The following is a 112,325-nucleotide window of genomic DNA, read 5'->3' on the forward strand; positions in this document are numbered from 1 at the left end:
TCCTCCAGTGCCTGTTTTTAGATCCATTTCTTTTGCAACTCAATTAATCAAGATTTTGCTGCTCATTTTAAAATAAATGGCATTTCTCTTAGGAAGGTTTATAGCTTTCAGTCTTAGAGGTTTAAAAATACTCAGATGGATTCTGAGCTAATCCAGACTCATAAACCATTCTCATCTGTTAATACCTGAATGCTTTGATCATCATATTTAAGAGATATTTTTTTTTGGCAGAGGGGTATTTTTCAGACAGATTGTCCCCCAGTACTTTTTATTTCAAGCTTGTGACAGGTTACTGTGCTGCACCCTCATGCAAAACACATAGGAGGAAGGGAGGAGGAGGAGAAGCTGCAGCAGAAATAAGCCACAGCTCTAAGTTTATCCATATTCCTGTCCCCCCTTCTCCTGATGATGAAGAATCCTTATCTCTCCCCTTGTGTTCAGCTTATCCTACTCACCTACTGTTTTCTACTTTTTGCCCTGTCATTCTTAGGTGGGATCTTTTAAAATTCTTCCCTTGAGAGTGACCCTGGGCACTTTTCCTCTTACTCTACCAGCATGGCTGGCTCAGGAACAGGTTTCTGCTTGCCAGACCCTCACACCTTCTCCCCACCCTCGTGTATTTAAATTCTTCTACTGGAGAAGCAGCTGCATCCTCTGGGGAAGAGTGCAACCTGTGGAAGATCCCCACCCCTACCAGAGCATCTCGTCTCTGACAATCAGAATGAGAGAGTCCAGTAGCATGGTTCTAATTCCACTTAGTTGAGGCTGTCAATTAGTAGAGGAAGCAATGAATGGATTTATTTTTTCCCCTCATGCTGGCAATTGACCTAAGTCACAGTAAATGCTATGGCTAGATAGAAGCTGATCTTGGGAAGGACTGCAAAGAATGGCTTAGTATTTTGCTTATCTCACAAGCATTTAATTTATCCCTAGTCTTCCTGGAAGTCACATATAGGATGTAGTGGGGTCACTTCATGAGCTCAGGTAAGGAAATTACCTTGTGAACCTCTTTCAACACTTCAGAGCAATGTGAAAAGCAAATCACATCTCAGCAATCACTCATGCCAGTGCTCAGGGTAGCACTGTGACAAGCCATGTGTGGGATGTACTGGTGGCCTTGATCACCAGGTAGCACAGTGGCTTTCCAGCTTCTAAAGATTCTTGTGACCTTGGAGATAAGTCTCCCATGAGAGCCTCTACAACATTCCAGCCTCTGTCCACCACCTCCAGAAAGCTACAGCTGGCACCCGACACTGCAGAACAAGAAGCTCCACGTAGAAGTCCCAGCATGGGAGACTCGGTTGCCTGACAATTAGGATGAGGAACATCCTGCTCTGGGTGTCCATGCTGCTCTCCACTGCTGTGGAACTACACAGCAGCGCTGGGAAATTAATTCACTCATCTAGAAGACAGAGAGGTTGGATTGGGTTGTTTGTCTGCAGCACTAGGTAACTTACTTTTGTGAACACTGCCTTGGCAAATTAGTTAGATCAGGGTGATTCCCTGCCTTCATCTCCTCATGAGCCTGCCATTCCCTTTTGTTCTGAGCTCATCTGTGTTTGGAAGGTAAATACATGGTGACCTTTAGAACTAGGAGCTTTTACAGTTTGCATAACACTGCAGATACATATGCCATGATAATAAGTAAGTTAGAGCAATTATGGAATAAATCCTTGCCCCAAAGAGGTACCCACATGCAAAGGGTGGAGCATGCTGCCAGACAAAAAGTACAGCTCAACCAGAGAAGCCATATGATATTTTTGGCTGCAAACACCCAAATTTTTCAAGAGGAGTGAAGAAAGCCTAATCAACATGAGCAGGCTCCAAGGGCAAGCTGAAGGAAGTCAGAAAGCTGGAGGGGATGAGAAAGCAAGCAGAGGAGATGTTTTACCACCATGTGAGGATGACGGCCCAAAAATAGGGGTTGAAAGAGGTGATGAGAAGTGCCATGCTGGCTTAAAGGAAGTCATGGAGAAGGAAGAGAGGCTTTGAGTGTGACACCACAACTCTGCCATTGTCCTGCTGGGCCACCTTTGGCAAATAACTTCACCTTCATCTAACTTCCCTCCTCCTCTTGGAGTACATCATGGCAGTCTAACTTGCAAATTCTTTGGAGTAAGACTATAATTTCTACAGGTACAAGAAGTGCCCAGTGCAAATAGGCTCTGAACTCAGATGGTGCATCTCTGTGGTGAAGGACAGGAAAATCCAACAGAAGATGCAAAGCTGTTGCATGGGCTTGGACACAGGCATGGCTCAGCTGTTAACAGGGACCAATAGCCTCTACTGTGGGATGAAGGAGAACAGGATGCTGGAGCAGAGAGGGCAACACCGACCACCGAGAGCACAGCTTGCTTGTGGCAGTGGGATAAGTGAAAGAGCAATGAGGAGAAAGAAATGTTAATATCATGGTATGTGGGTGGAAGTGGGGAAGAGACAGGCATTGGTTCGGTAGAAAAGGCAGGTGCTATTTTAGTCAGACTGTGTTAATTTCAGCTCTGATGTAACTGAATTTACGTCAGTTTTAGTCAGTTGAATTACACAAAAGATTAATTTAGGCCAATGAGTTGAGGTAAGAATGATTCAGCCCAAAATAAGTTTTGGGGTGCAAGGAAGAGATATGCAGCAAGGTGAAGAACTGGAGCCATCCTGGATTTGGAGAGATGTTGAAGTAGGGAGGGTGGGGATGAGAGAGGACAAACCAGAGTGTGCAAAAGCAAACAGGCCACAGGACCCTGCAAGGATGTTAGCCAATGATTTTCATTGCAGCTAGGACAATTTGCAAAGAAAGGCAGTCTGCTCCCTGAACTATATGTGTATTGGTTATTTCCACCTGACTCTTCTCATGGTCCACCTCCCCTTGCCACTCCTCTGGGCAGCCTGCACACCAACATACCATACTCAGAGTGCTCATAACAATTAAGCTTTTGTCTTATTATTCTGGGTTAATCACAAAACATTCTAGGTTTAACCTGAAGAACACTTTGGACCGGAGGTTCATAGGGCAACAGCTACATTTAGCAGTGAGAGTGGCTCTGATTCACTCACAGAGCAGCTTCACTGGAGTCGATGGAAATGAACTTGTTCCATTAATTCTCCAGAGACAGCATGAAAGCCAGATTAAACCAGACAGGGCCATTCTCACGCTGACAAATGCATCCACAGCTTAACTCTTAACAGCCTGCCCATGGAACACATGCAAAAAGCATCTGAAATACTTGGCACCATCTTCTAGATTGGCAAAGGAATGACTCTCAACAACCCACAGGAAATAAAAGAATTATGTCGTTACACTTAACAAAATGAAAACAAAAAATAATTAAGCACATCTTTTGCTTCCTTCCCATTTCACTAAATTTCTTTCCCTGCATATGCTTTTCATCTATTGTTTCTGATGCTTCTTTTAAATTGGTGTTTACTTTCTCATAATTCCATGAGAAAATATAACACCCATGAATTCCTGAGGTTTCTTTCCTTTCCCCTGTCCTCATTTCCCCTAGCTTTTATTTTCCCTTTTATTTTTTTTTTACATTTTTTCTCTTTGAAATCATGATCTTCAATTGAATTTAATTTTCATTCCCTTCCTTCCTAGCTTGCCCACATTTTCATTCCTCTGTTCTCTCGTCCCTTGTTCAGCATTCGATTTAGTTGAGAGAAGAAAGTCAGTCGGCTCTCAGGTTAAAGAGGAACTTCAGCCATTTCTTTGACATATACCCCAAACTTGGCTCCACCAGTTTTCCACCTTCCACAAATAATCAGTACTGCACAAGAAATAAACACCTACAAAGTGCTTTCAACTCGAATTCAATCACCATAGTAAATACAAACTCTCTTCTGTAATATTCAATCATTATATTTAGTCCTAATATCACGCTTTTCATCTGCAAACACCCACACAAGCATTGGTTAATTTGTCCTCACAGCAGCCCTGACAGGTAGGTAATTACCTGTTATTATCTCCATTTTACACATAAGGAAACTCTGGGTGAAATGATGAAATTCCTAATAAGTACATATATCCACAAACCTAAGCAGGCACTAACTGAATCTTCTACAGACACACATATACACACAGTTGGCCATAAACATTTTAGTGTACACTGAAAATTAGGGACCCACAAGCTCAGTGTAGGACAGAAGAGAGATGATTGCTTGGTATATTATACACAAGAAAAGGAAATCCTCAGACCATGAGATTGCCCTGGACAGCAGAGCAGAGGTGCTGGAAGCAAACTGCCAGCTCTCCACAGCACATTTTGTATTTTCTGGGCAGCATTTCATGACCTCCCATTCCTGCAGGTGAGCAAATGTGCAAGGTGAGCTCCTCCTTGCCCCCAGGCAGCACCAGGGTTTGATTTCATGTTTCCAGTTTCACCACTGGTGACTGCCTTCGTGCTTATCAACACTTGTTCCTGACAAGAAGTTGGGAAAACACTGTCATGCAAAACCCCCAAGCGAGCTCCTGACCTGTTTGAATGCTAATGACCTCTTAGTGCTGTATCCCACTCACTCTACTGCCCATCAAGCTGTCAGGGTGGGAAGATAATAGACCTTCTGGACCACAGGCAGCTGCACACACAAGCCCACAGAAACAGGGAAGAAACATTAGTGGGGAAGTCAGAGGAGGAAAATGAAGACCTGAGTAATTACCTTTGGTCCAGGATGTCAGCAGCCCACAGCAGAGTATCCTGTGTGCAGCAGCTCCCCTCCACCACAGGGACAGGATGCTCTGTCCCATCCCACGTGCTGCTCTCCCCACAGCAGCCCTTGCTCTGCAGAGGCTCCAGGGACACCGCAGGGGCTGGCAGAGCCCATTTCAGAGCGTCAGCTGCTCAGGTGCACTCAGACATTGAATTCCCACTAGTGCAAGGCAGTTCCACTGCAACTATTAAGCATTAGATGCCATTAATGGCCATGAGATGCCATTAGTATAAATATATCTGATGTGGAAAATAAAGACCTGTATAAGGATTTGGACCTTTACGACTTCTCATTTCATTGCCCTCCATTCAGTGTGACACTGAGGCTCTCATGCACTTGAAGTCACTGTTCAATTAAAAATACCCTCTTCCCTTCCCCTATTAGTTTCTGTCTTATTTTCTGAACCTGTCACAGCCTCTCTCAGCATAGAGATGTCAGGGAATTTATTCCATGTTGTCTTCCTTTCACCCCTGATGTTTGGGTATGACCAGGGACAAAGCTATAAGACAGTTTGCTAAGATTTACCAACATACATTGCTTATTCCATAAAAACTTACTCAAGGCCGCCTCTATTCTCTGTATCAATTTAAATGTTCTTAAGTCTGTATCATTGTTACTCCGTCAGAGAATTGATTCCATGCTGTCTTCCTTTCACCCCTGATGTTTGGCTATGACCAGGGACAAAGCTATAGGACAGAGTTTGCTAAGATTTACCAACATACATTGCTTATTCCATAAAAACTTACTCAAGGCCGCCTCTATTCTCTGTATCAATTTAAATGTTCTTAAGTCTGTATCATTGTTACTCCTATTCAAAATTTTCTTGAAATCTTTTACTGTTGTAAGGTTTTCCAGTCAGGGTTACGTCCTTGATGTATTTAATTTTCTCTGTCAGCTTTCTGCATTTTCTAATTAGGATCCTTTTTTTTTAACTCCCCAGTTGACATATTTTAAATTTTAATTTCAAATTGCTGCCTGAGCTCCGCCACTAAGCCAGCACAATGGTGTCAGTGTCTAAGTTTTAGGCTGCTGCATCCTAAAACTTAGGCAATGACACCAAGGCTGAAACTTCACAAAGTTCTGCCAAAGCTGCTGACTCTGAATTCCTGCATCTCATGGGTTCTCTCTGTTTCATCCCTCAGTAACTGGGATCAAGGAGTGACCTGAGTGACTTCCAGGATAGTTTAAGACCTAAGCATCTGTGCTGATGTTGAGGGGAGGCCAGTCCTGCATTGCCAACTACAAGCTGACAAGGTGAGACAAAATGATTGTTCCCAGTAAGAACTGTGGTCCTACAATTGTGCTATTCCTGTCGACTTGCCTGTACACCTCTTATCACCAGCTGGAAGCTGTGAGAGCTCTGGGGCACAGCCACAGTGCCGGCACTGCAGGGCCTTGGCCTGCACTCAGCATTCCCAAGTGCTTACAGCAACTTGGAAACAGTAAGAATAAATACCAAAATAATGCTTGCAAAACTTAAAAAATAAAATAAAACAAAGCTCACGGACACAAGAAGAGAGAGAACACTCATGTCCATGGTAGGTGTAAGGAAATGGAAAGCAAATCTAGAAATCTACATACTCTTGAGAAAATAAGTGATGGGGAGAGTGAACTTTAGGAACACTGTACAAGGGATTTAAGAACCAAATGAAGGATTTAAGCTGTGGGTGCAGGATGAAGATATCAGAAGATATCAGAAGTGATGAAGACAAGAGGTCCCAGCTGACGTGGGAGTGAGAAGGAGGACAGTGGCACGATGCAAACAGGAGGCTGAGGTGACTGAGCTGAGCCAGTCTGGCCCTGTCCACACAGGGAACAAATGTCCTACGAGAAAGAGGACAGCCACTCATGAACCCGAGTTTGCAACCATGCTCAAAGTTACAGAGTGGTCAACACAAATGTGAATTTCTCATACACAAAAGACAGCTGCATTAAATGAAACGTAACAAAATTAAATTAAAGAAGATCTCAAGATTTCATTTCCTTTCATGAGATGAAAATTAAAGGAATTAAATGAAACTGAAACAAATGAATTGAAATGAAGTGCAATGCAATGAAATGAAAATGAACATAACGAAATGAATTTAGATGAAATCTCAAGATTTCATTTCCTTTCATGAAATTAAAATTCAATGAAATGAACTGAAAATGACAAATGAAATGAAATCAAACATCAAAGATGAAATGAAATGAAACATCAAAAAATGAAGTGAACTGAAATGAAACTTCATGGGATAAAAGGAAAAGAAATTAAATGAAAAAAGTGAAAGGAAATGTAACAAGATGAAATAAAATGAAAATTGTCATTTTATTTCCTTTTAGAAAATGAAATCTCAAGATTTTATTGAATTTCATTTTGTTACATTTCCTTTCTTTTTTAATTTTTTCATTTAATTTTTTGCACTTTCATTTATTCTCATTATATACATTAAATTTAATTTAATTTTATTTCATTCCTTGATTTGTAATTTCTTTTTTTTGTGTATTTTAAAATTCCATTTATTTTCCTTTTATTACATGAAGTTACATCTTATTTCATTTAATTCCTTGCTTTGTCATTCTACAAAAGAAAATTAAATATTGAGATTTCATTTAATTGCATTTCCTTATTTTTAATTTTCATTCAATTAATTTAATTTCATTTCCTTCAAGTTCCATTTCATTTGTCTTCATTCCTTGATATCCTTTTCATTCCTTGTATGACGATTCATCTCATGAAAGGAACTGTCCAGATTGTTACATTTCACTTCATTTCATTCTTTGAAGTTTTATTGTGTTTCACTTGATTCCTTGCTTTTTGATTTAATTTAGTTTAATTTCATTCAGCTAAGTTTCATTTATTTTAATTTCATTCCACTGCTTGATTTTTCATTTCATTTCTCAGAAATGCAAGCTGCCCATTTTTGTGTCTTGGAGCCCTACCTCTTATTTTTGGAGCCCTAAATTCCAGGTGTTTATGTCCGGTGTTCCAGTGTTGGTGAAACGCCTGTGCTCTACAAGCGATGCACATTTTAAAGAGAATATGCAGCTGTCACTGTGGTCAGCTGAAGATTTACACTGGTGATCCCCGGCGTGCTCTCCATCCTGATAAACGTGACCGATAGCTGCACCCACCCAGAGAGGAGAAGCAGCAGCAAGTGGCACTGAGAATTCAGCGGTTTCACAGGGCAGCGAGGTGTCTCTCGCTTTTATTCTTTCACTCCTCAAAACTCTTGAGCATGATCCGTTCTCCTCGGAGTTAATGTTGAGCATACTTGAATGACTGAGAGTTCAACTATGGTCAAATTATTTTCCCTGCTCTAGTTTACAGTTAAAAAAAACCCCCAAAATTCCTACAGCTGCTGAACTGGAGCTTCTGTAAGCTTCCATGGGGGAGAGCACTGCCTGCAGCAGACCTGAGCTTTCTCCCCCTTTCCTGCTGGCACTCTGATCTCCCAAACGACCTTTGAAGAAAGGATCCCCATCTCATGTGAGAGCTTTCTGGCGACCTCGCTGCCAGGTGAGTTTAGCTTTTGCTGAGTCCGCAGCCTAGCACGAGGTGATCTAAGAGCTCCTGCTGCCAGGACGGGGAGGCTGCGTGTTCCCCTTTGCCCTCCTGGCTGTGCATTCCCACTGCTCGCCCTGCGCTGGCTCCGGGCCTCTCTGCGCAGCCTTCTGTGAGCTGACTCAACTCATTGTGCCGGCAAAACCCAGCGGGTGCCTTTGTGCGGGGCGGCAGCGAGCTGAAGCTCTGACTCAGCCGCTCTGATGAAATCACGGCCGCTGTTATTGGCAGACCAGCTCCGTGCCATAGAGTGCAAACAGCTCGCCCGCAATGCCAGCTCGGGTACCAGCACAGAGCTGGCTCTCTGCTGCCGCACATTGCTCTCAGTCGCACCCCTGCCAGGTGAGCCGGAGAGCTGCGAGTGCAGAGCGAGCCACATGCCCACTCAGCTCTGATGGAAGTGACTCCCCAACGGGCAGAGCAAAGGGCACTTTCCCAAACCCTTAGTGCTGGTAGTAAACTTGCAGTTGATTTTTTTTTTCTCCATAAATTTTGATGAGAGAAACAAAAAACCAACCCAAACCAAAAACTCCAACAACAACAACCAACCAACCAAAAAATGCCATTTGGTACAGCCTACTTCTAATTCAGCATTTCACAACCAAACCTTTCCCCCAACAACAACAACCAACCAACCAACCAAAAAACGCCATTTGGTACAGCCTACTTCTAATTCAGCATTTCACAACCAAACCTTTGGTACGCTGCAAAAACCATCAATATCATCCGCCCCCCAACCCAAACAAAAAATCAACACCAGGAACAAAACTCTGGCAAAAAAACATTCAGTCACAAGAAGGGGCACCAAGCACTGATTCCTGCTGTTTGTTATTACCTGTTGGCACTGCAGTAGTACTCTTCTTGGAATCTGACCAGGAAAAGGGACTGCTTAGTAGCACAGGGAAATTATGACACATTCAGTACAGCACAGTCACAGAAGATACATTGCAAATGACCTCTAGAACAGAAGAGAAGGTATCTCCTATTTTTCCTGGGTTTTCCTTTTTCTCTTCCTTTTCTGTGGCTGGATATAGAACCACAGAATTCATAGAAGTGCATGAATCACAGACATCACTGAAAGGTTTCAGAAGCACCACTTAAACAGAGACTCAAACTTCAGTCATTATATCAGGACACTGCCACCATTTTATAGCTTTAAGTGCACCGTAGTAGATGCACATCCTAAATCGCTTTTTCTCCCCATTTTTACTCTTGTTTTTGTTTGTGACAAACAAACTCACCATGGCTATATCTTGCACAAATCCCAGTGGAAATGAGCCCACTCCGATGAGCTGTAAGAGAACTAGGGATCTTTTAATTTGTTTGCTTCTTCTTCCTCCCTTTGTTGCCTGGGCTAATTTTATTTCTGCATATCTACAAGGATTCCTGCACGCCTGCCATTTGTGAAATTTTCATGTTGGCAGGCTGGACATGGGCCAAGCACCTCTCACTTGCACAATGGCAGCAGACAATGTGCTTTGAATTTTCTCTGCACGCAAAGGTCAGTGACCCTTCCTCATTCACTTGCCTGTTTCCCTGCTACCCTGTAGCTCGTAGATAAGTCATTGGCTGTTTTCTGCTGGCAGTTCTGCTTATGTAAGAAACTTCTTTTGCATTTGATGCGAATTAAGGCTCATCAGTTCTGTCACATGAAAGTTACCACTAAAAAATTGGAGAAATTGGCAATGCTCTGCCCTCTTCTTCAGGGCTGTTAAAGGCTTTATCATGCACTCAGTTCATGGTTCCCCACTGAAATGCAAAGTTTTCAGCAGCAAGGATTGCCTGGGTGTCAGAAGCTCTTTAGTTGATCCATGTGTTTTAACCAGTAAATGTAACTGCCTGGATCACCTAGGGAACACTAATGGTTTTGACTGACCTCCATGGGGTTTCATCTGAAAGCACCTGAGCCAATTGCTTTGAACAAATATTAGAAATGAGATGTCTGCAGATCACTTTCTCTCAGCACAGAGGCACAAGTTGGGCCATGGGCCCAGGAGAGGCAGCAAGGTGATGGGCTGCAGCTGCAAGGAGGTGCATGAAGACTTCTGGGGCTGCACTGGGCAGGGATGGGCAGCATTGCCAAACACTTCTCACACCTAGTGTGGTGTAAGCCAGGCTGCTCTGCAAAGAGCTGCAGAAACAGAAGAGGAGTCTGAGCAGAGCCCTAGTCCAGATGGCCACAGTTCTGTCCCGCCAGGCATCCTTGTTGTCCCTATGATGTGACATGGACATTACTAAAGACCTGCTGCTTCCCAGTTGGGGTAGGGCTCACCCTTCACCTCACTGCTGGACTACACCTGCTGTGCCATTGCTGCTGCAGTGCAAAATGTCCCAGCTGATGGCACATTGCTGTTCGAGGCTGTTCAAGCCATGGATCTTCTGCTTGTGACATCCTTGGTTACTCTCCACAAGGCAAAAGGGCCTTTCCAGAGCCTGCAGCATTGGGATCCTGTTGGGGAGGAAGGATGAGAGGTGCCACTAATAGAAAAAATCATTAACAGGTGGCTGTTGTGAAAAGCTTCAGACTTCCTGCACAGCCCGCTGAAACTTCATTTTAAAAAACAACAACAGCCACCCATGAACTTGTTTTTCTGGCACAAGAGGCTGGCATAGCAGGTGCTGACTTTGTGGCAGCCCTGAGGATCATCTCCCTGATGTTCCTACCTGTGAGCAGTCCAGTGGGAACCAGCCCTGATCCCATGGTTTCTGCCGCGTGCTCCAGTGAGCGCAGCTGCTACAGCAAACATGTACACCAATGCAGAGAGACCTCTCTTTCGTGGCACAGAAAACTGCCTGCACATCCTTCACATCAAAAGAAATTTCCATTTACTCTTTTTAGCTCAGACTTATTAATCACAGAGACATTTCCAAGCAAAATATGGATTTTCAGAAGAACACAGGAAAAAAGTTCATTCAGACAGGAGAAAGCACAGCTCAGCTGTGCTCATCAAACTTATTTTACCACGTACAAGTCCAGCTTTCTCTGTTTAATTTATGTTTGCCTTCCCACATACTTTTCCTACTTTTATCTCAGTTTACATTCTCTTCTCTCATGAACTGTCTTTCTTGCTTAAGAAAAATAAGAAACAAAATATTCTTCTGGTTTTCCTCTTTATCCCTTCCCATTTTGGTTTCACAGTGGACTCTCCTGGGATATGTTCCAGAGGTTTGGTTCTTTCCAAAACACTGGCAAATGTCAAGTAAGGTCAGTGCAGCACTGTCACCTTAAGGCTCCAGTCCTAGGTTGCTAATATGTGCCTCTTGCACGGGCAATAGACTCTGAGGTGTAAATGAGTCATCACAATATTAATAAGGATTGTGCTACAATTAAAACCTGTTGGAAGAAAGAGCAGGAAGGTTGGCAGGGAATGTGGTTAGAGGAGAGGAGTGTCTCTCTCTTTCCTTATGAAGTGGCCTATCTGTGAGAGGATTTCATGGGCAGGAAATGGCATGGAGCATAGAAAATATCTCCATCCTACAGCCCCTTCTATCCCTCCAAAATTCTCCACTTTGTGCATACCTCCCCTTGTATCTGGACTCTCCACTGACTTGGGAATAGCTACAACCCTTAGCACTGCTCTTTTGCTGGGGGAAAAAAAGACTTTTACTGTGGGAGGGTACAAAAATGCAGGCTGACCCCCGTGCCTTGCAGCTCCTGCCGTGTGCAGTAACTGCAGGCAGCACTGCAGGGCCAAAAGCAGAGGCAAGAGAGACTGGGCAAGGCAGCCCTGAGCCTGGCCCCTGCACAGGCAGCAGAGCAAGGCACTGGGGGAGTTATCACAGATGCCGTGGGGCTGTCACCTCCTGGTAATTTTGCTGTCATTAGGTGCTGCTCATAATGAGAAATCCTGATTTTACTGTGGTTCTGGTATGTTGTCCATAATTAGCGCGCAGTCCTTTAATACGAATTACCTTAGGTATTAGTTCCTTAAACATCAATTCAAAAATCACGTGAAAATTTACCTCTTCCTCAAATGAGTCATGAGTTAACACTGGGGTACTTACAATGCACTACTTAGACCTGCTTAATTAGTTAATCTCTGTAAAGGGGTTTCAAATGCGTGAAGAGCTATCAAACTGCTAAGTGCATTATCTTCAATTAATTTTGTGCAACTACATCTTCACTACCAAGAGGGTCTTTAGAGTGCTGAGGAAAGGAAAAGGAGACATTGCTTCTAATTTTAAAAGTAACTAATACAGAAAAAAGGGAATTAATTGAAAGATGATTTGACATGATGGGAATAATTGTGAATACACCGTTTCTTTTGTTTCAGCCAGAGCTGAATATGAAAGACTCATCATTTTTATCCCTCCTTTGCCTTTGTTAGTCTCTGGTTTCTTGGTTCCATCTCCTCTTGGCCTTAATGCTCTCCCTCACTGTCACTGAGTATTAACCCTCTCTCTTCCAAATTTGTTACTACTTTAGCAGAAAACCAACCAACACACAAAAAGGTTAAAAAAGGGCAAATCACACCAAACTGCTCTTCATACTGAAGTCACTGAGGTTATATCCTCATACAAGGATAAGGGATCTTGTTCCAAAAGAACCCTCCTGGACTTCCCTTCAGAAGAAGACACTAAAGGGCTACAACAGAGCTCCTGCAAGAGAACAGAGCCACATCCAGCCCAGGCAGTCGTGTTCCCTGGACCACTGTGGTAGCCAGTAAGTTCTTACTGTGTCTTTCAAAGTTTTCTATTCTCTTTGGAGCTTATATGCCTTGTTAAATATTCTCATTTTACTTCACCCATTAACAATCTGCTTTTGGAGTTCTCTCAAAATGGGTTCTTTGTGCTAATACTCTGTCTAGCTGGCAGCTTTATTCAGGCCAGCTACATTGAATTTGCCTTCCCCAAGAACCTATTTCCTGGGTTCTTTTTCTTCCACTGGCACTAACAAAAGATAAGAATTTTTTTTTTTGGTTGCTGAGTCTGATTTGTGTTTAGAGGTTTTTCACTTACCTATTCTTTCTTTTTCAGTAATGATTAATCATCACTTCTTGCTGACTGCTGAGGTCCCACACATTGTGAAAAATTCAGGCAGCTTGTTTCATATGAACATGCCTGAGCAGTGGTTATGCAGTTGAGTCCCCTTCACAGGGTTTGTGAAGTGGACAGGTAATGTGCATGTGCAAAAAATTTCTATCACATCTGGGCATTCCCTCAGCAGTTATTTGAAAACCTATTAATTTACCTTATTTTATCCAAAAGAAACTGGAATAGAGAATAGACTATTAGATGGCTACAGCTTTATTCTCTGCCTACTGTAAAACAACAGCTTAACCTGTTGTTAAGACATTTCTGAGACATTTCTCCAGTAAGCCAGAGTTGTGTACATGGTGATCCTCAGCACAGCAAGTTCCCAGGAAAGAACCTCTGCCACCAAACCAGAGAAACCTCTCCAATCCCTCCCCAGCTCAGTTCTACAAAAGGAACCAATGAGGGATATTAGTTGCTATCCAATCAATGGATACTAATTTAGCTGAAGGGCCTGATCTGCTCTAACCAGGCTATCTAGCTGAAGTAGAAGTGAAGTAGGTACCTAAGAGAGCAGCTTGAAAATGGGTAAGTTGTTAGGGGGTACAGAAAGAAGAGCAGGTCTACAAGAAGAAGCAAAGAAAGCTTCTTGCCCTCCCATACCTTCACCACTTGCATGTTTGTACAAAAGCTTCCAGGGTTCCTTCCTTTCACCTGGTATATCCATACAGTCCACACACACAGTGTGAGATGGGTAAGCCAGAAACTATTAAGAAAATAGTTAAACTAGAAGACAACCAGAAACTATTAAGAAAAGCCTAGATTGTTTCAACCTCAACCTAAAGCCCTACCTGAAGGATTAATGTGGTTTCCAAGAACCATTTAATTCATATGGGTGTCCCTCCTGCCTCTGACAGAAAGGTGGAATGGGGCCTGAAGAGACTATGACTGCTACCAAATCCAAAATGAAAGGATAGGGCTACCAGAATACTGAACCTGAAGTTAACCTGAAGCCTGACTTTCCTGAGGGGCATTTCCACAGAATAAACCTAATTGCAGGAGCTTATCAATAGTTGGCCAAAGAGGTGACAGGGCAGGGAGGACCCAGCAAAGTCTCAATGAACAGTCCAAGATTTTTGCTCCCTCCCCTTGATGACTGTAAAAAAAAAGGGGTAAAAAATTTCTTCCTCAAAGGGTTCTTTTTCATACCAACATTTCAAAAGATCTATTGCCAATAAATTAAGACAGAACAAAAAACAATGTATGTCCTGGTGGCAAGGGAAGATGCACTCCTTCTCTGTCCCTGTCACGTCAGAAGAGCAGCTCCAGCAGAGCTCTCTGGGCCGTACTGTGCCCTCACAGCAGCACCGGTGTGACGTAGTTGGCAGGGAAGAGACCCAGTTCCCCACGCAGGCGTCCTTTCCACCAGGATGGGTTGGAGCTGTCCAGGACCTCTAAGATGTCCCCAGTGCGGAAGCCCAGCTCATCGTGCTCCAGAGCATCAAAGTCGTACAGGGCACGGACCCACAGCGTTCGCTGGAAAGGAGAGAAGAGACAGGCAGGGAACAAGGAGCCAGGACTTTCAAAGATCACCTTTGTCACCCCTCTGAAGACCCAGTAAATACATTCACTTAGCAAGGACAAGCAGTGCTGAATTTTAGACCAACTTGCAATTAAACCAGGAAGTGGCCAAGATGCCAGGAAGGAGGGACCAATTAACTGGGACACCTGAGGGATGGTGTTTGGTTTCTCAGCAGCCTCAGTGTATGTGTGGGTATTTGCACCATAAGGTGAAAAGTCAGACGGAGAGCAGCTCCTTAGGGAATTGTGTTCTCATGGTATTACTGCCTCTTCCCTGTAAGGGCAGCCAAGACAGCCACATTTGAAGCCAGTTATGGGAGCACAGAAGGAGTCCTACCTGAGACCTTCTGGGCTGTAACTATTAGGGAATGGCTCTAGGGAGCTGGCCTGCTGCTGGGACAGATACGAAAATATGTCCTCAGCCAGTCGAGAGAGAGCCAGCACAGAGGCAAGAGTAGAGAACATTGTAAAGAAGGATAAAGAAGGATACTTGCTCTTTCAGGCACTTTTGGGGCATAAGGGAGGGTGTTAAACCTTGTTCAGATTCTCCCCAAGGTCAGGTCCCTGAGATCCAAAGGATTTAGTGTCTGTTTGGGTATATCAGTTTATCTGGGGTGCGCACTGTAATGTACACTATGGTTAAATTTTTTCTAAAGGACTTTGCAGTCAATCTCCAACTCTTGCCAGAAATCATATTTTAAAGGAGATAGCTTGGGTTTCTTTCTGGGAAATTGCTGGCATCCACACCACCAGGCATGGATAATTTAGGAGGTATATCTGGCAGGGACAGATGGAGAGATCTGTTTGAAGGCAGACAAATTTTGATAAATCTTCTCTTCAGGGCCCCGCTTAGACCTTGCCCCTAGTTATTTGGGTGGACATATAGAACTTCTTGTAATTGGATTTGTGGCTTCAACATCACTGATGGGATGTTGCAGGCAAAAGCATGTTGTTATTCATTGTCACAGCTTCTGAGAGATAAAAACCATTGTATTTTAAGCTGGATTATATTAAAGATTTGGGGCTTTTCCCAAGAAGAGGGGCATGCCCCTATTTTTTAACATGTTCCAAATCTCCTAATCCAATTGATCTTTTACACTCATTCTTGAGAAAGGTCTGCTGTCCTTCCCTTCTTTCCTTGGTTCCCTGGTTATGGGCTAAGCTGGACATTTCTTCAAGGAAGAGGAGCATCCTTAGGTCACACTGAGCTGATGGGGAAAGGCTTTGTAGCGGGCAGTGGAATCACAGAAAGACACCACATTCTGTGTGGGCATTCACACAGTGGGACTTGGCAGAGCAGGTAGTGACTGAAGGTCAAGTGCCAGGTTTGGATCCCGCAGGGGAGTGGTCTGGGGTGTCTGCAGAGACACATCTGGACACATCCACTGTGCTAAGAGGCTCTGACAGCCAAGGGTGTCAGGTAGGTGAGTCCTGCTTTGATGGCAAAGGAGGTCTGAGAGATGTGCCAGGCACAGACAAATGGAGCTGGGTGATCTCAGGCCTTCTCAGGACTGCAGCAAAAATTAATGGAAGAGACAGTGTGACTACAAGTGTATTGCGAGATAGGAGGAGCACTGGTACAGTACAGTGGTACAGTGGTACAGTATCATAAGACTGCTCTCCAAAGAACTTAAAAAATGTACTGCACATTTAGCTACTGACGTCAGTCACTGCCTGGCTGTGGGCAAAGATAATTGAAAGCCCTGTGCATTAATGGACATGAAGTTCTACTAGAGGAGATCATTAGGCTTTCAGAAATGTCTTCTGCTGGACTGGTCTCGTGCTTGATCAAAACCCATGGGTGAGCTTGTGCTCATTCCAATGTCCCAGATGGGGATTGTCCCTATTTTGCTGAGCTCATGCTAAGTTCCCTCTTCCACTGAGGCTGCATAAGACTGACCTTGAGAGCAGTTACCAGAACTATGCTCACATAACCCTGTAGTCCTACCTTCAGAGTGTCCCAGCAGCAGATTCAAGTGGCTGGGATAGAATCTTGAGACTCAGAAATGTCTTGTAAGTCATGGCCTGGCAGGAAAAATACACTACTTCTAATGCAACCTCCATGTAAATGACACTGTCCAGATTGCTTGCCATTGCTGAGGGACCCAGATTTGGGCAGATGAGGCCCTCCAGGTGCATCACCTACCGGCATCTGCTGGTGCAGTGGGTCTGTGTGTCTCCGTTGCATAGCACCTGCACCTCCTTGGCCATGGTCCCTTGGTCTATGCATCATGTCTTTCCTGTCCAGACTCCCACCATATCTTTCCTAGAAAGAAAACAGCAGCAGAAAAGTCATGTTGTTGTGGTTTTGGCTGGAATAGAGTTAATTTTCTTTGTAATAGCTGTGTTTTGGTTTTAGTATGTGAATGCTGCTGATAATACACTAATGTTTCAGTTGTTGCTAAGTAGTGACTCACTCTAAATCAAGGCTTTCTCAGTGTCTGGCCAAAGGGATATTCCATACTCTAGAACACCATACCCAGTATATAAACTGGGGGGAGTTGGCCAGAAGAGACCAATAACTGGTCAGGGACTGGCATCAGCCAGTGGGTGATGAGTAATTATATTGTGCATCGCTTCTTTTTCTTGAGTTTTATTCCTCTCTCTTTCTCTTTGTTATTTCCCTTTAAGTAAATAGAAAATAATAGTAACAACTATTATTATTACTACTACTACTATTTACTCTATTTCAATTATTAATCTGTTCTTATCTCAACCCACGAGTTTTTCCTTTTTCCTGATTCTTTCCCTACTCCCACCAGGGGAAGGAGGAGTGATTGAGTGGCTGCATGGTACTTAGTTGCCAGCTGAGATTAAACCACGACACATATATATTCTGAGGTGTATAAATGAGGGGATTTAAGAGTCGTTAGTGGGCAAGTAGTCAGGGGCAAGCCAACACATGAATAATTTTAGATGTCTGCTTCCAATAAAGTTCCTGTGCTTCAGTTCTGCAAGTAATGACCCTCATGGAAGAGCTTAGACTGTTCTATTTTGGGTTTTACTTCTTAAGAGTTGAAAGCTGTCTGTCCTCAGCTGTGTTTCACAGCTGCTGGGACAACTGGTCCGAGAGGGGTTTTTTTTTTGGTCTCTGAGACTTTTGTAGAAAAACTGAGGTTTTTCTAAGTCACAGATAAAAACCATGCTTGCCAAGGGGACTTCAGCCAGTCTGGAGTTATTATGACCCAGTCCTGCCCACTCCCTGCTCTTCCTCTGCCCCATACCCTGGGGGAACATCAGTTGTGCTGGTGCAGCTGACTGTATCTGAGGACTCACTACTTTACCTTGTCTTGGGCTGCTCCATACTGTAAAGGACAGCAAGCAGGCCTATGAATCTAGTAGCTAAATTAGCCAAAGAAGAATGAGACAAAATCAAATTCCAAGAAAAGGAGCCATATGACCTCACATCTCAGTCATACCAACACAAATTGGCCCAGGCAGATAAAGAGAAGAAGTAGGAAACATCTAGGAAACAAGTTCTCTTTTGTGTGCACAGCTGAGAGATGCAGATTTTTGACAAAATGACTGCTCACTCACTACTAAGCAGTAAAAGCCAATGTTTCATGTCCTAGCCCCTTGTTCCTGGTAGTACCTGCTGCTGCTGCAGTATGGGAACAGGATGCTCTACATATCTCTTGGATATAGAAGAATGATCTTCTCCAGCTGCTCCTCCCATGTGGAATCCTTCCCGGCCTACCCGTTCCAGGCTCCCACCACGCCTCTCCTGAAGGAAGAAAAATCACAAAGATGAGGTCAGATTTTGCTTCCTACCACGTCCTTGTTTAAAGCTGTGCAATCAATGCACACTGAGCACTACCACTATCCACTAATCTGGAGGCTCTTTCAAATAAAAGACCTCACCTCTCTGAACAGAAGAACAAATCAGGAATCCTGTATTTTAGATCTTTGTCGTAGCCACTCTCTATCTGAAGTCAGGGTAGTACTGGGCAGTGCTGGGCCGAAAATATGGCTGCTGATGTGAGGATCAGCACAGGAGCCAAGCTCTTTCTTGAAATACTGCCCTTAGAATTCATTTGTCTCTGCACTAAAATCTATATATTACAATCATTTTATCATATGGCTGTAGCATCTAAAAATTTTAATTGTGAACAGGAACCCCACTGTGATGAGTGCTAAACATACTCTGCTGTGCCCATCACCATAACAAATATAAAGAGAGTTTGCCAAAGCAAACTTGAGTTCTGTTCTTTCATTTGCCTGTCTGCATCTTGGAGCAAATGCATCTCTTTCCCTTCCTGCTCATAGTCAGCCCAAACAGGTTGTTATACTGATATACATGCATACAGTCTTTCTTTCCTTCCCCAGACACAGAGATTCATCACTGTGATCTCTCTCTTACAGATCCCAGAGCCTCTACTTTAATACCTTAGTAGTGCGTTTTTAAAGCTCTGTGTAAGTGGTCTAGAAAGAGACAACAACCCAGGCCCATTCTTCAGACTGAAAATGTATCATCTCTCATTTTGAGCCAGCAAGAATGACCCACATGCAGCCTATAAAACTTTACTGCTGTAGTCAGCAGGTCACGGACTTTCTGCCTTGCCTCTACTTGCACATCCTGGTAATTTAATACCAGAGTCCGTTTCCCAGTAAAGCAGGACTTTGGTTGCTGCAGTGACCAGGCATGTTCACTCCCAGTACAGGGAGTGCAAGGTGTATCAGCCTCTGCTATGTCATTTGCTTGTTCCCCTGGCACAAAACCAGGCATTCATTGGACTGGGGTTTGTCTGCCTTCTCAAACATTGACTATACCTTCCCTGAAGGCACATCTTGTTCCCAGATCTCCTATGTTCTTGGTACTTTCCAGTTCCTAACAGCCAGGTTAACTTCTCCAGATTCTGCCCTGGGCTCCTCTACATTCCTTTTACTGTGTTTGCTCAGTAGCAGAAGATGGACAATTCTTCTGAGCAGACAAACTTGCAGGTGTAGTTGCACTCTGGGTGCGTGCAAGGGAATTAAGAAACCAGACTCAAATTCTTCTCAGTCACAACCCACCAGTCAGCTCCGTACCTGCCCTTAGGAAATCTAGGCATTTTCAGTAAGGTAAGTCTTGCTTCCCTTGGCATCTTAGAATATCAGCTCTGAGGTTTTAGCACAGGTTTAGCAAAGCACCTCTATTCAGATTTGAAGAATCAAAAAATTAAAGAATCGAAAAACTAAGAATCTGTGTCTCAGGCTCCACCAGTGTGTTTATGTGGCTGGGTTTCCAGGGACAGACTGTCCTCCTCTTCACCCTGAGACCTTATCATGGGATGAACTCCTTCCACAGAAAGGTTTCTGACTGAGAAAGGTTTCTGACTGACTCCTAAGGACAGTTTGTGTTTACCTTTTCTTCTTGGCTGTTGTCCCTTAGGAAGATCTGCTTCTGCCTGGAGATGGAAGTGGTCTTGTAGTAGTCCACCAGCTTGTTTAGAGAGTGGAATTTCTCTGTCCACAAGTAATAGCTACCCTTTGCATCCCTCATCACTTTGAAGTGTTGCACATCATCTTCATGCCTGGATCCCAATGGAAAAGAGATCATCAACAGATTGCACTTTTACCTTTTTCAAGAAAGTCTAGAAGGGTACCAAAACTTCTTGCTTGGCCAAATCTAGACTTCTGGAAAGTCATGCAGTGGCAGTCCTTGTGTGTACTGGGCCCAGATGTGGCTCTGTTTCAAAAGACTCATGGATTTGCAAAGAGAGAGTGCCCCAGGGCTGCCCAGTCACAAAGCGCTATCAGAACAAAGCATAGGGTTTTAAACCCTCTCTTTTGAAATAAAGGTCACAGGAGCTTCCAGGGTGAAAAAGTTCGGTTGTAGTCTACCTAACAGCCTCTGCAGGTCCTGTTAACATCCAGTCTGCATTGACTATAAGACCTGTATTACACCTTTGCACACCATGGGGATCACCACCACATGCAGACACAGACATATGAAGCCATACACTAAGCTTTAAGATGGTATAAAATCCAGTGTAACATCATTACTACAGGTCATTCTCACTATCCAAAAAGAAAAAAAAAAAAGACATTTTCTGTTGCTGTTACAAGCCAAATTAACAATCTCAACCTTCTGTCCCTTATTCCCCCTGCACCTCCTCTCCTCTCACCTCTTGTCTGATGTGTACAATTCCTCTCTGCACCAGATGTGATCTGGCTTTGGTACCCACCTCCTTGCTCTGTGCAACTCCAGGCACTCAAAACACTCTTCTCAGAGGCTACATCTGCACAAATAAACTTAATGGGGACAGGCAGGGACTGAATGCTTCCCTTGACTGCTACAGCCCCAAGCTGTTGAAGTGTTAGCGTGGCTGTGGTTTAAATGGAAAAGCTCTCCCTTAGATAGTGCTGGGCCATGGTCAGAAAGAACAGGCCAGGAACTGTTCACAGGGAGCTGCTTGAACACAGCTCTTCTGTTTGGTGGGGTGAAGAGGGTGCAGCCATACAGATCTGACCTCTGCCTCACTGCTTGACTTCAGGCCAGAAAAAGAGCCTGACTGTACTTGATTTGCTGGTGTTAATTGGTGCAAATGTAACCAGAATGTTTTCCTGCATTCCTCCTGGATACTTTTTGAACTGCCTGAATCAGCAAGTACACACCACTTGGAAAAGACTAATCATGACTTGTTAATCATGACTCTAAAACTGGTTATCAACTATTTGACTGAAAATTGGGAAACCAAACATCATTTAAGAGCTCTGCTTAGAAGCAGATGCACTGAGAAGTGCTGGAATACAGAAAGCTGCTGAAATGCAGCTGGGCTGCAAGCAATGGAAAACCAGTCCTTGTCCAATGGCTGTTTAGTGACCTGTGGGAAATAAGTTAACAATGTAGTAGTAATCTCTTCATAGCTAGTAGCTGAATTCTTGCATTTGGTAACCAGAGCTCTCAGGGAATTAAAACAAATGGAAGACACATGTTAAGCACAGTGGGAGACTTTCCCTGTACCATTCTGCTTTGCTGTAGCTCTTTCAAAGAAGGAGGTCACCAGGGGATGCAGCCTTGGAATGGGGCATTCACTGTGTCACTTGAAAAGAGGCAGAAACATTTGGGAATCAGATGCCTAATTTGTTCTCATTCACAACGCAGCAGCACCACCAGTGACTGGCAGCATGCAAACTTCTCATGAGCCTACATGACATTAGGAATCCATATGAGAGGAGGCTAGAGACACCATTAAACAGGAAAAGAAGCAGGAATATGCTGTTAGAAGCAGATACCTGACAGAGATGGAGAAGTCACCATGAGAGTTCTGACTGGCTCGGACGATGAAGCAGCCGACTCCTTTGCTCATGAGAAGGTTCTCTGCTTCGTGGCGGGATATCTTGTCATCAAACCAGCTGTCAAATGGGAAAAATCATGGAGATGTGAATAAGGATGTTAATTAAGGTGAGGAATAAAAACATTGAGGGTAGGGAGAATGTGCATAAGCAGGGTGGAGGGAAGAAAACAAAAGGATCAGAGGAGCCTATATGGCTCCTCCCAGTATATGCTGAGGTACAGGGGTTTGATGGATGCAGACCATTTTCTTTGAGTAGTAAAAGCATGTACATGCAAAGAGAACAATGTAAGCTTTGGTCTGCTAAGAAGCAACACTCAGCCGAAACTGTAATTACTGACACAGTACAATAAAGTGTTAGTCAAAGAAATTTTAAATGACAAATGTGTATGTATACATATATGCACACATAATTCTCAGACATATACATCAAATTCCTTTTTGGCAAACTGATTGAAAATTACTGGGCTGTGATGGATATATTGCATGGAACACACATAAATTTTTAGTAGAAGCAAGCCATGAAAGTTTTACTACTAATAAATTGGTTCCTGCAAGAGTTGCAATATCACAACATCACAGAAGCACAGAATACATAAGCACACTTACACAAATCTAGCCAGGCATAACAAACAACAGCATAAGGCACTGGACTAATAATAAGAAAGTCACCATAAATAGTAAAATAATATGATGTCAGTAGGAATTTTTCAGTAGAGAAACACAAAATCACATACATTTGCATATATCCACTCCATAGCTAATAAGATCCACAATCTGCAGTCTTTGACTTCACCTAATACATAATTGCCTGTATTGCATTAAGATTAAGGACTGTTAAGTTCCTAACATCTGTCATTTCTGCTTTGGAATTCCTTATTATCATCACAGTTTACCTATGTATCATTAGCAAAGAAAAATCAGATGAGCCTTGATAACTAATCTCAATGATTACTTAACACGAAAAAGATGGGCAAAAACAATCCATCAAAAATAGGAGGCAGCTTTCTTCCCTACGTCTAGTTCTGTCATCTGGCCTGAACTGCTCCAAAGTGCAGACCTGGCGCTTAGAAAAGTGTCAAAGTGAAAATATTTCTTCGCAGCTCTTGCACAGAGAAAGCAACATGAGAAAAATTTGTGTGAAAAAAGAAGCTGCCAGTGCTCCTGTGTGATGGCACAGCCCTGCGAAAGAGTGAACAAGAACAACTGACTGGAAGATCTCATCCCCCTAAGGCCCAAAAGTACAAGTCCGTATTTGCACAGCAAACGAATAATGTCCTTCAGCTCAGCCAAGTAGGTTGGCTTATGTCCAAAAAGGCCAGGAAGTGCCACCTCCAAAGGGGACAGAGGCACTTACTTGTAACCTCCAAATCCCTGTGAGCTCCCAGCGTGACTGCTGAGGGCACCAGTGCGTTACAGCCACCAGTACTGGGCTTGGTGCCCTGCTTGTTCACCCCTGAAATGCTGCAGCACTTCTGAAAAAAGAGGACAATGAGGGGTGCTGCTGGGAGCCTTTCTCCTGACTGAAAAGTTGTAAAAATCCCATGCACTGTCATATTTATGGCAGGGGGCTGCAGAGCACATTTAACATGATTCCAACGCGCATCAGTCCTTTCTGAAAGCGCAGTTCCGTCTCCTCAGCGGGAAGAGAGAAGTGCAGGTACGCCTGTGCCCTGACAGATGTGTGTGTGTGACAGCGAGCAGGGCGGCACGTCTGGCTGTCAGCGCTGCCAGTCACAGCAGCTGCCACCGCCGCGCAGCATCGCACTGACCCCTAGTGCCCCGACACACACTCACAGGCGCTGCCGCGGGAGGGAATGCCGCGCCAGCCTGGGAAAAGGGACTCAGCGTCGTTAAGGGTCGAAGGGGCGGAAATTTTTTTTTTTATAATTCATTTACTTGCTCTTCCTTTTGTGCTTAGCCTCTGTTCCCAAGACTTCACATCATGACTATTCTTCCTCTCTCTGAGGACATCTAAATGCAATTCCTGCCACATCCCAGCATCCCTCTGCGCAGCAGTAACAAAAGAGTCACTTGGGACTGACAGCGATCATCGAGATCCATTTAGCTCCAAAAGAGCAGAGGATGCTTTGGGCTAGAAATACACTGTGCTGGCAGAACCGTGTGTAGCATTATGGCAATCCCGGCCAGCCCCAAAGTGTAGGATGCCATGCCCAGCACTTCTCCTGTCCTGTCCTCTGTGCGCCGTCCTGACAGCACTCGGTGCTGTCACCATGGTGGTGACACCATTCCTGTCACACTTACGGGGGAACATGGAAATCAATGAAGTTCTTGGGAACGTAGCCCTCGTGACTTCGGAGCTCAGCCTTGTACCACTCTTCCTGGGAGCTCAAAACCTGCAATGGAGAAATGGATGGAATAAATGTGTCTCCCGAGACAGGCAAAAGTAACCAAGATTCAGGAAGAAACCTAGAATGTCTTGTAAGAATAGAAGAAAATGGTACACATTGTCTTCTCCCCACCCATGGTGAAACAAGGTTAGTGGCTGATGACCAGTTCAGAGCAAGCAAGCAACAAAAAAGCCCAAGTAGAATTAGAGAGATGGCTTATTAACTCTACCCCTTTGTCTGACTGCCTATCCGTGTATTTCTTACACCTGTGAAATGGAGAAATTCAGCTTTGAAAGACTTAGTAGGGGTTTAATTTATTCTCTGTGCTCCCTTTTGTAGTTGGTACTGGAGCATCTCAGATTCACAAGGGAAGAAGAAAATATCTGTGAAAAGTCCTCTGACATATGGGTGTGGAGGGATATGCAGCTGTGTCTGTGTGTGTTATGGATGCACAGATGTTACCATGTGCTCTCACCTGTCATTTCACAAGAGATTCTTTAGTGGCTTAAGTCTTCAGGTGCCCTGAGCTTTGCCAAGGTAGCTATAAGAAGGAGGCAAAAAGTGTTTTCAAGACACTATTATACTTAGGAGATTGTAGGATAGCTGGAAGTGAGTCCACATCACACACTGGAGCAGCTTCAAGTGTGTTCACATTAATGTTAACTGTAATGGTCCTTGGAAACATCACTGCTGACCAGGGAGGGCCCAAATCCATGGCACCCTGGCTGATGGCCCAAGACACAGCCCTAAGCTGGAGGAGAGAGGACAGGACTACAACCACATTGGGATTTTACTGCAAATGTTGTGGTCTTTGGTGTTTTGTTTGACATTCCAGCTCCTGGGGCAGGATTCTGCTGTATGAAATAGACCATATTTCTGCTCTTTCTGGTTTTGGAGAGGAACCTAAAAGCATGAGCCATGACAGTTTTAAAAGGAAAAAGCCAGTGGAAAAGACTTAATTTAAAATCTATTGTTAACAGTAATAATACTTACTTTCTGAGCCAGTCTCATGGTTTTGGGAGCCTAAGGCACATTTTAACTGCTTTGTATTGGCAACACGATGTTACTGTCTCTGGAGCCAATTCTTCATTGCCTCCCCTGCCACGTAGGCCTTTTTCAAACATTTGGATTCAGAAAAGTTAAGGAATAGAAAGCTGTGGAATTCCCTACTTGTATAGTCACTGCTGCCCTCATGCCTGGGTGCTGGGTTAAGGATCTTTTTTCACTGCTGTGGCCAAACACAGGGGATGATAAACACTTCCTGCTCTCTTGGAAGTGAGGTTTCCCACCAGCTGTTTGCCACTGCAGAGCTGGCACGTTTCTCTCAGCGTGTCATCCTCTCAGAGAAGGATGTGGGGGGGGTAAGAGGGTGGATTTCCTCCTGTCACTGCTGGCTGAGGGCCTCATGTTTCCTGTTTTGTAATCTCTACATCAATACTCCACCTTATCTCCTTCATAAATCAGCAGGTTGTTGCAGGCAGCACGAGTGGGCTCATGATGGGGAAGGAATGTGTGTGTGCCTGTGCCAGAGCAGAGCTGCTACTCAGGCTGATTTACTGCTACTACGGCTTGGGAGGCTAAGGTGTTGTTTTCTGGTAGTGAATTCTCTATGACAACTAATAATAATAAAACTGGTGTGTAGTGTTGACACTTTTTATCAGAAGATTCCAACATACTTGGAAAGGAAGCTCTAGCTTATAATGATTTTACAGGAAGGGAAACTGAGGAACAGAAAGAAAAGTGATCTGGCCAACACCATCACCCCAGCAGGGATTTGATGGAAGTCTGCTGAGAAAAAAGGCATCAGTAAAGGTTATGTAATAGTAGGGACTCACTGGGCAAGAATAAGAGTGTTTATCTGTGCTGAAGAGGGGCAGTGATTTCTCCAGAACCTTCTCACAGCTTCTGAGCTCTAAGAAGAGCTCAGCCTCTCTGAGCTATCAACTTTGTCTAAGTGCCAAGATTTAAAAGGCCAATAAAATAAAAAAATGGTGGTGATGGAAAAGGCAAAGCTGAGACTCAATATCTGATTATTAGCTGGAATATCTGTGACTGCACAGAGAGGTAGCAAAGGCTCCTTGCCAAACAGGGCTGTACATGCTACGGTTGTACATCATCCCTTTGGACAGTAAAGGAGCTAAGGCCTGAGGGAGGGGTAATACTCAGGTATTTTCAATGGGAACACAACATCTGGGGCTGAAAAGTGGATAAATAATTAGGGTGAAAATTCATCTGTAGGACTTTGGTAATGTTAACAAGAACTGTTCTATCATAACACGTACAAATCAACTTTAGAGACTTCCAGAAGCTCTGTATTGTATATGATCACTCTACTTCTGCCATTGCCCCGTTGTTAAATTCCTGCAAGGGTGTATATAACATTATTAGACCATGACCCCTTAAACTATTCCACTACATGTGTAACAGTCTGTCTCATGGAATTTTCCTCTTCTGTTTGCAATTGCCTAAGATCCCTGCAGCATCTAACAACAATTACTAACAGTGAAAAGTTAGATATAAATTCTAGAATGGATAAGTTATCTTTTAAACAGTTCGAAGACTGGAAATAAGGAAGACAGCAAACCCACTGAACAGAATTGATCCTGCCTGCATCTAGACATAGTCAGCATAATGTAGTCACTGGGGATGGTTTATCTGGTCAATGAAAACAGCCAGGGCCCTCAAAATTTGTCACCAAAGATCTTGATCTGTGCCCCAGCAAAGGTACATACCCTTCCCTGCTGACTACCAGAGGACTGCAGGGCAACTAAATCCACAGTTCATGGACATAAAATTAAAAAAAGTGGACACAGACTCAAGCAACCTGGGAATTGTTCTATTGCAAATCCTATGGGAGAGGAGTATCCTGCATTTGTATCCTAGTTTATAGATGTGTCTTCATCTGTTTTGTCAAGGCAAATGGAAGCACAAGAAAGCTCTGGAAGCAGTCTCAGAAATGCTGTTTAGTCAGGCTGGGGACTGTACTTACCTTCAACACATCCCCAGCCTGGAAGCTCAACTCGTCTTCTCCAGAAGCCGTGAAATCAAACTTGGCAATGGCTTCCATACCGTGTCCTGGGGCAGAGCAAATCTGGAAGAGGTAATGTCAGATACCTGTCAGCACCCATGAGCTACTGGGATTGTGGAGTCCAGCCTCTGGAAAGCTGACAGGCAGTGCTGGGATTTGCATGTGGAGAAGCACTCACCACCTATGGGCAGCCATTAGTTACTAGACTTGGAAAGACATGAGCAGGTAGAAGAGAGGGCATGGCTGAGGCTGCCAGTAGCTGAAGTCAGAAGTACAAATAACCAATAGTGTATGCTTACTCCAACAGATCTCTTTCTCTAGAGCAATCTCATGGGAAAAACATGTACAGACCAACTCTGTCACAGTTCCCAATAAAGCAAGTGACTCTGTCCTGCAACAAAAAAATGCATTTGCCCCCTACAGTGACTTACTCTTTGCCTCAAGAGTGAGTCAAATTGCAGACAAAACAAACAGGGCTGCAATAAATATATATTTTTTTTCTTGGACATGGGCCACAATATGGAAGGTTGAAAGAGTCTTTTCTTTGTGATGGCTTAACATGGGTGACCACAACTTTCAGGTAGGAAAACACTGTTTGCAGAAAGGCTGTATTCCCTATTTTGAAGGTGGCAGAGAGTTAGCCTACCTCAGTGTTGGTAACCCAGGAGCCTGAAATGTATCAGCCAGCCTGCAAACCAAAGCCTGCTTTTTGGCACCAGAGCAATGTGGCAGGGGAAGTGGCAAGATGGGCTTTGCTCCTTCACCACTTCCTGCTCACAAAACTCGGATGTACCCCAGCAGGACCATTTTTATAATCAAGAATTACCAATTTCCCATGGCTGGGTCATGTACCCCACAGCCCAGTGAAAGGCTGCCACTGACAAGCCAAGAAACAGCCAGGCAATGCCACCTTAAACAAGTGCACTGCTGGCAGATGTACTTGCAGCACAGCTTTTGAAGACAGCTGCAGTATAGAGGTAATTTTTGTGATTTCTAAGCTAGGTTTGTCTGGGAACAAAGATCCTGAAGACACAGGTTCCACTACCTAATCTCAATTCTCACAAAAACACCCAGTCTTTATGGCTTGAGAGGAAGTGCCAGCTTGCCTGACCCGAAATATTCTTAACCAGAAAGCTCTAGAAAGACACTGTACAAACAAATGAGCAACCCTAATTAGGGTTAGATATTTTTTATCAATTATAACTGACACAAGTTCCCCAAAATATAACGTGTTGATACTGAGCAAGATCCAGAATTTTGTCACTTCAAAATCAAAAGGCTGCTGTAGCCCTCCTTCTCGGCAATACATGATGTAATGCTCCTCTGACACACAACCCAGGGATTTAACTCTCTGTGTAAGCAGAATCCAGGGCCCAGCTCTGATACAGCTCAACTTAAACTGCTGAGAATGAGCTGGGAGAAAGCCTGCAGGGCAAAAGCTCCAGGACTGCACCGGCATTAGCGCAGGGATTCCAGAGGAAAACCACCAACGTGGAAAGATATAAAATGTCAGAGGAAAAACAAAACCATAGTTCAGTTGTGATAGTCAGTCTAGCTGAGCACCTGTCATGAATCATTTGGGTCACTGAGTTGAGTTGTCAGGGCCACCAGGCCTGACCTAGCTGGTGGCAGATGGCAACCACGGAGGGTGACTCTTCATTTCTGACTGATACCTGCAAAGAATCTTTGGGTGCCTTTACACAGGTGAGGAGTAGCTAACGTGTAGCCTAATATTTCATTAAATCCTAACTAGGTTCCGTGTGTGTTAACTATATACAGCAGTTATTTATTGACTAAATTGTCTATTTCCTGCTTGCAGAGTCCCTTTGCACCTGACTAAAGATCCCTGAAAAAAGTGATTCACAAGAGGGGCCATAACACCGCTGGATATTAGTTCTGAGATTTGAGATTTGTTATGATCACTTCTAACAAAACAAAAAACCAAAAAAAACCCCACAAACAAACAAACAAAAAAAACCCACAAAAACCAAACTAAAACAAAAAAAATTGATGTGCTTCCTAGTGGATTATGTTAGCACTGTCTTTTTTGCTGCTTATAAGTGACTTTATATCCATGTGACTGATAAGAGCTATGAAGCTATTTTTTGGCAGTCCACAGAGAGTTCTGCTTATTCAGCATGGATCTGTTTTAGAGCAATTGGGATTGCTTCAGTGCCAGGGCCTCCCAGGTAGGTCTGAGTATGAGCTGAGATCTGCCCTATGCCTGCCCCTCCAGCTTGCTGCCTTGGGCTTCCAACACCCAGCAGTGCTGAGCCCTAACACCCTAAGGCACATTGGTGCTTTATTCTCAGGCTTCAGCTTTCCACCTGCTCCAAACATTTTCACCCCCTATTCTCCCTGTTGACCTACTAATGTTCTTTAATTCTTACCTTTGATACTTTTGCAGATTAGGGTCACTCTCTGTTTTACTCTTAATCCAAGGCATTGGTGTTACCCTGCAGGTGCAGCTCGGGCCTGATTTGAGAATTGTCCTCTATTCTTGCACAGATATTGTTGGAGCTTCAGCCTGTAGCCCTCCACAGGCAGTGTCAGCCCCATTGTGTGCTAACAGAGCACGGGGTATTAAACTGGAGGGGAATTAACCCTTAGGGGAACTGGTTAAACAATTATAGTCTTTCATGGAAGACAATTGAAGGCTAAAGGAGAATTACTTTAGTAAGGGTTGTTTTTCAGTGTTTTATCTTGCAGTGTGGGCCTGCTGCAGAGAGATCTGAGTCAACAGTGCAGGTGGATTCTGGAACTCCTAAGTGCAGACTCCTAAGTCTTTACCTCAATCCCAGCTTGAGGTAAAGAACTCACTTAGAAACAATTTAAATGCAAACTATTTAAATACAAATTATGTCTTTAATTCTGTCCCTCAGATACATAACAAGTAGTGACGGTTCTCTCTTCAGGGGCAAGAGAGCAGAAAAACTTTTATTTTTCAATAATCCAAATGTTAAAGGTGCTATTGGAATGTGGCCCCCTCCAAAGGAGAAGAGTTTGTGAAACAGTTAAAATCTTCCCTCTCACTTCCTTTCCAATTTCAGCAATCCCAGCCTCAGGGAGAGACCAGGAGAGAGATACCTCTTCAAACAATCTAACACATGGATTAAATATGCCTTTCATTGCCAGCGGCTGGATTTAGAAGTGGCTCAAACAGCATCCACAGTGTTGGCTGTGTTGATAAATCAGCAATGCAGTAATGCTCTGGCCTTAAGCTCTTCCCCCTCCAACTACTAAAGCAACACTAGCCAATAATCCTGTCTTTGAACTCCAGCCTACCACTTTTCAGCACCTGAACTTCAAACCAGTTCTGTTTTTGTGATCCTGTTCCTCCCTCCATGTGTAACTTGAGAATCCCCACTCCACATGGGTCAGTGCTGGGCCCTCATGAAATCTCCCCTGCCAGCAGCCCATTCTTTCCCTCTCTGCATGCGTGTGACTCCCAGCACCACCCCACAACACTGACAGGCAGGAAAATTTTTCACTATTATCGTAACTTACATTTCTCAAGCACCTTTTATCCCAAATTCTGCTTTTAACTGCGTGGTGCATTTCCTTTACGCTTTTGATAGCCAAGGACAATTTTAGACTGTGCATAATGTTCTCTGTGAAAATCACCTTTGTAGAGAGTTTAACATGAAACATATGTAATGTTCAAAGAGGGATTTTTCAGTTCCAAGTGTGAGCTGACCAGTGCCCTTCATTTCGTGCTGGCTTTCTGCATGCAGGTGAATTTTCTCTGTGGTTCACCTTTGTAACTGGGGGGATTCAAGAGGCGTAAGGCTACAGCAGTTCTGTGGGACTGGTGCAACAGAAGGTTTACAAAATGAAAAAGCAGCCTGGCTTTCAGAGCACAAGGTAGGCAATTTAGTTTGGCAGAATGCCATTCCCTGAGCAAGAACATCAGTGTCTCTGTTGATGGAAAGTGCCAAGACCTAAAACATATCAGCACGCAATACAGCCTGACAGCAGAGTCCCAAAGAGTTTAACACCGTTACCCTACACCACATTGGTTCCAAATTCAGCAGTAACAATGCCAGGGAAGGTCACCACCTATGAAGAGTTTGTCACTCGGGGACTGCCCAGCCTCAGCCTTTCCCAATTTCACCTACTTACATCCAAAGGAGAGCAAAATTACAACAATGTACTCACTGGAACCATATGCAAAAAGTTTCTATTTGTATGTCTGTAGCATAAAAAATGGCACACATCTCCATTCTGAAGCTTCATCCAGAGAGGTTTTGCACCAACATATACAGCACGAGCTACTGTGCCTTTGTTTGGCTCTGCAAGAACAACCTATTGGACTGATGAGCAACCAGGGACAGGATTCAACCCTGAGCATCTGTACAGGAACTCCAGATGACATTTCAGCAGAAACAATGGAGAAGGGACCTGTAATCTAGAAGAGCTGTTGCAGATAACAGCTTTGTTTTCACCAGCTAAGCCACATACAAGTGACATGGGAATATTTAGCTCCAAAAACACAAACCTCTTGCTACTGAGTTAACGGCGCAGCTTCGCTGACTGTCAGTGATAAGAGGGTAAAATTTATAATGGAGAGCAAGTCACTAAAACACTCAGTGAAATGATGCATTTAAGTCTTGGCTATTCTACCACACAGAGCAACGCATAGCATTTTGGCTGAGCCTATGTACAAGCAAAATAAGCCTCCTAGGAACTGGATTCACAGAACAAACAAACTTTCAGGACTCTATAACCAACAGCAGTTGGTAAGAAATGCCCCAAACTAGGATGGGGCTTAATTTCCCTAGGGAACCCAGGTCTTCTGTGCTCCTTCCCATCACATCAGAGTAGAGTTGTGCAGCATAACATGGGAAGCTGCACAAAGAGAGGAGCACCTGATACAGTACCAGGTATGATATTACAGCATGATACTGCGACAGTATAAAATCCCAAATCTTTGCTGTGCTGGAAGGGTTGGTGTGGTGGGACTGGGATGGTGGGGAGACACCTCCTTCTGTTCGCCTACCTCCTCCCTCACATCCCAGCTGGTCAGATTTGGCAGAGGCAGAGGGATTTGTCCTGCAAATACACTGCCCTGATGTGCAAGCCGATAAACAAGATGGCCTTGGGATCCCACGCTCTGCCCCTACTGCACAGTACTTCACCTTTCCTTCCCAAACCCCCTTCCCCCCTTCACTTGTCTCCGGTCCCGGAGCCGTGGCCAGCCCGTACCTTGCTCAGCTCTCCTCGCTGGCGCCGCTTCGCTCGGAGCAGCAGGTGCACAACCACCCAGGCACGGATGGGACCGAGAGCTCAGGCTCCTCCCTGCAGTGCCCATGTCACACATCGGCAACAGGCCCACGTGTCAGGGGACAGGGACAGTCCGGAGTGGGCATGGGGACACAGGCACCCATTCCTGCCTGCCACGGGACAGAGCGGGGCACGGGCGGTTTCCAGTCCCAATGGCAGAAATATTTGGCACCCTGCATATTTGAAATGGTGGCGCCAGTTCAAAAGGAGCTGCCCCTGGCTGCTGCTTCAGCCCAGGGTGGTTTAACAGATGAAGAAAGGAGGGTCCCTCAAAAAGTGCAAGTTCTACCCAAATAAGGAAAACAGAAATGAGCACAGATCCGCTAAGTTAACTGAGAAACCGTAAGTCTGTTGAAAAGCATATCTTGAGGAACAAGTAGCTAAAGACATAAAAACATGTAATAAAATAATTTTCAAAGACAACAGAAACAGGAAGCCTGCCAGAATGTGTCTGTAGGGCTGACAGATGATTGAAATGTAAAAAGAATGCTCTAAGAAGATAAGGATGAAGCACAAAAGCTAAATGAATTCTCTGCATCCATGCATCTCCCACAGGGATATAAGGAGGTCCCCACACTGGAGTTTTCTTTGCAGAGGAAAGCCAGGAGAGCTATTTCAAGAGGAAGAACTGGAATAAAAGATTTTAGGAAAAAACAGTAAATGAACAAGAGTAAATTCAAGCATGTGATATTTTAGAAATCTTGAATGAAATCCAAACTGAACATGAAATAGTAAAGGATGAGCAATTAAACTCTGGTTTACAATGCTAGACTTAACTAAGCCTCAATACTAGGAAAAAAGCAGCAAACACAATGCAGATGTTTGAGATGTGTTTTTGAGGGGATGCAAGGTGCAGGTCTGATTTCTGTGTGCCTGAAACTGATTAAAAGATTAATGATGAAATGAATTACTGTCCCTAAGAGAGAAATAACATACCAATTCCTCCTCACATAGTTTTTGTAGATGGAAGTCATATGGCACAAATCTGAGTTCTTTGAAAGAGTTGATGAAAATGTGGATATAGGCGATCACTTGATATAAAACTTGCATTTCTACATCATTTTTGATGAAGTCTCTCACCAAAGAGTTTTTAAAGAGACTTCTAAGTTCTCACAGAATAGGAGGGAAGGTCCTGTAGACGATTAACAACTGATGAAAAGTTATGAAACAATTTTAATGTGCTGTTCAAATTTTTCATAAATGATCTGGAAAACGTGAAGTGACAAAACTTACTGATGAGAAAATATCCAGGGTAATACAAATTAAATCTGATCACAAAGCCTTGCAGATGCTTTTAAAAATACTGTTGAAGTGCAAGATGAATCACAGTGCCGATGGCTGCAAAAGCAATGGACTTGGGACAAAACAAACGTAACTATATGAACACAGCAATGAGCTTAAATTAGTAATTACCACTTGGGAAAGACAACTTTGAGATGCTCTTTGGGTTCTACCAAAGTGTCAGCCGAGTGGAAGTCAAAAAGACAGGTTAGGAAGCATCTGGAAAGTGACAAAAAACAAACTTGAAGACAACACGGTGTCACTGTACAAGTCCCTGGGGCACCTGCTTGAATATTTGTCACTTGAATACAGCAGCTAGTTCTCATCCCTCCAACTCAAACACAGAGACAGTAGCATTAGAAATAGCAGATAGAAAGCAACTAAAGATGACCAAAGAAATGGGAAGGTTCTGGACAAGGAAGGACCAAATCAATATCTGGGTTCCTTCGCCCTTAAAAAAAAGTTGTCAGAGGGATAAATACAAAACAATGTTGGAAATAATGAGAGTCATGGAAACGGTAAACAGCAAGTTTTGCCCATCATTTCTCATAACATAAGCACTAGGAGTTCATTCCAAAAGTGTCAGAATCTGGGAGGCCATAGGGAAAGAAGCTGTGACATGTACTTGTCCTGTTCTCACTCTCCTTCCCCAGCAGCTGTTGCTGGGTACAACATCGTGGATTGTAACTTTAACCTGACCCAATTAATCCTTAGGAGCTGTGGCTCTTCACCAAAAGCCACTACAATGAGCTAGCCCAAGAGGACTGGTCCAGCAGCAGGCTGGTAGGTGGTAGTCCCCACAGACACACTGCCTTCTGGGGAGGTAGTAATCTCACTGGAATATCTGTAAGTTAAAACAGGGGTAGTGTGAGAATTCTGAAGCACTCAGACCAGGGGTAGATACAATGAAAACTCCCTCTGAATGGGATAATCTTGAATATATTTGCTGAAAAAATATACAGGTTCGGCAGCAGGGAGCTAAAGGAAGAGTACAGCAGTTAACTCTTGCCACGTTGTGTAAAGCTTTCCATGTGGCTATCAGTACATGAGAAATATAAATTTCTGTACAGGAAGGTGGGATACCAGTCCTCACGGTCTTCTTGGGTTTAAGCTCTGTGCTTTTTCGTGGTCTGTGAATGGCATGACAGATTGCATTACGTTACACACTGGAACGACCTAATTTCTCTATTTTCTACCATGATGTGATCTAATGGGCCCCCCAGCAAGAACGCTGCTGGTGACTTGTCACTCATGCTTGCTGCCTGACAATGTCACAAAACACTGCATGGATTCCTGTTATGTATCCAGAACTATTGCATTATAATATTAAATCTATTAAATGTCAAGCAGTAAGAGATGTGGCTTTCTATACTATAAACAAAACACTCAATACTGGCAAGCTCCCAACACTGAGAAAGGATAGGAAATAGGATAGAATAGGAAATAACTCTCTTTTCTTTCTTCTCCATTTCTATATATTCCTCCTCTGTCACAGTTATGGTAGCACATTAACCTCTTCACCTTGCAGAATACATCCATCACAGCTAAGTTGAAAAATATGAAGAAATATCCAGGTACTTAAGCCATAAGTAATGGAAACAAACCTAATGGGAAGGACATCAGGCTCCTTGCATCCGTATTTTAGCCAATCTCTATTAGAAAACTGGGTTAAACCCAGCCCAGGCAGACAGGTTATTCCACAACTACTTGCTGCAAACTTCTTTGTCATTATCTACTACTGACACAATCCAGACAGGATGGTCAAACCATAGCTATTATACAGTCTGAGAAGACCTGGATTTAAAAAGCTTAATGAAGACAAATTTGCACCTGCTTTTGCACTTAGGTGAGTGACCCAAAACAGATGTGTCTGCAAACATGTCTGAAAACTGCCTAAGAACACGCTGTCTCACAAAAATCTTAGTGATTTCTTGCTGGCCTGAAATTTTCAAGAGATGAATATTTTTTCAAGACATTTTATTCACTTTAGTTTCTATCTGGGAAGCATGCAGGCAGCCAGAAAGAAAGCCAAAGGGAAAAGAAAAAGCAAAGAAAAAGGAAAAAAGGTAATTCCCAACAAAACATATACATCAAATATTTTGTCTACTCTGAATTGTATTGATAATACATGAAGAATTAAGTGGCCAGGTTTTGTTACCTTCAAGATAAACTGCTTCCCCCTGTTCTTAGTTTGCCTCCAGAAAGTAACACCGTCAACAAGGGAAACAGAAGTCAAAGTGTGGAAACAAGGGGGGTTTCAATTGTTGTAAGTAATTGTAAGTGATAACCCAGCGTCTGTGGAATTGGGAGCACCAGGACTGTAAATCCACATAAAGCTGAACATTATGAATGGAAGCTGTCTAGTCTTTCCCAGCCTGCCATCTATTCCTGTTCCCACATTCAGATATGCTGCACACAGAGCAATTCATCCTCTCACAGCTTTGCTCTCTGCAAACAGCTGCTCAGGCTGTCCACAGTGACAGGTCATTAGCGGGCAGTTATTTTTTTCAGGACTGAGTGCACAGAAGTGGCAGTGCTATAAAAGCTTCCCTGCAGAGCTCCACGAACTGATCTGGAAAGAGCTCTTTCCCAATTTGCTGTGCTTCCTGTTAGCAAAAATTGTCTTGAAAGCTCCGTGTCTTGTTGCTCACCTGAAACAGTCCTCTTTGATCACGTCCCAGGATTTTCAAAAAGCTCGGTCATCAGCATCGGTTGCAAAGCTGTTGCTCTTCTAGTGCTGATCTTGTCACCATCATCCTCACAAACAACATGTAGTTTAGCTGATGTGACTACAGCCTACTGTACTTTCACAAGTGGTACAATTATTTCAATTAAAGGTGTGAAGCCAGTTCTCTTACAGGAATAAGCTTTACCTGTAAGAGTACTGCTCTAATTCTATGGTTGTGTATCCACCAGGAGAGTGTAAGATTTCACTGCCTGGTCCCATCCACGTAGCACCATTTATTGCAAGGAGATGTGGTTTTAATCCTGAACAACAGTGTTAATTTACCACTTAATTCATACAGTGCTTCCCATCATTCTGTGAATTGATCTCCAAAGATATCCCCTACCATTTCAGCTGAGGAGCATCTCTGCACTTCTGAGAGATTTTTCTGTGAAAGTTTATGGCTAAGATCTTCTACTTTCCTATTCTAAAGAAGTACTGGCAAACTTGTTGATATTTAATATTTTCATCAAATCCTTTCAAACCTGCCAACTTTTTCTTCTACGTCCCCTCCTCCATAATTCCTGCCACTGAATTATTAGTGTCTCTCTAGCAGCTTCTTTATTCTAACCAGTCAGGTTCTCTACCTCCTGCATTTGTATGGTGATTACACGGAGCCAGTTTTGTGACATCCTAAGATTATAATTTTGACAGCAATTACAAGACCACAAGAGTTGAACTGCCACAGAGCCGACTGAAGTACCAGAGGAGGAAGGAGTAGATTACAACAGAGAAAGGGAAGTGTGACTTATTTTTCTCCACTACCAAATAATTCTTCTGGATTTCCACAGATTTTCTTTAACTGCTGCACTGCTGCCCAAGAGCCCAGACAGGAAGAGCTGCCTTACAGCTTCTGTGTTGCAGCTGCTCTGAGCACACACAGCCAAAGCCAGTGCCTGCTGCGTTCTATAGTGCTCCATGGCAGAGTTTCCAGTTTAGGCCCAAGAACTGGGTTTCAGGGATTGGCTGTTGGGACCAAAGAAGATCCAGCTCACTGTCAAGGAAGCCTCTGTTCACCACACAACCATTTGTACTTTTCACTTGGAAATCTGGATGAATCTGCAAACCCAAAGAAGGCTGGAGGTCACAGAACAAGATGAACAGAATATGTTCCTCATAACAGCACATTTTCCAAGCCTGTCCTACATTTAACTCATCTAAGAGCAAAAAAAGGCCAGTTACTCAGGGTAAAAGACCATAGATCCAGTATCCTGACCTCTGCTCTGTAGCCTTCCACCAACAGGACTAGTTTCTGATCTTCCTCACCATGGAGGAAGTTCTAAAAAAAACTTTCTTCTCCTTGCTGATCTCTTGGGAGCCAAAACTCTCTTCTTTTTGCTGGTCTCTTTCAGAGACTCATAAGTGTTAATAAGTTGATCTCCCTTACAATCTGTGAATTATACTAAGTTACAACAGCAGCAAATTTGGCATATATCACTATATAATACCAATATATAATGTGCTAATTTTTCTTTACAATGTTCTAATCTTAAACCACAGAAGCAATGCTACTGATCAAAAAAATGACTTCTTCCCAGCCTTACAATTTACTACCATCCCTTCTGGACACTAAGAAGTACCAAAGTAAGTTCTAGAAGCTGTTTCAATGGTACCCTGTGCATCCCTGAAAGACAAACACGACAAGAACACAGGATTCAGAGGTCTCGTCTCTTACGATGATGTCTAATTTTGAAATAACACTTAAAATTTGAGCTACAGATAAGCTAAGCAGGAGATATCAAGCCAAATCAATGTGGGTTGCATGAGCTGCTGATTTTCTTCTTTGCTGCATGTAAAGACAGCAGATGGAGAAAAGAAGGGAGAGAAAGAAAAAGAGACGCTTCTTCAGTGATTTGAATCCAGTGCTGGAGTGTTCAACAAAACAATCCTTTCCAGGATTTAAATTTTTCTTTGATGAGCACCTTTTGACTCAGTGGGATTTGCAAAGCTTCCATTTGAAGCTAGAGAAGAGTAATCTCACTCTTTCTTTCTTCCCCTACCCTGCACTACACCCCTCTAATCATGATTAATATATCTAAACATGCCTGATTAAGCCAGACAGATGATGGGCCACTAATCTGAACTGATCAGGGCTCTGGAGCTGCCAAAGTGAACCTGCTGTCTCTCTATCAGACAGAGCAATAAGGGGTCGGTAATGCAGCCCCATTAACTGCTTCCTACAGAATGAATTTTCCCTGACTGCTCCTTAAGAGCAGACACTTGAGGAATGCTGCCTGATGGGAAGTTGCTTTGAATAGTTTCTTTTAGCACAACTGTCAAGCAGCTCCTTCTCAAGCCCTCCAGACAAACAACTAAAGCATGAAAAATGTAGCCACTTCCTTCTATGCTACTTTCTTTTAAATCTCCTCATACCTTATCTTGCTAACTGCCTCTCAATTTTTCTCATCTTTTCTTGGTAAACTTCAGCACTGACTGATATATGGTGCACTGCAAGTGTGTGGTTATCAGAAAACCAACCCTGTTCCCACTGTGCCTGTGTGTAACCAAGGGATCTGCTTCTGTGTACAGGTGGAGCTTGCACTGCATGAATTCACAAAATTTAGGGCTGCAACAGACCACTATGGTCAATACACCATATCAATATACCAGTGAACTGCCTGCCTGCAACATATTTGCACTAATGTTGAGGGTTCATTGAAGGATAAATGGATGCAGGGCAGAAAAAGAGCAAAATGAATTTGTTCAGGTATCTATGAACGTGTACATACACCTGCTTTTAAGTGGGTGCAGCCCTTTACAATCTTCATCCTCTGGGATCTACTTCCAGGAAAAGACTGCAGTCAAGAGGGGTCAAGTGGGCATCAGGCCATGCCTGGGCTCTGTGAAATCCTGTGACTACTTATCCTAAAAATGGTCTTTGGTATAATTTCAAGTACCTTCAAAGCTTCTCTGAATCACACATGCTGTGGCCAGCTCTGGGGAATTCTGCTAGCTGCAAGTCAGATGGAGAATTATATTTCTCAAATCGATCATAGAAGAGACTGGGATGAAGAGTGATGATGTATTTCACACATTTAAGCTATCAGGGAGGACTTTTCAAAAGTCACTTCCAAAGCAAAAGAGTAAAAAGAGAAACAAGAACCTGACACTATGAGACTTGATTAAAAACAACCAACCACAGGCAATAAAATCCACCTACAGATACAGATATTCCAAGGTGCTTTCCTTGCATTTGGGTTTCAAAATATGGGAAAAAATACTCAAGATTTAATTATTTCCAACTGTGACTGTCAGAGAGAGGATTCCAAAAAACATAGTTTCCAGCATGCTGCTCTGTAAATCTGAGCTCTTGCACTGTAACTAAGAGCTGAGGAATTTGGTGTTTATGCAGGTCTGCATATGAATACTGGATGTGCACGTGAATGTTAAATTCCCTTTGTCTAGGAGTAATCAGGCACTTTGCAATGTGAAATGGAAATCTAGGGAAAAACCTGTAAATATTTGTGCTAAAATAGGAGCAATTCACCTTATGTCATTGGCTCATTTCCACAACATTTATGAAACTCCTTTTTTCTATGTGAAAGATGGAAGATGCAACAGATATATTGTCTTTATTCCTGGACATGGCACAGCCTAGAGAATTCATTACATTAAGGCAATCTAGTTAATTACATTAATCCAATCTAGTAAAAATAGTTTTTAATCTTATATTAGACTCTGTATTGTAGCAATACATTTGGATGGGATATAGGACGAAAATGCAATGAAAATCTGCTGGTATGTACAGCTGGGTACAAAATACTATGTTTCCAATCAGCTACTGCATGTTTCTTTGATGAGACCAGCTACTAAAAATTTGTGTAAAATGTGAAGAAGAGCAAGATCAGTGATTAAACTGTCCTTTTTTTTTCCTTGTGTGTGCAAGATTAGTCCTGCCATCACAGATAACTGTGCAAAGTCTGGAAATCTAGTACTAAAATTAAATTGTGTGATTTTGTTGCAACAGATGATTTTGCACAAAGGTAAATACAGTTAGGTCAGTAAGGAAAAGTAAAGTTTCTTAGTCCTTTTAAACATAAACCCATTTGTGTTGCAACAGATATGATTTTGCACAAAGGTAAACTACAGTTAGGTCAGTAAGGAAAAGTAAAGTTTCTTAGTCCTTTTAAACATAAACCCATTTTTGTACAAAATTTCATCCAACTGCAAAATTTGTGGGGTGAAGTTTGCATTGCCTCTTTTCCTTTCTATATTTTTCCTCTCCTTCTGTGCTTTTATGAAAGAATGAAATACGAAAGTCTAGATCAACATACATTTAGCTATGGTATTGTAAACACAAACATGGGGAATCTAATTACTTGGTTTTCATGGTCCTCTTATCCTGGACCTGTTACACATAATTGCAGCTCGGCCACCTTTGTTCTGAGAAGAACTGACAAACTGATGCACATACAAAGCCTCACATTTAGGTAAGGACAGAGAAACTGAAAAGCTGCTAGCGGAATCTGTGTTGTGGTATAATGAGCACAGTTGTGATACCTCCACTGCATAATGGCCCCACTTGCAAATTTACCTTTGGAGCCTCTTTGTTGTATTAACTATATTTTTTCTGCTTAATGGGTCTTCACAGCTCAACTTCTATTTAAACACAGAACCTCTTTTACAAGGCGTAAGTGCTACGAAACCTTTCTATAAATTAAAGCCAGGCCATTTGCATCTGCATTTGGGAATGGTTCTGAAAGGGTTTTAAAAGAAATCAATTACAATAATTCATACAAATAAAGATGTAACTGCAAAAGTCAATCCAACTTTTCTTCTCATTATAAGATGTGTGAATGCCAGCTTGTTACTATTCCTGGGGTTTTCTCTACACAGTGATTGTACCATTTTAAGTAGAAGTGTGGAACATATTTCATGTTTGTCAATGCATTTTTTAGTTCACTTGGATTATGATACCTTTGAAATTAAAGTGCAGCAGCAGTTCCTGAATGATTAATAAGTAGACATTTTTACTCTGAATTAGGTACAACTAATTCTTGTTTATCTTAATCCAAAACTAAATGATATCAGAGTGGAATGGATTCTTATTATCTGGAATAAAAATGGGTCATACCATAGTGTAAGAATATTGGTTACTGAACTAACATTTAGACTGAAACCTAATTAAGCACAAAAATTTCCTTATAGGCAGATCAAGTCTGATATCCTACATTTCCCCTTCCCACAGCATAGGCACCCTCATTGCAAGGAAGTTCATTGGAACATCTCTGAAAACCCTCGTACATCCTGCAAAAATAATCATGGTCCCAGTCCTTCAGTGAGCAAGTAATCAATTGCTGCTCTGCAGCAGGGAGCCACACAGCCTTCAGACTACTCAATAGACTGCATGTGGCAAAAAGGGAACACTGTGCAAAGGGTGTGAATGAGTCATTCGACATTTCAGGTTGACTGAAGTCATTCTGCTACATTTATTTCCAATCTTGATGTGCTATCCACATTTGCATATTAAGCAGGATGGGAAGAAAGATTTAAATTTTTTGCTACAACACATGCATGGAACACAGCAGACTGCATGTGTGTGAGAATGAGAGATTACATGCATGCTTGGGTGAGCACAGCATCATGTGAAGTGCCTCTTCTACCTTCATGCAGGAGCAGGCTTTCTACTTGCAAGCCTGAACACATCTCAGCAAACGTTATGTTTGAGCCTGTGTTATCTCTAGGGAGCTGAATATAAAGGAAAGATGTTCATTGGCAGTGTGCCTGAAGAAAGGAAGGGAGGTCCCATGAGCATACTTCAGGTGATGTGTGTTGTGTTTTCTTTGGCAAATACAAATCTGAACGAGCTGGTCCATGTACACTTGAAGGGGTAGGTGTGTGAGCTGGGTGCCTGTGGGTGACAAGGAGCACCCAAGAGCGTGAGCAGGTGTCAGCTGAAGCTGGAATTTATACATTTGTCAAACATCATTAGCAGTGAACCACCTACTTAAAGATTTCCATGGAAGGAATACGTGGCAGCCTCTCGAAGTATTCCACTGTAGATGCCTTCCCACTATCCTGCAAGTTATTGATAGCACACTCAATTAACCTTGGGGACAGAATACAGAATGGACACTGTCTCTCTCAGTTTCAGTCATTTTTGCTCAGTGACACAGTTTGCATACAAACCACTGAGGAGTTAAATCTCCAAGTAGAAGTGCTTTAATGAAAACAAAAGTGCACATTCATGACATTTGTATTTGTATTAAGCCTTGTAAGCTTCATTATCTGAAAGCCTAAATGTTGGACCAAGTTATTGCAGATTATGTCCCATTAAGTAGCGAGTGCAATTCTAGTTCCAAAAGTTTAGAGAAAATGTACTCTTAGATTTGTTTGGCTGGCAATGGCAGGCATATTATTGCAATTCCAATTTACCCACTGTGCTTGTATTGGCTTTGTATAGAAGATAAAATGGAATGAGGTGAAAATCCAATTTTTATTAGTAAGTCCACTTCAAGGCACTTCTTGAGGAAAAGATCTAGCAACTACTGGAATTTGTGATGCAATTAGGGGAGACTCCACACCAAAGGCCTTTGTAAAACCCTCGAGGGTCTTGAGCAGCAGTGGGAACTCCAGATGTGCTGAGGATATCATAGTTTAGGTAATCTGGGCAGAGGCACAACATGATCTACAACAGCTACAAGGAAGTTCACAGATCCCCTGAGAAGTGGCTTTGGTCCTACCAGCTCACTTTAACATAAAAGTATGATTATTTTACCTTGATTTTGTTCTAAGACTGAGAAATGGATGTGTATATATTTAAAGAAGCCAGGTGTTACATTGAACATCACATTATGGTCTATGAGGGGAGGAAAATAAGTTATTTCTTCCACAACAAAATAAAACACCGTGCACAGTTGTTCCTACAAGACATGCTCCAGAACACACTCTGCTGATATCAGTGCTGTCATCTAAGGATCATCTCATGAGGAAGAGTTGGGGAAAAAAATGTAAAAAAAAAAAATCAGGGAATTGATATCTTATTTGTTGAACTCTCTTATATAGTCTGTTGGACCACTTATTGTGTTAGATCTTTTCTCCTTAGCCTTTCGCTGTCTTTCCTACTCATGGCAAATCACTTGAAGCAAATGGCATTTTTCCATACAGTGCTCTGTAACAAAAACCAGTGGGTCAGAGCTGTCTGTAGAATCCTACAATAAGTAGATTAAAAGGGATTTGTGGCGATCCTGCAGTTCAAGCCCCTGCCCACAGCAGGGTTAATTTTGAAATCACACAAAATGAGAATGTAACCTCATCTTTCTACAGTGACTACACTAATGAAACACAAGTCTCATTCTGGCAATGATATAAATCATACACATGCCTAGAGTAAAGACATATGGAAGTCATTTAGGTAGAAGACCTGCATTAAATTATTTGAGGTTTCCTTTCAATATGCATTCATAAGATGGCACTGACTGCATTGTTAGACTCAAATTATAAAGCATGTATTATCAAAACACACACTAAAATGAGGCTACCATTACAATCGTTATTTCCCGAGTTCTATATGCTGAAGACCCTCATTACATAGTTTCAAAAATGTGATTATTTGTAGATGGAATTCAGGAAATAACACAGAAGAGGCAGGAAGGGGAAAATACCAAACTGGAAAAAACGGCTGCTTTACTCGGCACAGTGGAAAACACTACATGTCATGTACCTCATGAAGGTGTTCCTCTTCTAAATACTTAGAAAGTCTGCAGAAGCAGGTTTTGAAAGTCAGAAGCTGTAGGAACTGTGCAGCTCTTGTCCTTCAAGATGCATTTTGATCATGGCAAGGCTTTTCTCACAGGCTGTGCAGTGAGAAAATTGCCAGTGGCAGGAATTACTCGTCACGAGACTTAAACAAGGCCCATGCACTGCTACATGGAGGTTTAACCAAGAAAAACAGGGATTAATGTGATTACTTCCATGATGAATGAGATTATTTTTTTTCAAATTGAATACATCTAAAAACTTTATCAACACTGCAATTCTGCTTCCATAAGGAAAAAAAATCAAAACCCCTGTTATCCTCACCGCACTTCCATTTTCTGCTCTGTATCAGTTTCTTGTATCTACTTTACTTGCATTCAGATTTAAGGACTACAATGTTCAGATTCATTACTACTGCATATCTTGCTATATTTAATTATGGCAGGCTGTCTCTTTTGCCTTGACAGATAAGCCTTGTCTTTTAGTTTAGCTTTACAAAAATGATTATACTTAATAAAGTGATTTTGTAAAAGAAGCTAATCCACAAAGCATTTACTGAATTTTGGAATACTGTTTTCTTGGTTTCTCTGTCTGATGGTGGTTGGACTTTGCTCATCTCTACAGCTTAGAAAAGAAAGCAGTGGATGCTCAGCCCTTCTGAAACTTGAGTCAGTGAAGCATCCAAGATTGCAGAGCAGAAGATGATGCATTCAAAACCACTTCCTAAAAATATCATGCCAGTATTTACATTGAAAAGGAGAATAACATTTCAAAAGAACATTCTGCTCAAAAGTTAAAAACCATTTCAAGCAAAAAAGTTAAACATATAAACAAAACTGTTCAAAACAGCAGTAATTCATTAGGAAAATAACCACTGCTCATTCCAAGAGATTCCCAATGCATTTCACAAATCATTAATTATATTCAGACTCACTTTGAGTAGCTGGTATCCTGATAGGCTCCATCGGGATGGGGATGCAGCAGTTCTAGACACAGACCACACTGCTGTATAGCTTCTCCCTGGTGTGTTTTAAAGAATTACAGCTGTTCCTTTGCCTTTGCTTGCTAAAACTGCCCAGCACTTTAATGAAGAAGCTCTGTTTTGAGCTTTGGTGTTTTTTCCTGCAGCCTCACTGAAAATAACACTTCTCTGGACATGCCTGGTATGGGTTAGTTGAACTGGTAAGTCTGAATGTTAAAATATGATGACTGTGTCCTTTGACCCCAGCTTTACTCTGGAGGAGACCTCTAGTTTGGTGGCTGCTTTCCCTGACTCTATTTATCCCTTAATCTAACAATGAAATCCATCCTCCAGTGATTTTCAGGAGTGCACAGCAGGTTAGGAGCAGAAGCAACGACTGCCCAATTAAAATTGAAATGTCAGATATGCGGAAGGCAAACTGTAATCAAACTGACCTGCCTGGGTTATCAGGGCAAGATGCCTTTAGGCTTATGCAATTAGCTGAAGGATAATTGATGACCACAGGCAAGCAACCTACAGATGCAGGTTTCATGTGCAAGAAGTGTGCTCGGTACTGACTCAGAGAAAAGGGCTTGACTCTGTTTGAGTCAAGCACTTCCTAAATCACTGAGGTTTTCCTTAGAAATCTCCCCAAAATTACCAGCTGAAATCACAAAGCAGTGGCTACAAGTGTGCTACCATTCCCAGTGTCTCTGTATGGTGTGCAAGGAATGGTAAAATCTGTTCAGCTGGCGGTGGGGACAAAAGGGTCCTTCAGTTGAGGGTGGTGCCCTGATGACTTATTACAGTGGGACAAAATAAAAGGAGATATGGGGAGCTTTAAGGCACTACCAAAGAAAAAGAAATCAAGCCAGAAAAAGGAAGGGTTTTTTTTCTGGTGTACTGAAACAACTGCACTGGGAGAGCTCCTCATCCAAACAAGCCATCTTTCCTCCCTTCTATTTCCCACTCTTCCTTTACCCCTCTCTTTAGAAAGAATTTTCTGAGGCCCAGGTTTTCTTCTGCTATGACTTTGCCTGCATCTTGTGAACTATGCGTTTAGCTGGTTTTCTGTTTTCTTTTTTACAGCAAGACAACCACTGCTTATTAAATTGCCTATGAAATTATTACTGAGCCGTTGGAGGTATAGCTCCAAGGAGGCATATTGCAATTTGCACAGCTAGCTACAATGCCATGAAATCACCTGTGCCTTTTCTTCCCTGAGATTCCATATGGAGCAGTACACCTGGAGAAAACCACTTGACTATTAAACACTGCTTGTTTTTGACAATGAAGATATAACTTCTAGCACAGAGCCTCCAACGTCAGCAGTGTCTGAAAGTAAGTTGAAGCTTTTCTGTAAAAGAACTAATTAATAACAAAGCTCAGGATGCTTAAACAACTGACCCTCAAAAGCCCTGGGGATTTAAGAAAGTATTTCTGAACCCATTCCACAGTTGCAGTTATTAATGAATGATTAATTTCTACAGACATCATCTTGTGTTTGCTTCAACCTTGTTTGCTCCAGTAACTTCTACAGTCAAGGGAAACAGTCAGAACAATGTTGAAAACTAGTTAGAAAATAAAAATAATTCAATTAGTATGTACTATGGAGGTACTAGTCATGTCTGTGTACCTTCAGCTGACCTGAGCTTTGAACTTAAAATACAAATTCAGTGGTTTTGCTATGTATGAGAAACAGTATACATTAAGAATTCCAGCATTAACTCTATGGGCACACAATGAATTTCCTGAGACATAAATCTATTACATATAAATCTATTAATCTATTACATGTAAATATATTAAATAATTTACTGAGTAAAATTATTCTTAAATACGGGTTTTCTAAGAAACTTGACACTTTGGGTTTGATCTTTAATTTGTTTTTATGGCCACAATAATGGAATAATTAATCCAGATTTTTATTCTGCTTAAAGATCACAGAAATCTTGCATAGACAACACGTGAAGATTTTTTTTCTAAGGTTTTTTTACCTTTACAATACTTTTAATTAGAAAATTTCCCTTCATAAAACACTCGGAGTTTGATTTACTCCTTCTGATGATGCTACAAATAGAGCTTTCAAGACACCTGAACTGCCTACAGTTAGAATGGTCCTTTCAAAATGTTCATTACTTCACACCAGGCTTCTCAGTAGACAGTAGAACCTCCACTACCTTTAAGCAGGAGCAGTTGGCTTTACTTCTGCTGGAAACAGAGTGAAGAGCTGCTGCTCGGAATGAGGAAACTCCGTGAGCAGCAGCGTCAGCCCCGCTGAAACTGCTTGCTCTTATGTCATGAGAAGGGAAAAATATTTTCTTGAAGATCATTTAAAGCTAACCTGACAACACAAACATTCAGAGGTTTTCATTACTGAATGGGCTTGTTACAGCAAATGGAGCTGAGAGAGAGAGCACTGAACCTTTTAGGCACATAGTACAGGTGTCATTACTTGGGGTGCAGGGCACAGCAATACGTGCTGTGTCAAACCAGTAGGCAGAAGATGCAAGGGCTGCACATGGCCTCTGCTGAAGGTAATAACATGATTATGACACTGCTGATGTAATTTTTTGCAATGTAATATTGCCTGTCTTTCACTCCCTTCTACCGAGAATGTAGCAGTACTTGATGGCTTCAATGAATTAAGATTCATTTTCTGTCGAAGATGGGAAAGTATTTACAGACTAGACTCAGTTATCTTTGAGAGTTGAGGAAATTGGGAGTTTTTTTTTGTTTTGATAGATTTAATCTCAGAGATCTGTCACACTATTAGAATTATCAAGAAAGTGCAGTCCAAGCAGTGTAATGACAATACAGCTTGAAACTTGATAATACCACTTGAAACTGTAAACTAATCTCCCTGAAAGAATTAGAAAGTATTTCTTCCATCCCCGTGTGGAGCTCTGCACGTTTGGTTCATAGAGGGTTCGGTCACCTTTCTCAGAATCAATATTTTTGACCACTGCTAGTGAAGTGTAGTGGATGTGAAAGACAAACAATGTGATGTGGTACAGCCATGTACAAACAGCGAGAGAGAAGCCTCCAGTGTCCTGGCTTTAGACGCTCTACACTTCGCATGAAAAACAATTACCAGAGCCTGATTACGCACAGAGACAATTTCAGAAGTTGGTCCATACCCTAAGATAATCCCTGTTTGGATTGCAAGTGCCTCTGACCTGGAAACATGATGTTATTTATGTAGCTAGATTTTAAAAATAAAAAAAGGAATGTCAGAGTTCCGAGGGTTCAAGTTCGTACTCTACTAGTTACTGGTGGATTTTTCATGACAAGATAATAAAATGAAACAACTGGGGAACTGGAAAAAAAAGACTAGAGAATGTAAGGCATACAATGCCTTGGGGGGAAAAAGTGGCATGTTATTAGTACTGTACACTGCTCCAAAAAGATAAAGTCATTTATAAAAAAAGACTGAGTTGGGGAGAGAGAGGAAGGATGGATCTGAGAATTCCAAGAGAGGTAAAAAAGTTTCATCATATGTTAGCACATGATGTTCTTTTAGGCATTTAACTAATTTTCTTTTACCTCATAATATTTGCAGTACTGACCTCTGATTTTAGAGCAGGGATAATGTGTCCATTCTTAGCAAGCTTATTCCTCAAAGATTAGTCCCTCCTGCGTAGATATTATTTAAAAGGTACTTTAGCATGTTTCTCCAATTAGCAGAACAATTAAAAAAAAAGCAACAGGAAGAATTCAGACTATTCCAAAACATTTTTTTTTTAAAATTCTCATCTCTCTGAAATCCTTCTAGAAATAATAGACAGCAACTGTGCTTCAGGGAGAGCATTCAGGGCAAAAGTCAAAAGAAAAGGAAGACACCCTTCCTCTCCCCTAGATTACCCAGTGGGGTCAGTTCAACATCCCTAGGACAGTAGCAATCAACATCAGAAGCATTTGAGTACAATATCAGCCACTTAGAAGGGCTGCACCATGGGAATTAGTTTGTGTCTTGAACCATGAAATTTACAGTACACACATTTGTTAGCTTAGCTGATGTCTCTACCAATTCTACTCACATTTGTACATGTCTCTTGCCCTCACCCCCCCTTTAAAAAAGCACTTGTTTAGTGGTGAGAAAAGAAGAGTAGGAATCCATTTTGCAAGTCCATCTCGCTTAAATATTTGCTGTGCATTTATGGGCAAGTCACTTCACCTCTCTGAACTGTAGGACACATTTAAGAAGTTCAGTGCAGCCATACCCCATTCATATTTCAATAGAATGGGTACCAAAACCCATAATACTGCCTTCTCAGGGCAGCAGGGGTTTTTTTGCAGATTGTCAAGTTAGGCCGGTACAGCTTTAGTGCTTCTGTCATCTCAATGTCTTCACACTCACGTACACGGGCCTGATTATAAAGTGAAAGTGTTCACACTCACCTGTCTTAAAGGCTGGGCAAAACACCCATTAATAGGCAAAAATGTGTGCAGACATTAAGCTGAAAGGCTTGTGCAGGAAAGACAGTTACTGATGGTAATATACTTCCTTTCCTGCTGGCCAAATATACAAAGAATGGTGGAAAGCTAAGCTAAAAAGATGCCAAGGACTCTTTCAAGGGAGCTACAAAATAAAGTTTTTGGAAAGGAATTGAGGGACTTATGCAGAACGTTTGTGCTGACTGGGATATGGCTGACAGTCAACCCTGAGCTTTAAATCAAGTGTGTTGCCATCATTATATTGAACATAGATGTGGCACTTTGGGACAGTGGCTTAGCAGTGAACAAAGCAGTGCTGGGTTAACAGTCAGACTCGATTTCAGGAGGCTTCTCCGACCTTAACGATTCAATGATTCTATAGAGAAATTTGAAGAACTGATAAAAGACATAATTGCTACATTCTTCTTAGACCAAAACCAGACTTCGGAGATGAGGAAGAAAGGTAGAAGAAATCAGGGCCTGATTTAGATTTATAAAAACCTAAGCAAACTAAAATGAGGCCCGAAGGCCCAGGCATATCAACTGTTGGTAGCAATAGCTCCTTACTTGTCAAACATGTAGTGTTTTGTCAGCCACAGTGGGTAGCTTCTTCTAATTGATACCAGAGACTGAACTTACCAGTGAGTGCATTTTATGGTGTGTGTATATGTATATACGTATAAACACATAAAAATATGTGTGTATATATATATATATCTCACACACACACATACATATATACATTACAGCTCCACTAAGAGGAGAATTTCAAGTGAAAACAATGTTAAAGGAAGAAACATAGGGAACAGAATGAAGATAACTTTCATTGCATCAGGCAATAAAAATAAACCAAAAGAGACTGCCTACAGCAGCAGTTGCAGAACTGTGGCTTAATAGCAACCTCTTGCCTGCCAATCTTTCAGATATTGCTTGTGGCTAAGGAGAGCTGCTGTCAAGCTGTAAGTTGATTGGGAAGGTGAAGTGTAACATCGTGCAGGGGACATCACAACTGCACTGCTGGCCCTTGAATCAGCAAAAACAGAGGGCATTGCTGTATGGTTGCAAGAGTCAGTGTAATCATCAGGGAAAAAAAAAAAAGAAATTCCACGTAACCGGGTAAAGGAAGATGAAGTTTGAAGAGGAAAGTGATGTCTCTTGCTAGAGTAATGGCTGTAACTCACAGGAACCAGACAAGCCTGCAGACCTGCTATACCTTATGGAAACTAAAGTGAGAAGGCGTAGGAGATCAGGACAAACAGCCTGCCTGAGCAGCAGAGCCCCATTTTTCTGAAAGTTGCCTGTTTTGCCCAGGCAGATCCGTCAGTCTTAACAATTTTAGGAGATGTGTGCAGAAGGGTGTGGTAGAGATGAAAGTAAATCCGAAATCTAGACAGCAAAACTAAGCTAAATTTATCTGTGTGCATTTCACAGTGCAACTCCATCCATCTCCAGGTTATTCTGCTTTCCTGATAAAAAAGGGAATGACAGGGCTTGTGCTTGTGCCTAATCTCTTCTTTGTGGGATTGTCAAGTTCAAATAGAAATAAATGTCACCAAATAGGAAAGCCAAGGGAATTGCTTCACTGCAAGAGCAATGCATTTGTTCTCTGAGCCACTGCTAAGGAAACAGATTTCCTCCCTTTCTGTTCCAGAACTCATTTTGCCATCTCATGATAGCCAGAGGTTTTGTCCTATTCAGAAACCTGGGAGCAGAGGCTAAAGCAGGAGTTTCTCTCTTTTCCACTTCTAAGTGGATGACTGGCACTGCTGGCTTCATCACCTATGGTCTTCCAAGCCAAAACATAGCTGGTAGGTAACTCTTTCTCATCCCAAAGCCCAGTTCCTCCTGCCATGCCCATTTACTAAAAGATGAATTATCATTAAACCTTTCTTCACTGGACAATTATAAATGTGAGAGGCTCTCCTGCTGCTGCTGAGGAGAGCTAACATTGTTTTTTCTAAGAAAATATTGTACTGATAGGATGCTACTAAATCATGTTTTGGAGACTGATGTCGCTTTGCTCCTACAAGACAAGCATTATGAACTTTACACATGCAAACACACACGAGACACATGCAGGACCTTCCCATACAACTCAATAGCACTTCAGTCTAAAGATGTGTCTCATAACAATATTGCCTGTTATGCTTACAGTGCATCAAAAAGCTTTACTGCAACATTAAAAAACATTTGAGGAAAAATTACGCCCAGGTCGGACCCCTTGAGAAACCACCACATTTTGCAGAAGACATAAGAAATCAGGAAAAGCAGATTACTTGAGCAGCAGAGCCCTGGCTCTGAGCAAAAGGAGGGTCAACAATGCCGAATCTCCAGTTGCCTAAAGCATTTTTCTTTCTAGGCACCTTGCCCCTTTCAGTATGATCACAATGGGTGTCTCGGAGACACAATAGCCTGGTCTCTGCTAGAGCAACCTTAAATTTTTCCCAACCAGGGAAAAGTGATTATTTCTTTGCCTTGTGCTTGTGACTAATAAAAAAAATTCTATTCATTATTTTCTTTTCTCTGTTCCAATAAATACACTCCTCCTGAGCACAGCTCTATCCCCCACTGACAAGGAGAAAAACCTGATACACCTACAGTGGAAAAGAAAACACACTGAATCTCAAACCTTGCAGATAAGCCCTTACTTGTTTAACTCCGTAGAAAATGCAATGCTAATTTAGCCAATGCATCTACCCATAAAACCTCACAGCAAAAGAAGCAAGCCCCCAAGCAGATCTGTACCTTTGTGGCAGGTAGTTACACTCTGGTCTTTCAGGATCTGTGATGGGAAAAAACAGTGGGGGAATGGCACGAGTCTCATAACAACCTGTCTTCAGCACAAGTGCTTAGCAAGGACCAAAGTCAGTGGAGCCATTCGGGACACACAAATCTTCAACCCAGCATCTCAGCCTCTCCCTCATGAAGTGCAGCCAATCAAGCTGGTAGAGTGCAAACCACAAACCACACAGGAACTCAGAGTCAGAGCAGCTTATTGAGCTGGGTATGGGACTCAGCTTAGTGTGGTTTTACTGTCTTACTGCGAGGGAAACTGCTTGAGAGCAGTTCCTCTGAATGCTACAGCTGTGCTGGGGCACCTCACAACTTGCTCAGTGTTCAGTTATTTAATATATCTGTCTGGAAAGCACTGGCCCCTTCAGATATTAGTAGTGATCCATCCCCAAGACTAAGCCATCACAGGTGTCCAAAAATGTACCCTCCTCTCTGCTCTGGTGGGACAGCAATGGCCATGAGCCATCAGCAGGTGAATTGGTGGAGAACCTCTGGTGCCACACACCTCCTGTGACGTGACAGGGTCCACGGGTGTGTGTGCACAGTGCACCCGTGAGCTTGGACAGCCGTAAGCAAACGCAGGTGAATGCAGGGATCATCTTGTGCCTGTGTAGGCACAGAGCGAGAGGGAGTAGATGTGAGAGAGAAACCAGGATGCCACCAGATTCTGCAATAAGTGTGAACTAGGGGGCTGTCTTCAAGCTGTGAGAAAAAGAGCTATAAAAATGTGATTCTTACAAGAACACAGAAAAGGCACATTTGCTGATTTAGTTGTCGCTTCAGTTTGGTTGCTACCAAGAGTGAATTGGGGTGGCCTCTGAGTGGCAGTTTCCCTCCCATCTTTTCTTGTCTGCTCTCTGAGCTCCAGTCCCTCCTCCTGAAGGCAGCCTGAGGGCTGCCAGGGGTCAGCGGGGCCCCAGAGGGAGAAGGACCATTGGTGGTTGGAAAAATGATTGCTACAGGAGAGCAGAAATCTGCCTTTGGAAATGCCAGCCCCTGCCCTGGCCCTGCCTGGTGTGCTGTCTGCAGTCGTTAACATGAGGCATTTCAGAGGAAACAAAAAGGAGTTGACATCAAGTGAAATTTCCCCCTGCAGCCACCAGTCGAGGACCTCTTAAAATTGTAGCCTAAAAACATCATCTAAATTCTGCCGGGTAGCTGTAAGCCGTGAAAGGGCCATTTGCTGCAGCTGAAATAGATTCATAAATTACTGAGTTCCTGAGCAGTGAGATCCACATGGCTCTGAGTTCCTGAAGCCACTTTTCTTTCTACCATTTCCTTGGATATGGTTCAGAGCCTGGCCAAATGGTCCAGGCTCTTGCTCAAAAGCAACACAAAAAACCCCAACTTTAACACCTAATTACTGTTGACTTTGTAGAACAAGCAGCCAGGTTGGTGAGGTTCCATCTGTGTTCTTCAAAAGGGCACAGGTGTTGCAAACTGAAATGGGCAGAATTTTATTGATTATATTGAACTTCCTAGTATTGAAAAAATATTCTTAATTATATCTTCAAAATGTTAAAAAAGTTACAGAGACCAATTAAGGTGTTTTGTAATTGTTATTAAATTACTCTTTTGCCGTAACATTTCATATTGAAAGTACTTAATTTATTTTAAATAGATTAAGTACTTTTAATACGAAATGTTCTTATTTTCCAGCTAAAAACAACTCTCTATCTCACAATTTACTTTGACTGAATAAAAAGGTAAAAACACTTTACACAATAAAAAAATGCTTTTGGGCAAAGCATAACTTTCCATTTGGCTTAAAATAAAATACTCTTAGTTATTCAGGCAAAAATATTTTTGTTTTGCATTAGGGGTGTCAATCTTAATAGCAAACTAAAAATCAGTTACATATGCACCATTGGAGCATTAGTCACATGGAGCTGGCTCAAGAACAGAGGCACAGAATGCAGCAATCAAATGCTGATGTCTTTTCTACTAGCACTAAGACTTATACAGTGTTCAGCTTCATTGATATGGCATGATGTGTCTGACATTAACTGACAAACAAAAGCAAAAGGCTGGAAGTTAATGCATGGCTATATCCAGGCTTCACGCTTTCATAGTCTCACTGGCTTAATTTGAATATTACTTAAATGCGGATACCTACCAAATTTTGTATTTCAGAGTGGAGTTATTTGTTTGTTTTTTAGTTTTTTAATTTTCAGAGGAAGTTTTTTTAGGCTCATAACTTCTTTTAATTATGCTTCAACTATTTTGATATATTGCCACCAAAACACTGATATTGTAAATGCTATATCAGTTAGTATGTTCTTTGTACACCTCTGAAATATTCCTGAGATCCTGAAGTGAGGAGGAGGAGTATGCTGGCATTGTTCATGTTGTTCCTTTTGTGTGTGTATAGACCCTCAAGCTGTCACTCTTGAAGTTTTCACCATTTACGAAAAACAAAGAAACAGAAGGAAGTGTGGCATACATATCAAAATCTAGACCTACAAAAATCAAACCACATGTGGACCGAAAGAAAACATGGGGACCAACCAAGGTTTTTGTAAAGCAAGGCTTCATTGCAGGAGGATTAGGTAATCAAGTCGTGAAGCAAATAAAATCAATGTATCCTGCCATAGAACCAATGTCACAGTGCAACTCTAACAAAGAGAGAGGGGGGAGAGAAACGTCCAAAGGGAAAGAAGAATTTAGTGATTGAAGTTTTTTAATAGCTTCCTTGAAACACATGATAAAATCAGATTCTCTCAGCAGGAGATAGACAGATAAAAATGGACTCCATTTGAAGTGCAAACAAGAAAAAGACGGGGAGTTGTAAAGCATACAGCACCTTCCTCATAAACATCCCACTTTCTCTCTGTTCCAAGTGTTTGCAACTGTCTCTCCCTGCGAAGTCTTAATTAAACCAGTATATTTCCCATTTAAGTAATTTGAAAATGTGTAGTTTGATAAAAAGGTTAATTAGCTCTATTCTTTAGAAATGTGAAAAGGTACCGTTTTGATCTTTTGCTTGGTATTTCTGCCAATCCTCGCATTAAAAATATCTCTCAATCTGGACTGAGGTAGGTAGCACACAAGAGAAACATGTTCATAAGGGGCACTGTGGGAAGGGGGCTCACATGGGAAACAAAATTTATTAGGAGTTTTAATCTTTTTACTTTTTGTTTTCATAAAGTTATAAAGTATATCATGCATTGTCTCCCTTCCTGAGGCTGAATGTTTGTCAGGGCTTGAAATCAAATTGATACATGATGAAAATGGACCTTTTCTGGTGACTCAGCTGGGAATTGCACAGAAACCTACCCAGCCTTATGCTAACCAATAAAAGGAAGGGATGGGAACAGGAACATCTCATAAAGCTGTGAAATAACAACTCACAAGCATCATTTAAATCATTTGGAGGCTGCATTCCCTTTTTATGCTACTGCTGCATTGACCAAAATGCATCTCCTATTGAGTATTGAGCTGGGATAGCCGAGGGATCCAAGCTGATTGGTCTGGAAAAACTGGTGCTACCATTTAGCAGAGCAATTCAATGACAAATGGATGCTCTTGTTGCAACTCCTTCACCTCTCTGCTCCTTTTTAGAGCCCTTCAACCGTTCCGTAAATAGAAGGGCTGCACTAGACAGACAGGAGACATTTCCTTCCTTTTTCCCTAGTTGCAGATATTGTTCTTTTGCTGTAATGTAACTTTCACTGACTCTGACATTTGCATTTGGATCTTGTCATAGGTGTGATCAAAATGCTAACTACATTAGCACCATAAGTCTATGGAAGCAGTGGTTAAACAGTTGAAGGTGTTAGGCTGTGTTTAAACAAACTTACTGGGCACTAAAATAATCCATTTATTTTTTTACTTGCTGTGGTTCTTTCCCTGTTTTTAATTGACTTTTCATAGTGGAACACCAGAATGTTGTGTTTTTAACCTGTAAATGTCAAAGTACTAAATTATTATTGAGTAGAACCAAGTCACTTTCCTTCTAGTTGGTATCAAACTGTAGTCTTGCCAAAATGAGAGGCTAGACATATTCTCTCTGCTTTCTCCTTGGGTCTGTGGTGTAACAGATTCCCACCTTATTGGCCTTCCCCCAATTCCTACCCACAACCACTCAACCCTATCACTGTTAAACTCCAGACAGTGAAAACACTCCCTGACACACAGGGGTCCCCCACTGCCTCTCCTTCCTCACCTGTCTCTCCTGAAGAGTTTACAGACTTCCACTGCCAGCACTCCAGTTTTGTGAGTGATCCCACTGTGTTTCTGTGATGGCAGCTATGTCACAGCCTCCTATGTCCTCAATGGCTTTCAGCTCCTGCTGTTCATTCCCCATGCTGTAGGTACATTGGTGTAGGTGCACTTCAGGTGGGCTATTCATCCTGCCACCTTTTTCAGGACAAAAGCCCTAATTCCTAATTTGAGTCGTTACATTTGCAGATGTGCATTGAGTTTTGTCATTTGGAGAATAAAATAAGCACCGTGAGATGTGCCTGGCACCACTTACTGACTAAAACTAGATATAGCTAGAAAATAACTAGAAAAAATGCAAAAACCTTTATAAAAAAAGATCTAAAAAAAGTTAAAGTGAGGAAAGCAGCAACTAACAATTCTTGGGGCCTCTCAAGTTTGTTGATGTGGGAGATCACTGAACTAACAGTGCACTTTCTCCTTCTGGATTATAGACACAGTTATGCCACTGGATGAATGGCTGCAGAAAGGCCTGGAGGTTTGTGTTCCAGTGCCTCACATGGTTGGACTATTTCATAAATAATGCATCAGAGAAAGTCAGACACCAATATAAACAGGGTTTCTTCAACACCGAGACACTGCAAAATTTTCAATATGTGGATAACACTGAAAGGAATCAAGGATGACTTGACAAAGCCTGTCAGTTAAAATTAGTAAGTTTGGAGTTGATTATTTAAATAAATTGCTCAAGGAAAAAATAGCAAGTTAGGAAAAGCCTAAGAATAAAAATCTTTTCCATGTTATTCTCAGAAAACAACACTTAAAAATATCAAAACCTTTACAAATAAGAACTTGGGAAAAATGGCATCACTGTTGCTTTTAGGCTTACATAGAGATGGAAGTATTTTTGAATATAAAGACAGATGAGCTAAAATGCTGAAAATTGAAAAGAAACTAGCAACCCTTTGGCATTTCTGAAAATTAGTGGCTTGAAAGTAAGCAAGACAAACAAATATTTTCTGACTCTAGAGCACATATTAAAATAGATTGGTCTTTATATTACCCTCCCATAGCTGTGTTTTCCTAGATTAATGAAGGGAATTGGACCAAAGGCAGTTAGAAGGCATTTTTGTATACAAATACCTAGTTACATGAGTACTGATATGAGAATAGGATAATTAACGTGGCTGCTCAGTTAATGAGAGCCCAGTTAACTCAAGTTACCAAGCAGCACCCCTGGTGTCTGTCAGCTGGCAAGCACGTGCTGAAGCAGCTTCAGCCAGCAAGTTTGCTCATTCTGCAGTTCTGACAGATGCCACAGGTAGAAACAAGTCTGTTTTGAAGCTCTTGTGGTTTGGCCAAGGAATCATCCTGAAGATGCCATAACAGAGCACAAAAAGAGCACTGCAGCAGTGAAGAGTCAGGCAAAAAGCCCACTTGGCCCAGTGTCCCCTCGCTGGGAGTGCCAACATCATCTGTTTACAGAAAATGAGCAGGAGGAAAGGAAACAAAGCAAGCCTTCCTGACATTCCTTCCAGGAATTCTTCCCTGTAACAAGTCTGACTTGACTGGTTGAGCCAGAGATTGTATCTGAACAATTATTTAAAAGAGCCATTTATTTTCTGTAAGTTTGTCTATGTTTTTGTCCTTCATTACATTCCATGGCAACAAATGAGACAACTTACTTACTGCATGGTATGTAAGAACACTTCCTCCTTTTTGTCTAAAAACTGTGTCTGGTAATTTTGATAAGTTTGTTTCTCCTGGAAGAGTTGGGTTACGCTAACCTAATGGACTTCAAGTTGTTAGTCCAGTGAATATTTAGTGTTTACCACTCAAATATCTTTACCATTGGCATTTAAGTAACTTCTACTTTATAATTTAAAAACTGGTTGAGAAACTTGGTAGTTTAGGAAATTGTAAGAACATGTAAAAGGTGTTGCCTTTATTTTCAATATAATATCTAGACATTGATTTTAACTCTGAACCTGAAAGAAGTTCTTGATAATTACAACTATCTTTATAGAGAAAAGAAATGGAAATACCAATCAATTAATAGCAGAAAAGTATCTATACTACAAAACCAAGTATCCAGTTCATATAAATTATTCCAGCTGCTGGAAAACCCCACAGAGAACCTGTACCTAAAAGGGGCCATGGAAAGTAAACTCTCTATTGTGCATCCTAGTATAGTGTTTCTTCTTACCCATTACTGACACACTGCTGGAACAAGAGTCATGTTCTATTCTCACTCCTATGATAATTGGTATTTACTAGCTAGAGGAATTGTGCATTTTAGATATCGTCATCTGGCATATCATATCAGAACCAGATCTTGAAAACTTTTTCTAAAGAATTTTTTTCTAAGAAAAATGAAGCATCAGTAGACCACTGGAGATTTTGTTAAAAAAGAGGGAGAATGAAGTAGACCACTGGAGATTTTGTTAAAAAAGAAATCGAGGCAGCTGTTGCCTATATTTTCTATATGAGAGATTAAAAAATTAATGTAAACAAAACATCCTGCAACAACTATTAGGAAGTCAAAGCCAGAGACAATCTTCTATTCCCTTCCCCATCTGCACTGAAAATGCAGCACTCTCAATTAGAAGTAGGGTTATTTACATAGCACATGGAATTATTTATCAAGTCAATTTGCATTCTGGGGAACAAATAGATGGATTACAGAATTATGCATACAACTTATTCCTGCTGTAGTGATCCATGAAATTGCAGTTAATTTTCCTGAAACAGAACATTATATTTTTAAGTGAAAGTGAAAGAAAATGAGAAGGAGGAGGTAAGCCATAGGAACTGAACTTCAAATACAAGATTAAATGATTAGTAAGAACACTGCACTGCTGGGAGCAGCATGAGCTGCTCCATGAAGCCACTGACCTGTTGGCTTTCAGACACCATCAAGCATCCTCCTTGCCATGGCAAATTAGATGAATGATGGGTAGCAATGGGCCTGTCACATTGCACATTCTTGTCCTCAAGTGATGTATGTGAGAGTCAATTCCTGCTGATGCAAACTCCATGCAGCTCCTATAGGCTCTGACAGGCCAGCAGCATGCATCTGCTCTGTGCAATGAAATAATTGCATTGTGATGCCTCTACAGTACAGCTGCACATAATGATTTTCTTGGTTTTATACTGATGAGATAAATTCAAGACTATTTAGTGACTGTATAAAAATCTGGAGGGTATGAGATTAAACTAAGGAAAACTCTAACTATACCATAAAAATTTGCATTTCAATTCATTTTTTCTGCCTCTCTCAGCAAAAGAAGGCATGTGCTTCCATCTCTACTAACTTCATGCTAACTTGAAAGTAGTATGTGCTTTAATGTGGTTTCAGAACAAGTCAGAAAAAAACAACTAACATTTGGTCACTCAGTTCTAAGTTGCTGTCACTGTCTGAAATTGCTATTGCCCTTCACCTGAGTTTTGTTAACTGACAATACATGTAGTCGTACTCCCTCCTATTTGTGAACTAAAATATCCCAACTTCAAAATCCCTCTGAAGAGGAATTTGAAAGCCCTGTACTCATCAGTGACAGAAGTAACCACCTGAATTACCATCTACAAACTCATTATATTTGTCCATGGTGTCACTGTATTTAGCTCACCCCTGACTTAATTAGTTTGATGTTGTCAGATTCAGGGCTTGTAAAACTTAACAACAGAAACCAGGGATGAAAGAGGAAAAGTAAAGTTACGCAGAGAAGGAGATCTTAGTACTGAATTTTCAGGTTTACAGTTGCAAGAGAGGAGGGAACCAGAGATCTTTCTGTGTCTGCAACCTGTCTCTTGAGGCATTTTATAGCACACGTTAATGTCTTTACTCAACATCCAAAACGCAGGAAAAATCTGCCTTATCTTCCCTTTCCAGTGGTTTATGACAGTATCAGAAGTAGCAATATGACAAACAGGCATCAAGACAACTAAAACATAATTAGATGTTGTATCTCTTATATTCTGCTCTCCCCTAGGAGACCTACTATCAAAGGCTGCTCACCAATATTTAATTTCTTTTTACTCCTACCAGACTTTCTTTCTACAAACTTCAGCCTAAAGAATTCAATCTTATATTTTAAAACTATCTTTGCTAAATTTTTAGTTGTTTTAAAATGAAAAAGCTTTTCATGCAAAGAAAAGTGGTATTTGTTAAAATAAAGGTTAAAAATACACACAATGCAAAAAGTAAAAAGGGTAGGTCAATGGTTTTAGAAAAAAGGAAAAATGGAAGTCTTTAGGAATTAAGCAATGGTCTGTTACAGCACTCTTTTGTTACAAGTACGGTTGTGGGTGTTTAAACCTAGCAAAGATTTCTCTGTCTCAACTGGTTTTTCTGTTGTATTAGTCCCTGTTTGATAAAGCTTGGTTTGACCAAAGGATTTAATTAAAAAACTGGGATAGCAGGATAGCAGGGCCTATTGATGATCAGTCTTAAAATAGCTTGACAGAAAGTCCTCTGGGATCCCACAGCTAGGAAGACAAAGACTTGCTTTGGGTCAAGACTGAGGTGCCTGTGCAGAACTAGGAATAGAGCATCAGTAGGGAATAACAAGTAATCAATGCAATGGACTCTTGTTGGAACTGTGCAATAGCACTGGGACTGAAAGGTACTAGAAGAACAGACATGCTGCAGAAACCATATTAAATGCTCTGAAAAGGTGGGTAGAGATCAATAGAGTGCTTACAGCAGATTTGTAACACAGCTTTCTTTATGCTTTATTCCAGCTACAGATGTCTTACATAATTTAGACTACTGGTGTTCGTACAAACTATACAGGATATATAGATAAAAGGAGAAATTAATTCTTTGGGTTCTAGGCAGGATTCAGAAAAAGTCATCCACTTTCCAGGTAGGTCACTACTTTCAGAATAAAATGTCAGATAATGCTCACTCTGGAATAACATGGGAATAGGATGTCTGTCTTAACAGGATTCTAGTGTTAGCTAACTCACTATGGCTCTGTGCCACAAAACAAAGAGAAATTGCTCACTTGTAGCATATTTTCAGTTATTTTTGTGCAACTTTTGCATATATTGGATACAACAGAAGTCTAAAAAAAAATCACGATTATTTACTAATGAGTAAATAACTCTATATAACATTTAAACCGTAAAATGGAAGAAGGAGCTTGTGAATACTTGATATTAGCAGGAGTTAGTTTTGTTAGGATAATCTTCTAAGATGCTGCAAATTTCCCTTGAGCTGAAGTTGCTGTAGGAAATTTCTCCAAACCAGCCAGTCTTTAGTAAGAGAAAAAAATTACTCAGAATTTTTGCCTTGATTTTCTAAGACTGAAATGCCAGATATTGAATACAAAGTTACAGGACACGACTCTTCAAGCTGACATACCGTCCAAACCAACCAAAGTCACTGTGTACAGCATTTAGTCTGTTGCTGCACTTTTGAGCCTTACCCATCAGTCCTAAATATTTTTGTATTTCAGAAGCAGTCAGTATAACATAAAGGTTGTAATGTTGTCTAGTTTCATCAAGAGAAAAACAGAAGTGCTGCAATTTTTGGACAGGGTGAAAACAAATCTTTTGTGATGTGACAAACTCATTTCAAACAGAAGATTATATCTGCCTTTATTGGTGGGGGATGTGTGGTGTACTTGCTGCATCTCCTGCTAACAGTAGTGTATGAATTCCTTGCTGGCCTTGCTCTGCAGTAACACGTGGGAATTATCTGTGAGCAAATCCAGGTGCAGGAAAGCAGGAGGCAGCTCCCTGTTTCTGTCAGCTGCAGCGTATGGTCACCAGTTGGCCGGCATGCGGTGTTTGGGCGTTGTGAGGTCTTCAAACACCCCTCAATGTTTCCATACCATATGTACTGTAATATCTAATCACCATGGGAGTAGAGACTAATGTTTCAGTACAATTTATTTGTTGGCTAATGAAAAACTAGCTAACACTCAAAATGCTATTTACTATTAGTCTTTTTTTCTCTTGTTTTTAAACCAAGGCAGAAAAAACCACTATAATCTGCAGCTTTTCTGCATTCTGCCTCCCTGAGCTGCTTTCTTATTCTCACCAGACATGAGCTACAACCTTTTACCTCTTCCAGAAAGGAAACATTTTCACACAAGCAGTTTCAGCTGATCTGTTTCTCAAATATTTGGAACACTGTGTAGCTTCTAACTGAAGAAGCTTCAGAAATGTATTTTCTATGGGAGATTAAATCATCCTGATATAAAAGAAATTCCTAACATCTTATGTCCTTTTTTTTTGTTGTTGTTTTTTCACATCAGTAGTTCCATATTGTAATATTGAATTCAAGCCGTCTGGGAATCACCATAATCTTAGAAATCATTAGATTTTTTCTTTGCCCACACTGAATTCTGTTCGCATTTATCTGTGGAAAAACCAAAATTAAGAAACTGAAGAATAAGAGAGCCTCTAGTGTGTGCTCCACAACGCCTTAAAGAATATGCTGGATAATAAAATTGTATTTTGGGACTCAGAAGTCCTAGAGGTGGTGAACTGAAACTTTTTTTGATCAGTGGAGTCCTAACAATTGCAGTTAAGCTGCAGTCTTTTGCCCAGAAAAGGTCAGATATCACCACGATGGTGGCAGTCTTATTTTTTCTGAGCTCTCAGATCCCTTAGAAGCAGATGATGCAATTGGTAGATGTACTTTGAAAATATGGATGAAAGACAGAGAACCCCTTATTAGAGTGAGTTAATAGGGCTAATAAAAGCTGCATCAATCTTCTTCAATGTACTACAGCAGTTTCAATATGGATGTGCAAGTCCTTCATAAAAATCTCACTTAACCATATTGAATGTGGACACAAGGTGATTCTCACTGGAGGTAACATAAATAATGACATGTGCTCAGACCACAGTGCATGACAACTGTCTCCTTCAGAGCTATGCACAAAATGTGGTCAGCTGACCCAGCAATCCCAATGACTGAAAGTTTTAACAGAGATAATGCTTGTAATACAACCTTAGCAATGTATGGTTAAAAACTGAAGGAAAACACAAAACGGGAAAATTTTATTTAAATAACATGATTTTTGTCCTATTTTCAAGTATTAGTCATTCTGCTTTAAACTCCAACTGGAACAACAAATAGGACATTTTTCCCCTTTTTGTGCGTTAGCTATATCTGTCATTTATCAATCTAAAGGGCTTTAACTTCCTGCAATGTGGGTGTTATCACTGCATACAAGTTTTCTATCTTTTCATAAAATGACCACATGAAGACAAATCTCAAAACAGTCTCAGATTTCATTATAAGGGTCTTGGCTTTTTAAGACTGGCTACCATCAGAGATACTCAGAAAGGGCTAGCTGAAAATCCATTTATGGCACTGCCTTTAATCAAAACACAAGAAAAAAGGTAGATTTTCCCTGACAAGCAGAATTACATAACCCTCTCCATCTATACTTGGGGGCAGTCTCTCATCAGCTTCTCTCCTTTGACTGTGAATTGTACCAACAACCCTCCCTTAGTGCCCTGTAACTCTGAAAGAAGATTGGCTGGTTTTATGGTTGAGTCACTGCACTGAATGCAGGCCTGCTTTATTATAAATCACAGATTTCCTGTGTAGTTTTAGATAAACCATCTCTTTATTCCTCCAATGATAAAACAAGGCTTAAATCTCTCAAACTCATAAGGATATTCTGAAGACCAACTGATTAGTCTCTATGAGATATTCTGATATTAGTGAAGAGATACTTCAGAAAAGCTGGTAAATATACAGTGACCTTTGATTTCTGGTCTTCCACAGATTTTGTTAAAAAAGCCCAAAGCTTGCCACATAACAAATCCCAGCTGGGTGACTGTTCTTTTTTCACTCAGCATCTCTCACATTGCTTTCCTAAGTTGAAGCCCATTTTCTTCCCTTCTCCTTTTTGAAGCTCCTTACCCTTTGCAGATTTAGTACAACATATGCTTTCCAAACATATTTATTTGCTGCTTTTTCTCCTCACATTCCCAAGTGTCTTATAAATGCATGTGTATAAAAGACTTCAAACAAAGAAATGAGACTGCTGCAGGGATACCACACAGCAAACAGATAAACAAGCTATTAAATAATTAGCTATCTGCTCCCTTCATTATCATATCCGAGCACCCACCATGGGAAGTCTTGGAGAAGAAATAGCATAAATTCTATAGAAACTAGAGGGAGGAACTTTTAATTGTGTATAATGTAATATTATCAGGGTCCTAAAGTTAATCACTTATCCTTTCAAGTTTAGTTTAGGATTACTGGCCACTCAAAGCATTAAGTATTTTGGGGTTTATGTCTCATCCATAGTTGATTCCAAGGTCAGCATCTTCTATGAATACTGGTGTAGTAGAAACTCAGAGAAGTAGTCTGCATACTAAATTGTCATAACCCATTGCAGCAAAGTTTGTCTTGGAGACTCCCAGCTTAGAACAAACAAGGAAGGCGTGGTCCTAATAGCCCAAGTGAAATATGGAGATAAGAACCCAAAATAGGTGCACATACAGCCCATGACAGCCTATATCCCCACTGCTACACACCTCTGTGCTGAACTCAGTTCTGCAATGCAGAAGTGAACAAGGACTGCCTGCCTTCCCTAGGAAAGACACTATGAGTCAGAACACTGCATTCTGTATGAAAAAAACTATTAAAAGCTTTCATGTAGCCAACAAAAGAACATGCATACATGAAATAACACCAACATATTTTCCTTTGGTATTTTTTTTTTTTCACATTTGTCTTATGAATAAGGATTTATCTCCGGAAATGTAATTCTTAAAATTAGTTTTTCAGCTGTTCCCTACTCTCCTGTTTTGCTCCATGTGTCATGAAGCACATGTGTCTGACATAATGCTGCAACAGCATTAATTTTAAAGTACTACCTGGAAGTGGAGGAAGAGAGACCGATCCTGGTTTGCTGAGTGTATAATTTTTACACAAATAAGCAAACCAACACCGCTTCTTATTTTCATGTTTCCTTGTTCAAAAAGGAAGCACACTGCAGGCAGTGGGGATATAAACACAGAAGGCAGCAGGTAAGAACAGGAGGGCCAGGCTGAGCTGTGAATCTGTCTGGCTTTGTCTATTACTGTAAAGAGCTATAAAGTCTGTTAGTATTCAACTCCAGCCACTGGCTGTTGGCATTGCAGTTAATGGACCGAGCGATGCCTCAAAGGCATTTTTCTACACGATTAATTCTAGGAAATTTAACATCTGTGTGAAAAAAAATCACCTCTTCCCCCCCCAGTAATTAAAAAAATATTTCTCAGCAGAACATTTTCCAGGGAAGCATCCCTGTCATATCAAAATCAGCTTTCTCCAACACCCAGGCAAAAGCTGCAGTAGCCCAAGCCAGACAAGTTCTCTGAAAATGTGAAATCATCAGAGGCCTATTTTATAAGTAACACTGACGTACTTAGAAGGGAAGAGCTGATGGATATCTAACAGATTTATTTAATCATCATTCTATTCCCCCACCTTCCAAGTAATTAACTAACAAATATCAAACCGATGATGTTAGCAGTCAAATACTTCAAATAAGGATGTTTCTCAGGGGTAGAATTGTGGGACCCAAACAATTGAAATGAAGGTGGTGATTTCATTTGTCATCTGTTCCCTCTGGTTTAAATGCAAGTAAGAACAAGAATTAAAACATGTCTTCATGGGTGACTACAATAATACTGAATTTGAGGGACCAAGGTAGTTTCCTGCCTGACTTCCTCTGACAGCAATCAAACACACATTGCAAAAATTGTACAAAATTACCATTTAAAAATTATGTTTGGTATAAAATGCTGTTGTATGAGCATTAACACGTTCTCCAAGTCCTCTGCTGCTCTCTTGGAACTGCAAAGAACGACGTGCAGCTCAGAATACTTCAGTATGGTTTTACTGAGACATTATGGTATCTTGGGCTAGAGTTCATTTTCCTTCACATTGTTAAATTTTACTTTGACATCCCAGTGAGACACCCATTTTGAATCATGCCTTGTACTCACTCATGTTTAGTGCTATCTTACAGCATGGGTAATCCTGTTTAAATCGACCAGGTGCTACCTAATAGGAATAAAATATCACAATTTGACTCAGCAACACAAACAAGGGATTAGGTGAGTTGACTAATCTGGCATCTGGTTACCAGTCAGAAGAGTTGAAGCCCTCTAGAAAGTAAAATGCTCTCTGATTTTCAGAATTACATTTAATAATAGTGAATGAATGCATGATAATTCATAGCTATAAAATTGCATTGGTATTTTAGGGAAAAACTCTTTACCTGCTTCATGATCTGTTGGATGCTAGGGTTCTAGATTCTGCACAAGACTATTTTTAAACTAGTTAATTAGTATCTAGTTATCAGTGTCTTACATCTGCCATGTGTGAGAAATATTTCACCTAGCTAAAATGTTCAACTTAGAAGATGTTTTATACTTAAATATGTCATCCATGTTACTCAAGGTATGTGCATAATAACAGAGTGCTGAAAGACTTCAAAGCATTGAAGAACCAACAGTCATCACATAAGGTAAACATGCTTGTGCTCTTCCCTTGGTGCCAAAACTAGGGAAGGGCACTGATATGACCTATATTGAAACTAGCAAACTGAAAAAAAAAAATTCTATGAAATTATCAAGCAGCTATTCATTCCTTAGGGCTTCTACAATAGAAAATACAGACCATGACTGGATCCAAATTCAAACATTGAGTAAATGAGATTTTCAGCTATTGAATTGCAGAGCAGCAGGAGAAAAGAGGAATAAAAAAAGGGGAAGAAAATTCAAGCCCAAAAGATTTTATCTGTCCTGAGAGAAGCACTTTTTACACAAATTGTAACTGTTTATAGCTCTACGTCCTATGACTCTGAGGACATATTCTCCAGCCAAGGCAGGTAATTTTTTCTGCACTCAGGAGGGTAGGAATATGCCCCCAAATATTTTACAACATCTTATGAGGAAATGGAGGGCAAACTCATCTCTGTATTATTCCTACCTACCTGTGATGATAATTTCAATGGGCTTTGTAAAAACCTGCTGTAACTGATTTGCCACTTTCTTGAATACAAATAATTTCCTATAAATTGTGCCTCCTGCATTTCAAAGAGGTTTGGTAATGATTTTTTTTTGTTTGTGCTAAAAACATTATTGTATTATAGCAATATTCCACCATATTCTTGCCAAGTTTCTTATTAGTATCAGCAGCATTCAACACAATCTAACTCTTCCCTCTGCTCAGCAAGCTGCCTTCTCAGTGGATGATGAAACTTGGCATGGATAAAGAGTAAATCTTATTAGCGATGCCCACACGTGCTGTGCAAGGACTTGTACATGAGCTATAGTGCTGGAGGAAGATGTGCACACTGGTTACAAAAGAGGAATTTGGAAAGGTTTCATCTCTATGGCTGCTCAGTCAGCACTGGCAAAGCTTCCACATCTCTGTTTTTAAGTGGCTTGTGATAAAATCTGCTTCAGTCCATCTTGATTTCTGTGCATCGGCTGCAGGAACTTAGGAAAGCAGGGCTTTCCTTTTTCTGGTTTTTCATGCTTTGGAATACTAATATTTAGCATTTAGAAAGTACTTTACTGTTTCAACTCACTGTCCAATTAAATATCACTGTGTGATATTAAGCCCCTAAAAATGCAGCAGTTGTTCAGGCACAGTACTGCAGAATGTTATCTGTTGTTTGGCACTTCTGTTCTAAAAATAGGAAATTGCTGTGATTTCTCACAATATGACAGCAGCAGGCAAATGCTGACTTTTTGACAATAATGACATTAAGTGGTACTCTTCCTGAGGTTAGGGGCCTAGTTCTTATTGATGGGAGCACTACTGCAAGGCAACATAAAGAGGTTCTTATGTGTTGGAATGCTATGAAACGACCTCATTCCCAGTTTTTCATTCTGCACCAAGTTCCCCAGCTGCCCAACCTGCTTGCAGGCTCCTGAGCTCTAGCTGGAACCACGTGCAGAAGTTGTTCTTGTAAGGAGAGTCTGATCCCACCTCAGATATGACTGTGGGCAATGCCTAGAACCACCTCTTCTTTTGTGTCCTGACAGTCCCCTCCTGGTGTGGATCAGAGCACGTGTGAAATGCTGTCAGCAGCAAACTGGTTGGTTTGTCTACTTGCTGGTAAACTAAATATCAGCCTTCACTTTATATGGGGCTCTGCCACAGAATCACAAAATGGCTGAGTTTGGAAGTGACCTCTGGAGGACCATCTGGTTCACACCTATGTTCCAGCAGGGCCACCTACAGCTGACTGCCCAGGATCATGTCCAGATGGCTTTTGCATATCTCCAAGGTGGGGGAAGACTCTACAGCCTTCCTGGGCAATGTGTGTCACACTCACAGTAAAACAGTGTTTTCTGAAGCTCAGATGGAGCCTCCTGTATTTCAGTTTGTGCCCATTGCCTTTGCTCCTGTCAGTTAAAGGGGATGGAGTAGACTGCAGGGAGTCAGCTAGGTGGAAGCCAATCCATGTATTTCATTCCATTTCCAGTTGCAGTGTGTGGCACAGGACCATCTCTCACAAAATCTTGGGTCCATTTCAGGGAAAGAAAGGTGCAAGTGTTGCAGCTGATGACATAAAATGTGCCAGTCACCTCTGGATGCAAGGTTTGGCATCTGCCATGTCTCTTATACCAAGGGTGTAAAGTATTACCTTCAGTCAACTTGACAAGACATTTTCTGCCCAAATTTAGCCTTCAAACTCATAAGTCTCAGCAACAAGTGTCACATGATGACAGCAGTAAGGCTGCAGCACAGGCAGCGTTGCTGTGCTTTTACTGCCACCAAGGCTGTGGTATCAAAACTTGTGCAACCAGCGACTTGCAGCCACAAATGCAGCTTGCCATGTGAGCATGGATAACTGCCAGAAAAGCAACGAGATTAACAGTGCAATTGTGGGGTTGCTTGGCCATAAAGAGAGGAGGAGACAGAAGCAAAACCTCACCCAGGCGTGGTGCTGATAATTGCATCCACTTAAGGAGAGAATCTTGCACACGTGGGTCCAGATTTTTAACCTCCATCAAAGAAAGTAGCTCTGTTGAGATTAACACAGTGCTGCTTCACACTGTAGAGGATCTCCCTATTGGCAAAAATGAGGCTTCAGAAATACAGGCTCTTATTTGTTTTGCTGACTCCTTCCCCAAATGCAACTGTTATTTCAGCAGAGCCCTGCCTATCCCTCTGGGGAGCTGCATGGTCCTGTGACCACTAAAGAGCACATAAGCAGTCACTGCTGCAGTGGGAAAAGAAAGATGGAAAAGAAAATTTGAAAATTTCTACAAAACAAAAATGCATATCCTAAACCTGCCAATTAAAGACAAGCCATAACCACTATTTTAGCCACCTTGCTTATAGTTAAATTACAGCACACCAATGCTTTATCCCTGGCAAGCATGAGTGAGAGTTCTACACTGTGGAATTTTATAAGACATAACTAGAACGAGAAAAATAGCTCTGCTCAATAAATGTATGAAAATAACCACAGCAGGAAACTACCATTAATAAAGTTCAGTCAGAAACACATCTCCCAGATTACTCAGAGTTACTTCTCTTTCCAGTTTCTTTTTAGTTTTTGGAAATATAATATTTTTTTCAAAACTTCACACAAACAAAACTTTTCCTTGGAGTAGTGATTCTTACATTGCTCAAGACCAACATGTCTGCTCTGGTGAGATCAAATGATGTCAAGGAAGATGAAGCCCAAATCTTCAGGAGATAAATCACTCACTACACTTCAATATAGGAACAGGTTTCTGAGCGTAATGTCAAAATGACATCATTCAGGGAATGTAACAATAATGGCACAAAATTAGACCAAAGGTTCCCCTAGTTCAGTATCCTCTGTTCAGCAGAAGGAGAACGTGAGTACTATTTTAGGAAGGACTACAAAAAGCAGGATAAATTCTGGGTGATCTTTTCCTGAAATAACCTTGTAACTTCAAGCCAAGTAATAGCTTTAAAGAACTGACATAAGGGGTGAATGTAGAGCATCATGTTCAGTAGCCACAAATTTATTTCTCCTCTGAATTTGTTCAGGCTGCTTTTGACACCCATTCTGATCTTGGCCTCCTCAAAACCCTGTGGTGCCGAGTTTCAATTACGTGCTGTGAGGAAAGCTGCTGTTTTGAGTTTGTATTAAAGCAAATTTATTAGAGCTTATAAATTCTCTGCATGTCCTTTACTTCCTGTGTTGCAAGAAATAATGAGTAGTCATTTCCTATTCACTTTCTGTGCTCCACATATCTTCTACAGATCCGGAAAACATCTCCTGCTTTTTATTTTGCCAAGCTAATGAAACTATTGAGCACTTCCTCATAGTATATATATATATATATAGGGTGTATAAACCACCCTATACCTTAAATCACACTTGCACTGCTTCTCTGTAGTCTTTCTAGTTCTTTGCAATTGTCGAGGTTGGAAATGCACCAGGAATTTGGTACGATGATAGTTGCTATACTATTCTTTTCTTAGCAACTCTTAACATTCCCTTTGACCTTTTCATCTCTGTGCAACACTGAGCTGATGTTTTGTAATGTGGACAACTGGAGAATAACACTATTTATTATTAGACTAAATATTATGAACAAAGGAAAAGGTGGAATACTAGAGAGTAAAAAGAAACCAGAGTAGGAAAAGTGTTCAACAGAAGAGATTATTACAACAGGACCTTATGGGAAGAACATTTTGGACAGATTGCTAACACAACATTGTATCTTTAAATACCTGGTAGGGTGACAAATTAGGTGTTTTTACTTCTGTAATGATGTTTAATTTTTTTCTTTATGCTTAATGAATGAAAAGAAGTCCTAAGCATATTTTACTGGGAAAATGATATGCAAGCAATGCAGAGCATGAGTGAGCAAAATCATAAAGTTTTCTAAACTACCAACACCAAGCTGCGAAATTCATATTTTTAAATATTTCAGAGATGTTAATTAATTTAGTATAAAATCTCCCACCTCCCCCACTTCACCACTGCAGGTCTTAGAAGACAAGTTGAGAAAGGAAAAAAAAAAAAGCACACACACAAAAAATAGATCAGCTTAGATATTAAGCTTTGAAGGAATACATTTCAACCACAGAGTGCTGGACCTACACAACAACACCCATGGAGATGCTGAATTTTGAAGCAGATCAGCCCTTTTCCTTACTGTTTGGAACATGCCTTTGCTTTCTTGCTGGAACCTTCAAAAGTAAATGGCTTGAGGGTATCTCTGTTCATCATGGCCAATGCTCAAATTTTTCTCACTCTCACTTCTCCTTAGGAGCTCCTTAGGAGCTCTGAAAATGGCCTCCACACTGAACTGGAACACTGGAGCAGAAGAGAAGGCTATTTTGCCACAGATGGGGAATTATTGTTCACAGGCTTGTAGCTATTTTACTGATAGCAGACATCTCAGAACACACCTGGTGTGCCACATGGATTTATAGGGAACGCAGATATGCACAGAAAACTGATTTTGGACTTTTTCTTCTCATGACTGTTGGGGGTGAGACGAGATACAGCGGACAAATAGGAAGGCTTCAGGCAGAAGAACAGAATTAATGCTAGGAAAGTGCTGGAATGAGAAAGAAATACAAACAGTGACCAGGTAACCCCAAAAAGAGACTTTCCATAGACACATACAAGTTTAAGCAAAACAAACAATAGTGCTGAACTCAAACAGTTCAGTTGCTGCCCAGTGCATCAGTCTCAGTGCAGGCAATGCTATGTGGTGGATGACAGTGGACTCCACAGCTCCTGGCAGCTTTGGAGAGGAGAACTGAAATAGCAGGAAAATGTCCTTCTGAACATGGGAGTTATCACTGGTATTGATCTTCCTTGTTTACTTTTATAGCTGGCTTTGCAGCTTCTGCATACTTAAAAATCTCTAAGAATTCTTTTGCTGACTTCTAAGAATTCATCAGGTCAGAGGGAATAGCCAGAAGTTTGGACTTAAAGTCTATTAAGCAGCTACCAAAATGAAAATGAAAAATTTAGACATTGGGCAAAATATTAACTAACAATATTTACTACCTATCATTTTCTAATTATATCAGTTCTTTAGATTGTTTTAACTACAACTACTCTGCACTAAGACAGACCTTAAAATACAAAGTGATTTCAATCCCAAACATTGTTAATTTATCTTTTTCAGTCTTTCATAAAAGTTGCAGCCTCCTTTGGTTTTTTTTAATTCCAGCAGATCCTGACAGGATAGAGCATGGCCATTGGAATAATACGTAGCCTATCATAAAAGTTGCAGCCTCGTTTGGTTTGTTTTTTTTTCTTCCAGCAGATCCTGACAGGATAGAGCATGGCCATTGGAATAATACGCCTGTCAAGGGTAGCCTGATTCTCATTTAGAAACAAAACAAAATAGCAAGCCATTGTCTTAATTTGGAATGAAACCTAAACAAATAATTTCAGAGACTCAAGAATGATTTGTCAGGTTTTCCACTCATTTTTTATTTCAAAGTTCTTTGTTTTCTTTTCAGTGTGAAACAAAACACAGAAATGCTGGAACGAATCCCCCTCTTCCCCCAGTAATTCTGGGCTACTTTTTCAAGACTAAGAGGAAGGGGCAAAACAGAGATCAGCCAAACTTTTAGATGCTTACATGAATTAAACTACCAAGACTTTAAAGTTGTGCCAGTGTGAAAGAATTTGGATTTCTCTGATATGCTCTTTCTACGTTGTGACACAAAGGAGCAGACAAGGATGTGGGCTATTCTTTTTTGGTTTTTTTGTCAGCTTTTCTTCTTGTTGTTATATTGTCTTGAAGAAAGATAGACAAAGAGAAGACAAGTATGAATTTCAGGGCACTTCCTGAAGAGCTTTGTGTTCAAACTTGCATCCTGTGCAGCATCAAGAAACTGCTTTTCAGTTCTACATGTCTGTGTCTGTTAATCCACCCACATTGCAGCCCTATAAGATCATACACATTTATGTCACTCAAAATCCTGCTGCTTCCAGTTATATGTCAATCACAGTTACTCCCTGTTTCACTGGGTGGCTGTCAATTTGTTACCAGGGCAGAATCACTTTCACCTACTCTGAGAATTTATGGCTTTCATCACTACTGTAGAACAGAAATATCCTTTGCTAATAACAGGTGTTAGCAGGGTAGAGTCATGCAATGGTCTGGGTTGGAAGGGTCCTTGTCCTGACATACTCAAGGGTTATTTACCATTGCTTCAATTGTATTTTCTTTCTCATCATCCTCCTTTAAGCAAGTTACTTTATTGTAGCATATTAAAAAAAAAAAAAGCCTTATTTGTCTGTTCAACTGCTGTCAGCAGTGCACTGATAAACCCAATCTATTTAAACAACTGGTGGCTTGCTGTAGACTTTAAGCCTTTTCTGTAAACAGAGATAAACATCTCAAACACTACATGCTTGGACACTAGTTGTGTGTGTTATCAGTCAGTACACAAGCAGAGGAACCTGTTACCAATTTCAGTTTCTGCTTTTAAAAATCAAACCAACTCCAGTGGCCAGTTAACTAGAATTTCACTTTATGAAAACAGACACAAATTGACTGACTTCACTGGGCCAATACCCCCTCATTTCACATGAAGACTTGGCCTACCATTTCAACAGAGTTAAGAGATATCAGACCTGTCTCTGTGTGACTCCAGATATAATTCACTGACAGGTGATGAAGCTTCCTTATCAGGTGTGAATTTCCTGATAAAGATTATATTCCCTTCCTTAGCTACTGGAGATGCTCTGGGTGTGAATACACAGTGTCTCCTCCCACTCCAGATATGTCATGTCTAGCCCTTTCATAGCCTATTACACAATAGTGCAGTGCGGCTCATTTAATTTAATTCTTAAGGGCATTAACACAAAGGATATGATAAAACACAAGGCATTAATTAGAAGCACTACCAACAGCAGTAAAACTGTCAACTGGAACAAAGACAGCTGTGTCAAAACTTAGCTTTTCAATAACAGCTATGAAAAAGCATTACAAATATTCAATATTTTTTAGAATAAATTTTTTAAGCTTGAAAGATGCCCTTTAGTTGATCAGGCCTACTAAATAGATCCTCTTTTTGTTTTAAAGGTGGTCAGAGAAGCCTATGAGTGGTAACTGAAGGGTGCTGTCTTCTTGTTTTAGCAACACAAAGGAGGATCAGCTATAGTTGTAGTAGAAGCACTGGTGATATTACTGCATGCTGCAGGGGAAAATCCTACTCCTCCTGAGCCCTTGTGGCAGAGGGGAGAAAGAAACAGTCAATATTTTTGTCTCTGTTAAATATCAGTGTCTCATCATCTGAATTTCTCGTGGCTACACAGGCAATCATCTCCTCTCTTGATTATTTTACAAACATTGGTACTTGGGCCAACTAATTCATTACACACCAATACCAGTCAAATACGTTGGAATTTGCAGCTACCTTGCCCTTCTTCCTCCCCTCACAACTTAAAATGGATGAAATGATGTCCTCAGAACAGAGTGACTTGTGTGTGAACATTCACTGTGCCATTTATCATTTCTGTATTTATTTCTCATCACAGTGTGCAGTGAAGGTGAGCAGAATACTTCCAACAATATCATCAAACTGTTTTGCCAGAAGCTCTGCAGATGAAAGGTGGCTAACAATGCTGTCATGGTGCCTGGAGCAAACAGACATCTTTGCTTGCCCATAGGCATCTTTTACCTTTATACTTTCCAGCTTCTCATGTTCAAAGGCTTATCACTACATTCCATATTGCAAAGTAGAGAACAATGCACTGAGGTATTGTTCATGAAACTCAGCTTCTAGAGACATCCAGTGCACCATGGGGAGAATTCTCCAAAGATATTGAAGGCTAGTTTGGGAAGGATGTGTAGCAGGGGAACTTGTTTGGAAGCAGACAGTCATAGGGAGAGAGGAACATGGGACAGAAAAATAGAACCAAGGATCAGAGCCAACTAACATGAAAGGGGATTTAAGGCCAGGGTGCCTGAAAGGAAAAGTCTTATGTTTACTGAGAATAAATTATTGTTAATATTTTTAAGATCAGTTTTGCATAGTGTTAGCATGATGCAAGCAGTCCCTGAAACTGAGTTTTCTGTATATGGATTTCTAACAGCTGACATGAGCTTAAAATATCTTTTTATGTAGGAGCAGTTCAACTTCTCCCCAATATGTTCTGTGCTTTCCTTCCTTCTACTTCACTGGGAAATCACTCATCTTCTTTGAGGACAGTCCACCTCTGCCTCCTGCTGCCTTGTCTCCTGCACCTCCAATCAAAATCCTCTGGAACATCACCATTGATGTCACTAGCAGATGGCTTAGACAATAAATTAAGGCAAGGGGTGAAAAAAGTATTTGTAGTGGGAACTAGTCAACTATCAAGAAACCAAGAGCCTATTTTCATGGCAAAATGAATGCTTGTTTCCTTAGAGATGAAAAATGAGGAGGAGTCAGATGAAGGAAATCTCAGTGATTAGAAAGTGAATTGCATTTAGAAATTTTTTTATGTATTCAGAGAGATTTCAGTAACTGTTTGCATTCATAATGAAGACATGAAATTTAGATATGGAACTGAAGGCTTAGCTTAGCTGTAAAATTGGTTTTAGGTAAGTGTACAGGAAATGTATACAGAAGAAAAAAGTCCTATTGAATTTTATTCCTTTCCTTTGACTATAAAAACATATGAGAATGTGTTACTATTAATTGTGCATATAAAGCAGGCTGTAAATTTCTTTCCAAAAAGTCTGTGAAAAAACTGTGGGTGGAGGTGGTGGTGCTGCAATGACAAAAAGGTTCATTTTTACTCCTGTTAATGCAATAAGTCATCACAAAAGCTGCTGCAGTAAAAACCAGTTAAAGAACCAAAAGAATGGGAAAAGCTAAACTATACACTATAGGTCTGCAGTCCCCTTGCATTTATCCTGAAGAGAGAAACAATCTTTCCATCATATTAGAAAGCCTTCAATAAATTGAATGGAATGCAGGAAATTGTCACTCTGTTCTATATATTGTTGTTTATCTCTCTTATTGTCAATTTGACTGTATCACATCCAGATTCCTGCCCTCACCACACAAGAAAAGCACAGAACAGAATCTAGCCAGAGGGAGCAATGCAACAGAAACACCCTAACAAATTAATTAAAAAAGCAGAGCTCTAACAGGTCATCTGCATTAATTGTACTTCTCCTCATATATCTCCCATACCCCAAATTTTATATGTTGCCATCATTTGGTATTAATTGCAAACTGGATCATCAATCTCACATACACCCAGTTATATTATCAGCATCTAGAAAGTAAACAGCTCTGTATCTAACTGCTGGACACACATTCACTTGGCAATAATCTCAATTAAATCAAGTCATTGTCTTCCCCAATCTGCTTTTACTGCCTTTTTGGTGGAGATTATGACCTGTACACTCAAACCTTGCAAAACAAAAGATATTAATACTTTCCCCATGCTTCAGTGTGAAGCCAGCTCATTAGCTTAAAGAGGTGAGGCTTTGAAGCAATTTAGCTGACTTATGAATATCCACACTTGAAATGTGAAAAGGTGTTTTTGTGTTACTATAAGTAAGGAAATTTTAAAATATTTTAAAATTATTACCACTTTTTAATGTTAGAACTTATATTTTGTCAGACTATTATAAATTAGGCTATTGTTCTTGATTTTCTATCCTGATCTTCACTAAACCTCTTTTCTGTACATTTTGTCCCTGATTACCACTATGGTAGGAAAGCAAGAACTCTAGGAAAAAAGCCAGTGATGAGGAAAGTAATTTACTTAAATAATGACTTGTACTGTGGTAGCACTTAGAGACTCCTATGAGGTCTTCATTTTGCTATGAGCCATGATTTAACAATCAGTCTTTGAAAAGAAAATTTTGTTTTGTGAGAAGGCAACAAGCAAATTGTGAGGAGAGGAAGGGAGCAAGTGACACAATTTTGATTAGATTCATGAACAGCAGAATTGTCTGTGGCTGCCTGAACAGTTCTTGCCTGAGTTGCAGCTTACTGGTGAGTACCTAATTTCATTGCTAGAAACAGCAACAGTACAAACAAGAATACTTCTATTTCAGTCAGGTTTTCTGTGCTAACAAAATGGTGGAAAACCAGCACTGCTCTCATTTCAAGTCCTTCTAGCTTTGCAAACGCAGCCCATGCCACTCTTCCTTGTGCAGTCCAGTAACTGCCGTGTGTATTTCCTCACAAATGTGATCTCAGAACCTCAGCTACATCCCTTAAGAACAGAGAAAAGGTATAGTTCAATTTTTAATAAGCAGCAGCCACCTGAAATTGATGCAAGCTGCTTAGCTCCAGATAAAGCTACAGCAGTTAAACCACAGTTAAAACCTCAAAGAGAAAATGGCTGAGAATCAGGAGTGCATCCAAAAAACCTGCAGATTTAATTGCCTCTCCTGATACACTGTGAGCAAGGCATGACTGCGGTCATAGGAAACTCAAGTAACCTTTATTTCGTTTTCTAGATCTTTCTGTTCTTTGAAAACGAAATTAATTTTGTTGCTCACATTTCCCATGCTGGAGGTTTGCTACCTGCGGTGCATTGCAGTAAAATTCAAGGCTGGCCTCTTTAACAAAACAAAAAATGGGTTATAAATGAAACTGTTGTATTTCCCAAGGGTAGCTTTAAAAACAGATCTAGCAGCTTACTTTTGCCTTTCTCTGTGACCAGAAAGTCTCCAGAACACAAGTTGCCCTGCCTTAAATTACCCATAGCACAGCACTTGAATTTTACCTCCCCTTAAAATGCCTTGCCCTTAAAGAAAACCCACCAAGAGCGCTGGAGATGGCCCCCAGTCATGACACAGAAATGGGATTTTTGCTTGGTTATGACTAAAGCGGTGACTTCTCTGCCTCTATATTTCCCCAGCGCCTTCAGTGGTTGCTCTCTGAGAGCAGCTCCAAGTTTGGCAGCAGGCATCTCTCTGAAGGTAGGAATAGCCCTAAAGCATGGACCTTGGAATAGAGCTGCAGAGAGAAGTCATTCTTTCAGCTGCATTTAGAGATGCTTTTTTTTTTTTTCATGTACCAGTGCACTAAAGAAGTAATTCTGTGTTTGAATATCAGATTTCTACCCACTGCAAGTTGGGGCAAGTCAGACCTGCAGCCTTTCCTGTAATATTCTGCTCAGACTCAGCACGGATGAATTATGGTAGTCAGACCACTGGCCTGGTCTTCCAAGCTTTCTCCTAGAACAGACAAGTTTGATGAAGTGCTGCTTCTTCAAGGTGGGCAGCGACAGTAAGAATTTTTTCATCTTCAAAGTGTCCAGAGCAACTTGACTCTACCCTGACTTAAATCAGATTCAGCTACTGAAACTTGGAGTCTAAATAAACTCACTGTCCTACCATTCTCCTTGACCTAGTTATACTCTGGGGTTCTTTTCTTCTTTTAAAAGTTGTTATGGATTTGTTGAAAATTTTTGCTTTATTGGGACATCAGTGAGATTTGAGTATGCAATTTTTTCTTAATTAATTTTCCCAGCCCATGAGACCTGAAGCATGCTTGAGGATGACAAACATCAGATTCATTGACCCTTGTCTAAGATGCACCAAAGCTTGTCACAGCCTTAGGAGCAAGAAAAAACAACTTTGAGACACTCAAGCCTTAACTAGAACACTGTACTGCAGTAGTGCAGCAAAAAGAGAACTGCATAAAGCAAAATTATACTGCTTTTAGCTTTCCTATTCCTCCTTGCAGGCACCCAGCCCATTTCTAAGCTCAGTCACAATAATTTCTGAGTTAGTTTCCCTTGATGTCAGAGTAGCAGTTGAGTAATTAATTCTTCTTTATTTCATTTTGAAAATGAAAAAAGATGAGTAGCAAACTCCTCAACTACATTATAGGCAGCTTTTGCAAGCAAAGTAGTCAGATCTATTATTGTTTAGATAAAAGAGAATATATTTCTTCTGAGGTAAAGAAAACAAAAAATAAGTGTTTTTAAAACATTAACTCCCTGACAGTGTAAGTGCAGTGAGCTGCTCTGCATCTTGTGCTATGAAGCATTTAAAATAATTTCCAGGTACCTTTGACAGACAGAACTGAAAATAACTGTCTAAACAGCCAAATACTTCCATCATCAGTGTTGGGACTAAAGCTGCATTTTCAGACTACATCCCCAGCACTGTGCTTCTCTGAGAAAGACTCTCCTCAGTTACACCTTTTTGTTCATAACATAAAAAGGTCTAAAATGACTGTTGAGCAATACTGAACAGCTAAAGACAGAGCCAAGCCTTCCTTTAATTTTAACAGGTCTGTTAAATGCAGACATCTGGTCTGCAGAGAGCATTTGTTCAGGCTGCTGACTTCCTGTGGGTGTCTGGGGATGTGCAGCAGGGTGCAGGGCAGGGTGCCCTCAGCTGCTGCCAGGGCAGGGCGAGTTCACCAAGCCCAGCACTGCACCGAGCTGGTGAGGATGCAGAAACACCAGTGCCACATCCACAGATGGCTGACTCAGGGCTAAAGAGCCCTGCTCTTTCCATGGCACCTCCCATGCACAGCTCTGTCCCTTCTGGCTGCCTGCCAGGCACGAGGAAGCAACGAGAGCAGTGCATAAAACCCAAACGTGAGATTGGTCTCTAACCTCTGTCCTCGTTTGCTGGTTTTCTTGCTACACAAATGGATGGCCACTGGAACAGACCTGACTCCTAAAACATATTTAACACCATGGATTGCTGCAAGTCACCCCTAGCTAAGGATTTTGCAGTTGCAGAAAGATCACTGAACACAGATAAATCCCATTCTCTCTTTTTTTCACCCCCAGTGAAAAACGGCTGGTATTGGGGTTGCATGAACAATTTTACCCATCTGTTTCCACATGCAGAACAAAAGTACTTTCCTTTGTCTGATCCAAACCAAGTTTCTTAAAAAAAAAAAAAGTTCAATTCAAACCAAAATATTTTAACTTGTTCTAGGCATCTTTAGTCAAAATTAAAGCAAAGGAAGGGAATGACTATGAACCTTAACAAATGTGTTCACTCAAGTGTTCACAACTAAAACACAGCTCATGACATAGCTACAATTACCCCACTTCCCAGATTAGTGCCAGGCAATTCACCCCAGTTTTTGGCTCAGTGAATATTGAAATAGTCCCATGCAAAGCAGAAAAGTCAGACCAGGAAATTTCTGAAATGTATTTGAGTGCTAGTCTCATAGAACCTCTCCCTCACATCTAGGATTCCCTTGTGGGTTGTTACGTCTCCTTGGGTAAGAAATGGAATTTTATTTTCTTGGATGATCCTGGGTGAAAATGGAAAACACTAATTCCTTCAAATTCCCTGCTCAGCAAATTCAATGTAAATTCTTGAATTGTTTTGAAAAGATAAAATGAATTACTGAACAAAGTGTCACCAAACCTTTATCTCTGTACTCACTAGACAACAAGATGTCACCAAAGAGGAAAAGTACCCAGGAACTAACATTTGTAGTGCATACTGTCAGTAAGATTAATTTCATGACCTCTGGGAAAAACAGTAATTTATGCCAGCAGCCATCCAGCTTTGTGTTCAAATAGTAAGGAGTAATTTTCATTCCTGGTCACAGATAAGTAAGTTGTGGCAGGCTTCTTCTGTCCATCACAATACCAGCTACGCTCTCTGGTTGGTTTCAGCTATTGCTCCTCTCTCAGGTCACTGTGTGACCTTTTCCTAGCCCTGCAGATCATGGTCACTGACTTCTGCTTTATTTGAACATTTTTTCTTAGCGCCTGTGATGGGTACAACACCAACCTCCAATGCTAACCACACTTTTAAGAAGACTGTGCTTCTCTTCAGCTCAAAGAGGTGTGAACAACTGATTTGTCACTTATTACCTCAGAAGTGCAGCTTCTTTATCAGGGTTTCTAACCCCTTGGCTACTAGAAAGCTTTGCATGGTCAGGTGGCTGATTCAGTGGGTAATTTGGGCAGGAAGCTGCTTAAGCAATGCAGGGAGTCTTGCCTTCCATCCTTGTCTGTAAATAAAGACAAACTGGCAATGACTTCGACCTTTTTGTTGACATATCGTGCATCACTGAAGAGCTTCACTGTATTACAGTGGGGAGGGTTTGCATTTTGGTTTGTTCAGCCCATGGCAGGCAACTCTGGACTCTTCAGAAGCTGCCAGGAGACTTTGCTGAAGCCTCATGGCACCTGCAATAACTGCAAGGGCTGTCTGAGCATGGGGCCTGCCTTTGGGCCCACGTGCAAGCAGCACTCCAGCAGGAGGTGATGGCAACATAGCAGTTCCAGGGAAGGAGGCAACACTGGGAGGTCTTTGCCCAGAGAAGGGAGGGCCCTGCGTGGGCAAGATGGCAGAGTGTTATTTACAACACTTTCACACTCCTGGCTTGTGATAGACAAACAAACCTGTGCTTCTCACAAGTGGGGAGCATGTGAATGTGCTTGAAAAGAGCATCTGAGGCTTCACGTGCTGCGAGAGGCTGCGAGCAGCTGTCCCCAAGCCTGCTGTGAGCAGAGGGTGAGGCTCCAAACCCCTTCTGGCCACAGAGCAGCAGGTCTTACCCAGCTCCTCCTGACACCTCTGGCTTAAGAGACCTTTTCTAATGACAGAGACAAAAGATGTTTTTTCAGTGGGAGCTCCTGCATCCCTTGGAAACAACTCCATATTCTCTCTGTTATTTGCTTCCTGTTCTGAGAAGAGGATATTGCTTGAATATCCTCAAGTAATTAGATATTTTTTTTCCTGATACCACAAAATACACCTCTCTCCTGCCTGGCTGTATACCACATATTCTGATAAAAAGGGTATGTGCTCACTTCTACAAACACTTTTTTTTGGCTTTGCTTTTACAGCCTATAATTGCTTTCCAAGTCCCACTTTGCTGGCTTGTGCTCCTGCCTTCAACTGCAACTGAACACACTTTGTTTTGATAGCCCACTAATCTTCCACTGCAGCACTGTCCACCGAGTCCCAAAGAGACAGTAACACTTCTTGTGTTTTTGGTTTATGCTGAATACACTTTGCCAAAATGAAATTCCTGCCAAACAACAGAATCTGTAAGAACCACAACTATTCCTCTAAAGCAAAGGGATTGTCCTGGCTTTTTTCTTTGTTTTTCATAACATAAATAGCTTTACACATGGAGGTCTTTTTGTGTGGACTCTGCCTTTTTCATTTTCTCCAGTATCTTTCCTTACAGTATTTTGAACTTACTTGAGAGAATGCCCAACCTTTTCTTAGCAATGAGACACTAATTTTATAACAACTTTTGTTTCGCACAAGAAGTATCAGAGCAGTTTTTTCTCTATAGAAGTACATTTGAACCTGTCTAGGTCTCTCTCAACCCAAAAAAACCCAACATCTCAAGGACACAATCCATGAGCTGCTGTATGGGCTACTAAACTTCTCTTTTTAACCATTAGGTTTGGTTCTCTGATGTCTTTTTCTTGGCCTTGAAATGTTACTACTGCCTGATTTTTCATGAAGGACATCAAGACTTAGGGCAAAATATGGATTGCCTCCTCAAACCATTTGCAATCCACCCTCAGATCTCCCAGACTTTCCATCTTTGTGCAAATGTAATACCTTTCAGATTTCTTGAACATGGTTTCATAACTGAGTTTTACTGTTTGAGTTGAAACTATTTAACACATCTAGTGCTTCAAACCCAGCTATTGTCAGAAAATAAAGATCTATTCTGATTGCCTTCCGTTTCTGGCATCCATTCCTTGTAGCAACAAAGTTCTGTTTAAATTCTTTCCAACTGTCTCCCATAATTCTAGGGAAAAAAAAGAATAATTGTCTTAGATGAGGCTTTTAATGTTGCCATTTTTCCATTTGGGGAATTTTAAAATTTCACTTAACTCCTAGTACTATTGTCACTCAGCTGTCATTTAATACCTAATACAAATCTGCTTCATTGAATCTCTAATAAGAAGTGCACACCCTGAGCTGCTGCACAAGAAAAGTGACCTAATTGCTTTAGGTGGCTGGGCCAGAGCTTCTTAATTCACTATAAAACTCAGGGCTAGAAGGCAGCAGAATGAAGGGCAGAATGCTCTGCCATTCCCCCGCTCCTGTCCATATTTTGAGTCACCCAAAACTAATGCACCGAGCCCTAATACTTGAAGTTTTGTGCACTGATTAAAACACGCCTTTTGTTCTTTTGGAAAAGATTTGCAGAAAAACAAAGCGAGTGGTTGTTAAATTCCTTCAGTTGCCCCTTCCCCCCTGCAATCCCATCACGGAAGCCAAAAAGGAGATGTCTAAGTATGTATAGGAAAAGCAGGAATAAATGGACCATGACTTTTCAAGAGTGCCTGGCAGTCACTGGCTCACAGTGGTGCAGTGTGAATGCCATGATCAGCTCTGCAGTGCAGGAATCGGGCTGCATCCCAGAGCTGGAGATGGTGCAGCCTCAAGTGTCCTGCATCATCTCATCCCTTGGATGAGATCACAGCACACCCTGGCTCTTTCCTGCCTGGGCATATAAAAAGGACCACACACACACATGTTCTCATCTAAACCTGCAGCTTGGGCAGAGGTCTGGGCACACAGAGCAGGGCAAACTACACTGTGGAGCCCTGCTTCAGCTTCGACAGAAATGCTGAGTTCAAGCACTGCCAGCACTCTTGAAAGCCAAAGAGTCTCTTGAAAATCCACAGAAGAATTTAGCACCCCAGCTTCCAAGCATTTGATTTTTAATATCCTTGATATTTTCCCAGTAGGCCTGCTCCTCTGCTTGCAGAAGGTGACAGCTGTCACCTCCCTTGAGCACAAAGTTCAGGACAGTCCTTCACAGAAGCTGTAGCCAGCCCTTTGCACATAATCTGGTTTGTTGTTTTGTTTTTGGTTTTGTTTTTTCATTTTTCAGGAGGTTTATAGAGCTTCACAGAATTGAAGAGGCTTGTCTGATAGCACATTTGCCTGCTGAACTGTCTTTGCTGTCCTCTCATATCAAAGGAAATGAGTGTTTGAGGGGAGGGAGAAGGATGAAGATGGAGGAGGAGAAAGGAAGGAGACAAATGAAATGAAGGTGAATAATCAAAGCCACCTTTCCTGACATCAGATCAGTTCTGTAGGAAAGTTTTGGGTGGGTAGGCCTGTAGATACACTACAGCTTACTAGCATAAGAAATAGAGTCCAGTGAAGAACTACAAGAGAAGTAAAGGATCAGCACCAATAACATTTTTCAGACAGAACTCTACTTTAAAGAGGTTATACTCATCCACTTCACACCAGGTTCACCCCATGTGAAGCCAGAAGGCATCAGCTGGCATATATGTGTATTGTTACCTAACTGGAAGACTTTTGGTGTGTTTTCTGCTGAAGCTGGAGCCTGCAAGTCCAGAGTGAAAACATCTACCCAAATTTAAGATGCTTAAAGCTTTTTCAAAATGTGCAGATTTTTACAGTTATTTTATATCTTTCCATTACTAGAGGGATATCATTGCCTCATCTTTGTGTAAGAGGTGGAAGATAGAGAAAAGAGAGAATTAAAACCCAGTCTCAAATGAGATATCTGGTAGGACATTGGCAGTTACTGTTAAAGGACATAACATCTCTACCTTTAAATCAGCTCATTAAACAATTCAAATTCCCCACTGTATCAACTGTTTAATACTACAAGCAATTACTACACTGGCCTTTCCATTATCTCTGAACTCTATTTCTTTCAGCAATATAATTATTGAAGGCAAGATTTTCTTCACTTGCACATTTTCAAATCAAGAGATAAACTTTTTTTTTTTTTAATCCCCAGTCATCCTTGCTGGCTCTGCTTTGTAAACTTTAATGGGATATGGCATATCAGGCTACTGGAGAAATTGCTTACAGAGACAATCTCTGAAAAAATCTAGCTTTCTGAAAGCAAGCTCCTGTTAGAGCACACAAAGAGCAAGGCAGTGTGTGCCTGTAATGAAAGTAAATCAGCAATCAGGAGGAAGCAGCAGCTCAGGTCTGTCCGAACCGCAGGTGCAGGGACTCACATGGCATCAGCTTGTGCAGCCCAGAATTACATTTCAGCTGTTAGAAGAGACTCCACAGGATCACTTCTCATCTCCTGCATGACAAATTGAGCTGTCTCCCCATACAGGACTGTTTCTCATCATTCTGAAGAGGCCTTGATTTGAATATAAGCTTCAAGTCACATGCAAATTTGTGCTTGGTACTTCTGCAGCCAGAGCACTCCATGAACACCACCAAAGTGTGCCACAAAAGAGGCAGCTTTGCTGTTGCAGTGATGCACAGGGGATATTCTGGGTTTGGAGATGCCCATGGAAGGTCTGAGAAACCTCCTTGCATTGAGGCCTTCTGCATATCAGTCATGACAAGCCTGTACCTCTTACAATACCTGTGCTGTCTCAGTCAAGAAAAAGTAACTGAGAGAACCTACTAAGGGAGAGAAGCCACATCAACAGACTTCCTACCATTTAAATGAAAGGAGGAAAAAATACTACCATATGCTGTATGGCTTTTCAATTTCTGCAGATGGTACCTTCTGTTGCACGGTTAAAAAAATATTTTACTCAATTTTTACACAGATCCTACAAAATTTGCACACATCCCTTGTGTGCAAAGTAGAAGAAGGTATGTTTACTCCTCTTCATTTCCCACACTTGCCTTGCACGCCTACAGCTGCATGTTGTATTTTATTCTCTGTCACAGTGAGACAGCACAATGCTGTGGGGCAGCCTCTGGATTTGTATTTTGTCTTTTTATGCAAGCAGCTTCCAATGGTTCTTGCTCTGGGAGAGTTTTCAGGGCAGGCTGGAAATCTCTGCTACCTTTCCTTCTTCACATGGATCTGAGTTTGCCAACGATCACATTTAAGACCATTTGGTGCCAGCAGCTAACTTCCAGGGCTGCTTAGTGAGTGTGCTGTATCAATGTGGGATGAGTGGGTGGAATGTTTTCTACTGTTTCACTTTTTAGGGGAAAATAGAACTAATCTGGTGGTTTTAGCAGTTGTGCCGTTACTGGTACGGACACAGTGATGATGAATAAATTGTTCAGTCTTGACAAGACCTTCATCAGCAACAGCAAGATTGCTCATTAGATTTCACAGCATACACACTTCAACTACATTCTGTGCATCTGTGGTACAGTCAACTGATTAGGACATTTCTTATATACACACAGACATCTTCTTTGACTTCAAGCTTTGATGTTTGTGGCTTAGTTTATAAACAAACAGGAGCCTGAATCTTGCCATTTTACTTCATTGCTAATGCATAATACGCTGTACTCTGGCTGGAACTTAGTGTGTTGATGGGAATTGCTCCATTAAGAACCACAACAGAATAATCAGAAAAACTTTTTTTGCACGAGGCTGCGCAAAATCAATTTTACTGGTTGGTTTTAGTTTATTATTTCCAAACTGTGATTGGTATTTGTTTTCATGCCAAATGTTTCTGTAAATCACCTGTATTACAATGTATTAAAGCATTGACAATTTGATAGTTTGAATTAAAAGGAGTTACATAAGTAACCCAAAGTCTTTGTGTCATTCCACAGTGCATTACATTAATTGGCAAAAAAAAATATTTTGCCCTTCCAGTACTGACAGGTCCCTTCATGTGTGCAAAGGCAGCCAGCGTCCAGGGCTAACTGTGGGTGGAAAAAGAAATGTGCTATTTTACAAATGCTATCAGTGTGGGCCTTGGAATCACCCTCTCAAAGGACAGAACAAACATCTGAAGCATGAGATCTTCCTTATCGTTAAAATATTTCTTGAAAAAAGTTTCAAGACTATTATCTAGAGGAGCAGCAGAATATATTTTCCTCAGGAAATAATAATAAAGTATATTCTGTGATCCTGTGGGTGCATAAAAGTCCTGCCATGAATGCTTTCACCAGGAAAAACCAGCTCTGACTTTCACCTTCTCCTGGGATTCAGTTCACCTAATATCTTTATGTCAGTTACTAACATGTGGCATAAATGCCACTAAACTTTATAAGAGTTATTTTTCCTGAAGTTTCTGGAAAGGTTCATTGCTCTCTTTCTGATGTAAAAAAGAATTGAATCAGCTGTTATCCCTGTTTTCTAACCAAGACGAACAGACCTGTTTGTTTCAAAAGATCACAGGATGATGAATCATGACGAGATGAGAGGCCTGTGTTCAGAAGCTGCAGATTAATTTGCAATATTTGATCACTTCAGTTCACTTCCTAGAGCATTGATCATAAAACCCCACATTAGTGACACCGTGTAAGCACCTATTTTTCTCACTCTGAGATACACAAGGAAAACCTTTTTCAGCAAATCAGGCACTGCCTTGGAACACCATAATGGCAGTTCTGGTTCAACAGCTAATGAAAAATGATTCATAAAGAGTTATTGTTATACAGATACTGGATTGCAGCCCTGTGGAAAGCATCTATTTTGTTGATGAATTGGGTTGTTTCACTTTTTTTTTCCCCCCAAATGCCATTGCAAGAAAGCTTTCTCATAGTCTTGCTGGTCAGGAACCATTGGCACCCTCTGATCCTATTACAAATAATTGTCTGGGAACATCTTAAACCACTCGGAATGGACAAAATTTTCCTTACCTTCACAGTGGCATACTGATACTGAATAGTAAAAATTAACTTCAATAGTTACAAAGTATTTTTTTCAAGTACTGAAATTATAAAAAACAATGTGTTTTTTCTGGAGTATTCTACCACTCTTGTCTCATAGTTGTGTTTGATTTATTTGTTACCATTGCTCCTGAGCTAGTGAGAGTTAAATAAAATTGCTAAGAGATTCCCAACCTCTAAAATGTATTTACAATTTTCCCATGATAAAGAAACCCTCACTGTCCTCCTGGACATAAATTTTGCACAGTTCTGTCCTGGCTCAAATGTAATGAAGCCATCAGGGTCTTCCTGACTGTAACTAAGTTACAAGAAGAAAAGCCTCCATTCTCTGTAAACACAGACCATTTAGCAGGAGAATAAGACAGTCTAATCTATGGCAATTTAGCTATCTTAAACATAGCTGTTTTATCATATTTTTTAAAATTCAATAGTAAAAGAATCCCAGGGAGTGCTAGATCATTCTCAACTTCATCAGAATTCACTGAAAAGAGCCTTTTTAGCTGTACTGCCTTGTTTCAGAACCAAGAGTACTGGCATGATAAATTGCTATTGCCTTCATGTCACCCCCCACTTAATTTTTCCAAATTGATTTATCTTGAGAAGCAGCAACAATTACCCGAACAGAGTGTTTCCTGTATTGTTATGGATTGTCAAAGCATGTTGGAGACTGATGTGCCCCACTGCTGCACTATATTAATTTTTTTCTTTTACTAACCTGTTTCATCAATATTACTACTTGTAGGTAACTTTTTGGCAACAGGGATCTTTAGACTACACAGCAGTCTGAATACATTTCAAGCCTTTCCCACCTGTCGAGCTGTACCATAACTGACAAGACTTACATAATTTCATTTATTAGGCAAGGAGATGGCTTTCGAGTAATTTATCTAGCTGAACTAGAAAATTCACTTTCCTAAATTTCTGAATATGTAGAGGCTTATTGCAATATCCCTTTCTGATATCAGCTTATAAGTATTCATTCACGTCTCTCTTTTTCATAAAATTGCACAAAATTCTCTGTTGATAGGACTGGAGCTGGAATAAGTCAATAATATATGGGGAGCAATGATTAATTTTCATCTCATTTAGTATATTTTACTTTCCTCCTGTGGGGTTAGTGGCTGGAAGTCTGTCATGCAGTTTCTTTCCAGTTGCACATTTCACATCACACAAACATCCAAGTGATCTTAACATGCATCATTGGAGAAGACCAAAAAAGAGACTTGGGTCACTCACAAGGCCACCTGGGCTCACTTAGTGTTATGAAATGAGTCCTTAAGAGTCACTCTGTGTGTAGGGGGAAGGGAGTGACATCACTATTGTAGGAAACAGTACCATATGGTTTATCAGCAGGTCAGGCTTTATCCTCTGATCACCCCAGTCATGGTTTAACAACACTTAAAAAAATTTTCAGATTGATCATATCAGCGAGGAAACAAAACACTTTCAGTACCTTAGAATGCAGAACTCATTCTGAATGCATAGAATAAGCTTAAACTTAAGATTATGGCCATGTAAACTCTATATTGATTAGTTAAGATAGCTTAGCAGTGAATATTTGCAGATGAGACCTCTTCTCTCCCCATTTAAGTACATCAGGACTGTCCTTCTGATTGCAATATTAAATCTCATTTTTCTTAGGTAATCCAGCACCAGAATAGCAAAATAAACTCTTTTTGATTCTTGATGTTCTATTAATGGAAAATAAACCCAGATTTAGCAACTTATACTTATGTGCAATTTGCTATAGTGATTGCAATTTGCTGTTCATTTCAGTTTCCCTTAAATTATTCTAAAGAACTACTTGATGGCAGTCAGTTTTAGACCAGTTGTGGCATGGCACAGCTGGAGCAGACACTCACTGTGGTAATCTCAAATCTTCCTCCTTCACAAATACAAAGGAATTCAACAACTTCTTCAGCTAAGATTCTTTAAAAAAGTGGTGGTTTAAAAAACCTGCCATAGCATAACGGAACTCAAATGATCATGTAACAGGCAAAAGAGGAGAAAGGGGTCACCGAAAAAGTCCTTGTGGAATCTGCACTGGGATATGTCCTACTCAACACATACAGAAATTATCTAGGAAAAAAATCATATAATGTAATGATAGACTTTACTGAGAAGCATAAATTAATCAGATTATTAAGGAAAAAGATTCACCATGAAGAACTGTCAAAATACTGAACAGAAGTGTTGTAAAAACAGAGGGGGTACAGTGTAGATAAAGCACCCCAATCTAGGAAAAAATCATATAATGTAATGATAGACTTCCTGAGAAGCATAAATTAATCAAATTATTAAGGAAAAAGATTCACCACGAAGAACTGTCAAAATACTGAACAGAAGTGTTGTAAAAACAGAGGGGGTACAGTGTAGATAAAGCACCCCTCATTAAGAAAACCAAAAACTTTACACACACTGTGAGTAGTTTTGACAATCACTCCTTTGAAGCAAGGGCTTAGCATCATAAGAGAACTGTGGAAACGTGAGTTCATTGCTCATCAGTGGCCAGAAAGCAAATTTAATGGCATGACCAATTAGGAATGGAATAGATACCAAAGGGGATCATTGTTCTGCACCTGTACACATTTATGGTGTGCCCATATTCTGCATACTGCATCGTGTCCCCAGGGTCATGTAACAGAACTGTGAAAGCTAGAGAGAGACATCAGACCTGGCAAGAAAAATAGGAAGTGAGGAAAGACTTGGATACAAAAGCAAACAAGAGAGACATTAAAAATCCCCAAAGAGTAGCCCTTTCAGTAAGACATAGATGATCTGTGGAACTCCTTGCCAAAGGATGTTACAAACACCAGAAGTTTACCTAGATGCAAAAAGTGACTGAACACATGTGAGAAATAATCTAATCAGCATCACCATATCTAAAAGCACCACTTCTATCCTAGAAGGTCCCTAAGCAGTAATGGGGCTAGCTGGCCATCTGGTTTGTCAGGTCAGATGTTTTTCTGGCACAATCCCATTTGCAGATTACATCAAAAGACATGATCATTTTTATGTTGAGACACTTACACTCTGACCCACATGATTAAAACATCCCCCACACCCACCTGTGACACATTCCCTTTCTGTGACATTTTTTTATTCGCTGCCTTGCAGGTGCCACTTCCTGCCCTTCAGAGACAACCCAAACTACTTCTCAAGCAGGGGGTTTAAACAGAAAAGGAGATAATATTGCCTCAAACCCAGCTTCCTATATCAGCCTGAATCCTCCTTCCAAGAAACAGTCAGCAAGCAAAGGAAAGACACACAACCCATCTCACTCGATCCCTGATTGCCAGTACCAAAAAAAGTCACGATTTCCATCAAAACCCAAAGTCAGGGATCTTTTTCCACACAGTAGCAAAGCTTCTGTGAAGACCATCCAGGCTATTTCATTGAATGCCTCTCAATCTCTGGAAACACTTCAGTGAGCAAAGCAATTCTAAAGCAAACTCCTTCCTCTTGGGACAGCATGCAGGCATCTGGCAAATCCCTCTGTCTTTCTCCAGGGCAAGAGGAGTTTACACAGTCAATGCTACATGGATTTCTTAAATCTGCCCACTCCCAGACTACTTCCTAGGGCTTGCTGGATGAGAATCCTCTGCTAGCTCAGCTAACAACGTTAGCCCTTCACAGTTTAGTGTCTGTTATTGGCTCCACCTTTTGTGCTCTAGGCAATTCTTACTGTCTTCCCAGATGAGTACAATACTGAATATGCTAAGTTGCTTCAAGAGAGTTCAAGCTGCCCAGGGTTTAAGTAATCATAATTTAAATCATCATTTTTCAACAGTAGGTCTTTTTATTAGAGGCTAAAATCTAGTCATGAATATGAGTAACAATCTTTAACAGAGCATTTCAAAATCAGGCAATGCATTTGTGTGCACTTAGGTGGTTTTCACTCTGTGCAGAGGCTCTGCCTTACCAATCACAAACACAAACCTGTGAGTAACAATAATCTTTAACAGAGCATTTTAAAATCAGGCGATGCATTTGTGTGCACTTAGGTGGTTTTAACTCTGTGCAGAGGCTCTGCCTTACCAATCACAAACACAAACCCTCTTCAGTTATTGATACTACATGAGCAGCCTCACTGGGGACACAACCAGCCCTTCCTTGCCCCAGACCCCTCTGTCCTTGAGGGAATTCAAACCTTACAGTTATTCTAGACATTAAGGACTCAAAATGACCGTTTTTCATTTGGCAAAGTGAGAGAGATGTTCTTAGACTGACATGAAAACAAAAAAAGCCTTTGTTTTGTTAGCTGGGCTCAGGAACTGCCTCTTGCTTTCTCCTTGCCACACCACAGCATCATTCACCACTGGGGAATGGCAGTGGCACTCAGAGCACTCGTGCTGCTGGAGAGAGGGCACTCTGCCAGATAAATTTTCATATCCTCCACATGGCTGCTCTCTAGCATGCAGAAAATAATTTCAGAGTATCCTAGGGAGAGTGCCACTCTGAAGATGCTGAAAGATGCACTTTATTCCAGTAGAGAGACATTACTGGCAACAATAAAATTCTGTACATACCCAGAATAAAAGAGAAGCCATTACAATAGAAATAAAGAGAAGAGAAGCTTTTGTCTCAAATAAACTGTTAAAAAAAAAAAAGAACAGAAAAGAAAAAAAGCATCCTGTATCATTACTAGCAATTGGAAGTACACAGTCAAAAAGCCAATATTGCTTGCTGGAAAAGGCCAAGGTGACAGTTTAAATCCTCTTCTATCTGAAGTACCTTTGAAATTAAGAAATGGATTTCTATTTAAATTATGAATATTATTTTCATAGGCATAATAATAAAAATACTTAACATAATCTCACAAAATGATTGCATCTGATGTGCTTTCTCATGCAAGTCAGAGCAGGGCCTTGTTATGCACCATTATCTTGCATCAGCACATTACAGTGTGACAAGGGCAGACCACTGCCCACAAGGACTCTGTCATGTCTCCTGGTGAAAATGAGCCATAAAACTTTTCTAAAAGAGACATCATTGCATTCCTTCATAGGCAGGGAATTACACCTGTTTCAGACACGCTCCTGCATCCCAAAGAAGAAATATTCTGAACAGTAATAAATGACTGAAGGGTTATTTCCAGCCAGCATAATTAATTAGCTAAGAGGCTGAACACATCCCCAGTTGGCCCTAGGAGGTAGAGGAAGGATGTAAAGGTGGTGTTCTCACTTGCACAGTTAGTCCTCAGTGTAATCTTGTCATTGGGTTGCAAGGCAGTGGTGTAGGAGATAAAACTCAGAGGTGGAGAGGGAGAGGAAATCATACGTGACTCCTGAAGCCAGCAGCTGCTCTGCCTGTAAACCTGTAAATCTGCACCTCTATATGCTGCTGTTTGGTATGCTGTGGGCTGGGTAAGCACTTCTGGGACATAGGTGAGGCCAACATCAAGCCTGGGACTGTGCCAAGGTCAGTGTGGCACACTGTGACAAGTGAGACTATTGTGCCTAGACTTTTTGAGGATTTCTTTTTTTTTTTTTCCTGTAGGTGAATAGCTGCTCTGGGAAACAGAAACCAAATCCTCATTAAATCTCCAGGCACTTTTGCTGACAGCAGCTCCCATTTAACTCTCAACCCTCTTTCCCCTATTGTGATACCCTCAGGCTACCCTTAAGAGATGAATGCTTCATTGCTCTCCAGCGACAGGCCCTCAATCCCACAGCTGTCACCAGCTGGTGGAGCAGCTCCTCCTCTGTCAAACTGCACACTCCACCCTGCAGGTTACAAAACTCCATCTGCAGGAGCCTGTGAGAGCTCCCTCCTTCCACCGAGAGGAACAGCTCCAAGGTTTCTGCTGGGGCCACTGCTAGTGTGTTGCCTAAAGCTTTTTGCATCTATGAGATATGACCCCTGTGGAAGGTGTGTCTGATGAGGATTTGGCCTCCCCTCTCCCTGAACAAAAAGATGCCCAAAATAAATTCAAGTAACAAGGCAGGACATGGGGATCTAATGATGTATAAAATATGAAGAGCAAACAAGCACAAAGAAAATGATCCTGATTCTAGAACCCTCTCTTTGTTCTCTGTTAAAGCAACAAGCCAGATGTGGTTGTGCAAAAAAACCCCACAGCCAGACAGTTCTTCTGCAGCACACACAGTTTTCCCCTTCTCATATAAAGCTACTGGCAAATATTTTTGCTCGACATTAATCTTTCTCCATGACCCAATTTCTACCTCCTCCACAATTTAGGATATTTTGGCAGATGCCTGTAATTTTTATGAATTAAAGTAAATGTCAGAAGGAAAGCTGCTCCTCCCATTCCTCTCAAAGAGCTGGAAATAAAACCTCATTTCTAAGTTATAAAGCACAACTCTCCATTTTGGAAAATTGCTAGAACAAGTTTGCTTAGCAGCTCCGCATTAAAAAAAAACGTTTCCAGAAGAGTTTCTGAATTCCCTCAAACTAAATCAAAGACCAACAGAAGCTATATCCCAATATCATTTTTGCAAATGCTTTTTCCCATAGCAGAGTCAGTCTGCACACTCATTTTAACACCAGTGCCTTAATATTTTATACCTTTTCAGATAGATTTGTAACCATATGATTCTTGAAACAGAATTTTTAAAGCCAAGCTGGTTGCAAGCTGAACTAACTGTATTGCATTGATCCCAAATCTCAAGAAGGGTAAGGAAAGAAAACTATTTCATGGTTGGAGGTGCAAAACTACAGAAGCAGGTGTAACTTCACCCCCATTCTTAGGAGTCTCATGGGGTATAGTTGGACCCTCTCTCATCAGCCCCACTTTTTGTAGTTTTCCTCCAAGCCAGCTATTTCCCCACAAAATGCTAGGAAAATGGCATTCTCTGACTGGACAAGAAGCTTGTATACCATAACTCTTTGTCCCTTACAGGCAGCAGTTCAGTCACTCTGAGTACTTTCTGAGATCCATAGCAGTCCCCTTCTTTGCCCAAAAATAATTCCCATGGTACGACTTCAGCTCCTTTTTATTATGAGGGATAAATGAGTTAGCAATGGGGAGAAGAGAAAATGTTAAAAGACATAAATGTTTCCCCAGACAGTGTGATGGGACAGAAGGGCACCAAGCCAACCAAGTATTTACAGCTCTGCAAGTTACTTGGATTTTTTTTCCCCTTCTGTCCTTAACATAGTAAACCTTATTTATAGGCAGCCCTTGATTTGGAGCTCTCAGAGGAACTGACCAGTTTGGAATCCCTCAAGACAATATACAGGGACAAATTATTACAGCAATGGCATATCTTTTTTTTCTACATAACTGTAGAACATAACTTCTAAATACTTTCAAAGAACAGAGATCCCATTTTAAAATATAACACATTTTGAAATTCTCACTTAATAGTGTTGGGCTACAACTTCTGAAAAACCCCCAGTGAATCTGCAATACTAGCTGAACACTTCTAGTCTCAAGATTAATTACGTTAATGGTCTAAACAGAACTAATCTCCTCTAACCCAGACAAATTAGAGTTTCTGTGCGGCTCATTAATCCCTGCTTCTTCAGCTGAAGAGGCCACATTGCATAGCACCAATATATGCAAAAAACCAGCATGTTAGGAATATCTCAGATTGGAAGTGCTGAAAATTGCAGAAGCATTACCCAGTTTGATCTAGACATCTATGGTAGCATTTTGTGCTTTTTCCACCTTTCATTTATCCCTGACTCCCCCCTGCCAGTTTAAAGAAGCCTGGAGTATGCCACCAAATGCTGTGATCTACTGCAATCCCATTGAGAAAAGAAACAGAAATTTAATGAAAAGCTATGTACTGCACATTTCATCAGAGAAAGCTGCTGCCAGAACGACAAAGGAGGAAGGAACCAGCATCTGTAAATCTAATGACCTTGCCACTGAGATTCATTCATTAATAACAGTTAAAGATCACATTGCTGACAGACCTTCATATATGCTTCAGTATAAGACAACTGAAGAAACTTTTTTCTTAACCCCTTTCAGTCTCTCTTTGGAGGTTGGACTGTCCTGTCCCTGCCAGCTCACCCAGGTACAACTCCCTGAGTGAAGGAGCAGCCCAGCACTGAGCTCGGGTACACCTGCAGCCAGCTGCTGCCCACATTGTGCCTGTGCACACTGAGAATGTGCCTGGCTGTCAGCACCAAAGCAACAAGCACAGGACCTCTCAAGGTGCTGCTGGGATGGTGCAAAAGTTACAGCATAATGAAGTTACACTTGTGGTAATTCTCGATTTACTCGACTTTACTCTTCTCTCAAGGTGTTTGATCCCTGAGGCCTGAAATCCCCCGTGTGGGTGCAACTGCTGGCAAATCAATTGTTACTGTCAGATATTATATTGATTCCTGTGGTGCAGTGTCTGTGAGCAGCAAAAGCAAAAATGCCAATTTCAATTACTAAGCAAAACTGAAGATTTCTTTGTGATTAGATGGCAAGAAGAAGATCACCACTCGATACATTATTGGGAAGAAAAGAAAATCCAAAGTCCTTTGCAAAAAGGACAGAAACCTATATATTTCTACACTAGATCTGTCCAGCTACATTGTTCGTTTTCCCACATTGTCGAAATAAATTATAAATATACATATAAAGGCATTAAAAAATATATAGATATACATACACAATTATGCCATAACATACCCATCTGAATTAATTCAGACCAGAGAGAGAAGTGTAACAGAGTGATTTTCCCTTGAACTCTCCAGTACTACACAAATTTTGGTGAATCAACCACACTTTTTTGATGCCCTCCATCATCTCTGTGCCATCACTGGCATCACAGAATTTAGCCTGACAAAGCACTTCCATGTGGGAAGTTATCTCATTGTATACCCTGGAGATGAGTGGAGATGAAAGAATAGGTCCAAGAACAGCACAGCTGGGTGTCCTTTGGCAAAGAGGAGAACCATGGCTAAATCTTCAGGCCGCTGATGTCACCCTCTCTCAAAGGACAACCCACACTAGAAGAATCACATCATCTCCCAGCAAAGAACTGGACAAAAATTCCTTTTTTTTTTCCCCACAGTGTTTAGGCCACTTCTCCCACTGACATTTTTACAGCCCTAGCTGTGCCAACAATGCTCTTCCCTTCTGAGCTGTCTTTCCCAATGTGTGGCCTCAAAGGACTGGCTGCTGCAGTGAGCCATCAGCAACAGCCAGCCCTGGCAATGGCAGTGACAACACCATCGCCAGGGAGGGGACAGCAGCAGGACAGACTGGAACAAAGCCTCCCTGCCTCGGGCCCAGCAGACTCTGCTCTCACTGATGGGTGCAGACGGGGCTCAGGGCTGCTGGGCTCCCTGCTCCTCTGGGCCTGCTGCCGGGATGCGAGTGCCGCCCATGCGGGCCTGGCTTCACAGAGGTGACAGCGACGGGGACACCGCAGAGACGGCTGTGCTCTCCTCACAGATATTTCCTGTCTGTGGCTTAATCTACCCGGGGCACGCCTCTGTGGGCTGCAGCTGGGCTTCCTGCTGCTGCCTAGAGAAACCTCAGCTGTGTCACCGTGGGCACGTTGACACTGTGGGGTGGCTGTGCTGGAGTCACCGTGGCTGACCGAGCACAGCCCACCAGGAACGTGGGCAAGGAGCAGAATGCAGACACTGCAGTGGGGATGTTCTCTTGTTTCTTGGCATGGGGACACCTGCAGTCCCTGGCCTTGGCTCACATGTCATACCACAAAACTGTTCCTGCATCTAAACTGTAGTGCTGGTGGGAGTGCGCTAAGCTTCAAGATCCAAGGAAGGCTGCAGAGCATTATGCAGGGAAGAAGACCCACTCAGTTTCATGTTTTCTTTTCTGCTGGAAGGGTAGGTAGGGAAAGCAAGAGAAAAGCAAGCTGGATATGCTTCAGGTCTTATTAAGAGAAAGAATACTCCAGGCTGCTTTCGGCAGCTTCTGATTCAGCTCAGAGCACAGCTGCAGGGGACACAAAGCAATGCTGTGAAGGGCAACATCTGAGGCACAAGAGATACAGAATACAATCTGCACATCCTCATACTTTCTCTTACTCTGCACTCCCCTAGCCTTGTTTCTCCAGTTTAGCCAATATATTTCTGGCTAGAAGCTGGTGCATGAGAGGGAAATAAACATGTTTTCCCTGCAGTATGGCTTCCTTTTATAAAATAACATTGCTTATTTTTGATCTAGCAACACCAACAAGATAGCCTGTTAATAACACACATAGGAAAAAACATTATTTTCATGCCATTTCAGACCCTTGTGCTGCTCCTTGTACCGTTGTATAGTTGTTGAAGAATTGTTGTACAAAGTTGAAGTTTTTTATGAGATTGTTAAAGCAAATGGAACATTTTCCTGAATCTACTTTGCAGAGATATTATGTGCAGGAAATGAGTTTAGAGATCGAGAGAAATCTGCAATTAGACATTAATTTTTCCATTGAATGTAAAACTGGACTAAGGTTGTTTACAAAGTCCACTACTTGGGCAGAGTGCAGTAGTCCCCTGTTAAGGGAGAAGGGCTCAGCAAGAGCTCCCCAAATTCACAGGCAGTACTAGGAGAACACACAACCACTTTGGACCCAAATGTTCAGCTGCTGGAATATAATCTGTTTGCAAGAGTGCAGCTTGAACAACTGCCCGCTCTGTAAACCAAGAGGCAGGGTTTATATGATTTGGGAACATTACTCCCTCTTCCATAGCCCAGCACAACCAGCCTAAGGTACAGTTTTTTGGATAGGATCTTGAAAGAGGCTTTGCTGTTGTCCAGAGTTTGCTCTGTGGAAAGCTAAGCAGGTAAGGATGAGAACAGTAGGTAAGTGCCAGATACTCTGAAAAATTCTGCCTTTAAGGTCTGCAGCCAGTATGACAAAAACTTGAAGAGGCCTTGGCAAATGCTTAAAAAACCCCATTTCCTAAGTTGATCTGAAGTCATGCTTCATGCCAGAATATCCCCAAGCATTCCTGCAAAAGTGAACTTCTAGGCCAAGTCACTTTTCAGATAGATCCTGAGAAAGAAGCATTTGTAAAAAGCAAAGAGCACAGCTGATATGAGGGCTCCCTTTCAGCAAAACAGTTTTCAGTTGCCAGAAATACGGTTTATTGGCCACATATCACACAAACAAACAATCAAGAGAATGGACTTTGTTACTGAGGGGATTTAGAAGGCTTCAAAATTGGATGCAAAGCTAGTTAAAATCATTACCACGTAGGTATCGCCAATTCTCCACACTGCATGCACATGTACACTTGCAGTTGTGCAGTCAAAAAGGTCAACTGGCTGACAGAAAGTATAAGACAGTATTCCACTTTTGCAGGAATGTTTACTTCAGAGGCACAATATGTTCTCCTGACAAGGAGGGATTATACAACACATGATTAGGGGTATCTCATTGCAGCTCTCATAAAATTTGGTCTCTGACAACACCAGAGTTGTTTAGTAGCACTTGACATATTAGAAGCACATCCAGTATTAGCAAGAGTGTAACAGTCTTTGCTAAATAATCTGTGTAGCTTTATCAATGAGCAAACACTGCAGATGCACCAAAATCTTTATACGACACGCTTCACATATGTGAGCAAGAATAATATTTTCAAATCCTCTCTCAGCTGTGACATCTCCTTGTAAGACGGACATGCCTAATATTGTTGGAAAACACTTCTGCCAAGGGAAAAGCTCCTTCTCTGATAAGCTTGAATTTTAATGGGGTGAACAATCCTCGTTTACAGCGTAGTGCACTTGTCCTCATCTATATTAGTTTAACTGTTAGACATTAGGCAGTATGTTTTTAGGAGCTCCCACTTTCAAGGTCATATGGCTTCAAGCAAACTCCATTAGGGAGACATTTGCAAGGCTGAATGAATCAGAATTCTTGCCTAAAGACCTGCACATTTCCTGATTGGCATGCATGCATTGGTAGGTTCAAGACATCCATGATATAAAGGCAGAGTAGCCCACTCTTTGCTTTCCCAATGTCACTGGGAAACGCTCCACTTTGCAAGACTTGAACATATTTCCTTTAGCCTAAGGACAGCCTGAAGCCTGTGTCTAGCCTAGAAGATTAGGATTTATTTTCTGGAGCCACATAGCAAATATCCTCAGTCCATGATCCTTGTGATAGCCAGACTTGCTGTAGGCTGTAGCACTTCATATTGATGAAACTTATATGTGCACTGGAATCCTTGAAGCACTAGGAAGCAAATTCACCCACCTGACCTAAAGCCAGCCAAAAATTAAAATATGGTGAAAGAATGTAAATAAGACACCATTCAGGGAAAGATGCAGCTTGTCAACACAAAGGCTCACTCAGTAATAACATTTCTTGGGTGACTATAATAAGTTGGAGTTCAGACCAGATGAAGATAATATAAAAAGTACAAAAAATTCAAATGTCATTTTTAAACTTATTACAGAGATGACTCAGAGTATTCTGGCACGGGTTAAGAGATGCCCCAGTCTGAACTTTGCAACCTGGCAATTGACTAAACTCCATCAAAAACTGAATCATAAAATTTTCAAACTCTAGCTCCCCGTTATTTCATAACACCAACCATGCCATTCTGCCAGTAAGAGTCCTCTAAGTGAACAGAAAAATCCACTTTCTCCTCTGCCTTGCCCTGCTTGCCTCCTTTTCCCCCTTCTCAGTAATGCAGCAGGACACTCTTTGGAGACCAGGTGCTCCTTGGCAGCCAGTGACATGATTTACATTTCTATGGCACATTTCACCCTAACGGATACCAAAGGACACTTCAAAAGGTCTTTCACAGAGAAAGTCTTATACTGAGTATGATAAAACACTGCAGCACATAAGTGTTACACAGTCACCTTATGACAAGCAGCAGAGATGAGTATTAAATATCTACAAAGGGAATTCTGGAAGGAGAAGTGCAGTTTCTTCCATTGGTTCTGGCCAATGCATCAGAACCAATATCAGCCCAATTCTTACAAAGGGTACCACAAAGGTCTCGGTAGCTACGAGATTTTCTGTCTCAGAAGATAGCATGTGCTGAGACAAAAATCATACAGAGAAACTGGAATTAGTAATAAATCCAAAATAAATGAGTTCCACTTACTGGGTCAGTCCTCACCACAGCCTGTCATAAGCCTATGTCTTCTCTTCAGCACACTCTCATCAGGCTCATAATGACTTGTGGCGAGATCCCAACCCAGCTCAAGGCAGCGTGTCTGGAAGCAGAGGGCTAATCCTCTGCTGATGCACACCGACCAGACATCACTGGAGTGATGAAGTGGGAGCAACTTACAGCAGCTGAGAATGTGTCACATAAGGCAATCAGACTTAAAAGAAATGTGATGGCAAGGGTCCTAAACATTTTCAAAACACTGCTGTCAGAACAAATCTCAGTCTACAAAACCCTTCTTTGAGAAGTTGTCAGAGACCCAGATGGGTTACTGGCTTATTCTGTTCTTCCTGGAACACCGTGCATTGTGCTCCCTTCCAGTTATTATTATTCCTGTACCCTAAACCCCCACCGCGAGGAGTCTGTGGTATGACATCATCCCCAACACTGAGCTTAAGATTGGCCAAATATTTTGCTGAGCTTTCTTTCCCTCCCTGCCTTCATAGCTAAAACTCCAGTTTAAAACTTTCATTTTTCATTATGTCTGTGAAATGAGGAGTTTAAAAACAGACGGAACAACAACGTTTAAAAGGCAATTAATAAAACGCACCAGCAGTCCTAAAACTGCTCAGAACACTTCATTCAGCAATGCATTGAGACAGAACCTCAGCAAAGCTACTAAATAACGTGTGACAAAGCAAAACCCAGGAAAAGGCAAAACAATAACTTGTGGTTTTTAGCATCTTTTATCCAAAGCGATTTGCAGCCACATATGCATATTATACAGGGATCATTCATCTAGCTGAAATATAGCTGGCTTCACTTCAGGATTAAGTTGTATAACTGCAGACAATAAAACTATATGGGCAAAGTCAGAGAGAGGAAAATGAAAAGCTAACTGTTCTAGTTGGATTACAGAACAAGTGCCAAGTCAGCAGAACACCACTCTTGCTAGGTGAAATTTAGAGGAACACTGAGGATTGCATTCAAACTCGTGGGGAAGATATCGCGGCATCACGAACAACCCAGCCTTTTAGTGTACCTCTAAATGAAAATATAGTAGCTCTGGCAGCACAATGTCTCAATCAGCCTTAGAGAGGGCCCAGGTGATACCCAGTGAGTGGTCAACATTCATTGCTGAATCACCTGCCTTCCCTCAAAAGCATCCACATAGCTTAGCATCAGACACTGCAGCCTGGTGAAGAATTGTATTTCTCAAGAGCCAGTATGAGCTTAGCCCAAGCACAGAATTGTTTCTAACACTTCTGTTGGGCCAGGAGCACTCAGAGTTTCAGAGAGAGGCCAGTCAGGCTACAGGATGTGGTTGCTTTTACTCTAAGTACTGTGGTTAATAGCATGATGGGAGTGAAGTCCCTCATATTCCACTGTGATTGTGTGGAGAAGGTGGTACTATATTCCCAGCTGTGGATCACATTAGCTAGTTAAGGGTGCATGATCCTCTCTAGATTCTGGAGATCTGCATAAAGGTTGCTGATAGGCCACCACACTTCTCCAAAATTACAATGGTAATTGTTGTTATTCACATAGAAAATTTCTGTTGCATTCTCCATTACAAAATGCACATTACAGGCAGGAGCCTTGCTCTTAGGTGGCTCTTCATTTTCCTCACTGCCTTTAAGTGCCCAGCTCTCAAACATTTGCATTATAACAAATTTCACATATTCAAGTGACCAGCATTTTATTCAGAAACCTTTGATGATGAATGTCTGGGGGAGTCAGCTCTGCTGAAAAGCCCTAATTCTGGTGATTTGTCATTTCAAGCCTCAAAGTGCATTGGTTATAAGTGGTTCTCATGTGGAGGTTTTCCTTTCAAAACAAAGGCTTAAAACGTTAGTGTAACATCACCTGTGATACAGCAGAACCTAAATCTATTTCACAGAGCAAGGTTAGTAGCCCTGCATTGGGAATCTCCTTTCTCTTACAATACACTGCACTTCTAATGGCCTATCACAGCACTGGAGCCAGAAACTCCTCTGACAGGGAGCCCTTTGCCTCTTTACACTTTCAGCAGGCTCAGAAGATTGCAGAAACATAAGACAGTAGAAACACAAGACAGTAGAAATACCAAGCATTATTCATCCTTCCTCCCAACCAGAGGCTCTCCAGACAAGCCACTTTGCATTTCCTTTTCCCTGAGGATGTTGCATAGCTAGTGGCAAGAAGTAAATGGGATACCTGGGCTGGTGTCTCATCACAACACTCCTGTCTGTTGAGGAACTGGCTCACAGTGAGGCGCAGGCCCTGCTGAAGCAATATCACTTTCTGCCACTTTCATCTCTGTCCTTGCCTCCTCCTCCAGCCTCACAGCACAATTACAGGACAGCTACAGGTATATTTGCCCCCTTTTCTTTACACAGTCTGTTTCTCTTCCTCATTCACAGATATATCAATAAAGTGACTGTTTTCTGGGGTTAAAATTATATCCCCAGACATTTTAAAGCTGTATTCAAAGTAGATTTGACTAGTCTGAATTCACCTTTGAAGAATAAATAGGAACATGGAAAGGTGCTGGAATAAAAGCTATCACAATCAAAGACTGAAGATTTCCAGCTACCTCTTGAGAGATTTTATCTGGAAATAAGAGAGCCCTTCCAATTCAGGGAAGAACAACTGCTGTGTGACTCCTTCACCTCCAAGTCCTCTTATAATTTCTCATCTCCATGTTGGTTTTCTTGTTCCTAAAAGCCATCCCTTTCCAAGCTATTTACTATGGCACACCATCCTGAACACAGAAAATACCTCCTCAGCCAGGGAGCTTACTGGGACAGACACAGGTCAGTCAGCACCATCTGATAAGGAATCATTCAATACAGTCTGTTCTGCACTCCCTGTCCCTGGGACACTAATCCAGAGGCTAATAAAGCAGTAATCCCTTGCTGATCCGCAGGCTCTGTTTCCCACATCATTACTCCAGGTTATATCGGCTCTCACCACCCTAAATCCCCCTTTCCTTCCTTCTTCCCCACCTTGCACTGTCCTCACTAGTGTGAAATCATTACAGCCACCTTCCAGGACCCACAAATGGAGCCAGCTGACACTCAGTTATTTCAGCCTTCCTTCCCAAACTGCTGCTATCCCAAAGCACAGGCTATTTCCTTTGCTTTTTGAGCTGCTGGGTTTTAGCTTGTCTCAGAAATGCCCCTGGTGTACCAGCATGCTTCTGGTTCCCAGGGATCTCCTGAGAGACAGCAAAAAATAAGTTTCCACCTCCAAAAAGCATTTCCTCCTGCTTTTTCAGGCACCCCAGCCTGGCCCTGAAGGGGAGATGTACAAATTATCCAACCAGAGGTCCAAGTTGCAACCTTGTAATCTCCATTTACTGTGTCAGCTGCTCACTCATGTGGAACAGGAAGCTCTAAACCTTGTCATGGATCAGCCAACCTCCAGTTCAGTTCATCTTCCTGTAAACACCTCTGGCAGGCACAAGGAAGGCAGGAGGAAGGGAAGAAGACACGCAGCTCCCTGGCAGAGCAGGGCTCCACTGTGCCAGGTCAAGCCCTTCACACAGTTTGGTCCTCCTGTGACCTCTGCCTGATGCTACAGAGAAGGTAAATGATGCAAAAGCATCGATCTTCTGTGTTAGTCTTATCAGGCTTCTTGCAAATAAGAACTGCCCAAGGACCTGAAGCACAGAGTTCAGCATAACATCAGTAAATATTGCATATTCTGAAATACCTGGATTTTCTCAGTCAGCTCTCACACATCCAGCACAAATGGATCTTGCAGAGGTCTTGCTTTCAGTGGTGTGCTGGAACAGTGCGTTAGTTTACAGCATGCTTTTACTTAGCAATGGTCTGGAGCTTGGTTCCAAGCTTGCCATCTCTTAATTTAATCAGATGTCCTTTGTATAAGGTGCTGTACTTTAGGCGTGCCAAAGAGGCTGATACAGGGAGAACTGAAATGCTACTTCTCTCTCACTTTTGGAAAAGCTCACCACTAGAATTTATCCTGAGACATAAGAGCCAAAGAGCAAAGACAATAGAAGCTTGAAAAGGATACAGGAAAAAAAGATACCAAATGCTCCCAACATTCATCAATATGGAAGCACAAATTATTTGCTTTCAGTAGGAGTCTCAGGGTGTCAAACACTTACCAGCAGTGAGTACAAGGGTTACAGGGTACATTACTACATTGCAGGATAGGCTGTTCTGAATGCTCTCCTTTGCTTTTGGGATTAAGAAAGGCTTTCCATCTTTCACATGGATTTAACTTTACTCAATTTTTAAAAACAAAGCAGCACTCAAAGTGATCTGTGTGCTTCAAATCACAAATTCATGAGCCACGGGAGTTTCCCTCATTGGTAAACTGCTATTTAAAGAGGACTAAAGCTGTCTGCAGTCCTCATCTCATTTTCCATCTGTCCTTCCTGCATCCCTTTCTTCTTCCCATCTCTCCACATGACAAGGAAAAAGGATGCACTATAAAAATCCACAGGTTAAGATGTTTAAGCTACTTCTTTCCTGCCGACTAAGAAGGAATAGAAATGCAAAAGCAAGTACAAAGATTATCAGCTTGTCCTTCCTGACAACTCACTGCAGCTCTCAAACACATATCCTCCCATCATCCCATGAGGGTAAGGAGACACCATATCCCTGCTGGCCCAGAACTGAGCCTAGGAAGAAACTTGATGACCTGGGACAACCTGAGAGTACAGGCAACTGACCCAAAAGGACATCACAACATCTCATGACTGCTCTTGAAATAAACAGAACAAAAATGCCAAAACACTTCCAGGCCCCGAGCTGCCACCTCTTTGATATGTTCTGTGGCTGCTAACCTGCTGCAAACACTTCAGTTACAAAGCAGGTGGGCAATTCATCAGCCAGCTGCATCCTCCCAAGTGCCACTATTTCCTTTTGTCCTGCAATGAGGAGAATTTGCCAGCTCTTTTCATCTCTCTGACAAGAACACAGGACCCTCACAGCTCCATCCACAGCTCCTGGCTACCTGTTGGCCCTCAATGTGACCTGCCTGCATTTGATGGCACTTGTGTGAACTGAACACAAGGACTGTGAGGAAGCCATGCTGCTGCATTGATGTCTGAAGATGTAAAAGTCAGGCAACCTCTTCTGACCCTATTTTCCACTCCTCCCTCCTAGGGGCCAAACTTGTGATGGCAAGGCAATCCCTAACCATGAACACCTTGCATCACTTGCATCCCTCTGCTCCTACTGGGAACAGCTTCTGTCCTTAAGCACCTGACTGGCTCATTTGGGATTACAGGCACAGCATATGTTTGCTGCATCCCTGTCTGTAAGCTCTTTATGGAACCTGGCAGCATGAGGATGCAGCACACAGAGGTGGCAGGGGGCTGGAGAGAGGGGAAGGATATTGAAGTGCTGACTAGGCTGTCCTCCTGAAAGGACAATGACAACTCAGGATTATGAATATTTACAGAAGAAGAGGAGGAGAAGTCATGAAATTATTTTTTCCAGCAGGTTTTCTTCCAGAGAAGAGGCCAGCCTAACAGAACCCAGGCTGCCTCCAGCCCTCTGAACCTTCCCAGCTGGCTGAGGCACAGCAAGTTGGTGTGTACACACATCTCACTCAGCTCAATACTGCCCTGCAGAAGGCTAAGGGAGGAGGTACAAAAGTCAGAGGCTGATGAAGACACTGCTTAATACTGTATTGATTTTTCTGACCTGGCACTGACAGCTCTAAACCAAAGCCCAAAGCTGTCAGACCACTGCCAAATCTCAGCCCAGCGTTGATGACTTGTTACACTGCTGACCTGGGCTGGACCCACAGCACAAGTAAGCCTGAGAGGCTTAATGGCTCCCCTCAAAGGGTTTATCATCTGATACTTCCCTACTAGAAGGCAACCTGAAGCATTAACCAGAAACCCCAGGGGTCATGCAATAAATCTGCCTTTCCTGGGCATTCACCTTCACCTCAGTCATTGGCTGCAAGAGAATCATGGCTTGGCAAGCTTCCTGTCATAGCTGAGATCACAGAATCAATTAGGTTGGAAAAGACATCCAAGATCATCAAGTCAACTGTTAATGTAGCACTGCCAAGTCCACCCCTAAAACATGTCCCCAAGTGCCACATCTACACACCTCTTAAATACCTCCAGGGATGGTGACTCAACCACTTCGCTGGGCAGCCTGTTACAGTGCTTCAGAATCCTTTTGGTGAAGAGATTTTTCCTAATTTCTTATCAACCACTTCCCTGGCATGTGAGGCCATTTCCGCTTGTCACTTGGGAGATCAACCCCCATCTCACTACGACTTCCTTTCAGGCAGTTGTAGAAAGCAACAAGATCTCTCTTGAGCCTCCTTTTCTCCAGCCTGCTCAGATCCCACTCTTGTGCTTTCTTGCCTCAAGCAGATCAACACTCCTGCTCAGCTTGGTGTTGTCTGCAATCTGACTGAGGGAGCCCTCAATCCCCTTGTCCAGAGCACTGGTGAAGATTTTAAAGATTGGCCCCAGTACTGAGCCCTGTGGAGCACCACTGATAAATGGTGCAATTCCATCCACCTGGATGCAATTCCATTCACCAGCATCCTTGGGGTTGGTCATCCAGCAAATTTTTTACCCAGCAAAGTGAACATCCACCCAAGGCACTAGCAGCAGTTATTTGGCTTCTTGGCCTTCCCCTTATTCTGACCCATAAACACCCAACCCTATTGTCGCCATCTTTAAGGTAGATTAAATCCCTTTCCACACGTCTGATTAACCCCTGTGGAAAGATCCTTTCCCCCTTTTGAATCAGGTGTACTGTAACTATCACCAGTAGGCCTGATGTTATGTAAATTGATCCATGATCAAAATCTAAAAATTCTGCCAGTGACAGCAGGCTTGTATTGATCTGCTGTTTTTTCCCATTTCTTCATTCATCATTCCCTGCAACTGGAAGGATAGATGAGAACACTACTTGTGCTCCTGTTCCCTTAACCAGTTGTCCCAAGGCCCCAAAGTCTCTCTTGACCTCCCTTGGGTTTGTAACTTGATCGCTGCCTACTGGAAAAATCAATAATGAAAAAAATCCAAAGGCCATATCAGAGTAGAAAGCTTTCTCTCCAGATCTTTAACCCAGGCCCCAGGAAGGCAGCAGACTTCCCTAAGAAGTGTGTCCAGCCTGCATATGGGGTCTTCTATGATTTTGTTCCCTCAAAAGGGAGTGTCTTATGAGAAGGACCAAGCCTTTCACAGAGAAGCAGTTTTGATGGAAGACGGAGACTGATTTAACCTCACTGACACCTCCAAACTAGATGAACCATCACCCCTCACTATTGCTTGGCTCCACTTGCAGAGCCCTGTACCTGCTGTGCAAGGGCATCTTGAGATACAGCACAGCTGAGGCAGGACTTAGCCAGGATGGATTCCCGACAGAATCCTGTTTTCCTCATCTCAGGAAGGGGAGTCAAATATGTGAGAGCTTGTTTTGCTCCTTCTCATCTGTCTGAGCTGCACATCCCCTTGTACAGCTGTCTATCCTCCTTGCTTTTCCAGGCTGTGCACACAGATCACGTTCCTGATCTCCAGGCTATGTTTAAGATCACTTTACAACAGTCCTCAAGGGGAAAGCCAAGCACCTGCTCTGCTGAGCCTGGTCTGGAGCAGATGCAAGCAAGTTTACCTTGCTAAGCAGTCCCACAGTTTTGTTCTGCCCTCAGCCCCCTGATGTTGGGGTTTGGAAGGAAGACAGACTCTGCTGGAAGAGCAGGGGTACCAGCCCCTCCCCAGCTTTTGAGCTAGAAAAGCCCTAACCACAAGGACATCTTCTCCCCCATGAGATATCACCCCCCCATGAGAGGGTGGCAACAATTCTCCAACAGGCTAAAATACAGATCCTCCAAGCTCCCACCCTTACCTTAAGGCTGACAAGAACACCCCCTCCTCTTTAAATCACCAGTGAGCATTGCCCATGGGGTTTTTCCACTTTCTCCCCCAGCTGTAGACTCCTCTGTAAGCACAGGCATTTTGTGCAGGCACTGATGGATGCTGATTGCCGTGGATGAGAGGGTGACTGCGCATGAAGAGAACCCCAGCAAAGTTCAGTGGCTTGGAAGAGTTTTCCTCGAGGGGACAGACTAGTACAAGCACAGGATTGTCCCTGTCAGACAGCTCATTTTCCTTACCCCTGTCCAAGAGAGTGAGAGAGCACTGTCTGCCTGCATTAAGGTGGCTGCACTGCTGATAATTTGCAAACAGGCAGAGTTCACTTGGGGAAAAATGCAAAGCATGGAAGGGCAGGAGAGGAGAGACTCTATTAAAACATTTTGTCTTTTGTTAAACAAAGCTGTAAGACCTCTGGGGGAAAATCTATACCTAATTAAAAGTTTAGCAAGTCCAAGGAGATAGTCAAGGCCACAGAAACCAATTGGTGGGCGTCTGAGACTTACTCACTAGTCCTTAATATGGTATTTCACAATGTTTCTGAGAGAAGAACATGACCTAGAGCTGCACAAAGTGTCTAAGGCACTGCTTCTGGGAGGATCAGGTGAAAAGTTCTCAAGTTGTTAGTGATAGCAGCCATTGCTCCATCATGAAAAAAGACAAAAAGAAGCTCTGCAGCTATTTTGAAATAGACAATTGCAAGAAAAAACAAGCCTGCCTGAATCAGTCTTGCAATCACCAAGGCTGGTCAGCCTGAGTTTCCATGGTAAGCATTCCATTCCAGGAGCTTAAAGCAAATGGTGATGGCAGTTTTGACGGAGGGATGCAGAGAAAGCGAAAGCAGGGTGGGAGAGGCAGGAAGGAAGCCAGGGAAGCCCTTCCCACACATACAGGGCAAGCTGAGGCTGCCCAGAGGCTTGGGCAGCTGTGCTCAGGAAAACGTGTTCATTGTCAACAAAGAAAGCTGCACCAAGGACAGACTCTCCTGCACTATCAACTACTTATTGAAAGAGCCCCTGCCCTCCTGAGCCCGTTGTTCAGGCCTAGAGGTGGCACTGGCTCTGGAAAGGTTTGGGGAATGCTGTGTCTCCTGCAGCAAGCACCACAAAGCAAAGCCCAACAGGAGGGCTGGTAACGCAACTCAGCTGAAGGGAGACAAAGCTGCTACTCGTACAACCAAAGAGTCACTTAGCTAGGAAAAGACTTTTAAGATCATCAAGGTCAGCTGTTTACCCAGCTCTGCCAAATTCACCACAGCTACACATCTTTTAAATCTGCTCAGCACCTCCAGCCCCAAGCCCAGGGCACACAAGATCACAAATGCAGCTCAACAAATACAGAAGAGTAGCTAAAGGGTTTTACTGTGGTCCCCAGTAGCCCCAGAATCCACTTCTAAACCCCTCCAAGGCCAGCAGCAAAGACGCACACCAAGGATCAGCTCCCCCACCCCACTAAAACAGTCCCATGGCCTGGTTATGCACACACACTGCTGGGAAGAGGAAAACCAACCCAATTTGCTCTGCTGCTTGGGCACCCATCCCTGAGTTATTGAAAAATGACCATCACTGGTGCAACAGAGCCTTTCAGTGCCAGCAGTAGCAGCAGGCAGACACAGCACAGGGGACAGAGATTGCCAGCTCCCCTCAGCCCCCGCAGCACAGGCAGACACACAAACTTACCTTTCACTCCTTCCTTCACAAACTGTCTTATCGCCATAGCAACTGTAATCCTAGGTCATGCAGCTAGGAAAAAGCATAAATATAGCACAAATGAAGACACACACTATCGCCAAACACAGCCTCAGTGGTAGAATCTAATTTTCATTAGAGGCATAACAGTGGTTTTGCATAATTATACATATATTAATGCCCAACATGCCCATCTTCAGTGGGAGTTCATTAATTCAGTTCTAAATAAAAAGGATTGCTCATTATAGGTTAATATTTTTTTTATTTTAAAGCAGAAAATATTTCTAAAAGCTCAAATCATACTTTCACAGCTTTTCCTTAATCCTGAGATTAACAGAGAAAGGAAAACACAAAGATTAAGTTGGCTCTGAAGTAAAAACATGGAAAAACACATAACAGCAAACTTTGCTGCTTTTGAAATGTGAGGAGTGAGAGCAAGCAATAAAAAAATTTGACAGATGTTGCACTGTACCTGGAATTGAGTCCCAAAGGAAAGCATCTGACAGCCTTTGGTGCTTGTGGTGAAAGCAATACAGCAGCATCACACTGAGAAGAACACACCACTGCAACCCAACACAGGTTTGGCTGGCACCAGAATTTACTACACAGCTTGAGGTCAGCACTTACAAGAGGAGGCTTATTTGCTCTGATGACACAGATACAGGATAGCAGCACCAAAGGATAGCCCAGCCAAGCACACTGTAAGGCAGAGAAACCCTTCCTCTACATCTTTCCTTCTTTAATTTACATCTCGGGTTCCTTCACTACCTACTAAACACAAACACCTTGAAGCTGGTAGCTCAGACCCTCTTTATTACTGTTTCCAGGTGGGCCTTGTCTGAGTGATGAGGAGCCCTTGGTGCTGGTCTGACTCCACCTTTCCTGTGTGTGGGGCGTGCCTGGGGGTGGTTACTGTCACTTCAGGTGACAGGTGCCTGGGTATGTGAGTGCTCTGGGACTTCACAGTGAGCTCTTTTACTGCAAGCCTGCATGTGGCCCTGAGGATGCTCCCAAAGTCCTGACCTGGTGCATGCTGGACTAAATAATAAAATAAAAACAGCATCCCAAATAGAAGTCTCTTCACTAACTTCATCAACACTCTAGCCAGGGAGGCAAGGGAGAATCTACTATTTGGTTTTGTCTCCACAAAGGCTTATTTAATTCCTCACTTACTGAAAATGCAAGGAGATCTAGGACAAAGAGAAGAGGAGGTCTGGGCTGGGCTGGAGGAAAGGGTTTGGAGGAAGAAAAAAGGGGGAAGTGCTGAATAAATGGAAAGACAAGAAGAGATGGAGAGAGGTCTGTCCTAAACAGTGACAAAAATCTCTCGTGGCTGTCAATCTCCAGTTCCTCTCCTCCTTGTGTTGCATTAGTACACAGCTCAAAGCTCAGCCAGTGTGAAGGAGAAAACTTCCTTCTCACCCAAGCTTCTGCAGGAGGGAGAGGGAACTCACTGCCTATCTATCTGTCCAAGCCGGGGTCTTGACTGTTCTTCCCTGTGCTGTAGTGAGCCCTCCC

At 41.7% G+C, this 112,325-nt stretch overlaps 1 protein-coding gene across 4 annotated transcripts; it reads right to left on the reverse strand.

Moving 5' to 3' along the window:
- Nucleotides 1-11,066: 11,066 nt before the first annotated feature.
- On the reverse strand, nt 11,067-111,557 carry GRAP2 (GRB2 related adaptor protein 2). 4 transcript variants are annotated; one of them, XM_039725581.1, is made up of 10 exons: nt 111,280-111,557; nt 110,799-110,861; nt 45,378-45,463; nt 27,418-27,519; nt 24,343-24,434; nt 22,019-22,138; nt 20,145-20,313; nt 18,393-18,524; nt 16,947-17,066; nt 11,067-14,755 (listed from the first exon to the last, which is right to left on the reverse strand). In XM_039725581.1, the coding sequence occupies exons 2-10, from the start codon at nt 110,833-110,835 to the stop codon at nt 14,576-14,578; spliced, it is 1,038 nt and encodes a 345-aa protein (XP_039581515.1). In that variant the 5' UTR covers nt 110,836-110,861; nt 111,280-111,557; the 3' UTR covers nt 11,067-14,575. The 4 variants fall into 4 exon arrangements, with proteins under 4 accessions (XP_039581515.1, XP_039581519.1, XP_039581516.1 ...); XM_039725585.1 differs by lacking the exons at nt 110,799-110,861; nt 111,280-111,557 and adding an exon at nt 52,587-52,659 and having other exon boundaries at nt 14,576-14,755; XM_039725582.1 differs by lacking the exons at nt 45,378-45,463; nt 110,799-110,861; nt 111,280-111,557 and adding an exon at nt 52,587-52,710 and having other exon boundaries at nt 14,576-14,755.
- Between the last annotated feature and the right edge of the window lie 768 nt (nt 111,558-112,325).

Source organism: Passer montanus, unplaced genomic scaffold (genome assembly GCF_014805655.1).
Source record: "Passer montanus isolate IOZ18808 unplaced genomic scaffold, ASM1480565v1 scaffold55, whole genome shotgun sequence".
Taxonomy (NCBI): domain Eukaryota; kingdom Metazoa; phylum Chordata; class Aves; order Passeriformes; family Passeridae; genus Passer; species Passer montanus.

What these genes read in the sequence shown, in the direction of transcription:
- GRAP2 (XM_039725581.1), bottom strand. Translation starts at nt 110,835, where the DNA reads ATGGCGATAAGACAGTTTGTGAAGGAAGGAGTGAAAG. An exon ending in ATTGATTTCCATGTTCCCCC is followed by an intron (nt 22,139 to 24,342) that starts GTAAGTGTGACA and finishes CCCATTTGACAG; the next exon opens with CTGGTTTGATGACAAGATAT. An exon ending in ACAACAGCCAAGAAGAAAAG is followed by an intron (nt 18,525 to 20,144) that starts GTAAACACAAAC and finishes TTCTTCCTTCAG; the next exon opens with GAGAGGCGTGGTGGGAGCCT.